Source organism: Ascaphus truei, chromosome 6 (genome assembly GCF_040206685.1).
Source record: "Ascaphus truei isolate aAscTru1 chromosome 6, aAscTru1.hap1, whole genome shotgun sequence".
Classification (NCBI taxonomy): domain Eukaryota; kingdom Metazoa; phylum Chordata; class Amphibia; order Anura; family Ascaphidae; genus Ascaphus; species Ascaphus truei.
The window spans coordinates 138,569,281-138,713,459 of NC_134488.1; the positions used below are offsets into that span (position 1 = coordinate 138,569,281).

Consider the following 144,179-nt stretch of genomic DNA (forward strand, 5'->3'; position numbering starts at 1 on the left):
TCCCACACCCCCCCCCCCCTTCCTAAGGGCTCGAGCACACTCCCACATCCCCCCATCCTAAGGGCTCGAGCACAATCCCACACCCCCCCTTCCTAAGGGTTCGAGCACACTCCCACATCCCCCCTTCCTAAGGGCTCGAGCACACTCCACATCCCCCCATTCTATGGCTCGAGCACACTCCCACACCCCTCCCATCCTAAGGGCTCAAGCACACTCCCACACCCCCCCTTCCTAAGGGCTCGAGCACACTCCCACAAACCCCCATGCTAAGGGCTCGAGCACACTCCCCCCCCCCCATCCTAAGGGCTCGAGCACATTCCCACACCCCCCATCCTAAGGGCTCGAGCAAACTCCCACACCACCCCATCCTAAGGGCTCGAGCACACTCCCACACCCCCCCATCCTAAGGGCTCGAGCACACTCCCACACCCCCCCCATCCTAAGGGCTCGAGCACACTCCCCCATCCCCCTTCCTAAGGGCTCGAGCAAACTCCCACACACCTCCATCCTAAGGGCTCGAGCACACTCCCACACACCCCCATCCTAAGGGCTCGAGCACACTCCCACCTCCCCCCATCCTAAGGGCTCGAGCAAACTCCCACACACCCCCATCCTAAGGGCTCTGAGCACACTCCCACACCCCCCCATCCTAAGGGCTCGAGCAAACTCCAACACACCTCCATCCTAAGGGCTCGAGCAAACTCCCACACACCCCCATCCTAAGGGCTCGAGCACACTCCCACCTCCCCCCCCCCCATCCTAAGGGCTCGAGCACATTCCCACACACCCCCATCCTAAGGGCTCGAGCAAACTCCCACACCACCCCATCCTAAGGGCTCGAGCACACTCCCACACCCCCCCATCCTAAGGGCTCGAGCACACTCCCACACACCCCCATCCTAAGGGCTCGAGCACACTCCCCCATCCCCCATCCTAAGGGCTCGAGCACACTCCCACATCAACCCTTCCTAAGGGCTCGAGCACACTCTCACATCCCCCCCATCCTAAGGGCTCGAGCACAGTCCCCCATACCCCTTCCTAAGGGCTCGAGCACACTCCCATACCCCCCCATCCAAAGGGCTCAAGCACACTCCACACACCCCCATCCTAAGGGCTCGAGCACACTCCACACCCCCCCAATCCTAAGGGCTCAAGCACACTCCCACACTCCCCCTTCCTAAGGGCTCGAGCACACTCCCACATCCCCCATCCTAAGGGCTCGAGCATACTCCCACATACCCCATCCTAAGGGATCGAGCACACTTCCACAAGCCCCCATCCTGAGGGTTCGAGCACACTCCCACACCCCCCCATCCTAAGGGCTCGAGCAAACTCCCACACACCCCCATCCTAATGGCACGAGCACACTCCCACACCCCCCATCCTAAGGGCTCGAGCACACTCCCACACCCCCCCATCCTAAGGGCTCGAGCACACTCCCCCATACCTCTTCCTAAGGGCTCGAGCACACTCCCACACCCCCCCATCCTAAGGCTCAAGCACACTCCCACACCCCCCTTCCTAAGGGCTCGAGCACACTCCCACACACCCCCCCATCCTAAGGGCTCGAGCACACTCCACATCCCCCCATCCTAAGGGCTCGAGCACACTCCCACACCCCCCCATCCTAAGGGCTCCAGCAAACTCCCACACACCTCCATCCTAAGGGCTCGAGCACACTCCCACACCCCCCCATCCTAAGGGCTCAAGCATACTCCCACACCCCCCCTTCCTAAGGGCTCGAGCACACTCCCACACACCCCCATCCTAAGGGCTCGAGCACACTCCCACATCCCCCCAACCTAAGGGCTCGAGCACACTCCCACCCCCCCCCCCCATCCTAAGGGCTCGAGCACATTCCCACACACCCCCATCCTAAGGGCTCGAGCAAACTCCCACACCACCCCATCCTAAGGGCTCGAGCACACTCCCACACCCCCCCATCCTAAGGGCTCGAGCACACTCCAACACCCCCCCATCCTAAGGGCTCGAGCACACTCCCCCATCCCCCATCCTAAGGGCTCGAGCACACTCCCACATCCCCCCTTCCTAAGGGCTCGAGCACACTCTCACATCCCCCCCATCCTAAGGGCTCGAGCACAGTCCCCCATACCCCTTCCTAAGGGCTCGAGCACACTCCCATACCCCCCCATCCTAAGGGCTCGAGCACACTCCCACACCCCCCCCAATCCTAAGGGCTCAAGCCCACTCCCACACCCCCCCTTCCTAAGGGCTCGAGCACACTCCACACCCCCCCATCCTAAGGGCTCGAGCACACTCCCACATACCCCATCCTAAGGGCTCGAGCACACTCCCACACACCCCATCCTAAGGGTTCAAGCACACTCCCACACCCCCCCACCCTAAGGGCTCGAGCAAACTCCCACACCCCACCATCCTAAGGGCACGAGCACACTCCCACACCCCACATCCTAAGGGCTCGAGCACACTCCCACCCCCCATCCTAAGGCTCGAGCACACTCCACCATACCCCTTCCTAAGGGCTCGAGCACACTCCCACACACCCTCATCCTAAGGGCTCAAGCACACTCCCACACCCCCCCTTCCTAAGGGCTCGAGCAGACTCCCACACACCCCCATCCTAAGGGCTCGAGCACACTCCCACATCCCCAATCCTAAGGGCTCGAGCACACTCCCACCCCCCCCCCCATCCTACGGGCTCGAGCACATTCCCACACCCCCCATCCTAAGGGCTCGAGCAAACTCCACACCACCCCATCCTAAGGGCTCGAGCACACTCCCACACCCCCCCCACCCTAAGGGCTCGAGCACACTCCCACACCCCCCATCCCCCTTCCTAAGGGCTCGAGCAAACTCCCACATCCCCCCATCCTAAGGGCTCGAGCACACTCCCACACCCGCCCCCATCCTAAGGGCTCGAGCAAACTCCCACACACCTCCATCCTAAGGGCTCGAGCACACTCCCACACCCCCCCCCCCCCATCCTAAGGGCTCGAGCACACTCCCACACCCCCCCATCCTAAGGGCTCGAGCACACTCCCACATCCCACATCCACCCATCCTAAGGGCTCGAGCACACTCCCACATCCCACATCCCCCCATCCTAAGGCTTGAGCACACTCCCACATCCCACATCCCCCCATCCTATGGGCTCGAGCACACTCCCACACCCCCACCTTCCTAAGGGCTCGAGCACACTCCCACACCCCCCCCCTTCCTAAGGGCTCGAGCACACTCCCACATCCCCCCATCCTAAGGGCTCGAGCACAATCCCACACCCCCCCTTCCTAAGGGCTCGAAACACTCCCACATCCCCCCTTCCTAAGGGCTCGAGCACACTCCCACATCCCCCCATCCTATGGGCTCGAGCACACTCCCACACCCCCCCCATCCTAAGGGCTCAAGCACACTCCCACACCCCCCCTTCCTAAGGGCTCGAGCACACTCCCACAAACCCCCATGCTAAGGGCTCGAGCACACTCCCACATACCCCCATCCTAAGGGCTCGAGCACACTCCCCCCCCCCCCCATCCTAAGGGCTCGAGCACATTCCCACACCCCCCATCCTAAGGGCTCGAGCAAACTCCCACACCACCCCATCCTAAGGGCTCGAGCACACTCCCACACCCCCCCATCCTAAGGGCTCGAGCACACTCCTACACCCCCCCATCCTAAGGGCTCGAGCACACTCCCCCACCCCCCTTCCTAAGGGCTCGAGCAAACTCCCACACACCCCCATCCTAAGGGCTCGAGCACACTCCCCCTCCCCCTTCCTAAGGGCTCGAGCACTTCCACACCCCCCCCATCCTAAGGGCTCGAGCAAACTCCCACACACCTCCATCCTAAGGGCTCGAGCACACTCCCACACACCCCCATCCTAAGGGCTCGAGCACACTCCACCTCCCCCCATCCTAAGGGCTCGAGCAAACTCCCACACACCCCCATCCTAAGGGCTCGAGCACACTCCCACACCCCCCCATCCTAAGGGCTCGAGCAAACTCCAACACACCTCCATCCTAAGGGCTCGAGCAAACTCCCACACACCCCCATCCTAAGGGCTCGAGCACACTCCCACCCCCCCCCCCCCCATCCTAAGGGCTCGAGCACATTCCCACACACCCCCATCCTAAGGGCTCGAGCAAACTCCCACACCACCCCATCCTAAGGGCTCGAGCACACTCCCATACCCCCCCCATCCTAAGGGCTCGAGCACACTCCCACACACCCCCATCCTAAGGGCTCGAGCACACTCCCCCATCCCCCATCCTAAGGGCTCGAGCACACTCCCACATCAACCCTTCCTAAGGGCTCGAGCACACTCTCACATCCCCCCCATCCTAAGGGCTCGAGCACAGTCCCCCATACCCCTTCCTAAGGGCTCGAGCACACTCCCATACCCCCCCATCCTAAGGGCTCAAGCACACTCCCACACACCCCCATCCTAAGGCTCGAGCACACTCCCACACCCCCCCAATCCTAAGGGCTCAAGCACACTCCCACACTCCCCCTTCCTAAGGGCTCGAGCACACTCCCACATCCCCCCATCCTAAGGGCTCGAGCATACTCCCACATACCCCATCCTAAGGGATCGAGCACACTTCCACAAGCCCCCATCCTGAGGGTTCGAGCACACTCCCACACCCCCCCATCCTAAGGGCTCGAGCAAACTCCCACACACCCCCATCCTAATGGCACGAGCACACTCCCACACCCCCATCCTAAGGGCTCGAGCACACTCCCACACCCCCCCATCCTAAGGGCTCGAGCACACTCCCCCAAACCCCTTCCTAAGGCTCGAGCACACTCCCACACCCCCCCATCCTAAGGGCTCAAGCACACTCCCACACCCCCCTTCCTAAGGGCTCGAGCACACTCCCACACACCCCCATCCTAAGGGCTCGAGCACACTCCCACATCCCCCCATCCTAAGGGCTCGAGCACACTCCCACACCCCCCCATCCTAAGGGCTCCAGCAAACTCCCACACACCTCCATCCTAAGGGCTCGAGCACACTCCCACACACCCCCATCCTAAGGGCTCAAGCATACTCCCACACCCCCCCTTCCTAAGGGCTCGAGCACACTCCCACACACCCCCATCCTAAGGGCTCGAGCACACTCCCACATCCCCCCAACCTAAGGGCTCGAGCACACTCCCACCCCCCCCCCCCCCCCCATCCTAAGGGCTCGAGCACATTCCCACACACCCCCATCCTAAGGGCTCGAGCAAACTCCCACACCACCCCATCCTAAGGGCTCGAGCACACTCCCACACCCCCCCATCCTAAGGGCTCGAGCACACTCCAACACCCCCCCATCCTAAGGGCTCGAGCACACTCCCCCATCCCCCATCCTAAGGGCTCGAGCACACTCCCACATCCCCCCTTCCTAAGGGCTCGAGCACACTCTCACATCCCCCCCATCCTAAGGGCTCGAGCACAGTCCCCCATACCCCTTCCTAAGGGCTCGAGCACACTCCCATACCCCCCCATCCTAAGGGCTCGAGCACACTCCCACACCCCCCCCCAATCCTAAGGGCTCAAGCCCACTCCCACACCCCCCCTTCCTAAGGGCTCGAGCACACTCCCACACCCCCCCATCCTAAGGGCTCGAGCACACTCCCACATACCCCATCCTAAGGGCTCGAGCACACTCCCACACACCCCATCCTAAGGGTTCAAGCACACTCCCACACCCCCCCACCCTAAGGGCTCGAGCAAACTCCCACACCCCACCATCCTAAGGGCACGAGCACACTCCCACACCCCACATCCTAAGGGCTCGAGCACACTCCCACCCCCCCATCCTAAGGGCTCGAGCACACTCCACCATACCCCTTCCTAAGGGCTCGAGCACACTCCCACACACCCTCATCCTAAGGGCTCAAGCACACTCCCACACCCCCCCTTCCTAAGGGCTCGAGCAGACTCCCACACACCCCCATCCTAAGGGCTCGAGCACACTCCCACATCCCCCAATCCTAAGGGCTCGAGCACACTCCCACCCCCCCCCCATCCTACGGGCTCGAGCACATTCCCACACCCCCCATCCTAAGGGCTCGAGCAAACTCCCACACCACCCCATCCTAAGGGCTCGAGCACACTCCCACACCCCCCCATCCTAAGGGCTCGAGCACACTCCCACACCCCCCCATCCCCCTTCCTAAGGGCTCGAGCAAACTCCCACATCCCCCCATCCTAAGGGCTCGAGCACACTCCCACACCCGCCCCCATCCTAAGGGCTCGAGCAAACTCCCACACACCTCCATCCTAAGGGCTCGAGCACACTCCCACACCCCCCCCCCCCATCCTAAGGGCTCGAGCACACTCCCACACCCCCCCATCCTAAGGGTTCGAGGACACTCCCACATCCCCCCTTCCTAAGGGCTCGAGCACACTCCCACATCCCCCCTTCCTAAGGGCTCGAGCACACTCCCACATCCCCCCATCCTATGGGCTCGAGCACACTCCCACACCCTCCCTTCCTAAGGGCTCGAGCACACTCCCACACCCCCCCATCCTATGGGCTCGAGCACACTCCCACATCCCCCCATCCTACGGGCTCGAGCACACTCCCACACCCCCCCATCCTAAGGGCTCAAGCACACTCCCACACACCCCCATCCTAAGGGCTCGAGCACACTCCCACATCCCCCCATCCTAAGGGCTCGAGCACAATCCCACATCCCCCCATCCTAAGGGCTCGAGCACAATCCCACACCCCCCCATCCTAAGGGCTCGAGCACACTCCCACATCCCCCCTTCCTAAGGGCTCGAGCAAACTCCCACACACCCCCATCCAAAGGGCTCGAGCACACTCCCACATCCCCCCATCCTATGGGCTCGAGCACACTCCCACACACCCCCTTCCTAAGGGCTCGAGCACACTCCCACACCCCACCATCCTAAGGGCTCGAGCACACTCCCACACCCCCCCATCCTAAGGGCTCGAGCACACTCCCACATCCCCCCATCCTAAGGGCTCGAACACACTCCCACATCCCCCCCATCTTAAGGGCTCGAGCACACTCCCACATCCCCCCATCCTAAGCGCTCGAGCACACTCCCACACCCCCACTTCCTAAGGGCTCGAGCACACTCCCACACACCCCCATCCTAAGGGCTCGAGCACACTCCCACATCCCCCCATCCTAAGGGCTCGAGCACAATCCCACATTCCCCCATCCTAAGGGCTCGAGTACACTCCCACACCCCCCATCCTACGGGCTCGAGCACACTCCCACACCCCCTCATCCTAAGGGCCCGAGCACAATCCCACACCCCCCTTCCTAAGGGCTCGAGCACACTCCCACATCCCCCCTTCCTAAGGTCTCGAGCACACTCCCACATCCCCCCTTCCTAAGGGCTCGAGCACACTCCCACATCCCCCCATCCTATGGGCTCGAGCACACTCCCACACCCCCCCTTCCTAAGGGCTCGAGCACACTCCCACACCCCCCCATCCTATGGGCTCGAGCACACTCCCACATCCCCCCATCCTACGGGCTCGAGCACACTCCCACACACCCCCATCCTAAGGGCTCAAGCACACTCCCACACCCCCCCATCCTAAGGGCTCGAGCACACGCCCACATCCACCCCATCCTAAGGGCTCGAGCACACTCCCACATCCCACATCCACCCCATCCTAAGGGCTCGAGCACACTCCCACATCCCACATCCCCCCATCCTAAGGGCTCGAGCACACTCCCACATCCCACATCCCCCCATCCTATGGGCTCGAGCACACTCCCACACCCCCCCCTTCCTAAGGGCTCGAGCACACTCCCACACCCCCCCCCCTTCCTAAGGGCTCGAGCACACTCCCACATCCCCCCATCATAAGGGCTCGAGCAGAATCCCACACCCCCCCTTCCTAAGGGCTCGAGCACACTCCCACATCCCCCCTTCCTAAGGGCTCGAGCACACTCCCACATCCCCCCATCCTATGGGCTCGAGCACACTCCACACCCCCCCCATCCTAAGGGCTCAAGCACACTCCCACACCCCCCCCTTCCTAAGGGCTCGAGCACACTCCCACAAACCCCCATGCTAAGGGCTCGAGCACACTCCCACATACCCCCATCCTAAGGGCTCGAGGCACACTCCCCCCCCCCCATCCTAAGGGCTCGAGCACATTCCCACACCCCCCATCCTAAGGGCTCGAGCAAACTCCCACACCACCCCATCCTAAGGCTCGAGCACACTCCCACACCCCCCCATCCTAAGGGCTCGAGCACACTCCCACACCCCCCCATCCTAAGGGCTCGAGCACACTCCCCCATCCCCCTTCCTAAGGGCTCGAGCAAACTCCCACACACCCCCATCCTAAGGGCTCGAGCACACTCCCCCTCCCCCTTCCTAAGGGCTCGAGCACTTCCACACCCCCCCCATCCTAAGGGCTCGAGCAAACTCCCACACACCTCCATCCTAAGGGCTCGAGCACACTCCCACACACCCCCATCCTAAGGGCTCGAGCACACTCCCACCTCCCCCCATCCTAAGGGCTCGAGCAAACTCCCACACCCCCCCATCCTAAGGGCTCGAGCACACTCCCACACACCCCCATCCTAAGGGCTCGAGCAAACTCCCACACACCTCCATCCTAAGGGCTCGAGCAAACTCCCACACACCCCCATCCTAAGGGCTCGAGCACACTCCCATACCCCCCCATCCTAAGGGATCGAGCACACTCCCACATCCCCCCTTCCTAAGGGCTCGAGCACACTCCCACATCCCCCCTTCCTAAGGGCTCGAGCACACTCCCACATCCCCCCATCCTATGGGCTCGAGCACACCCCCACACCCTCCCTTCCTAAGGGCTCGAGCACACTCCCACACACCCCCATCCTATGGGCTCGAGCACACTCCCACATCCCCCCATCCTACGGGCTCGAGCAAACTCCCACACACCCCCATCCTAAGGGCTCGAGCACACTCCCACATCCCCCCATCCTATGGGCTCGAGCACACTCCCACACACCCCCTTCCTAAGGGCTCGAGCACACTCCCACACCCCACCATCCTAAGGGCTCGAGCACACTCCCACACCCCCCCCATCCTAAGGGCTCGAGCACACTCCCACATCCCCCCATCCTATGGGCTCGAGCACACTCCCACACACCCCCTTCCTAAGGGCTCGAGCACACTCCCACACCCCACCATCCTAAGGGCTCGAGCACACTCCCACACCCCCCCATCCTAAGGGCTCGAGCACACTCCCACATCCCCCCATCCTCAGGGCTCGAGCACACTCCCACATCCACATCCCCCCCATCCTAAGGGCTCGAGCACTCCCACATCCCCCCATCCTAAGCGCTCGAGCACACTCCCACACCCCCACTTCCTAAGGGCTCGAGCACACTCCCACACCCCCCCATCCTAAGGGCTCGAGCACACTCCCACATCCCCCCATCCTAAGGGCTCGAGCACAATCCCACATTCCCCCATCCTAAGGGCTCGAGCACACTCACACATCCCCCCTTCCTAAGGGCTCGAGCACAGTCCCACATCCCCCCCATCCTAAGGGCTCGAGCACTCCCACATCCCCCCATCCTAAGCGCTCGAGCACACTCCCACACCCCCACTTCCTAAGGGCTCGAGCACACTCCCACATCCCCCCATCCTAAGGGCTCGAGCACAATCCCACATTCCCCCATCCTAAGGGCTCGAGCACACTCACACATCCCCCCTTCCTAAGGGCTCGAGCACAGTCCCACATCCCCCCCATCCTAAGGGCTCGAGCACACTCCCACAGGGAGGGGAGAGAGACAGGGAGGGGAGAGAGACAGGGAGAGGAGATAGGGGGGGACTGACTGATGGGGGGGGGGAACTGGGTGAGGAGATGGTGACTGACTGGGTGACTTTGACTGACTAGGTGGGGGGGGTGACTGATTGGGGGGTACCTCTGGTGTCACACAAACACACACACACACACTCCCATATATATACACACACACACACACACACACACCCATAAATACACACACACACACACACCCATATATATACACACACACACACCCATATACATACACACACACATATATACACACACACACATATATACACACACACACACATATATACACACACACACATATACACACACACACACACATATCCACACACACACCCCCATATACACACACACACCCCCATATACACACACACCCCCCCATATACACACACACCCATATACACACACACACACCCATATACACACACACCCATATACACACACACACACCCATATACACACACACACCCATATACACACACACACCCCCATATACACACACACACCCCCATATACACACACACACACCCATACACACACACACACACCCATACACACACACACACACTCTCTCTCTCACTCTACACAGACGGGGGACGGGGGGGTCGGAACCGAGGAAAGGCCGCGACCAGCACCACCACCCGCTCCCCCCCCTCCTCCCGCGCAGGCAGCGGGAGCGCCGGGGACAGCGCTGGGGAGAAGAAACCCCCTGCTACCACCTCCATGAAGGCAGCGGGAGCACCGGGCACGTGGGGGGGGATCAGAGGGAAGCGGGGACCTGAGGGACATCCCAGCTCCCATCTCCTGCCCCGCGGGCTGACACGGGGGGTAAGCGGGGACAGGAGAACACCCCCGCTCCCATCTCCTGCCCCGCAGGCTGTCACGCGCTGACAGGGGGAAAAGGGAACCCGAGGGACATCCCCGCTCCCATCTCCTGCCCCACCGGGCTGTCACGCGCTGACAGGGGGAAGCGGGATCCCGAGGAACATCCCCGCTCCCATCTCCTGCCCCGCGGGCTGACACGGGGGGTAAGCGGGGACAGGAGAACACCCCCGCTCCCATCTCCTGCCCCGCGGGCTGTCACGCGCTGACAGGGGGAAGAGGGAACCCGAGGGACATCCCCGCTCCCATCTCCTGCCCCGCGGGCTGTCAGGCGGTGACAGGGGGAAGCGGGAACCCAAGGGACATCCCCGCTCCCATCTCCTGCCCCGCGGGCTGTCAGGCGGTGACAGGGGGAAGCGGGAACCCGAGGGACATGCCCGCTCCCATCTCCTGCCCCGCGGGCTGTCACGCGCTGACAGGGGGAAGCGGGATCCCGAGGAACATCCCCGCTCCCATCTCCTGCCCCGCGGGCTGTCACGCGCTGACAGGGGGAAGCGGGATCCCGAGGGACATCCCCGCTCCAATCTCCTGCCCCGCGGGCTGTCACGCGCTGACAGGGGGAAGCGGGGAACTGAGGGACTGTCAAGAGGGGAGCGCCGGGGACAGGAGAACACCCCCGCTACCACCTCCATAACTGCGGGCAGCGGGAGCGCCGGAGACAGGGGGTAAGGCAGATAATACTTACTGTGTCCTCCATGGGAAAAAAAAATGGGCGCTCGTTGGGGGCGGACTCATATAGAGCCTGGCCGCGCGCCCACAAAGCCTGAGAACGCGCGCCAATCAGCTGCCAGGTAGGGGGAGATTTTTTTTTCCAGCACGAGCAGGGAAATTTAAAAAAACAAACACTGCTGCTTGTCCAATATTTACTCGCCCAGAGGTTAAATCTTCTCGCCCCGGGCGTGTAAATGTATATGATTGTCGCACAATGCACATTGATGCCCTGACATCCAAAACCTATGCCAAACTAGGTGTACTTTACAGGAACAAATCCTCCCTAAGGCCGCGATTATAGTGCTGGCGACGGCAACACGACCGATGTCACCCGTCGCCACCCGCGAAAGTTGTAATTTGTTGTTCTGCGACTGTCGGCAGTGACGTCACTAAAGGGGGCGGGCCGTGCAATTTGATTGGTTTACAGAGTCGCGTGTGGCGACTCTCTAAAAAATCAAATAGATCTGGCTAGCAAGTTTTCAGACGCTCCCTCGCACTTACTATAAGCGCTGGCGACGGAGTCAATTGTCACCGTTGCGGGCACTATAAGCGCAGCCTAAGTCTGCTGGTCAGAAAGCGTATCGCACAGCAGATGCTAATGCCAATTATCGACTATGGAGACATAGTATACGGCTCGGCACCCCAAACCCACCTTAGCAAACTTGACACCCTTTACAATACAATATGCCGTTTTGTTCTCCAATGCAACTACAACACACATCCCTGCGAAATGCTCAAAGAACTAGATTGGTCATCACTAGAGTCCAGGCACAAAGTTCACCTTTCTTGTCTTGCCCAAATACTTTCTGGGCAAGCTACCCGCCTTCCTGAACAAGCTCCTCCCCCCTACCACATGCAGCACATATCATCTGAGATCAGACTCCAAAAGACTGTTCATGGTCCCAAGGTTCAGCAAAGTATCCGGCCGTTCCTCCTTCTCTTACCATGCACCCACAACTGGAACAAGCTACCGGAGACTCTCACAGCCGCCACCAGTCTAAGGCCGCGCGTATAGTGACGGCGAAGCGACGTCGCTGAAAACAAACGCATTGCCGCCGCCGCGTGTGCTTATAGTAAGCGCGATGGCGACAATGCAATGTCTTGTATATAATGTATACCCTGCTCACTTATGTAACTGTATTTCTAACCATGTATTATTTGTCATCATAACTCTGTGCCCAGGACATGCGTGAGAACGTGAGGTAACTCTCACTGTATTACTGCCTGTAACACGTTATAACTCTGTGCCCAGGACATGCGTGAGAACGAGAGGTAACTCTCACTGTATTACTGCCTGTAACACGTTATAACTCTGTGCCCAGGACATGCGTGAGAACGAGAGGTAACTCTCACTGTATTACTGCCTGTAACACGTTATAACTCTGTGCCCAGGACATGCGTGAGAACGAGAGGTAACTCTCACTGTATTACTGCCTGTAACACGTTATAACTCTGTGCCCAGGACATGTGTGAGAACGAGAGGTAACTCTCACTGAATTACTGCCTGTAACACGTTATAACTCTGTGCCCAGGACATGCGTGAGAACGAGAGGTAACTCTCACTGTATTACTGCCTGTAACACAGTTATAACTCTGTGCCCAGGACATGCGTGAGAACGAGAGGTAACTCTCACTGTATTACTGCCTGGTAACACATGTTATAACTCTGTGCCCAGGACATGCGTGAGAGCGAGAGGTAACTCTCACTGTATTACTGCCTGTAACACGTTATAACTCTGTGCCCAGGACATGCGTGAGAACGAGAGGTAACTCTCACTGTATTACTGCCTGTAACACGTTATAACTCTGTGCCCAGGACATGCGTGAGAACGAGAGGTAACTCTCACTGTATTACTGCCTGTAACACGTTATAACTCTGTGCCCAGGACATGCGTGAGAACGAGAGGTAACTCTCACTGTATCACTGCCTGTCACACATTATAACTCTGTGCCCAGGACATGCGTGAGAACGAGAGGTAACTCTCACTGTATTACTGCCTGTAACACATGTTATAACTCTGTGCCCAGGACATGCGTGAGAACGAGAGGTAACTCTCACTGTATTACTGCCTGTAACACATGTTATAACTCTGTGCCCAGGACATGCGTGAGAACGAGAGGTAACTCTCACTGTATTACTGCCTGTAACACGTTATAACTCTGTGCCCAGGACATGCGTGAGAACGAGAGGTAACTCTCACTGTATTACTGCCTGTAACACGTTATAACTCTGTGCCCAGGACATGCGTGAGAACGAGAGGTAACTCTCACTGTATTACTGCCTGTAACACGTTATAACTCTGTGCCCAGGACATGTGTGAGAACGAGAGGTAACTCTCACTGTATTACTGCCTGTAACACGTTATAACTCTGTGCCCAGGACATGCGTGAGAACGAGAGGTAACTCTCACTGTATTACTGCCTGTAACACAGTTATAACTCTGTGCCCAGGACATGCGTGAGAACGAGAGGTAACTCTCACTGTATTACTGCCTGGTAACACATGTTATAACTCTGTGCCCAGGACATGCGTGAGAGCGAGAGGTAACTCTCACTGTATTACTGCCTGTAACACGTTATAACTCTGTGCCCAGGACATGCGTGAGAACGAGAGGTAACTCTCACTGTATTACTGCCTGTAACACGTTATAACTCTGTGCCCAGGACATGCGTGAGAACGAGAGGTAACTCTCACTGTATTACTGCCTGTAACACGTTATAACTCTGTGCCCAGGACATGCGTGAGAACGAGAGGTAACTCTCACTGTATCACTGCCTGTCACACATTATAACTCTGTGCCCAGGACATGCGTGAGAACGAGAGGTAACTCTCACTGTATTACTGCCTGTAACACGTTATAACTCTGTGCCCAGGAATGCGTGAGAACGAGAGGTAACTCTCACTGTATTACTGCCTGTAACACGTTATAACTCTGTGCCCAGGACATGCGTGAGAACGAGAGGTAACTCTCACTGTATTACTTCCTGTAACACGTTATAACCCTGTGCCCAGGAATGCGTGAGAACGAGAGGTAACTCTCACTGTATTACTGCCTGTAACACGTTATAACTCTGTGCCCAGGACATGCGTGAGAGCGAGAGGTAACTCTCACTGTATTACTGCCTGTAACACGTTATAACTCTGTGCCCAGGAATGCGTGAGAACGAGAGGTAACTCTCACTGTATTACTGCCTGTAACACGTTATAACTCTGTGCCCAGGACATGCGTGAGAACGAGAGGTAACTCTCACTGTATTACTTCCTGTAACACGTTATAACCCTGTGCCCAGGACATGCGTGAGAACGAGAGGTAACTCTCACTGTATTACTGCCTGTAACACATGTTATAACTCTGTGCCCAGGACATGCGTGAGAGCGAGAGGAAACTCTCACTGTATTACTTCCTGTAACATGTTATAACCCTGTGCCCAGGACATGCGTGAGAGCGAGCGGTAACTCTCACTGTATTACTGCCTGTAACACATGTTATAACTCTGTGCCCAGGACATGCGTGAGAACGAGAGGTAACTCTCACTGTATTACTGCCTGTAACACGTTATAACTCTGTGCCCAGGACATGCGTGAGAACGAGAGGTAACTCTCACTGTATTACTGCCTGTAACACACGTTATAACTCTGTGCCCAGGACATGCGTGAGAACGAGAGGTAACTCTCACTGTATTACTGCCTGTAACACATGTTATAACTCTGTGCCCAGGACATGCGTGAGAACGAGAAGTAACTCTCACTGTATTACTGCCTGTAACACGTTATAACTCTGTGCCCAGGACATGCGTGAGAACGAGAGGTAACTCTCACTGTATTACTGCCTGTAACACGTTATAACTCTGTGCCCAGGATATCCGTGAGAACGAGAGGTAACTCTCACTGTATTACTGCCTGTAACACGTTATAACTGTGTGCCCAGGACATGCGTGAGAACGAGAGGTAACTCTCACTGTATTACTGCCTGTAACACGTTATAACTCTGTGCCCAGGACATGCGTGAGAACGAGAGGTAACTCTCACTGTATTACTGCCTGTAACACACGTTATAACTCTGTGCCCAGGAAATGCGTGAGAACGAGAGGTAACTCTCACTGTATTACTGCCTGTAACACGTTATAACTCTGTGCCCAGGACATGCGTGAGAACGAGAGGTAACTCTCACTGTATTACTGCCTGTAACACATGTTATTAAAAAAATAAAAGTGTGTGTGTGTGTGTCTGTGTGAGAAAGCGTGTGTGTGTCTGTGTGTGTCTGCATGAGGGACAGAGTGTGTGTGTCGGTGTGAGAATGTGTGTGTGTCTGTGTGTGTCTGTATGAGTGTGTGTGTGTCTGTATGAGTGTGTGTGTCTGTATGAGAAAGCGTGTGTGTGTCTGTATGAGGGACAGAGTGTGTGTCTATATGAGAGAGCGTGTCTGTATGAGAGTTTGTGTCAAAGACACTGACAGGGTGAGGGGCAGGGGGTGAGGGGCAGGGGGTGAGGGGCAGGGGGTGAGGGGCAGGGGGTGAGGGGCAGGGGGTGAGGGGCAGGGGGTGAGGGGCAGAGGGTGAGGGGCAGGGGGTGAGGGGCAGAGGGTGAGGGGCAGGGGGTGAGGGGCAGGGGGTGAGGGGCAGGGGGTGAGAGGTAGGGGGTGAGGGGCAGGGGGTGAGAGGTAGGGGGTGAGGGGCAGGGGGTGAGGGGCAGAGGTTGCGAGGTAGGGGGTGAGGGGCGGGGGGTGAGGGGCAGAGGGTGAGAGGCAGGGGGGTGAGGGGCAGAGGGTGAGAGGCGGGGGGTGAGGGGCAGGGGGTCAGGAGGCAGCCGTCCCCCCTAACAAAGGCTGGCTCCTAAAACTTGTGCCTGGCTCCCAAGTACTGTATATGTGTGTCCCCTTATTATTATTACCCGGGTAACAGAGCCCCCTCCCCCTCCCTTATTGTTATTCCCCCACCGGGTAACAGAACCCCTCCCCCCTTATTATTATTACCCGTGTAACATAGCCCCCACCCCCCTTATTATTATTACCTCCCGGGTAACAGAGCCCCTCCCCCCTTATTATTATTACCCCCCCCCCCGGGTAACAGAGCCCTCCCCCTTATTATTATTACCAGGGTAACAGAGCCCCCACCCCCTTATTATTACCTCCCCGGGTAACAGAGCCCCTCCCCCCTTATTGTTATTACCCCCCCGGGTAACAGAGCCCCTACCTGCCTCCGCTGCAGGGAGCTGCTTCGCTCTGTGTGCAGAGCTGATCGGGGAGAGTGGGGCATTCGGGACTACAATTCCCAGAAGCCTCGGTTGGGTCACATGTCCCGTCTCAGCCAATCAGGCGAGAGCAGCCATAACGTGGGGGAGGCAGCTGCACAGTCGGCAGCAAGCATGCAAGCAAGCGGCCACTATAATCTGGGCATTAGGCTGCTAATATGAAGATATAGGAATATCATAATAATAGATGGTTGGAGAGAAAATTCCTCATCAGAATCCGTCAGATGTCTTTCACGTTCCTCCAGGGTAGCTGTTGCCATCAGTTTTGAATTGCTGTATAATACTTGCCAGCTGTACATGACCTCTCTTTAGACTTTTCTCCTCCCCCTGGTTATCAAAACTGTTTTTTTTTTTGTTTTTTTTAACTTATATATTTTTTTATTTTTCAGGAAACATGGAACATATAAAGGGGGGAAGGGAATGGGGGGGAGAAGTCCCGTTTAGGGTGAAGGGAATCATGCTCATGCGCAGTGACGTCACGCACATGTAAGCAGGAGACAAATCTTGTCCTGCTAGAAGAAATTTGCGAGTGGGGGGGGGGCGTGTCAATGGGACGCGGGGGGCGTGTCAATGTGACGCGGGGGCGTGTCAATGGGACGCGAGGGTGTGTCAATGGGACGCGAGGGCATCTATTGCAGTAACATATATATATATATATATATATATAGGGTATCGAGTGGGATATTATACAACCATGGATTGGCAATGCTCAGAGCACAATAGAATACTGATGGAAAAAGCTGCGTGATGTAGCACCAAATCCAATGGCTAATGCAGCTGTAATTAAAGAAACAGACGGATATACAGAGACACAGTCTCTAATGCTGGCCTCAGTCATTGATATTCATAGTGCAGAGGGCGTACAGTACACTACAGTACTCCATATACAGATGTTCAAATGAAGGGTGTATAAGTGAAGCCCTCATTGAGGCCATGTGGATTTAGGGTCTTTAATCTAAAAATCCACTCTGCCTCCCGTTTCAACAACCTATTATCTATATCACCTTCTCGCATGTTGTTCTTCAGGTGGTCAATACCCATGAAGGAGAGGCATTTGGTGTCCCCTTGATGAAAGTTGTTAACATGACGAGCTACTGGCGTGTCAAGTTTGTTTTTTATAGAGTTAACATGTTCAAGTACGCGTCGTCGAAATTCCCTTATGGTCTTGCCCACGTATCTATGACCACAACTACAAGATATGAGATAAATGACATTTGTTGTCTTACAATTAATGTATTGTCGGATGTCATATTTTTTTGAATGATCAATATTATAGAAACATTTAGCTGGTGTGATGTATTCACAGGCTTTACAGCTTTTGCATTGTTAGGTGCCCATTAATGATGGTGTCAACCAGTTGGACTTGTTATGGCGTTGAAAATGACTATGTACAAGACCATCATATACGTTGGTAGATCTCCTGCTAGTTATACTTCATCCAACTGCAAAATCTGCCAGTGTTTAGAAAAAATGGACCTAATTTGTTTCCATCTGTGGTCCTGACAAAGTCACATGATAGTGACGAAACGCCCATTGGGACCCGGATCTAACTGACGACTGATGTCATCACGTACGCTGACGTCCACGAGCTCTCTACCAGCAGCTCCAGCGCATGGAGCACTCTGTGTACCGGAAGACTGCATTCACATGTATACGATCTGGCAGCTGGCATCTTCTCTGTTCATCCTGTGCTGTGCTGGTTACAACGGGGAATCCTTCGATTATACAACTTGGAGGACTGACATCTACCCGAGATGAATAGCCACCAGATTCATATCTCTATATTGCTGAATTTCAAGCTCTGTTTGTGAGTGTGCATTCATTGATCTTTTAAGTTTGGCATTATATATTTTGTATATATATTTTCAGGGAAGAATGTTATATGGCACATTCGGTCGCACATGCAAAGCATTTTTGAGGTTTCTCTAAGTACTGTATGAGAAACATTATAAGATGTTTATTAGCACAACTGTTATTAAATATGATATGATTTCTGTGTACTGCAGGGGCAGATAAGAACCGTTCCATTTCAGGTTATTAAAAACATAGGGAGATGGGTTTGAAGAATGTGTGTTTTTTATTCTTTGCTCCCAATACATCTGTGTTATAATGAGGAGCGAAAAAAAGGGAAAAAAGGAGAAGATGACTGCAAGAGATGTGTGCAGAGGTTCATATAATGGAGACCGATTAGGGGGAAATTATATCTTGGCTTTATTGAGCCTGTTCCTTTATCCAGGCAAAATATACAAAAACTTACTTCCCCAGACCCTATCTGCAGGACTGGAGGGATATTCCCATTACCAGCCTATCACCCCAAAGTCTCAGGAGGTACCTTAAGCAGGTGGCCCTCCATGTCAGTCTCTGGCAGGTTCCTGGGTCCTCTGTGCCCAGGAAATATACAGTAGGTGTCTGTGTGCAGGGCCACCAACAGAAATCATGGGGCCCAGGACAAATGCAAGGAGCAAGCCCCCCCCCCCCCCCTCTGCCCCACAGCACACCTAGCATGATCTTTTTTTGTTGGGGCGCAACTTTTACTTAAATGGCAGTGTTGCGAGCCCCCCCATTTTTAGGGTGACCAGATTTTGAAAATGAAAAACCGGGACACATAAAAAAATTATTAATACTACAATTGACATTACTAAAAAATGAATATTATAATTATTGTAGCCTTTTTTCTCAACCTACCTAAGGAACTACCAACCGTTAACTAGCACCTGTGGCTCCAGGAGATCTGAGCCTCTGCTGACCTCGAGCCTGGGGTAATACACACTCATAACTTAGCGCAGCGCCTTATTTATTTATTTATTTATTACTTCTGTCTGTGACACCTCACTGGTAACATAACATTGCATGAAACATAATTAAATCATAGCATTGGCACAACTTCACAACCCATGATAACCATTCCTATACTAAAGTGGCTCGGCCACACCTCAAGGGGAATATCGTCCTGTACACAGTTGTGGCTCTGCCACGCTCTCATAGAGTATGTCCTTAGAACTTGGAAAGAATGTTATCTATCCGCTAGCCACTTGCTAGTGATCAGCGCCTGATGACCGGTGTCGGTGCACTGGCTGTATACCAAAATACCTCCCGGTCACGACGGTGACCACACCTCTTCTCAAAGGGTCCGTCGCATCTCTTTCGGGCCTCCCACTGCCGCACAGCGATACCCGTCCTTCAACTCCGTGCAATTTAATATGTCTAATGTGACAATACCTATCCACTACGGGCGTCCCTACAAAGGCAGCAACCTACGGTGACGTGGGTAATACTCCTAGGGACCTGGGGATAGTCTCTGGCCTATGCAGGCGGGTCACGGACCCCCTGCTCTCACACTCCCTACTCCTCCGAGACTCCAACTCCTTCTCCTAGCGTGGTCTCTCTCCCCCACGCTCTTCGGCTCTCCTCCCCTAACAACCCAGCCAGTTCATTGGCTCTCCGCCCCCAGCTGATTCCTCCAAGGTTCGCGGGGGTTAAAGTTCAGTACATAGTCCCTTTTCATTGGTACGCTGTTCGCACGCTTCCTGGGCGCATGCGCGACCTCTATACCAGTGACCCTGCAACATTGAGCAACAACATGGCGGCGCCCTGTACCACTTGCCGCGCGGAACCCGCTGTACAGTGAACACATGCATGGAATATCAACACATCCTTACATTATATTGATCTAATAGTGTCACCATTGATGCATTATTATTCATTCTACCTCATCCCATTCTCTCTGCCTCCCCCCCATTATCTCTATCCATCCCCTCCCATTCTCTTTCTCCTTTTCCTCCTCCTTCCCTCCCATTCTCTCCTTTCCCTCCCCCTATTCTCTCCCTTTCCTCCCTACCCCCCATTCCCTCTCTTTCTTCCTCCGCTCCTCCATTCTCTCTCACTCCCCTCTATTTTCTCCCTCTCCCCCTCCTTCCTTTCCCCCCTCCATTCTCCAATCTCTCTCCCCCATTCTCTCTCTCGCCTCCTCCTCCATTCTCTCTCCCCATTCTCTCTCTCCCCCATTCTCTCTCTCGCCCCTCCTCCATTCTCTCTACACCCCCTCCCCCCCAGGTGTCCAGTATTGAACCGGACTGTCCTGTATTTGGACACTCTGTCCAGTAAAATATAAGAGGTAATACTGGACATGTATGTGCCTGATATGACCTCTCTGGACATAGTAACCTGACCAGCTTGGGGGGCAGCAGGATTTCCCCAAGTAGGGAGAGAACAAGGTTATTGCGAGGGGGCTGGGCAGCTTCCTCCATCCTGATTGGCTGCTTTGGGGAATGCAGCTCAGCAGGAGGAGGTGTCAGGAGCCTGGGGGTGGGGCCAAGGAGAGGAGAAAACATTTTGGAGCGGAGAGAGGGGTGTGTGTGTCTGTCTCGAGGACTTCGCACCTTTCACAATTGTGTCCAGTATTTTTGGAGAAGCCATCTGGCACCCCTAACACTCACACAGACACAAAGCCACTGACCATGCCCAGACACCCACACAGCCACTGACCATGCACAGACACCCACACAGCCACTGACCATGCCCAGACACCAACACAGCCACTGACCATGCCCAGACACCCACACAGCCACTGACCATGCCCAGACACCCACACAGCCACTGACCATGCCCAGACACCCACACAGCCACTGACCATGCCCAGACACCCACACAGCCACTGACCATGCACCGACTCCCACACAGCCACTGACCATGCACCGAATCCCACACAGATAAACCTGCACAGACACAGACCTGCAGACACACACACAGCCACTGACCTACACACACACACACACACACACACACACACACACACACACACACACACACACACACACACACACACACACACACACACACACACACACACACTGACCTACCCACACACACAGCCACTGACCTACCCCTTCCCCCCACACACACATTCATTCAATGCCCTACCCAGGACACACAAACACAGCCACTGACCTACATACACACACACACACACACAGCCACTGACCTAGCCCCCCCACCACACACACACAGCCACTGACCTACCCACTCACACACACAGCCAATGCCCTACCCACACACAAGCACAGCCACTGACCTACCCCCCCAGCACACACACACACAGCCACTGACCTACCCACACACACACACACAGCCACTGACCTACATTCACACACAGCCACTGACCTACAAACACACACACAAATACACACACACACTCCTGCTCTGAGGAGCAGCTCAGTGTGCTCTGCTCACTACATGTGTAACATACACAGCAACATTACCGTGTGCTCTGCTCACTGCATCCACCCCCAGCATCCTCCGACCTCCAACCAATCCCCTGGGGCCCAGCATCCTACAAAACCCCGCCCCGGGTATCCTTCAACCAATCCCCTGCGGCCCGGCATCCTACAAAACCCCTCCCCGGGCATCCTTCAACCAATCACTTGCGGCCCGGCATTATCTAAAGTCTAACCCCCCTGCAATCTCCAAATCCTCACTGGCTGCAGCATCTTCTCAACGCCGCCGCCTCGCGCACCATCGCTGCTTCCTGCTCTAAAACCTGGGACCAGGGCCAAAAAGCGGGTCATTTTAAAAACAGACGGACAACTAGGACAGAACCGAAAAAAACGGGACTGTCCTGGCTAAACCGGGACGTCTGGTCACCCTACCCATTTTACACCTCGCGAGCCCCCTCTATTTCCCTCCGTTTTCCCATGTATTTCTCTCCCTTCCATCTCACCTCTCACTCTAATCCCCCTCCATCAATTATTCAATGCTCACTCAATCCCTGCCCCCCCTAACCCACATGTATTTCTCTCCCCTGCGTCTCACTCTTACTCCCTCTTTTCCTCACTCACCCCCTCTCCTCTCCCTCTGTCAATTACCCCAATGCTAACTCATTCCCTCCCCCCTCACAAAATATATACCAAAAAACTTCCCATCCCCCAATGCAAAAAACTTCCCATCCCCCAATGCAAAAAACTTCCCACCCCCAATGCAAAAAACTTCCCACATCCAAATACATACAAAAAAATCCCCCCCCCCCCCAAACATATATCTAACCACCCCCACCCACCCCCTCCCCCCCCCAAATACATACAAAAACCCACCTACCCAATACATATTTAAAAAAAAACAATACATATAACCCCCACGTAATTCGTTTCTAAATTTTGGCGTGCTTTTTCTCAAAGGCTGGGCATTTCTCTCCTTTTTTCGTCGGTGTATCACCCCCAAACCAATGGTCAAACCGAGAGTATGGATCCAATCCCTGGAGCAATATTTGCGATGTTATTGGGCAGAATTACTTCCATGGGCTGAGTTCGCTATCAATTCCCTCAGGAATGAATCCACCCAGGAGTCACCATTTTTTGTAAACTATGGGTTTCACCCCAATCGACTTCCCATCCCCACGGCCACCTCCGGAGTCCCGCCAGCAGATTCTAGAGTTCTAGATTCTAGAGTTACCACCCTTCAGAACTCTTGGAGACGGATCCAAGGAATATTACGGGAGTCAGTCCAGAGACAGAAGAGACAGGTGGACCGTTTACGCCAAGAAGAGCACAAGCATAGTCCATGAGATAAGGTCTGGCTCTCTTCCAAAAATATCAGATTAAAGACACCTTCTCCAAAGCTATCTCCGAAGTTTCTTGGCCCCTTCTCAATCCTTCAACAAGTAAACCCGATGGCCTATCGCCTTTTTCTTCTAGCGTCTATGAAGATTCCACCAGTCTTCCATGTTTCCCTCTTAAAACTGTTCATTTCTAGTGCTCAGTTTCTCTCACAATTCTCACAGACCTCCTCGAGTTACGGTACAAGGACAACAGGAATTTGAGATCCAGACCATCATCGACTCTCGCATCTCCCGAGGCAAGGTCCAGTTTCTGGTCCACTGGAAGGGGTATGGACCGGAGGTACGATCCTAGGTCTCACGGCTTGAATTCCACGCCCTGTCCTTGCTCAGGCGTTTTCATAAAAAGTTTCCCCATAAACCTTGGGAGTATCATCCGGAGTTCGATCCTTGAGGGGGTACTGTAAGTGCCCAGGGCTCACGACCGGCACACCGTGTCTCTCCCTTACCCTCCTCGGCGGTCGCCGCCGCACTTCCGGGTTACCGCCAACCCCCCCGCTCTCACGGGCGTCTCTCCCGCGACTCTCTCTTCTCTTCCGGGATGTGCACGGAAAACTGCTAGGCAGCTCTCTCTACCCCCAGACCTTTGGCTTACGGACACAACTACTCTTGATTCTACTACCCAGGACCCGGCAAGTACCCTACTAACCTTCTTTGGCCCATACCCCGGCTTTGCTCAAATACCACACTCCGGGCACGCCTCCGCTGCTGTGAGTGTGTGAAGTTCTCCTTTCCAACCTCAGTACCGGGGTCTTGTCAGGTTTGCGGGAAGCACGAGCGTGACAGCTACTCCCAGACCACCATCCACTATGAGTATTATAACAGATGAGTCTACTATCAATGTGCCTAGCTCTGGTGAGGAGAGAATTGTACACTGGTGGGACCCAATGTTCCAGGGATATGTGCCCGACATGAATAGAACTCGATTTCAGCTGATACAACCTGATGCAGTAGATCAATGGTGGGAGGACGGAAAGTTTACGCCTGAGAAAACAGCAGAGATTATCCGTGAGTGTAGCAGAGTGTCACGCTGCGCTCACCACAAACAGGACGAAAGACCGCGGGGCTGAGGTGGGGTTGTATAGGCACCGACCCACAACCACGCAGTCCTGTCCGGAATGCGTAGTCCTAGTCGTACCGCGTCGTAGGGTTGGACAGGTCAGGGTAGTCAGGGTACTTGCCGTGTTCCAGGGTTGGAGAGTCCGGGTAGGTAGAGTTTCGTAGCCAAGGTCCTGGGTAATAGAAGGTAGAGTAGTCGAGTAACGAAGCCGGGGTCAAAGTGCTGGAGAGTGTAGAAATCCAAGTAACAGGCAGGGTCAAACAGGTCAGACAAAGTTCAAGACAAAACTAGACAGCAGCGGTGAGCACAATGCATAAACAGGAGTTTATGCTCAGCAATGAAGGACAGGCAGAAGCAGGTATATATGTGGGAAGGGTCCAATTACCTTGCAGGGGTGTGTTCTGGTCCACCAATGGTGTCAGAGAGACACTGATCAAAAACAGCTTGCAATTAGGCTTTCCTGATGCTAGGTCTGGTTGCCGGGCAACCCGCGCGCGTGCGCGATGCGCGTCGCGACGTGATGACGTCATGCGGTTTACTCAGCAAGTCTCCGCCTGTGGGAGGCTCCAGCAGCTCCCTCACGTTCTCCTGCTTCCTGGTTGCCGAGCAACCCGTGCGCGTGTGCGCGATGCGTCTCGCGGAGCTCCGCCATCACGCCGCTGCGCCTGCACTGCCCTGGCAATGCCCTATGCAAATGATGGCTTTTTCAACCTCCCTTTTTCTTTTTGTATCCCTCACCCTCCCTTCTCATATAATTGTCGAAAGCTTTAATAAAAATAAAAGTAAAAAAAAAAACGGCCGGTGGTGGGGGGTTGGTCTGCAGCCAAACACCGGCAGCAAATTGGTCACGGCGAAACTATTCCGATTCGAAGCCAAGTGAAACTACAGACCGCTTCAGCATAATGGGGAATGCAAATTTTATTATAACCAACAGCATGGAAATATAAAACAATAACATTTTTCTACAATGAGAATTATATAAATAACCTGCATTTAAAACGTTATAACTTTTCTATCCTATTAAAAACGCTTGTTTTGGGCACCATAAAGTAAAGTCACGTTGCATTGTGTCAGCGTAACACAGACACATGTGTGCACTTATATGTGAGCGTCTTAATTGCTGGTTATCCCTAAACATGCCTGGCTTTAGAGATAGGTCTCTCCCCTGTGTGTGTCCCCTTGTGTGTGTTCAGGCTGGATAACTGACTAAATCCCTTCCCACATTCCCCACATAAATGCGGTCTCTCCCCTGTGTGTGTCATCTTGTGTGTGTCCAGGCTGGATAACACACTAAATCCCTTCCCACATTCCCCACATACATATGGTCTCTCCCCTGTGTGTGTCCTCTTGTGTATGTTCATGTTGGATAACACACTAAATCCCTTCCCACATTCCCCACATACATGGGGTCTCTCCCCTGTGTGTGTCCTCTTATGTATATTCAGGTGGGATAAGACACTAAATCCCTTTCCACATTCCCCACATACATGCGGTCTCTCCCCTGTGTGTGTCCTCTTGTGTGTGTTCAGGTGGGATAACCAACTAAATCCCTTACCACATTCCCCACATACATGCGGTCTCTGCCCTGTGTGTGTCCTCTTGTGTGTGTTCAGGTGGGATAACCGACTAAATCCCTTCCCACATTCCCCACATACATGCGGTCTCTCCCCTGTGTGTGTCATCATGTGTATGTTCAGGTGGAATAACCGACTAAATCCCTTCCCACATTCCCCACATACATGCGGTCTCTCCCCTGTGTGTGTCATCATGTGTGTGTTCAGGTGGGATAACCGACTAAATCCCTTCCCACATTCCCCACATACATGCGGTCTCTCCCCTGTGTGTGTCATCATGTGTGTGTTCAGGTGGGATAACCGACTAAATCCCTTACCACATTCCCCACATACATTCGGTCTCTCCCCTGTGTGTGTCATCTTGTGTAAGTCCAGGCTGAATAACCGACTAAATCCCTTCCCACATTCCCCACATACATATGGTCTCTCCCCTGTGTGTGTCCTCATGTGTATGTTCAGGTGGGATAACCAACTAAATCCCTTCCCACATTCCCCACATACATGCGCTATCTCCCCTGTGTGTGCCCTCATGTGTGTGTTCAGATTGGATAACCGACTAAATCCCTTCCCACATTCCCCACATACATGCGGTCTCTCCCCTGTGTGTGTCATCATGTGTGTGTTCAGGTTGGATAATCGACTAAATCCCTTCCCACATTCCCCACATACATTCGGTCTCTCCCCTGTGTGTGTCCTCTTGTGTAAGTCCAGGCTGAATAACCGACTAAATCCCTTCCCACATTCCCCACATATATATGGTCTCTCCCCTGTGTGTGTCCTCATGTGTGTGTTCAGGTTGGATAACACACTAAATCCCTTCCCACATTCCCCACAAACATGCGGTCTCTCCCCTGTGTGTCGCCTTGTGTGTGTGTTCAGGTGGGATAAACAACTAAATCCCTTCCCACATTCCCCACATACATGCGGTCTCTCCCCGGTCTGTGTCTTCTTCTGTAGGTTCTGGTCTGATAACCAAGTCAGACTCTTCCCACTTTCTCCAAAATCTTTTCCTGAGGCACCTTCTAATATACATTCTTTTGAATAAGAAGCAGTTACATTGTTTATTAATTGCCTTGACTGGTTGAAAGTTGCATTTTCTGTCATATTCATTGGAATGTTGCAAGATTGTTCTGTCCTCGTCTTTTCCATATTCTCATTTGGGTGTTTGAACTTCAGATGTTTGAGGAGGTAATCCTGACTGCTAAAAGCAACCTTGCAATCTTGGCATGGGTGGAATATTGGTGCTATCGGAACTAGACAAGAGACAAAAAAGTCACAGTTACACAAACTGTCTTACAGAATGTCATGCAGGAGAGGTAAGTTGGAATATCACAAACAGTTCAGGATGAAAGTAAACTGTAGATGTACATTGTACAAAGAAAGGGTTTAATACAACATGTGCAGCATTAGGGCCGGGAGAGCATATGTACAGGATCATACATTTAAAGTGACTCAAAATATTTAAAAATAAATCTCACTTGCTGGAAAACACCAATTAAAATGGCAGAAATCTTGTAAAATCCTTTGATACATTAAAAAAAAAAGAGGGAAAGAATCCCTTTTGAACGCACTCACAGTGTTGTGTAATGAGTTAGATACAATTAAACCTTTTATTGGTAAATAGCTGATATACCCGGCGTTGCCCGGGATGTAAATACGTAATAGGTAGAATTATTCATAAATCGTGGAACAATAGGTGACTATTTGTTGTAAAGGTTGGATAATAATGTTGAAAAGATAGATGGAAGAAAATGTAATACAATGTTTAAAAATGGTTTATTGTAAACACACCACAGTACAATGTATATTTTGGTGACATAAGTGGTGTAAAAATGTGAGGCGTGTGTCCTGCTAGGGTGTGAGGCGGCGGGTGGTTGTTCAGTACGGGTGGCGCGTGAGTAGTGAGTGCTAGCTGTGGGTGGGGGTCCTGTAGGGTGCGAGGCAGCGGGTGTGTGGTGAGTACAGGCGGTAGCTGGTCAGTGATGTCGGTGCGTAGGGGCGGGAGGCAGCGGGTGTGTGTCGAGTGTGTGGGGTGGGTGAAAGGTGGCGGGTGTGTGTCGAGTGGGGCGGGTGTGTGTTGAGTGTGTGGGGCGTGGGGGGGGGGAGTGGGGAAGGGGAGGTGAAGGGGGGGAAGGGTGGGTGAGGTGAAGGGAGGGGGGGGTGAGGAGAAGGGGGGAGGGGAGGTGAAGGGGGGAAAGGAGGTGGAGGTGAAGGTAGGGGTGGGAAGGGAGGTAGGGGGGAGGTGGTGAGGTGTAAAGGGGGAGGAGGGGTGAAATGGGGGGAGGGGAGTGAAAGGGGGAGGGGAGGTGAAAGGGGGAGGGGAGGTGAAGGGGGAAGGTGAAGGGGGGAGGGAGGTGAAGGGAGGGAGGGTGAAAAGGGCTGGAGGGGAGGTGAAGGGGGAGAAGAGGTGAAAGGAGGGGAGGTGAAAGGGGGGAGGTGAAGGGGGGTGGGGGGAGGGGAGGTGAAAGGGGTGGGGGAGGGGAGGTGAAGGGGGTGGGGGGAGGGGAGGTGAAGGGGGTGGGGGGAGGTGAAGGGGGTAGAGGAAGGGGAGGTGAAAGGGGCGGAGGGTAGGTGATAGGGGGGAGGGAGGTGAAGGGGGGGAGGTGAAGGAAGGGGTGGTGAAGGGGGGGAGGTGAAGGAAGGGAGAGGGAGGTAAAGGGCGGAAGGTGAGGGGGAGAGGAGGTGAGGGGGAGGTGAGGGGGGGAGGAGAGGTGAGGGGGGGAGGAGAGGTGAGGGGGGGGAGGAGGAGAGGTGAGGGGGGAGGAGAGGTGAAGGGGGGGAGGAGAGGTGAAGGGGGGGAGGAGAGGTGAAGGGGGAGGAGAGGTGAAGGGGGGGAGGTTAGGTGGGGGGGGAGGGTAGGTGAAGGGTGGGAGAGAAGGGAGGTGAAGGGGGGGAGGTAAGTGACAATTAATGTATCCGGCGGCTGCTTGCTCCCCCTTCCGGTCGTTTCCCCGCTGTCTCGGCTGATCGTCCGTCCGCTCCCCCCCCTCCCCCGAACCCTCCGTCTGCTGGGATGTTCAGCAGACGGAGGCGCGTGCACGCGGCGGCCCACTCCCCGCGGATCTGAGGCTGCGGCCCCGCTAGTGCTGAGCGCGCTGATGCTTAGAGCATGAGCGCCAGGTGTCCTCTGCAACTTGCGGACGTGTAGAGTGGGTCAGACTATTAGAGCACACCGGCCATGAGCCGTGGGGGGGGCGGGGGACTGACCGAGCAATCTGATTGGCCAGAGGCTGAGTGACAGACCGACGGACCAATCAGATTGCCCATAAGTACAGCCAACATACGTTTTCAAAAAAATATATAGATTAATAAAAAAATAATGAAAACAGGAGTGGTGTTAATAGATCCATGGCCAATCCCAATGAACAACACATTACTTATAAACATATACTCTAACATAATATAGCAGTGAATCAATTGCTGACCCTGATGGAAAACATATACTGATGTTCAACAGAGTCTCTTGGAGGTAATTTCCTATTCAGTAGAATATAGAGACCTGGTAGTATATACCTATAAGGGCTACGGACTCCCATTATTATAGTTAATACTGAAACTGCAGGATGTTCAAAGCAAACCCGGAGCACTAAACCTCTTAAAGGAGATAAACCAAAAGGGGTACAGACAAAAAGTTGATCTAAAAAAGGGGGTCTCTGTCTGCTAGAGGGGGGAGGGAATCAGTAGATCATACAGCTGTAACCCAGCAATATACCTTTCCCTGATATTCTGCATTACAATGAAGGGACCTGGCATGGCAAGGAGACAGCAGACTGGCCTTAGCCTTCTTTTACTAAGGGAGCCCGGTTTAATCCGTCACACCAAGTTTCCCCAAAGAAAAGAAAGACGACAATTTGTTGGAGAAAGGATCTAAGGGTTTCTATAGATGTCTTAACTGTAGAGCCTGCCGCTGTAAGGCTCATTCTATACTGTGTGCGGACGTGCACGCACATGCCCACGGTTGCCACCTCTCCGGGTTTCACCCAGAGACTTCGGGTTTGGCACCCCCTTCTCCGGGCTCCGGGTGGGCGGGTTGTTGCAGACAGGGCAGCACAGTAAGTGACTTCTCATTGCTACATCACTCACAGATCCTCTGCATTTCTCACGGGACTGTCTGTGTGCAGAACTCATTTCCTCCCTTCGCTGCCTACTACATCCGGGTCACAGCCAATGCTCTAACTGCGCATGCTCACACGCAGGGGATCATGGGAGTTGTAGTTTTTATTAGACAAGATCGATTGACACATAAGCAACACAGTAACAGTCCTAGAAAACCCTGCTAGAGAACACACACCACCCCCATATATCTTACCTTCTCTCCTCCCCCCCCCCCTCTCTTCGCCCTCCTCTCTTCTCCCCCCCTCTCTCTGCCCTCCTCTCTTCTCCCCCCTCTCTCTCACTCTCTTCTCAACCTCTCTCTCTTCTTCCCCCCCTCTCTCTCTTCTTCCCCCCTCTTCCCCCCTCTTTCTCTCTTCCCCCTTTCTCTTCTCCCCCCCCTCTCTCTCTTCTCCCCCCCTCTCTCTCCTTCCCCTCTCTCCTTCCCCCCTCTCCTCCTTGCCCCTCTCTCTCTCCTTCCCCCCCCCTCTCTCTCCTTCCCCCCTCTCTCTCCTTTCCCCCCCTCTTTTCTCCTCCCCCCCCCCCCCCTCTCTCTTCTCCCCCCCCCTCTCTCTATTCTCCCCCCCCTCTCTCTCTATTCTCCCCCCCCTCTCTCTATTCTCCTCCCCCTCTCTCTCTCTATTCTCCCCCCTCTCTCTCTCTATTCTCCCCCCTCTCTCTCTCTATTCTCCCCCCCTCTCTCTTCACAGTAAAGCTGCTTCAGTTCATCCCTTTTGATAGCAATGAGGTAACCTTGTCTTTGTTAAATTAACTCAAGTAAAGTAAACTGAGATAAACCATTGTAATAAATTAATATTGATCAGCGACGACTCCGTTTGCAACAATTGTCATCAGCGTTAGTTATAAATAATAGAAATGATGTACTATATAATTCCATATACCATTAACGCAGCAACAGCAGTCTCCCGCCATCTCCTCCTGCAACTACTGTCAATATGGCTCGTTGCCATGACAATGAGACGCCACATGATGTCACGACGTCATGCGGTGCCACGTTGTCATGGCAACTTGATGCGCGTGACATTACATAGCATCCCGTTGTCATGGCAACAGTGTCATTTAAATTTTTTTTTTAAATCTCCAGGTTGACCGTCAGTCGAAGGTGGCAACCCTGCACAGGCCGCACGCTTTTTGTGTATATGCTGTTCGCGAGTGAGGTACAGTGTGTGTGTGTGTGCACATGTATGTGTGTGTGTGTGTATGTACTGTATGTATATGTGTGTGTGTATGTTTCTAAATAAATACTTTAATAATGTTTTAATAACATTGTATACACACACACACACACATTATTTTTCTCATCCTCTCCTGTTGGCCGGTTCCACTCTCCCTGCGTGGCGCGCATGTGGCGCCATTATAGAATGGCTGACTAACCTCAGCCAACTAAACCTGCTGCGCGCGGTATAGAACCGGCCTTAGGCTAAGGCCCCGCTCCAGAGTCAGCGCGTCCGCACTGCATACAGGCGGTGCGCTGACATACACAGACCGCGATATGCGGTCTGTAGGGGAGCGGGAGCCGGAGTGGGAGGTGGGCGGGAGTGGGAGGTTTGAGCGGGAGGGGGGGCGTGGCTTGAGCGGAGTGACCCGCTACTCTCCCCCCCCCTCCCTCCACGGACTCGGGCTGGAACTGCTGATGGTAAGCAACACACACACACACACAGAGGCACTCATACACACACACACACACACACACACACACACAGAGGCAGGCACTCACGCACTCAGACACACACACACACAGGCAGGCACGCACGCACTCAGAAACACAGACACAGACAGGCACTCACACTGCTTTCACTCCACACTCCTCCCCGCTCCCCGAAGCCTCTCCTCCTCTTGAAGCCTCCCCTCCCCATTGGCTCACAGCCACACCACGTGACGCGTCAACGCTAGGGATCACCATTCTCTTATATCCCATAGCGGCTGACGTGTCACAGCGTGTAGTGCGCTGTGCCACCAGGGGGGACCGGGGACCGGCTCAGGAGGATTCCCCTGCTGGTGGGGAACTCGCGTGTGGGCCCGCCCGCGCCAACGAGCGCAGTGGGACCGAGGCCTTACACTGCTCCCTGCATCTCCCCCACACCCAGTGCTCTCACTAATCTAATAATATAATAATAATATATGAGGACTCTATTTAAAAACATATGTGGTTAAACTATATTTTTTAGGAATTACAAGTGGGATTTTAGGCCTGTACTGGCTTTTGGTCTGCATCTCATAGGGTTACAGCTATCAGTGGTTATTTATTTATTCTATTTATTTCATTCATGCTTTTTAGCTTTTATGCATATTTGAGTATATACTGTATACAAGTTTTTCTTTTGCTTTTTAATTTTCACAAATTGTGTTTCAATTTATTTTAAGGCACATAAGTCCGATGGTCGGATTGGGGTCATCTAATATACCCCATAGAGATATACATATCGTTCAGGTGGAAAGGTGTGTACAAAGCCAAGCGCACCTCACAAGCACTGTGGTGCATGTACTCTGGTGCATATTTTTTTCTAGCTCCTTCATTCTGCCTTGTGCTCTCTCCTCATGCGGCCGCTGGAAATTGCACTCGGTTCCCCTTCAGCTCTGACGTCACGATTCTCCGGTTGTCTGGGGTTGTCCACCCTCTTTGGGAAAGAATTGATGAAGATCTCCCTTATGGTGGGAGATCTTTCTTGGTCTAAAAACCACCGTATCTGGAGTTTCGATGGTTTCTGAGACTGTTCTTCTCTCATTTTTTGGTGTTACATCTCCTTTTTCTCTTCTCTCTTCTTTTTGGTTAACCTGCCCTTCTCTTTTATTTCCCTTTCATGGTGCCTGGTTTCTTTTCTAGAACCTTTTTGATTAAATCATGGGAAGGGGGGTGGGGGGTCTCCTGTCAGCTCTCTCTTTATTCTTATAGGGTGTCTCATATCTATCATTTCTATATGATAGATGGTTACTCCATTTAAGTTATTTAATTCTTGTCTAGTGTCCATATTCGCTTTTTGTTCCCTTTTACCATCTTTTTGTGTATTTTGCTACTTTCTTTTTGTAAATACCTTCTTTATAGCCTTTTCATCTTTTTTGAATTTTTTTATTTTCTGTGTTACGATGGTTTTTTGTAATGTGTCGATTTTCTTCTGTAGTTCTTTGTCCTTATCTTTAAAGGCAGGTGTCTGACCTAGACGGCCAAGTTTATCTTTCATTTCATCGATTTTCTGGTCTAGATCTTGTAAGTGTTTTTTTTTTTTTGCTTATGTAACGGGTATTCCCCCACCCAATCGCATATAGAGTGTATGTGAGGGGGGACCTATATGTTACCAGGTGTGGTTCTTTACCTGTTAGGCTCACAGGAGGCCGGAGCCTCCGCTAATGAGAGCCTGGGGTGTATCCTCTTGAACAATACTATATGGTGCAGCGCCTCCACCTGCGATGGCTCCCAGCAGAGCGGGAGTTGTTTCTCGCAGGACACATACAAATGAACACATACACTGGATGTAAAATAGCAACGGTCTTTACTATATGCAGAATGTAACTTAACACATACAATCAGCAATACACAACAAGATGCAATACACAACAAGATATATGTACCACCCTCTGCCACTAGCTGGCAGCTATAACCTTGCCCCTAACTGGGCTATAACCTCTTTAGCCCCTAACTGGGCTATACCCTTACACCCCTTCCCAACCCCGTGTCCAAAGAGTCCAAGCCCACCCAAGTGTGTGAACAGGCCTGTCACATGTGAGGAGCATGTGGAAGGTTGTAAATACCTGCCCAGGTGTCTCTACACCTGGGTGTCTTCGCAAAGGATCTACCAGCGCCGCTTGGTCCAGCGCTGATCTGTACCTCCGCGTTGGATGGGATCCCGCCGGACGTCCCACCGTAAGGACAGTCTCTGGATCAGCAACGCAGCATACAGGAACATGCAGCATACACTATACTGGGTCCCTGTGCTAAAGAACTGCACAGTGTCTCTCCCTCTCTAACGAACTGCACAGCTGAAGGGGCACAGGGTCCTTACCTAAGGGCCTGTCCCTATGAACACCCACCCTCACTAGTGGGTGTCAGGGCCTCCACTCTAGCCTGGGGATTTCTGGCCTAGGGCAGAAGCTCGCAGCTCTCTGCCCCCCTTCCTTCCCCCTCTGTATCCTTAGCCTGACTGACTCATGTGCTTCACAGTCTGCTTCCTGACTCTGCACACAACATTGTATCCAATTCCCTGCTGCAGAGAATCTGCAAGTCTCAGTGGCTGGCTGGCTGCAGGTGACATGGATCATAGGGCATTCCCCAGAGGCTGCTGGAAGATGTAGTCCACTCAGGACCTCTTTCCTATGGGGACCGCGTGCGCGATCTCTACTGCGCCTGTGCGAAGCTGTAATGGCCGCTGCAAGCTTAACTGCGCCTGCGCAACCTCCCAGAGCTCCTGCACACTTGTAATGGCCACCGCTACCCTTGCCAACCTCAGCGCATTGCGCGAACCTCACGCCAACCACAACATGGCCGCCGCGGCTATCTGCGCATGCGCAACCCTTTGTGCATGCGCGAGCATCAGGACCCCGACGGCGCCAGCCCAGAAGGCGGCGCCAACCGGGAGAAGTCGCCGTCCCCTTCCTCCACTGCCACAGGGGTAAGGCAGGGGGCAAAGAAAGATCAGGGGAACCGGGGGTGACCCCCTTACACTTAATAATAAGCTTTATTAGATCTTATGCCCCTTTTTCAAGTATATTGTGCCATTCTTTCATAAAACACTCATCCTCTCGATCAAACGAGGGTTACTTTTCCAATCTAAGACCTCATGGTATTCTTCCAAATGCTAGATACTCTTCTAGGAAGGTCTGGTCCCACCATTTTTTTGTATCTTTTATTAGTAATTTCTCTCATTTTGAAAATTCTGTTTTAATCAGATCTGTGTTGTCAACTATTTCTGATACATCACTTTCAATCACATTTTTGAGGTCTAAGTGCCTAGTTAGCCTCTTAGAAAAAACATTACTGTTCTCCATAATTTAACCAGATGGAAGGGGGCTGTTGCAGTGGTGTACCTAATGGGAATTGTCACGCTGTGCTCACCACAATCAAGGCCGGACCACGGTGCTGAGGTGGGAAAGGATATTACGCACCCACAGCCACTGGGGCGCGCCTGGTGTGTAGAGTTGGTCGGAGTAGCCAAGTTGGGGTTGGAGTGGTCGATATACTTCCTGGGGTCAGAAAAGGAGAGGTACGGAACGTTGCAGGTACTGTTAGCCGTGTCTGGGTTTAGAGAGAGCAGAGTCGTCGTAGTCTGTCTGCAGAGGTCAGGTTTAGAGAGAGCAGAGTCGTCGTAGTCCATTTGCAGAGGTTTGGTTTGGAGAAGAGTGGATCCTCGTGGAAAGCCGGGTCGTACACAGGAAGATAAGCAGAAAGACAAGGCAAGACTGTGGAGGCAGAGAAGAGGTGAGTGCAACGCAACTGGAACTATGCTCAGCCAAAGTGCCAGTAGCACAGCTGAGCATATGTAGGAGAGAGCGTCCAATGAGAAACTGCAGTGTGGAGGTAAGTGTGGAGCGAGGGCTGTGATAGGAGGAATACTTAGCACGGCTCAGGTAAGTTGGATGAGAGGGAGCCTGTGTGCTGTGCGCGTGTGTGTTGCACATGCCCCACATCGGCGCGGGGAGAAGGCCTCAAAAGGCTGAAGGTGGTGCGCGCGCACGTGTCTGTAGCAGGATGGCCGCCTGAGAGACCGGCTGAGTCAGCAGAGGCAGGAGCGGGCCTCGAGGAAACACCGGCCACCGGAGGAGGATAGCGGGCAGCGGGCCGTAGCTCCCTAAGGCCTGCGCCCGGCAGCGCGGGCGGCCACACAAGCGTTCCCCACCAGCAGGGGAATCCTCCCGAGCCGGTCCCGGTCCCCCCTCACGGCACAGCTCACTACACGCTGTGACGCGTCAGCCACTAGGGGATTCACGAGAATTGTAATCCCTAGCGTCGACGCGTCACGTGGTGTGGCCATGAGCCAATGAGGAGGGGAGGCTTCGGGAGGAGGGGTGGCTTCGGGGGGAGGGGAGGCTTCGGGGAGCGGGGAGGAGAGTGTGGAGGGAAAGCAGCGTGAGTGCCTGTCTGTCTGTGTGTGTGTATATGTGTACCTGAGTGCGTGAGTGTCTGTGTGTGTGTGTGCGCATGAGTACCTGCCTGTGTGTGTGTGCATGAGTGCCTGCCTGTGTGTGTGTGCATGAGTGTGTGTATGTGTGCCTGAGTGTCAGCATGTGAGTAGGGCAGCCCGCAGCATCTCCCGAGCCCGTGGAGGGGAGGGGGGGGGGGTAGCGGGTCCCTCCGTTTAAACCACGCCCCCCTCCGCTTAAAACACGCCCCTCCCTCCCACTCCGGCTCCCTACAGACCGCATATCGCGGTCTGTGTCTGTCAGCACCCCGCCTGTCTGCAGTGCGGGCGCGCTGACTGAGGGAGCGGGGCCTTAGCCTAAGCCTCACAGGAATGCACCGGCCACTGGAGGAGGATAGCGGGGAGTGCGCCATGGCTCCCTAAGCCTCACAGGAATGCTGCCACAGTAAAATAGACTGAGACCAAGAGCTGTAGAAGAAATAAACTGTTCGGCGCTTCCCCCAAATGTAAAAACAGTGCAACAGCACCACCTCGTGGTGAAAAGTGCTAATAGCACAAACAGAGCAGGCAATATGCACTCGTACAATGACCACTATACCAGTGAATACAGCTGTAGGTGCAGGTGAACTTGGATCTTGAGTGAGGATAAGAGAAACAGGGACTTTATATGCAATATGTAATAGAACCTTTAATACAATATACACAGAATAAAGCAGTCCCTTTGGATGCACACTCACATTTGGTAATGTCTTTCAGGGCATCAAAAGGTTTCTTTGCAAAAGTCTCGTGCTCCTCCAGACTCCGGTGGACGTCTCAGCTCCTTGGTTCTGCCTTGTGCTCTCTTCTCATGCGGCTGCTAAAAATTGCACTCGGTTCCTCTTCAGCTCTGACGTCACGATTCTCTGGTTGTCTGGGGTTGTTTCTCCTCTCTCTCGCACTACGCGTTTCGTTGGCTCATGGCCAACTTCGTCAGGAGTGATTGCTGTCAGCAATTCTCAGATTTTAACTCACATCATCAAGGGAACCCTACGGGCCTGAAATATCAAGGCATAGAACGGGTGGCTAAACATTGAAGAGGAGGCAACAGAGACATCCAATTAACACAAAAGGAAACGTATTGGATCCACAAGTTAAAAACATTAATGCTACAGGTCTGAATATTGATATTGAACTAGGGTTTTTTTCTGACTTGAGATACAAAAGGCACATGTCTCCACCTCCTGTGGACAAGGACAATTTTTACTGGTGGCACAAATTTTCAATACGATTATGACTACATTCTCTCAATGGACACCTTCCAAAAAAAAGTTTATTTTTATATATATATTCTTTTCTATATTTTTCCCCACAATTTTTAATCATTATCTATGTAATTACATTTTATGGCATTGATAGACATATTGTTTTGTGAATTTGATGGATTGAGCCTATATGGTCTATGTATTTTTATTAACATGCTGAGGAGGAGGAGATCCACATATACTGACGTTGGAACCACACGGCGTCTTTTGGAGTGATTCCTGCGGCTAACAGTTCCTGTATTACAGTTCCTGACAAGGATTTTTATCCTGACACACACATTTTACTCTGTGATTTCGTAAGTAGGATCTGTGCTTACGCGGTGTGTCATTAATACATACTTACTTCTCCATATTTGGCTATCTTTTTCATTTATAGATTTATAGTAACTTAAGCATTGTGGTCAGTGGTTTGCGCCTTTTGTTTTTTCTTTACCTTTCTATATATTGGAATTGTGTGTTTTCCTTACATTGTGGCAGCATCTACTTATACACAGGTTACTGTTTGTTAGTTATATTTGTGCACCTTTCTTTTTTCATATATATATATATATATATATATATATATATATATATATATATATATATTTTTTTTTTTTTTACATTTATATATTTTTTATTAATATTTATCTATCGTTTTAGCTTCATCCTCCGGTTGGATGTACAAATTGCTATTTAATTTTGTGAGCAAGTGCCAGACTCTATACTTTAAAAATGGGCACTTCCGGGAACTTCCGGTGACGTCACCCGGCATGGACGGCTGCTAGAGGAGCTCCTGAAACCCGCGGGTTAAACAGCGAAAAAACCCTTACTTAAACTTAAAATTTTCGGACGAAATTAGTCCCTCCGGATAGACAAACAGAAGGGGAATGTCAAAAACAAAAAAAGCGAACAACCAGCCTGTTTCTAAATTTTTCTCACCGTCTCAACGAGGGAAGGACAGCGCTATGAATCCCCAAGATGGCGGCGGACCGCATGGCGCTACCTCCCAATCTGGGAAAAAGACCCAGCCAAGCGAAAACCCCTCTACAAGCCCAGAACACACAATAACCAGGGCATATTTGGAGGAATTGATGGATGGAATGGCTGCTACGCTCAAAACCCCTGCACCTCCAATCACCCCCTGCACCTCCAATCACCCCTGCACCTCCAATCACCCCTGCACCTCACCCCCTGCACCTCACATCACCCCTCCTGCACATCACCCCCCCCCCCCTCCTGCACATCACATCCCCCCCTCCTGCACATCACATCCCCTGCACCTCACCCCCTGCACCTCACCTCACCCCCCTGCACCTCACCTCACCCCCCTGCACATATCCACGTTCGGATCAGGGGGGGGGAGCGGCCACAGAAGAGCTCAGGTGGCTGTAACTTCACCCTCCGTCCCACGTTGCGAGCGGGGGGTTGGGGGGAGGGAGAGGGAGCAAGGAGCGGGAGCGGGCCCTGCGCATGCGCGCCGGGACCGCGGGGAATCGCCGCCATTTTTTTTTTTCAAAGTTTTTTTTTTTTTCAAAGTTTTTTTTTTTTCAAAGTTTTTTTTTTTTCAAAGTTTATTTTTTTTTTTTTAAATCTCATCGAGGGCCGCACAGAGAGGCCAGGCGGGCCGCATGCGGCCCGCGGGCCGCGTGTTGTGCAGCCCTGATCTATACTATAATTCTATGTTGGATTCTGTTTTCCGTTCGTTTGTATGTCAGAAGCATCGAAATCTCACAAACGGCACCACGTAGCACCACAAAACTTTTACTGTACATTCTGCTGGGAATTTGTAGGTCAACGCAACTATTTTGAGCTTCCAATGTCACTCACCCCCCAAGTTATGGACATTCTAAGTTTCGCTATACCGATGGGGTATCCAACAGGACGCATTTTAAGTATGTACACAGTTACAGGACAGTTTGCAGCAGGCATATAAATTGGCCAAGAAAGCTTCAGCTTAATTAACAAATGGTGCTACGACCATAAGGTTCGCCATAAGGAAATTCGTTCTGGAGATGCTATTCTCCTTCGCAATCTAGGGATTCCCGGGAGGCATAAACTGGCCGACCGTTGGAGAGATAGGGTGTATGAGGTTGAATCACAGATGCATCTCCTCCTGGTTTATCGTATCAAAGACTCCGACGGCCGGGTAAAGGTATGGCATCGGAATCATCTACTTCCTATACCCCAAGTAGGAGAGGAAGAACCTGAAATAGTTGCTACTCCTCTAGATGGGGAGCCCAACTCAACAGAGGTTGGCCAGAGACTGTAATTAACACCACCTCTGAGGACTGTATGGAGGGAACCTCTCAAAGGGGCCTTCCGACCTCCGGGGCATCTCCCGAAGGAGCTATGGGTAAAGGGCCCTATGGTCAAACACAAAATAGGATGACTCCAGTGAGTCAGCATCTAGATCCACAGAGCCCATGCTTTGTGCCTCAAAGAGACTGTGTTGAGACATTGATCCCCTCAAGGGAAGAAGCTGAGCCGCAGGATTATGCTAGTTACTCTCCAGAGGGAGTGGCCAAAGAGCAGCTCCGCAGGAGCCAAAGAGATGGTCAACCTCCCATGAGGATGACTTATGATCAATTTGGGGCACCCCATTATGAGGCTCAGCAGTGGGCTCACAGTAAAGTGAGATCTGTTATCGTGATGTCCAGTAAAATGTATAATCTTATGTAGAGCTGATACATGTGATAAGTTGTATTCATATATATGCATTTTTATTGTGTAACATATGTGTGGCCCTATGGTATACGCTCCCAAGCGGGGCCGTTGGATTTTTCACCAGGGGGAGGATGTAGCCAGGTCCCCGTTTCTACCTACGGTAAGCGCTGCGGGAGGGTGTAATGATGATGCCTGCTACCCGGCACAGCGCCGGTGCTCCGGCAGCTCCCTATCAGCAGACTCTCCTCGCCGCAGCCGCAGTCTCCCTGCACACCGCAATAGCCTCCTCCCTTCCCCGCACCCGAGGTAGGGGGGGGTGGGAGGCAGGGGGATCCAGCTACATCATTATAACAGCTTGTACAGTTTAATAATGATATACATACTGTATATAGTGTCTTATGCTGTCACAGCATGGAGTCTGGGTTAAAAGTGCTAATGCTGTTTAGCATCATTCTGTAGTTATTGATCGTTTTATACTGACTGGAGCCAGCGTGGGGTTGGACAAAAAACTTCCACAACAACGATATTAATATACATATCACAATAACAATACGTATTGTGATAGAGAAACCACGTCAGAGAATGTTCTTGTAAATCTATAGAAAATATAATTTATTTAAAAATAAATATAACATTTCATCCTTCAAGCAGCAGAATTGGGGACACTTTTTTGTTTTGTTTGTTTAATTGGTTTGAAGCAGGGGGTCTCCTAAGCTGAACTGCTTTAATTTCCGCTCCGGGACCCCCTGCTTCCCGGGATACTTACCTCGGAAGGGGAGGCCGGTATCTCTTTGCAGTTTAAATGTCCCGCGTCACGGGGGCCAATAGGAAGCCACAAGGGATGATGTCACAGCTTCCTATTGGCCCATGGGAAATTTAAGCCGCTATTTTGATAACTCAACTAGCCCAGCCTGAGCTGCTACCAGCACCCACTTCCGAGGCAAGTATCTCGGGAAGCAGGGGTCCCCGGAGATTACATTATTTTGATACTAGAATTGTTAGTGTCATTGTAACAGGGACTTATCACTGTTTAAGAGAAACTGCCTTTAAATCCAGCAGTGTGCTGGTTAATTGCACACAGGCAATCAACCAGACTCCACCTGGCTGATTAGGATTCTTAGAAAGAGCCTGATGTGAGAAACAGGAGAGAGATTCCTTAGCTCACATTTGGGCTGACACATGAGAGCAGAGAAGCCTGCACAAAGGCTATGCTGAGATCAAGACACCCAGAGACCTATATTTCCTGGACACAGAGGACACAGGAACCTGCCAGAGACTTACATGGAGGGCCACCTGCTTAAGGTAGCTCCTGAGACTTTGGGATGATAGGCTGGTAATGGGAATATCCCTCCAGTTGTGCAGATAGGGTCTGGGGAAGTAAGTTAGCCCTCACACAGGGATAGTTTTTTTTTATTTTCTTGTTTTTATATATTTTGCCTGGATAAAGGAACAGGCTCAAAAAAGCCAAGATATAATTTCCCCCTAATCGGTCTCCATTATATTAACCTCTGCACACATCTCTTGCAGTCATCTTCTCATTTTTTCCCTTTTTTCCGCTCCTCATTATAACACAGATGTATTGGGAGCAAAGAATAAAAAACACATTCTTCAAACCATCTCCCTATGATTTTAATAACCTGAAATGGAACGGTTCTTATCTGCATCCTATAGATGGCGGCGCCCTTTACCGGAGACCACCGGGTGCCTTGTGCGATGTGCTCGCCCCTCCAACATATAGCCGCGCATGCGCAGGACTCAACTTGCGCATGCGCAGTGCATCTTGAGGTGCGGCTGCCATTTCAGAGGGTGTGCATGCAGTGAATATAGAGTAGCGGCGGCCATCTTCTATCTCCTCCGCAGGGGGACTACATTGCCCAGAATGCTCTAGGAGCATGGACACAGGGAGCAGCACAGCCAATAGGGATCCCCGGATCCTCTGAGGAGAGGATTGATAATTTTGCCACAGCGCGAGGAGTCATTTGGAGCCAGGACAGAGAAGGGGAAGGTAGGGTCTAGGTGTCAGTGGCACCCAGATTAGGCTAGATTACCCCCTTAGGTCCAAGATAGGCCCCACTCACCTAATAAATTGATGCTGCTTAAGAGAAAGGCCCCAGCTAAGGACATTTCCCCAGTAGCCTGATAGTAATAGGCAAGATGCCGCGCGGTGACTTGCGGCCTGTGGTCTGGGACCAGACCACCTACGTGTAAAAGACTGGAGTATCCGCAATGTACCTCAACAAAGTGCATCAATGGTTCAAGGGTAGCGCTACCATATACACTTTTGGGTGGGCCTTGTCATTGGGGAAAAGGAAATCAGGGTATTGGTGCTGAGCACTCTTTGTACTGTGGGGCAACTCATCCCACTGTGCTAGGATCCCTCACAGGTGGAGGTGCTGCACCAAGGCTGACATGTGACACCCCAGGCTCCCAGTGGTGGAGGCTCAGGCCTTCTGGTAGCCAGACAGGTAACGGCAGCACTGGTGGTTCCTTTAGTGTGGGGAAAAGGTGCTACAATTGGAGGCGCTGCTGAAATTCAGACATGTGGTGCCCGACTCAGTAGTGCAAATTAAGAAAGATATATAATGTTCTCCCCTTCCAAGCATCAGTTCCGCGACTGGGCCCTGGAACTCAATGAGTCTCCCCGCCACGTGGTCGTGGTGGGGGATGTGCCCTACTGTATGACTAAGGTCCCTCCCGGGTTTTGCTAACGTACGGCAAATAGGTCGAAAGTGGGACCCCACTTTCTGCTGGAACATTCTGCCACAAGGTACGTGAGGCGACCAGCCACGAGGTACGTGAGAACGATACTCCCAGTGCTCTACACTTTCCGGGAGCCCTGCCCCCGGGCTGCCCGGTAAGTTTCCCAGAACTGTCACTGCCCATAGCGAATTCCAGTCCGAGAATTCTACCTGAAGTACCATGTCAAGCAGAAACTCTGCATCCATCATACAGTAAACCCCCGGGAAGTACGACGCCCTACTCACAGAGTGCTAGCTACTCTATTCAGATCCCTTCCTACCCAGAGGGTATGAAAAGCGTGAAGAAAACAAGTCTGAGGGTTAAATTGCAAAATGACAAATGACTTTATTGCGTATGGGTGCACACACACACAGGAGAAAAGCTTCAACAGAAAAGCTCTCCTGCAGAAATATGGCCTAAAAGACATATTTATACCAAAATACTAAGCCCACGCCCCCTTAATGAGGTGGCCTGTGCGTCATTACATAAGCGTATAAGATAAACAAATATGAATATGAGAACATTGAGTTAATAACATAACTATAAGATTCATACTAAAAATGTATTGAATCAGCTACAAACTTATTATGCAAGCTAGTAACATTTTCTCTATATACGTGATTTCTGGGAAAGGGTGTTTTGACCATGAGACCCTTCCCCTGACTGTGAGAAGTGGCTGTTATCTCTGTCTAAGTTTCATAACAGTGGCAGCACTTCTCCAATCTCTTCAAGGTCTTGTGGTTAGTTGAAAACTTATCTTCCAGGAGCAAAGAAAAAGAAAAAAAATGTATCTTTTAAACCTCATCTCTCATTCCACATTCACGCAGACAATAGACAAAATGGATGACAAGATCAGGCACCTAAGATGGATGCTGAACAAAAATGGCTGCTTAGATGCTAGTGCTGTATACGTCAGAGCCCCCCCCCCCCCTTAATGTACTTTTTTCTCAACTTTGTCAAGTGATATTCAGTCCAGGAACCTCGCTGGAGACACCCTTTCCGGACCGAGCCCCGCGACCATCTTATACTCCCAGAGGGCACAGGGTCAGTCTAGAACCCACCTCTAGCCAAGGCCAGAACCTCACAGTTGCCTGTCCACAGGGAACTTAGCATTGGGAGTAACTCTACCACAACTGGTGGAAGCCCTAACAGAGTCCCCGCAGTCCTATCAATATTGAAAGCTAAAGGCTTTCTCGGGAATCTGGCCTACGCCCTTAGGAGAGGAAGACTTTGAAGAATGGAGGGATCATGCGGTTCAAGTGCTCCCCGAGAGGTCCTGCTCCAACGCAGTAAAGCAGCAGCGAATCATAGAGTGCCTGCGGCCTCCAGCTGCCCATTTGGTACGATTCTACAGTGAGTGTCATCCCAGTGCTGACGCACCAGCGCTAATACAGGCACCAGCGCTAATAAAGGCACTAACCAAGACCTAGGGTGTTCCGGACAATGCCATATCTCTACTGGCCCGGTTCCCCGCCCTCACACAAGCCGAGTAAAAAAGACGTGTCGGAGTTCCTTCAACGGATCCAGTTAGTCCTATAGACGCAAGTGAAAAAGAAGTTTATCCCAATGTCCAAGGCCAACGGTCTTCGAATCGAGCAACTTCTGCAGGGCGCTTTGCCTATGCACCCGGTCGCCATACGAATCAGTTGCACCCTCTCTCCGGAACAGTCTCTCAATTTTGAAGACCTGATGGATAGAGTGCAAGCTCAAGGGGTATCTTACGTGGTCATATGTCCAAACCACCTTGTGACTCTGCCAAAGGATAAAGGCCTGCTACTTCCGCCAAGGAGTACCACAAGGAAGAGGACCAAGGGGCATCAGTTACAAAGCCTAAAGAGACAAAGTGTTCAATACACCTCTCCTCTAGTGGCGCCTGTCCCCGCCACCAGGATGTCTAGGAGCTCGGCTCCTCATTCCGGTTTTGACACCAACCGCGATACCTGCTGCCTTAATTGTGGCCATTTCTCTAAAAACTGTCCGAAGCCCAAAAGATCCAACCTGAGGGTCATGACCCTCACGGCGCAATTGACAGAGACAACTTCTACGTCCACGGAAAGCTCTCCTGCGCCTAGCCCCAAAGAAGCACCCCCATCAGAGGCTTACAGTCGCGTGGGGCCTGTCGCAACCATACGGGTCCTCGTGGAGGGTATATATTCCTCGGCCTTGCTGGATACCAGATCACAGGTGACAATCATCTACCGGCCTTTCTATGACCAGCACTTAAAACATCTGCCCTTGCAGTCAGCCAAGAGGATGAAGCTGTGGGGTTTCAGCCAGGAAGATTACCCCATCCATGGTGTGGTGCAAGTACGGGTAAATATACCGCAGCTGAACACCAACAAGACTCATCCCATGGAAGTGGAGGCCCTGATATATCCCGAGCCTTCAGAACACCGAGTTATCCAATCATACTATTGACCAACGCCAATATGGTGTGGGCCGTGATCCGGGCGTATCTTCACAAGGCGGGCGAATTACCCCCATCCTCGCTACCGATCCATCCGGTACTGAAAGATGAGTGCTATCGGATTTCTGCGCATGAAGAGTATGGTGTGATCTTCAATCACGAAGAGGGGTTGATCGAGATTCCACCAGGGGGAGTGAGACACATGACTGCAGCAGTCCATTATCTAGGATGTGATAAAGATGACCGGTACGTCTCTCTGGAGACCACCCACGTAGAAGAGGCCAAAGGAGGCTACTAGATGGTCCCAGAGATACAGGAATGGAAATCTTCCATCCCAAAGAAAATTACAGTAACGATCCAAAACATCTCCCTTCACACGGTACCATTTGACGTTGGGCAGAGACTGGTTCGGATATACCCGGTCAAAACCGTAGAGACTATGGCGCATGGGAACGCCACTATAGAACGAGACGAGCCTGATGAGTTGCAGTTTGATGTCGGGGAATCGACCCTGTCAGAATACTGGAAGAGATGCCTGTCAAGGGAGAGGGGGTTTGGCCCGGGATTAAAGGGCTTACACCCCATTTGGCCACCCCCTGCTCTCACTTGGGGAGCAAGGGGTTAACTGGACTGGGGTCCAGTAATATGTTTTTATCTTGCTTCAGACTCCTAATGTATATTCCCCTGTAAAAATGTATTGTTTCTGTTCCAGTGTTTGCACTGGAACATGCACTGGGATTGATGCGGGAGGCTTAAGGGGTTAATGAGCTACAGTTTAGGAAAATACAAATATGTGTGGTGTCTTTTCAGAAATATCTGGGCTTCAAAGGGCTTGATTGAAGTTGGGTGTGACAAGTACAGAGGGGGTTTAGTGTACAGTATGTTAATACCTAATTGGCAGACCAAGGGTATATTGCTGGTAGAGACAGCTAGGACCCAGGTCTGGAGCATTGGGTGTGAAATATAGCACCTGTTACAAATGTTCTCTACACACGAGGCCCAGCTTCAAAGGATTTCTTGACAAGGGGTTATGGGGGCCAGGGGTGCGGTTACACAAGGAGATATCAGAATAAGTGACCTTATTAAATATAAGAATATTATGAGATGAACATTTTAGCTGAACATGCTAAAAATTACATATGTGTATCCGTGGGACCGAGCCACGAATAATGATTACAGACACATGATGTCTAGCAGGTACTAAGAGACAGATATTAATATCTCTCTTAATTTTAGTATTACCCGGTAATATTTAGTCTTATTGGGAGCGTCATGCGTGCCGGAATGTATTAATATGTCTCACGTGCCAGTAAGCACTACTGAACTGAAGTTATGAAGTTATTTAGAAAGGAAAAGCAGTTTTTAAACGTCCTTGGGTGGGAGGAGATTTACTCTGGGGAAGACTGTCAACCTCACCACTGATTTATGAGAGGGGCTGGGTTTAGGTTGTGTTCAATGGGAAATAATTGTATATAAACAAGGCTCAGTGTATGGCTATTGTCTTTGTGATTTTCAAGATTGCTGTATGAACTGCCAGTCCAGATTTGACTGTTTCATCATTCCATCTTAAGTAAGTGTCTATATTTTGTCTGTTATTTGTATATCTTGTGTGTTCACCTTTTTCAAGGAATATACTATATTTTATCATATCTCAGCCGTGTACAGTTCAACCCAGGTATTTTTGGTGTAAATGATATCTTGTCATAAGTTACCGTGACACGCATAGAATTAACTGGTGGCAGCGGGGGGACTGAACTGAACCTGTAATACAGTGTACTGCGGGACTCTGTAATACAGTTGGAACTCGGGTGAATTGCGAGTTCCTAAGGCTAAAGATATTGGACACACAGTGTACAACATATAACACAAGATATGGCACCTCCTCACTGTTACCCTACTTGTGAGAAGCATTGCCTCCAGAACCAAAGTACCGGCCATCCGGGTGACTGGAGCCGGGCACCGAGACCGGAGGAGTGCATCAAGTCGGCGCGGGGACCGGCAGCCGGCAAGGCTGAGAGAGAGACGGCGATCGGTGAGCATGAAACCCGGCCGGCTGAGCAAAGAACCACCGCTGCAGCCGCCGTAACCATCAAACCGCCCGGAGTGCAGGGAATGGACCCAGCTCCGGGACGGCAGAGACATGGGGAGGGAGCGAGTGGTTGTCACGGTAGCTTATGACAAGATATAATGAACACCAAATATCTGGGTTGAACTGAACGAGGCTTAGATATAATAAAATATAATTTATTCCTTAAATAAGGTGAACACAGCAATATAGTACAATTAACAGACAAGAAGGTAACACTTACTTAGGGTTGGGGGGATGGAGAAGTATCCAATAGCAATTCTCCAACAGTCCAGTGACATTCAAGATGGAATCAGAAGCATAACTCCAGCACAACTAAAAACTGTAGGGTTGACACAGTTTATATACCTGTGCAACCCTATTCTTAACATTGAACACAGCCTATTGGTGAACAATTATCTAACGTGGAGACACAGACTAACAGACTAACCCATGCCCTCAGGTAACAGAGTATGTTGATTGACTAATACTTAATCCCTAGACATTGGGTAACAATCAAGGCAGTTAACTTTTGATCACCGTGCTTAGGCCATCAGCCGTCTGCCCTTCAGGACCTATGTAACTGTACTTGTAACCATGTATTATTTGTTTTACTCTGTGCCCAGGACATACTTGAAAATGAGAGGTAACTATCAATGTATTACTTCCTGGTAAAATATTTTATAAATAAATAAATATTAGCCTAGCAAATGGCGTCTGCATTTTCAGAACAGATCCAAAATAAAATACATATACACTTTAATATCTACACATATTAATAAATTCCATTCTGGTGGGCTCAGTGGGTCGACCTTTGCCAGTTTTTAATGCCTACAGTGACTCCACATATTGGCCAAATATGAACTCTCTGCGATCTCCAGAACTGGAGATACAGAAATGCACTTTAAAACATTAAAATACATGCTTATACCCCCACTAACCAAGTTTGAAAAGCTCTGTCTAGTTGAGACGGATACCAGGGGACTCATATCGCTGTTGTACAGAGAGGTGATCGGTTTAGGAGTACAAGCTGACCACAAACTGAGGTACATGGATCAGTGGGAGAGAGATCTAGGTGAAGTTCTAGAGACTGAGGAGTAGGCTAGAATAATTACGGCATCTGCCAAGAGCTCTATATGCACAACTTTAAGGGAAAACGCATATAAAGTTTTAATGCGATGGTATCACACTCCCTTGAAATTATCTAAATTCGTACCAGGGTACTCCCCCCTGTGCCCTAGACAGTGCGGAGCAACGGCTGATCTGCTACATATGCTGTGGTCTTGCCCGAGGATTAGACCGCTTTGGCGAAAAATCAGAGATTGGCTTGAGAAGATTCTAAATCTTAAAATTTCCATGGACCCATGGCGGTTTCTGCTGAACAGACCGTCCATGGGGTGGACTAAATCAAGTAATAAACTAGTTGCTTATTTCGCAACAGCTACTCGGTGCGAGATCGCAGCACTATGGAAGCAACCCGAAATTCCTCTAATTCCCAAGATTCGGAACAGAATTTGGTTTGTATGCCAGATGGAGAAATTAACAAGTCTAGTTAATGACACTGGCGAAATTTATCTGAAAACCTGGACACCTTGGTTGGACCAGAGGGACATCCCGGGAGTAGGAAGAGATACTATCCTGCTTTGATAGTAATAGATGCGTTTTCCCTTGAATAACGCTGAGTGTAGGAATCACGCAGGACACAAAGTGCCAAGAACACCCGCGGCAAGCTCGTGAGGTGGGTATCTAAGACATTGAGTGGATAAGTTCCCCTGGAGGGGCTAAGGATAGAACAACCTTTAGGAGTGGAAACTCCACGATTCTATTAGTCCTAGTGGGATTGACTCCCGCACCACACCACCCTCCCCCCCTTCCCTGTCCCCTCTCTCCCCTACATCCCCCCCCCCCTTTTATTTTATTTTTATTTTTCTGTTGGCTGTATCCCAATATCTGTTTGTGAGAAATGTTAGTTTGTAACACAATTTCTTTGTACAATGTATGGTGAAGATTTTGTTGTACATGTTCTTTGCTGAAAAACTCAATAAAACCAAAGTTATAAAAAAAAATACATGCTTATAATGAAACAGTGGAACATACATTTTCAAGGTACAACAAGGTGCAAACCTCATCCCTGGACCGCAGTCCAGTTAACCTCTTGTCTCTCTGGTGAAGTCAGGGGATGGCCATATGGGGTGCAACCCCTTTAATACCGGGCCACCCCCTTTCTCCCTCTACACCTCCCCTTCTTAATGGGTGACCTGTGGCCCACTGGCCCTAACGGGGAGTGGGGCACTGCTGGCACCCTTAATGAACTCAGTCTCAGAGGGATTGTCCTGACGTGAAAGTCCATCAGCATTGCGGTTTTCACTACCCTTTTTGTGCTGAATAGTAAACTCAAATTCTTGCAAGGCCAAGCTCCACCTTAGCAACTTGGCATTCTCCCCTGATGCCCTCTGCAGCCAACTCAGGGGGTTGTGTCTGTGAGGACCGTGAAAGCCCCTCCATATACATAGGGCTGGAGTTTTTTGAGTGCCCACACAATGGCCAAGCACTCTTTCTCAATGGTGGCATAGGCCACCTCTCTGGGAAGTAGTTTTCGGCTGAGGTACACCACAGGGTGCTCTCTACCGCCGTCTACCACTTGGCTCAACACAGCCCCAATGCCATAGTCCGAGGCATCAGTCTGTATGAGGAAATGTTTGGTATAGTCCGGGGCAGCCAGTATGGGGGCCCCAGCCAGCGCAGTTTTCAGTGCCTGGAAAGCAGTTTCACAAGCAGGAGTCGAGGTGATAAGCGCAGGCAGTTGCTTCTTAGTCAAATCAGTCAGGGGTTTGGCCACGGCGCTGTACTGTGGAACAAACTTCCTATAGTACCCTGCGGTGCCCAAAAATGCCATGACCTGTTTCTTGGTCTTTGGAACAGGCCACTGAACTATGGCTTCTACCTTGGCTGGCTCTGGTTTGAGGTGCCCTCCACCCACCCTGTGCCCTAAGTACAGGACCTCTGCCATCCCTACCATACACTTAGTGGGTTTCAAGATAAGCCCAGCCTCCCTGATCCTATCTAGCACCGCAGCTACATGTCCTAAATGGGAGTCCCAGGAATTACTAAAGACAGCAATGTCATCTAAGTAAGCCCTGGCATAGCTCTGCATCCCTTCCAGTAACCTATTGACCAGGCGTTGGAAGGAAGCCGGGGCATTCTTCATCCCAAATGGCATCACTAAAAACTCATAGAGGCCACTTGGAGTGATGAATGCTGACTTCTCCCTAGCCTCCATGGTCAGGGGGATTTGCCAATAGCTTTTGCTCAAATCCATAGTGGTCAGATACTTTGCCCCCGCGAGTTCATCCAGTAACTCATCCATGCGGGGCATGGGGTAGGCATTTGACACCGTCCTAGCGTTGAGCAAGCGGTAGTCCACACAAAACCGGGTGGTCTTGTCCTTCTTAGGGACTAGAACTACCGGGCTTGCCCAAGGGCTCTGGGACGGAGTAATTACCCCTAGGGTCAGCATCTCCTCTATCTCCCTCTCTATACTCGTCTTGACCTCTGCTGACACTCTATAAGCGTGCTTATGCAGAGGCCGCAGGTCCCCTGTGTGCACTGGGTGTTTTGTAAGATGTGTGGTCCCTGGCATGTCAGTGAAGAGGGCCCTATACTTAGCTAGCATGTCCCTGGCTTCTCCCTTCTGCCTAGCACTCAACGGTGCCCCTATCTCCACCTGCTCCACAGTGTTTCCCTGCCTAGCCTCCCCTAGGAGATCAGGCAGAGCATTGCTCGCCGGATCCTCCAGCAGTGGGCTACAAATGGCCATCACTGCTCCCATACTCAGTGCTCTGCACCCTTTCAACATGTTAATGTGATATGTCTTGTGCCTCTCAGGCTCTAACTGTACAACATAGTTGCACTCATTCACCTTTCGGATGACCGGGTACGGTCCCGACCAGGCAGCCATCAGCTTGTTCTCCCGAGTGGGTTTGAGAACAAGCACCTGCTGTCCTGGGACGAATTCTCTGCTACGGGCATTCCGGTCATACCATTGCTTTTGCTTAGTCTGAGCGGCCCTGAGGTGGTCCTGGGCCACCCCCATGAGCATCTCTAACCGGTCTCGGAGATCTACTGCATACTGGATCACTGAAGCATCAGTAGCAGTAGTCTCCCCTTCCCATCCCTCACGGAATAGGTCCAGAGGTTCACGTACCCTGCGGCCATATAGTAGCTCGAAGGGGGAGAAGCCTGTAGATTCTTGCGGTACCTCTCGGTATGCAAACAGCAAGTGCTGCAGGTGAATCTCCCAGTCTTTCCCCTCCGCCTCTATAAAGGTCCGAAGCATCTGCTTCAGGGTACCGTTAAACCTCTCACATAATCCGTTTGTCTGGGGGTGGTAAGGGGTAGTGCGCCGGTGCTGTACACTGCATGCCTCCCAGAGACAATGTAACAGTTCACTCATGAACTGCGACCCCTGATCGGTTAGGACCTCACAAGGGAAACCTACCCTGGAAAAAATGTTCAGCAAAGCTGCTGCCACTGTCTTGGCATCTATGTTGCCAAGCGCTACCGCCTCAGGGTACCGGGTGGCAAAATCCACCACTGTGAGGATGTAGAGCTTCCCTGACCTGCTAGGAATCATAAGGGGTCCTACAAGATCCATCGCTACTTTCTGGAAGGGTTCCCCTATTATCGGTAGGGGTTTCAGGGGTGCCTTCACACGGTCGCCCGCCTTACCCACTCGCTGGCAGGCATCACAAGAGCGGCAGAAATTGCCCATATCTCGAGATGCCCCCGGCCAGTAGTAACGCTGTAATAACCGGGCTCGCGTTCTGTTGACCCCCTGATGTCCCGCTAACGGAATAGAGTGAGCTACCCGTAACAATTGCTGTCGGTACCTCTGGGGCACTACTAGCTGTCGCTTACCGGTCAATCCCTCCTCTATACCTGGGTTCCCTTCTTCTCTATACAGGAGTCCCTTATACCAGAGGCAGTGCTCAGTGCCTTCCCATGCCTGAGATTCGGACGCCCGAAGTCTCACGCCGGCCAGGGTAGGGTCTGTCTTCACTGCCTCCCTAAACTGGGCTCCTAATTCAAGCCACCCCCCAGTCATGTCATTGTCCGGGGAATGGGGAAGGGTGAGGGGGAACAGTAAGTCAGTCTGTGGTTGCAACTGATCCTGGCTTACCTCCCTGGGCTCCTCTGTGCCCTCCGCTAACGTTGGTCCCAAAGGCTGGGGGACTGGCGCTGCCGCCATTGCCGTTGTCTGGCTTCGGGTAACCGCCGCCACTGCAGCGGGTTTGGGCACTCGGTCATAGGTGCAGGTCATCTGTCCCAGATCGTTGCCAAGAAGAATATCGGCATCCAAACCAGGTAAAACCCCCACCTCCCGCACACCCTGGCCCTCCCCCCAATCCAAAAAGATTCTGGCCACTTGTAAGAAACGTGGCTCTCCGTCGGCCACAGTGATCTGTATCCCAGGGCCTGGGATCAATTCCTCTGGCCGGACCATATCAGGTCGGACCAGGGTCACCGCAGCTCCTGAATCCAGCAAGCCGACTGCTTGCCGGTCACCGACTGTGACCGGGGTGAGATGTCTGCTCCGTCCGTCCGTCTGCTGCAGGCCCGCGCTGAGATGTCCTCCGCTCCTGGCTGTAGGCACCGATGAAACCGGGACAGGTGTGGCATGGGACGCCTCGCTGGGAGTTGGTTCCATGATGGGTCCAGAGTCTGTGGTGGAAGCCACCCGCACGCGGGCTACCGGCTTCGCAGCTGGGGTGCGTTGCCCCCGATGGGGTCCGCCGGAACGCAGGGGTTCCGGGCAATCTGGTCTGATGTGACATGGGCGGTTGCAGTTGTAGCACCGGCGCTCGTGCCGGAGCTCCCCCGCCTTCGGTGGACTGCTGCCCGCAGGCGGCCTCTGAGTCCATTGGGGGGTATTGGCAGACTTTCTGGCCGGTGCCGCCGCCACCGCCACCTTGGCTACTGCTTTGGTGGTCATCAGGGCTTGGCTGGCCACATAGTCGTCTGCAAGCCTCGCCGCCTTCTGGTAAGTCTTGGGCTTCTTGCCGTACACCCAAGACCTCACCGCAGCGGGGGCACTGCTCCATGAGCTGCTCCTGATAGATGAGGTCCAGCAGGCGTTGGTAAGTCCGTGCCTCATAGCCCTCCACCCAGCGTATCCCGTACAAAGCCATGCGGGTCACGTAGGTAACATAGGACTCCTGGGGCTGCCTCTCCTCCTGCCGGAATTTACCCCGGTAGGCTTCAGAGGTAAAACCATACTGAAACAATAACAGTTCTTTCAGGTGTTCGTAGTCATCAGCATACTCATCTGGAAGTGCCATCATCGTCTGCTTAGCCAAGCCGGACAGTAAGGGGTCCAAACGTGCAACCCTATGCTGGGGAAGCACTTTGTACTGCCGGCACTGCGTTTCAAAGTTCTTTAAGAAACTGTCAATCTGGTCAGTGCCTTCCACGAACTTGGTGAGACTGTGCTGGTCCAGCTTGAGTTCATCTGTGTTGGGTTGGACAGGGGGGCAATAAGCGGGTCTGTTCACTGCCATAGTGATAAACTGCAGCCGCTCTTCCGGTGTCCCTCTGTCTCCCCATGCAGTAATTAGTGCCAACATTTCAGGGGTGAACGGACTGGTAGCTGCAGCAACCAGTACCCCTCCTGTTGCACTGCTCCCGGGAGGTGCACTCGTTCCCTCCCCGAGATTCCGCTGCCCCGGCACTGGGTTCCTTCCCTGATCTCCGGGTGGCTGTAAAAGGGCAAGCTGAGCCGTATCCTGAGGCTCTGCAAGCCGGGCTTCATAGTCACCGATTGCGTCAACCATGTCTGCGACCTCCTGGTTCTCATAGGGCAGTCCATATTCACGGCACTTGTCCTTCAGCTGAGCTCGGGTCCTCATGTTGGATGAGCCTTCAGCCTAGCTCATGGTTCAGTCGCAGCAGTGAGGTGGTGTTACAACTTGTGTTAACTGTTGCACTACTGTGTGTTCAATATCTTTAGTCCCAGGTACTTGCAATTACCATCAAGTTCCTACTATGTTACAGTATCCCGCAGTATACTGTAACACAGGTCCAGTTCAATCCCGCTGCTTGCCACCAGTTAATTATAGAGCTTGTCACGGTAGCTTATGACAAGATATAATGAACACCAAATATCTCGGATGAACTGAACGAGGCCTAGATATAATAAAATATAATTTATTCCTTAAATAAGGTTAACACAGCAATATAGTACAATTAACAGACAAGAAGGTAACACTTACTTAGGGTTGGGGTGATGGAGAAGTATCCAATAGCAATTCTCCAACAGTCCAGTGACATTCAAGATGGAATCAGAAGCATAACTCCAGCACAACTAAAAACTGTAGGGTTGACACAGTTTATATACCTGTGCAACCCTATTCTTAACATTGAACACAGCTTATTGGTGAACAATTATCTAACGTGGAGACACAGACTAACAGACTAACCATGCCCTCAGGTAACAGAGTTTGTTGATTGACTAATACTTAATCCCTAGACATTGGGAAACAATCAAGGCAGTTAACTTTTGATCACTGTGCTTAGGCCACTCAGCCGTCTGCCCTTCAGGACCTATTAGCCTAGCAAATGGCGTCTGCATTTTCAGAACAGATCCAAAATAAATACATATACACTTTAATATCTACACATATTAATAAATTCCATTCTGGTGGGCTCAGTGGGTCGACCTTTGCCAGTTTTTAATGCCTACAGTGACTCCACATATTGGCCAAATATGAACTCTCTGCGATCTCCTGAACTGGAGATACAGAAATGCACTTTAAAACATTAAAATACATGCTTATAATGAAACATGGGAACAGGGGAACATATATTTTCAAGGTACAACAAGGTGCAAACCTCATCCCTGGACCGCAGTCCAGTTAACCTCTTGTCTCTCTGGTGAGGTCAGGGGATGGCCATATGGGGTGCAACCCCTTTAATATCGGGCCACCCCCTTTCTCCCTCTACAGTGTTCTCGGAGACCACAGAAGTCTTGCACCAGGAGAGGTAACGGCCGTTGTGGCAGCCCGTCCATTTTCCCTGAAAGAGCTAGCACTGGTGTGTGCGTTGGGCGAGACGTGGTTCCCGGCAAAGTGGACCCAGTTCATGGCGTTGGTGCCGCACCGACACGCTTACCCCGTCCCAGAACCCGGCGCTCGAGCGACTCCGCTCTGGACTCAGCAGCTCCATGCGGGGGGTAGTCCACCGGCGGCGGAGAAGCTCTGGCAGGTGCCGTGGCACTGCCAACAAATGGGCCACAATAATGCCCGGTGCCCGGAACGTGCACGGTCGGGCGAAGAAGCCCCTCAGGGCCAGCGCTCACGAGCTGCGGAACAGATGACCCAGTTTGCGGCATCCTCTGATGGCTCCTTCGCGGGTTGTCCCCTGGGGAACCTGGCCGGGCTGCATCGGCAACAGCGGCGGAGAGCGGCGGCCATCCATCAGATCCCGGCGGAGAACCGGCGGCGGCGGCAGAGAAGAAGCCGCCACTCCGCATCCTGCCGGCGGCAATTTTATTTGGGGGGAGGGTTGGGGTGTGCGGGAGGTGGGTGTTTCACATTGTTTGGCAGAGTCGGCGATTCCCAGCGATGACCGGAGCCCCACGATCTATGCCGGCGACCCTGTACCAAGGCCGGGTGCTGTTGCGGCAGCTACCCGGGGCTCGCCCGTGGCGGCGGAAGAGCCGCGATTCTGGCAAAGTGCCGGAGCTCTTTCTGAGTGGGGGGAGGTACAGGGATTGCGGGAGGGGGTTATTTTACCGGGTTTGAATGGAGCCGTGTTTCTCCACAAGGACCTGGGACCCTTGTCCTGCACTGTTTTACCTGTGCCAAACCCGGGAGCTGTTGCGCCAGTTGCCCGTTGCTTCCCGGCTAAGCTGATGCCGGCTGTGGCCACTCCAATCCCCCTGCAATCAGGACCAACGAAGGCGGCGGTCTCTGCGGGGACCAGCTAGGTAAGCCAGACCAAGTCGCAGACTGACCCTGACTTATTTTTTCCCACGACTGTACCGTTATTCACCTCTAGGAGTGACCGGTGGGTGGCAGGATGGGGGCACCAGGGTAGGGGAAGGAAGGGCATCTTGTAGGGCAGCTAGGCTTCCCCATTACCCTGGCAGAGCATCAAGGGGACTCTCAGTTAAGAGCCCCACTGTTGCAGCCTTGCTATGGGCTGGAGGTATCAGGGGCAGTGGCACAGTTAGACCACCCCAGGGTTACCTACCAGCCAGGAGCTAAGGTGGGTGCATCTGCACCAGCAACCCTGAGCTCACCTCCGGTAATGGGGGGCACAGCTTCAGGGAGAGGGGCTAGCTCCGTTAGCACCCCGCTCTAGGGTAGGATTGCCTGGGAGAGGGTTGGGTGGGCCAGTGGGAACCGGGGAGGGAAGGCAGCAAGTGAGCCATCCAGATTTCCCCATTACCCTGGCAGAGCCTCAGGGGGTCTCTCGGTTTAGAGCCCCACTGTTGTTGCCTGGCTATGTGCTGAAGTTATCAGGGGCAGTGGCACAGTTAGCCCACCCCCAGATTACCTGCCAGCCAGGAGCCAAGGCAGGTGCTTCTGCACCAGTGCCCCTGGGCTCCTCTCCGGTAATGGGGAGGCAGTGTCAGGGAGATGGCCTCACTCAGGTGTGCCTAGGATTAAGGTTAGGAATAGCTAGGGAGAAGCGGAGTGAGGGAAGGCTGCAGGTAGGTAGCCAGCACCAGGTCTCAGTAGGAGACGATAGGCTTGTGGTAGCTGGGGAGGGAACGCAGCAGGTATGGCAGCTAGAGTTCCCCATTACCCTGGCGGAGCCTCAGGGGGTCTCTCAGATCAGCAACCCCCTGTTGCCGCCTAGCTATGGGCTGGAGGTATCAGGGGCTGTGGCAAGCTTGTGCCACCCCAGGGATACCTGCCAGCCAAGAGCTAAGGCGGTTGCATCTGAAGAGATGCCCCTGAGCTCATCCCTGGTAAGGGGGAGACAAGGTCAGGGAGGAAGGGGCACTCAGGTAGTTCCAGTGTCTGGGTTAGGATTGCCTAGGGGGAGCGAAGTGCAGGTGGGCTACAGGGAGGTACGCAGCAGGAGTCATCAGCAGGGGCAGAGGTGCTGGGCCTAGGGGAGGCTAGGCAGGGAGACACTGTGGAGCAGGGGGAGATAGGAGGTCAGTGGGGTGTCAGGCAGCTGGCAGAAACTAGGGATGGGCTAGGTAGGCAGGAGGTCCCTTGTTCTGACTTGCCAGGAGTGACCCCCCTGACAGATTCCCCAGGGTTCCCAGAGGTGGGGCTGTGGGTAGGTAGGCAGCCAGGAGCAGTAGCCAGGGCTAGGGGGGTACAGCAGAGGGTTCTGTCCCCAGGGCAGCCAAGGGTAGCTACAGGGAGGAAGGGCAGCACAGTGGAGGGGAGAGGAGTGATGCTGGCCCTAGCAGCAGTGGTGGTAGCAGGTGCTTGTTTCCTGGCCTTCAGTTTTGAGAGGGCAGGGGCAAAGCACCTGGGTACCAGGGACCCCAGTACAGGATACTGAGAGATTGCCTTGTCCCAGGGGGCACAGGAGAGGGTAGGAGTCAGCACCCCAGGTGGTTTCTGGATTCCAGAAGTGATGCCACTCGGGGTGGGGATTGCCCTAGAGCCAGGGAGGAGAGACAAGGGTATAGCGGAGCAGCTACAGGTGGGCACAGGGCCAGGGCAGGTAGGGTCCCTACAGGATAGTGACATAGCTCTTTCCCAGACTTGGTTGACAGGAAAGCGACGGTCTGTGCTTGATAGCTGGTCTCTCGCTGGTGCAGAGACATGCCAGTCTCTGGGCAGTATGCAGCCTGGCCTGCAGAGGTGCCCCTTCACAATGGGCTTGGTTCACCAGGCACTGGGTGGGGGGCAGAGGGTGGCAAAGGAGGATGCCCGGCGGCCACGTTGGAGCCCTGCTTAGCAGAATCTGGACTTCACTATCCAATGTGGCCAGGACAATGTACTGGACAATGCCGGAGGACAATTTTGCCAGACCAACCCCTCAGGACTTATTGAGTGCTTCAAGGATGCCCGTGGTGTCCCAGTGCCAGGGTGGGCAGCTGGGGCACAAGGCACCCATTGAGCAGGGGAGGTGTCAAGGGAGAGGGGGTTTGGCACGGGATTCAAGGGGTTACACCCCATTTGGCCACCCCCTGCTCTCACTTGGGGAGCAAGGGGTTAACTGGACTGGGGTCCAGTAATATGTTTTTATCTTGCTTCAGACTCCTAATGTATATTCCCCTGTAAAAATGTATTGTTTCTGTTCCAGTGTTTGCACCAACACATACACTGGGATTGATGCGGGAGGCTTAAGGGGTTAATGAGCTACAGTTTAGGAAAATACAAATATGTGTGGTGTCTTTTCAGAAATATCTGGGCTTCAAAAGGCTTGATTGAAGTTGGGTGTGACAAGTACAGAGTGGGTTTAGTGTACAGTATGTTAATACCTAATTGGCAGACCAAGGGTATATTGCTGGTAGAGACAGCTAGGACCCAGGTCTGGAGCATTGGGTGTGAAATATAGCACCTGTGACAAATGTTCTCTACACACGAGGCCCAGCTTCAAAGGATTTCTTGACAAGGGGTTATGGGGGCCAGAGGTGCGGTTACACAAGGAGATATCTGAATGAGTGACCTTATTAAATTTAAGAATATTATGAGATGTCCTCGGCTGAACATGCTAAAAATTACATATGTGTATCCGTGGGACCGAGCCACGAATAATGATTACAGACACATGATGTCTAGCAGGTACTAAGAGACAGATATTAATATCTCTCTTAATTTTAGTATTACCCGGTAATATTTAGTCTTACTGGGAGCGTCATGCGTGCCGGAATGTATTAATATGTCTCACGTGCCAGTAAGCACTAGTGAACTGAAGTTATGAAGTTATTTAGAAAGGAAAAGCAGTTTTTAAACGTCCTTGGGTGGGAGGAGATTTACTCTGGGGAAGACTGTCAACCTCACCACTGATTTATGAGAGGGGCTGGGTTTAGGTTGTGTTCAATGGGAAATAATTGTATATAAACAAGGCTCAGCCTATGGCTATTGTCTTTGTGATTTTCAAGATTGCTGTATGAACTGCCAGTCCAGATTTGACTATTTCATCATTCCATCTTAAGTAAGTGTCTATATTTTGTCTGTTATTTGTATATCTTGTGTGTTCACCTTTTTCAATGAATAAACTATATTTTATCATATCTCAGCCGTGTTCAGTTCAACCCGGTATTTTTGGTGTAAATTATATCTTGTCATAAGTTACCGTGACAATGCCTAAGTGCCAAGTTGGAGGAACGCCGGGAGGTGTTCTCCACTAGCGAGATGGTGCCCAACACACGATCTGGCAGAATGACATCACGCCATTCTTGTAGCGTTTGAGACGCATCGCTCCCAGAGATGTGTAGGACGTAAAAAACGTCCTGACAGAGATGGAGACAGCAGGTATCTCGTAGCCCCTATGCCTCTCCGATTGTGTTGGTATGCAAGAAAAATATATCCGTTTGCCTGTGCGTAGACTACCGGACCCTGAACAGGCGTACCGTACCGGACCAGTACACTCTGCCGTGGATAGAGATCCTCAACGCACTAATGGGAAGCCAGTGGTTCAGCATGCTCCAAGAGCTCAAGTACCCATGAGCTCCAAGACCAGAAGACAGCGTTTGTCTGTCCCCTTGGCTTCTATCAGTTCACCCGAATGCCCCAAGGCATTTGCAGTGCTACAGTGCTACAGCGACCTTCCAGCGACTAATGGAAAAGAACATTGGGGATATGAATCCTCGTGAATGCCAAGTCTATCTCGATGACATCACCGTGTTCGGAAGAACACGAGGAACGCCTCCTTAAGGTGTTGGATAGACTGGGCAAGGAAGGCCTGATGTTGTCCCTGGAAAAGTGCTGGTTATGCCGTCAGTTACCTACGTGGGACACATAGTGTCTGCCGACGGAGTGGCTACCGACACCGCCAAGGTCGAAGCTGTGGTGAACTAGCCGAGATCAGACAACGTGATGGAGCCAAGATCCTTCCTGGGGTTCTGCGGATACAACCGGCGCTTCGTAGAGGGATACTCTAGAAAAGCCAAAGCACTCAACAACTTACTAAAGATCTACCCCGAGGAACCTCGGCAGAAGGCCGCTTCTCCGCGAACATCCTTCGGTGACAAGTGGACGTCTGCTTGCGAAAAGGCCTTCACAGGACTCAAGAAAAGTCTGACGGAAGCCCAGGTACTGGCTTACACCGATCCAGAGAAACCATACGTACTGCATGTGGATGTCAGTTTCAACGGGCTGGGAGCTATAAGAGACAATCCGGATGGGTAGATTGAATAACCAAGAGAGTTCCAGATAGGTAGGGGTGTCCTTATGGAAGACCTCCAAATTGATTCTGGGAATAAACATTGATTCCCAGAAAATTCATCTTGGAGCGCTTACTTAAGGGTAAACCTTTTCATTTGAAAAGTCGGGCGTGCGTTGGATGCCGGGCAGAGAGGAGGAGCAGCGAGAGAAGGGGATAAACCACATGTGGTGTCGGCGTGAGCGCCCCAGCGCGTCTGTTTCCCCCCCCCCCCAGGCGTTTACCCGTGAGTGACTACAGGGAGACTTTGGCGATGGCTTCAGCGTCACAGAGGGGTAGCTCTGCCGGACCATCACCGTGACATGTCTGGACATCAACCTCAGTTTTTACCGCCTGTTGTCACCCTGCTTCTTGTAAGTAGGGTTTTGATTTTACCATCTCCGGATCAACAGCCATCCTTCACTGTACTGCGGTCCCTTGTTAATGACACAGTTCATTATGTTTTAATAAATTATTTTAGTCTGTTACTTTTAGTCTGTATGTAGTGTCTTTAGCATAGCCTGACATCACCCAGCAGTTATATGCTATGATCTGTTTTTTGTTTGTCTTTTCTCATTTCATGACCTGAAAGCACTTGTGCGGATTCTTGAGGATCACAGGACTCATCCTATTGGACATTATCTGGCGCCAGGTTTATTTTGTTTTATGTGTGATTCTGTCTGTACTGGACAGTAGGTATCAGGCAGCCTATCTTTATTTAAAGAGTTATTATTGATTGTATCACTAGTTAGTTATTTAGGCACTTTAGCGCTTTATTCACAGCATTTTTTTTTCACTGCCATAGACAGTAATAAAACTCACACTAGAAGCGGTTGGTGGCGGAGGGTCCATCTGCGGCCGAAAGTCGGTGGCCAATAGGTAGCGGCGAAACTATTCCGATTAACAGCTAAGTGAGACTACAGACGCTTCAGCATAATGTGTAACGTACATTTTATTGGAACCAACAGCATGGAAATATAAAAACAATAAAATTTTCCTTTAAATAAAACTACAATAAGAATGATACAAATAACCTGCATTTAAAAAGTTATAACTTTGTTATCCTTTTAAAACGCTCAATTTATGCACCATAAACTAAAGTCACTTTGCATTGTGATTCAGCGTAACACAGATACACGTGTGCACTTATATGTGAGCGTCTTAGTCGCTGGTTATCCCTAAACAGGCCTGGCTTTAGAGATAGGTCTCTCCCCTGTGTGTGTCCCCTTGTGTGTGTCCAGGCTGGATAACTAACTAAATCCCTTCCCACATTCATGCGGTCTCTCCTCTGTATGTGTCCAGGCTGGATAACACACTAAGGGCCTCATGCAGTAAGCAGCGATAAGTCACTTATTGCCAGCTTCTCGCCAAAAATGTCTACTGCTATTCAGTAAGCCCAGATAATTTGGTGATAACAGCACAAATCGCCATTTTTTTTTTGCCTTTAAAAAAAAAAAAAAAAAAAATCGCCAGACGCACGGCGATAAGCCACTTTTCGGCACTGATTGCCAGTTTTTCAAACACACTCAATTCTATAAGCCCCAATCAGCTTATCGAGGCTGATCGCCACTCTAGAATTGAGAATTCCTCTCCAAATCGTCCTGCCACTGAAAGTTGGCAAGAAGGTGGTGAGAAGCTGGCGATGAGCGGCGAGACGGCACTTTGAAAATAAAATGCATGTTTCCTGCATCAGATTGATGCCGCGGTCTCCGGAGCTGATACCCAATAATACCAGCACCGGAGACCACCGGCATGAATCCGATGCATGAAAAATGCATTTACAGGAAACTTCATTACCTTGGCAGCTAATCACTAAGGCAATGAAGGGGTTAACCACCAGTGCCATGCTTATTGTGGGTAGCGGGGGTTAATACCGCTAAGGTAATGAAGGGGTTAACCCTTCCCGCTACTCACCCGGTAGGCCTAAACACACATCCTTGGGGCTAATACCCCCTTCACCCACCACCAGTACCCCCAATAAACACAAATACACACAACAGCCCTACTACCCACCTCCTAGGCCCTCAATAAAAAATAACAATATGTAATAAACACCAATACCCAACCCATCCACCCCCTGTGCCCCCACATAAAACCATTATTTAATTTTTTATACACACAATTAATACCCTAGGCCGGCAGGGGTCCCAGGGTGGTCCCGACGGGTGTCTACAGGCCACACAGTGCACCCGGGAAGTGCCTACGGGTGTCTGGGTGCCCTCGGGTGGTCCTCACTAGGCTCCATGGGCCTCCAGGTGGTCCGCGTGGGTGTCTGTGGGCCCTAACGGGGCCACAACGGTACCCGTGGGTGTCCCCGGGTCATCCTCACGGGTGTCTGGGGGCCCTAAGGTGGTTCCCACAGGTGTCTGGGGACCCTCGGGTGTCCCCACGGGTCCCCCACAGCTGTGGGGCCCCCAGTTCTTCCCCACAGGTGTCCGTGGGTCCTCAGGTGGCCACAGTGGGCCTGCGGTATCATTCCTGTATTTAAAAAAAATAAACATGGGCAACATTTCAATAAATACACCTCACCCCCTCACCCCCCCCCCAAACACATACAGTACTGTAAATGGGAAAAATAAGTATTATCCAGATATGGATAATACAGTATTTGGCCGTTATTAAACACAACATTAGCCATGCAGCATAAATAAAGTAAATAAAAAACGTTCTACTTACCCCTGCCAATGAGAAGGCCATCCTCATCAGCATACTGCAGGTCCATGTCCTCCGATGTCAGCAAGAATACATAATAAATACAATCTAATATCCCCATGCCCCTTAATCACCTTAGCGGTTAATAACCGCTATAGTACTTAAAGGGTTAACCCACCCTGCCCCTCTACCCACCCGGAGGCCTAACCACATAACCTGGACCCACTATACCCACCCTTCACTCATTCATTGGTACAGTGGGTACATCATGCTCATATAATATGTGCATGATTTACTACTATAGCAAGAAATGGTGAAGGAATAAAAAAACAGTACAGGCATACCCCGCTTTAACATACGCAATGGGACCGGAGCATGTATGTAAAGTGAAAATGTACTTAAAGTGAAGCCCTACCTTTTTTCCATTTTACAATGCATGTACTGTGCTGCAAACATCATATACAGTTCGTGCATAACTAATGTAAATAATTCATTTGTAACCAATATAAATACAGTAGGCTTTATTCAAATAAAATGAATGGGAGCAAGCAAGGAGGTGAGAGGCACGCACACGGGTCAGTACTGTATAGCAGCTCTCTCTCCTTCTCGCAGTCTCTCGCTCCTCTCTCACTCAGTCACGCACTCTGTCTCTCACTCAGTCAGTCAGTCACGCACTCTCTCTCACTCAGTCACACACGCACTCAGTCACACATGCACTCAGTCACAAACGCACTCAGTCACACACACTCAGTCACACACACACACTCAGTCACACACGCACTCAGTCACACATGCACTCAGTCACACACACACACTTAGTCACACACACACTCAGTCACACACACACAAGCAAAGATTGCAGCAGAAGACCATCTCTCCCCCCTCACCGTTGCTCCGTAGCTCCGTAGTTCACATGCAAAGTTTCGCAGCAGGCAAGAGCGAGCTCTGAGGAGGGAGGAGGAGAGCGGAGGGAGCAGTGCCAGGGGCTGCAGTGAATGCGGGCGGAATCACTGGTTTAGCTGCTGATTTATGGAGCGGGAGTGCAGGGGGAACGGAGACAGATGGGAGGGGGAGAGTAGAGGGAACTGGGAGATCGGTTGCGGGATTGTTGAGGTGCGCACGACGCCACCGCATGCGCACGCCACCCCTGGTGTCCGTACTCGCGATGCATGCGTACGTACACAGGGGTATGATGCAACTAAAAATAAATCTACATACTTGCGAGTGTACGTAAAGCGGGTGTACGTAAAACGGAGTATGCCTGTACCAAATAAAACACATAACAGTGCAAAACAAAAACACATAACATAGCAAAATCAAACACATTACCAATGCCAATAAAAAATTGAATGACACAGTGGGTACATCATGGCCATATAATATGAGCATGATTTAACACTTTACCCGTCAATGGTCAACTTTAAAAAAAGCAATCAAACAAACAATCTCCTATGCATTCCAAACAATCACAACGTAAAAACAAATTAAGAAGTAAACACAACACAATTACCACCAATCATTTAATCAAATCCTAAATAAAGACGAAAATAAACAATTAAAACACCAAAACAAAACCATGAATAAATAAAATAAATAGCCAAATAAACAGCATCATTAATAAACAAAACTTAAACATTAATACAACATTATAAAGTAAACACAAATCAAAAGCCAGGAAAAAAACATTTAAAACACCACCAAAAATGCCAGAACACAAAATCCAAGCCAAAAATAAATAGCATATAAAATAAAAAAACAAAGTACCAATATACATTTAAAATACATACAAGCAGGCATTTGCAAAAACACCCATTGCTTCTTACTGTATGTATGTATAGTCGTAATGGGACATACATAAATACATAAGCAATGAATGTGTGCAAACAAAAATTCAATCACAATTAAAATTAAATTAAAAATACCTGTAAAATATAAATAACATACATTCAATATTTTTCCTTACCTTTTAGATGTCTTCACCCTCTGATTCCCCTGTGGTCACCACATACTCTTGAACCAATCCACGCACACAAACAGGAACGGCCAACAGCTAAAATAATCCAAAATCTTTTCTTTCTTCATCTGTAACTTGTAATCCTCTTTCGGAGTCTTCTTCTTCTTAATCTGTATATTGGTGGAGGAGGTCCTCCCTCCTCGGCTTCTTGACGCAAAATGAGGCTGCACGGCCTATTATAGACCCGTGACATCACATTTTCGTCATTTGGTTCTCACGGCATGTGATTGGCCAGTGAAAACTATGTGTTTTGAAATTTTTTAATTTTGGGGGAAGGGGGGGAGAACGTCATGTAAAGGAAATGAAGCCAGCCAATCAGAATGGCTGTGCTTCTTTTCCGTTTAACATGACGTTACCAAAAGCCAATCTGATTGGCTGTTGTAGACCATGTGACAGTTATTTTTTAGTAAAGGATGTGACGTCATCCAAAGGGAGGCACATGGTTTACAACAACCAATCAGATTGGGGATATAGTTAGGGCTTTAAAAATGGCGGCGACACTGGTATCCGATGACACATACCAGGGACTGTAACTCAGGAAGCAGGGGGTCCCTGAGGCTGAAATAAAGCGGTTCAGTTCAGGAGACCCCCTGCTCCCGCACACTATAAAGAAAAATTACATTAAAGCAGCTTCATTCCAATAGTAGATAGCCACTACGGTAATGCATTATTTTTATTTTTTAATTTGTGTTTTATTACTAGTGTAGATGAGCAGGGGGTCTCCGGAACAGAACTGCATTGATTTAATGTCCGGGGAACCCCTGCTTCCTGAGATAGACTCAGATATGGGGTGCCGGTACCTCCTATGCATTTAAATGTCCCGCGTCACATCACAATAGGGGGTTTCCTGAGCTGAACCGCTTTGATTTTAGCCTCAGGGAACCCGATTCCTGATATTTCTATAATGTCAATTGTTTTAGTGGTATTTTTAATATTAAAATTGATTGTGTTTTATTAGTGGCTTGTTTTTAAGATTGGCAGGATGTATGTTGCCTGGCATAGTGACAGCTCATGCCCACAGGGCATGGGAGTGCCACCATGCCATTCATTTAGTGGACTGGCATTTTTAAGATTATAATTGAATGTTTTTTTTGAATAGTGGGTTGTTTGGAAGATTGGCATGATGTATGTTGCCTGACATGGGAGTGCCATGGGAGCTCATGGGAGTGCCACAATGCCAGCCATTTTTGTATTGTGCTGTTGATGTCCACGGAGGACAAGGATGGTGATGAGGACAACCTTCATCCTGGCAGGGGTAAGTGGCAGTTTAATTTACTGTATGCTGCTGATTTATGTTTAATTTTAAATGGGCAAATGCACTATTATCCATATCTGTATAATAGTAATTTTGCCCATTACAGTACTGTATGTGTTAGGGGTACAGGGTGTGTGTTGTGTATTGGTACAGTAGGTAGTAGGTATTTTAATGTTTATTGTGGGTAGAGGGATTGAGTGAAGGGGGTAGTTGGCACAAGGTGGGTGGGGAGGCCTCGGTGTGTAGTGTGAGGGGTTAACCCTTTTATTACCGTAGCGATTACTAACGCTTTCATTTCATTTTTATTTATAGTGTGCGTGAGCAGGGGGTCTCCTGAGCTGAACAAAGTTGATTTCAGCCTCGGGGACCCCCTACTTCATGAGATACAGGCCCTTTTATGGGGTGCCGGTATCTCCTATGCATGTAAATGTCCTGCGTCACGTGGCCGTGGGAATAAAATGCATAGGAGATACCGGCACCCTAAAACGGGGCCTGTATCTCGGAAAGCAGGGGGTCCCCGGACCTGAAATCAACGCAGTTCAGCTACGAAGACCCCCTACTCATCTACACTAGTAATAAAATTGAAATTAAAAACGAAAATAAGGCCTTTTCGGAGGGTTGATCCTATCACCGGCGGGTACTCGCCATTTGTTCAAATGTTGCTATCCCAGGTATCCGGCCCTTTCTGCATTCCGTGATAGCAATGCTGCCAAAAACGGCGATTTAAAAATCATGGCGATTTTTTCTATCGGACTTTACTGCATGAGGCCCCAAATCCCTTCCCAGATTCCCTACATACATACGGTCTCTCCCCTGTGTGTGTTCAAGTTGAATAACACACGAAATCCCTTCCCACATTCCCCACATACATGCGGTCTCTCCCGTGTGTGTCCTTGTCAGGATCCGTGATCCGCAACGCACCCGGCGCACCCGCTATGTACCCCAACCCGTGATCGGGTGCCCTGCTCCTTCCACCGCCTGTGTCGCACCTGTCACTCCTGCCGGTAGTAGCCACCCTCTTAGGGGAGCGCGCGCATCCCGCGCTGCTTTAAATACAGCTCCTACTGGTCCCGCCTCCAGATTACGCCCGCGCGGTGACGTCACCGGTGCGCGGCCAGCGCGCACACGCGCGGCATCACCTTTCCTCATCAGGGATACTTCCCACACCTGTCTCTTCCATCCGGACAGCCAATCAGTCAGGCTTACTGACGTGTCCTGTTCAGCCTGCTCCTCATTGGACCTTGTCCTGTCTTATTACTCTGGTTGCTAGCTCTCCTCTTGTCTGACCTTGGCTTTTCATCTGAACTCCGCACATCTATATTCGTGACCCCGGCTTACCAACGACAATCCGCACCTCTCCAACCCCGGCCTCGGCAAAGCACCACAACGATCCGCACCTCTCCAAGCCTCACTACGGCAAAGTACCTACAACGATCCGCACCCCTCCAACCCCGACTTCGGCAACTACCTTTGACCATTCTGACCTCTCTAACCCCAACTCGGCTACCTCGACCAATCTACACACAAGATGCGTCCTCGTGGCTAGAGGTTGGTGTTATATCAATCTCCACCTCAGCCCCGCGGTCACGCCTTTTTTGTGGTGAGCAATCCATTACAGTCATCTTGAGTGTGTTCAGGCTGGATAAGTGACTACATCCCTTCCCACATTCCCCACATACATGTGGTCTCTCCCCTGTGTGTGTCCTCTGGTGTCTGACCAGGTGTGATATGTCACTAAATCCCTTCCCACATTCCCCACATATATGCGATCTCTCCCCTGTGTGTGTTCTCTTGTGTTTGTCTAGGTTGAATAACACACTAAATCTCTTTCCACATTCCCCACATACATGCAGTTTCTCCCCTTTGTGTGTCCTCTTGTGTCCGATTAGGCTGGATAAGTCACTAAATCCCTTCCCACATTCCCCACATACATGTGGTCTCTCCCCTGTGTGTGTCCTCTTGTGTGTGTTCAGGTGGAATAACCGACTAAATCCCTTCCCACATTCCCCACATACATGCGGTCTCTCCCCTGTGTGTGTCCTCTTGTGTGTGTTCAGGTTGGATAACCGACTAAATCCCTTCCCACATTCCCCACATACATGCGGTCTCTCCCCTGTGTGTGTCCACTTGTGTCTGATCATTTGTGATGAGTCTCTAAATCCCTTCCCACATTCCCCACATACATGCGGTCTCTCCCCTGTGTGTGTCTTCTTGTGTGTGTTCAAGTTGGATAACTGACTAAATCCCTTCCCACATTCCCCACATACATGCGGTCTCTCCCCTGTGTGTGTCCTCTTGTGTATGATCAGGTTAGACAACCGACTAAATCCCTTCCCACATTCCCCACATACATGCGGTCTCTCCCCTGTGTGTGTCCTCGTGTGTGTAATCAGGCTTGATAAGTGAATAAATCCCTTCCCACCTACATGTGGTCTCTCCCCTGTGTGTGTCCTCTTGTGTCTGATCAGGTGGGAAAAACGACTAAATCCCTTCCCACATTCCCCACATACATGCGGTCTCTCCCCTGTGTGTGTCCTCTTGTGTCTGATCAGGTGGGAAAACCGACTAAATCCCTTCCCACATTCCCCACATACATGCGGTCTCTCCCCTGTGTGTGTCCACTTGTGTGTGTTTAGGTGGGAAAACCGACTAAATCCCTTCCCACATTCCCCACATACATGCGGTCTCTCCCCTGTGTGTGTCCACTTGTGTCTGATCATTTGTGATGAGTCTCTAAATCCCTTCCCACATTCCCCACATACATGCGGTCTCTCCCCTGTGTGTGTCTTCTTGTGTGTGTTGAAGTTGGATAACTGACTAAATCCCTTCCCACATTCCCCACATACATGCGGTCTCTCCCCTGTGTGTGTCCTCTTGTGTATGATCAGGTTAGACAACCGACTAAATCCCTTCCCACATTCCCCACATACATGCGGTCTCTCCCCTGTGTGTGTCCTCTTGTGTATGATCAGGTTAGACAACCGACTAAATCCCTTCCCACATTCCCCACATACATGTGGTCTCTCCCCTGTGTGTGTCATCTTGTGTGTGTTCAGGTGTGATAAGTCACTAAATCCCTTCCCACATTCCCCACATACATGCGGTCTCTCCCTTGTGTGTGTCCTCTTGTGTTTGTTCAGGTGGGATAACCGACTAAATCCCTTTCCACATTCCTCACATACATGTGATCTCTCCCCCGTGTGTGTCCTCTTATGTGTGTCCAGGTGTGATAAGTAACTAAATCCCTTCCCACATTCCCCACATACATGCAGTCTCTCCCCTGTGTGTGTCCTCTTGTGTTTGTTCAAGTTGGATACCTGACTAAATCCCTTCCCACATTCCCCACATACATACGGTCTCTCCCCTGTGTGTGTCCTCTTGTGTGTGTCCAGGTTGAATACGTCATAAAATCCCTTCCCACATTCCCCACATACATGCGATCTCTCCCCTGTGTGAATTGTCATGTGTATGTTCAGGTGGGATAACCGACTAAATCCCTTCCCACATTCCCCACATACATATGGTCTTTCCCCTGTGTGTGTCCTCTTGTGTATGTTCAGGCTGGATAACATATAAAATCCCTTCCCACATTCCCCACATACATACGGTCTTTCCCCTGTGTGTGTCATCTTGTGTGTAATCAGGCTTGATAAGTGACTAAATCCCTTCCCACATTCCCCACATACATACGGTCTCTCCCCTGTGTGTGTCCTCTTGTGTCTGATTAGGCTGGATACGTGACTAAATCTCTTCCCACATTCCCCACATACATGTGGTTTCTCCCCTGTGTGTGTCCTCTTGTGTATGATTAGGTCTGATAAGTCACTAAATCCCTTCCCACATTCCCCACATACATGCGGTCTCTCCCCTGTGTGTCTCCTCTTGTGTCGGATCAGGTGGGATAACCGACTAAATCCCTTCCCACATTCTCCACATACATGGGGTCTCTCCCCTGTGTGTGTCTTCTTCTGTAGATTCTGGTCTGATAACCAAGTCAAACTCTTCCAACTTTCTCCAAGATCTTTTCCTGAGGCACCTTCTAATATACCTTCTTTTGAATAAGAAGCAGTTACATTGTTTATTAATTGCCTTGACTGGTTGAAAGTTGCATTTTCTGTCATATTTATTGGAATGTTGCAAGATTGTTCTGTCTCCATCTTTTCCATATTCTCATTTGGGTGTTTGAACTTCAGATGTTTGAGGAGGTAATCCTGACTGCTAAAAGCAACCTTGCAGTCTTGGCATGGGTGGAATATCGGTGCTATCGGTACTAGACAAGAGACAAAAAAGTCACTGTTACACAAACTGTCTTACAGAAGGTGATGCAGGAGAGGTAAGTTGGAATATCACAAACAGTTCAGGATGAAAGTAAACTGTAGATATACATTGTACAAAGGAGTACATGTAGTGGATCATACATTTAAAGTGGATCATAATATTTAAAGATTTAAAAGGAAATCTCCTGAGCTGCAAAACACCAATTAAAGTGGCAGAAAGCTTTTCTAATCCTTTATAGATAGCAAATTGATAGTTTCAATTGTGAAGGTATAATTAAAAAATGTTTTTACAATGAACAGAATACATGTCTCAGTAGAAGCTCAGATATCTATCACCGGATGAGCCCGTTACCACACCATGTACCAGGTCTGTAAGGTTAAAAATGGTATCTGTCAGCTATGTTCTTTTCAGGGACTGAATGGGTTAAAACAGTCAAGCTTTATTTTCTCAGAAGACTAGATGGTAAAAGTATTTCAGCTTTGGACCAGCTGTCCCAGAATATCTATTACATAAGAAATAAGAAACAAGACCACTAGTCTTGTTTCTGACCCCATTAGTAGTTATTGACCTTTTATCCCTGTTCCCACCAATTTAGGCCAGATGGTATATGTAATTTTAGATGTATGAGCTAATCATGGGAACTTAGTTTGTAACAGATGTATGAAATTGACACACGATGTATTGTCCTTGCCTTTGGTATAAAAGTTTCCTCTGTGAACATATTAAACAGAAGTAAGAACTCAACCACCTTGTGTGCATTGAATCTTTGCTTCTCCGAGCTCGTAACTATCATATCTGAGACCAGAAGCATATAGCAGCTGCGTGATGAATCTCCCCGGGTCGAGTAAAGAAGTTACCTGCTCCAAGGTTTGGTCAGGTAGACTGGACCTAACAAGGTCTCTAATAGTTATAGGATGACCCAACTTTCTGCTAAATCTGCATTGTTAAATCAGGAACCAAATATCCAATTATTGTATTTGACATCACAGATGTTATTCAGACTTCGTTAAACAATACCAATATCATCCAGTGAATTCTAGAACTGTGTTAATTATTTAATACAATTGTTTAAAAGTTTTTTTTTTTTTTTTTAGGGAACAAGGAGTGTGTACTTCTGCTACTGATTCTCCCCCATACAAGCATTACATTAAACATATATATATATATATATATATATATATATATATATATATATATATATATATATAAATATAATAACCATTTAAACTTGCTTTGCTTGTCCCATGCTGTGTTTAAAAGCTGTGTGAACCTTGATACATCAGCTTAAATGGGCTCCATGTGAAAGGATATTCCAGGCAAAAGGTGACACATTGTGTGTTCATTTGCATGTCATCTCCCAGAATCCCTTGCTGCAGTGGGAGCACTGTATGTGAAGTGATAATGGTTGAAAGGCAGGGTTGCAGACCTGTCTAAGACATGTGAATGTGCTCACACGTGATATTCTTTATTGGCTATATGCTAACGGTGGAGGTTTTCTGTCGCCTTTTTCACCCACCATAACTTAAAGTGTGTGGGTGTGTGTGTCTGCCAACAAGGGGGGACAGAGGGCACTGACTTCCGGGGCCCCATGAGTCAGGGGGGCCCGGCCATGTCCGTTAAAGTTATTAAAAAAAAATATATATTATTATTTTTATTTTTTTTAAATGGTGGCGATTCTTCTGCGTGCATGCGCAGGGTATCCGTCCTGCTGCCTGTGGGCCCGCCCGTTTCCCCCACACGCCCGGCCCATGCGTGCCCACCATAGGGTTGCAAGTGTCCGGCGAGCGTTAAGTGCTGAGAGGGCGGAGGCAGAGAAAGGGCGGGCCGGGACGGTGAATGGGCAGAGCAAGGAGGACTGGTGTGCTGTCCCTGATTGGAGGAGAGGACAGCCAACCAGAGGACAGCAGGGGCGGAGCCCACACCCAGGCGGGCCAGAGACATGTTCTGTGCTGTCTGTGTCCTGCAGGAGATGGGTAAGGTACAATGTGGGGGAGAGGTAAAGTGCAATGTGGGGGGAGGTAGGGGGTATTTAATATGTATTGGAGTGGTGGGGGTATATTTTATATGTATGGGGGTGGTGGGGTATATTTAATATGCATTGGGGTGGTAGGAGTATATTTAATATATATGGGGGTGGTAGGAGTATATTTAATATATATGGGGGTGGTGGGGATATATTTTATATGTATGGGGGTGGTGGGGGTATATTTAATATGTATGGGGGTGGTGGGGGTATATTTAATATGTATTGGGGTGGTAGGAGTATATTTAATATATATATATGGGGGTGGTGGGGGTATATTTTATATGTATGGGGGTGGTGGAGTATATTTTATATGTATGGGGGTGGTATGGGTATATTTAATATATATGGGGGTGGTAGGAGTATATTTAATATATATGGGGGTGGTTGGGGTATATTTTATATGTATTGGGGTTGTGGGGGTATACTTTATATGAATTGGGGAGGTGGGGGGATATTTTATATGAATTGGGGAGGTGGGGGGATATTTTATATATATATATATATATATTTATATATATATGGCGGTGGTAGGGGTGTATTTAATATATATGGGGGTGGTAGGGGAATATTTAATATACATGGGGGTGGTAGGGTTATGTTTAATATGTATGGGGGAGGTGGGGGTGTATTTAATATGTATTGGGGAGGTGGGGTTATATTTAATATGTATTTGGGAGGTGGGGGGATATTTAATATGTATTGGGGAGGTGGGGTTATATTTAATATGTATTTGGGAGGTGGGGTTATATTTAATATGTATTGGGGAGGTGGGGCTATATTCTATATGTATTGGGGAGGTGGGGTTATATTTAATATGTATTGGGGAGGTGGGGTTATATTTAATATGTATTGGGGAGGTGGGGCTATATTTTATATGTATTGGGGAGGTGGGGTTATATTTAATATGTATTGGGGAGGTGGGGTTATATTTAATATGTATTGGGGAGGTGGGGCTATATTTTATATGTATTGGGGAGGTGGGGCTATATTTAATATGTATTGGGGAGGTGGGGTTATATTTAATATGTATTGGGGAGGTGGGGCTATATTTTATATGTATTGGGGAGGTGGGGCTATATTTTATATGTATTGGGGAGGTGGGGCTATATTTTATATGTATTGGGGAGGTGGGGCTATATTTTATATGTATTCGGGAGCATTTTTTTTTTATATATGTATTGGTGGCTTCGCAACTTTTACCATTGTGTCCAGTATTTTTGGACAAGCCATCTGGCCACCCTACCCACCAATGCTAAAAATGTAAAATCTCCATTCTAAGTCTAGCTAGGAGGGCTCGCTCTCCCCCCGCCGCGACGCCCGGCACTCCGGCTTGCTCTCCCCCTGCCCAGCACCATGGCTCGGCTCGCTCTCCCCCGCCCGGAAGTGGAACCCCGGCTCCGCTCACTCTCCGCCCGCCTGGCACCCTGGCTCGCTTCACACCGCTCGCAGCCTAGCAGCACTTCCAGTGCCTGCTGCTGCCAGTGAGCGCGTGGGAGGCTGGGAGCGGCAGTCTGCATAGGTTAGAAGTATATACCAGTGACTGTGTCTTTATTGTGATATTTCTTCAGATAAGAAAGGGGGTACAGGTTGAGTTTTTTCACTGTACTGCAGTTATAGCAAAGTGATGTTTCTCTTGTGAGGTACTGTAAAAGTTATATAAAAGATTGTTTTATGAATAACACTGTAACAGTAAGATGTCAGAATGAATTGTAAACTAGATATTCAGGGGATATTAACTATTCGTTAACAAATCTTTAATTTACATTTTTATTCATGTGAGTGATTGTGTAGGCAGGGCCCCGCGCACTGCTTTGTTCGGGGGCCCCTAATATTGTTAAGATGGCCTTGGCGCCAACCCAACTTCCCCCGCGCACGCGCCCCAACCCAATTTACCCCACGCGCGCCTCCTGCCCCGGGCAACAGCCGTGGGATTAGCCAGCCAGTCTCGCCGACGCACCCACTGTCATTTGCCCACCCACCCACTTACTGTCATTCACCCACCCACCGTCATTCACCCACCCACCCATCCACCCACCGTCATTCACCCACCCACCCATCCACCCACCGTCATTCATCCATTCACAAGAAGTTTCAAGCACATCCCTCTACACCCTTGCCTCAGCGCCAGAAGAGGTTGCCTTTTTCCAGCAATAGAACGGTATTGACAATTTGTTTTTGATTATTAAGCTCCGCTAACACGGTTTCTAAGCCCTAATTTCTCGCTATGCACCATCCCGACTCTTGCGTTCTGCTCAAGGATGTCTTCTTTCTACCCCCTTTGTATCTAAAGCCCTCTCCCGCCTTAAACCTTTTTCACTGACTGCCCCAGACCTCTGGAATGCCCTTCCCCGCAGTACCCGACTAGCACCCTCTCTATCCACCTTTAAGACCCACCTTAAGACACACTTGCTTAAAGAAGCATATGAATAGCACTGTGGATATTCTGAACACATGATACATAAAGCTTGGCCCCCTGCAGATGCACTTACCAGAACTCCCTCCTACTGTCTCTGTACGTTCTCCCTACCTACCAATTAGACTGTAAGCTCCTCGGAGCAGGGACTAATCTTCCTTAATGTTATGTTTATGTCTGAAGCACTTATTCCCATGACCTGTTATTTATATTATCTGTTATTTATTTGTTTACCCCGTGTATTCCTACTGTGAAGCGCTATGTACATTAATGGCGCTATATAAATAAAGGTATGTGGGTATGTAGCACACCAAAACAATGCAAATAAACGCAATACTTGCGCACAATGCCGGAGCTCCTGGTTCAGGGATGGCCTATCTGCAGCAATCCAAGTATACAGCAACAGGAAAGATGATCCAGGGCTCCACGGGTTTTTAGCAAAATAATTTATTCATAATACACAACATTTCGGCCTCACTTAGGCCTTTGTTAAGTGACTGGTAATGAACTGACAAACACAATATCCCATCTATATATATACCCCTCCATATAATTAAAGCAGGTGAGCAAACACCCCCCCCCCCCAGCAAACGCTGATCACCCCATGGGTGTCCTATGCAGATAATGTCTCAGCGGCAGGGATCACAGCACAGCAGGAGCCACCAGGACAAGCGTCCAGCCAAGCCAAACAGCTAACGCGTATGGTGACCTCAGGTGACCTCTACGCATTTCGCAACCACGTGCTTCGTAAGGAGGTCACGTATGAGGTCACCCACGCGTTCTTATACAATCTCTGATTACCAGCCCATATGTGAACTCCCCACACTGCGGCACACACATGCCCTGCCATTAAGAGGGGAGATGATCAGGCAAACTAGAGCTATCAAAGGTATATAGCATGGACAGCTGAGTAAGGCATTGCTAATATCCTTTGAAGTCAAATACTGACGTCACTGAGCGGTATATGCCACGGACGTCATCGCCATAAGCAGTGATAGCGGTGCTAGATACACACAATCATTTAGCACAATCATGAGGATAAGGACACGGTGCAGGGAGAAGCACGGTGAAAGGGTACAGCCCTGCGAGGCTTCTATGTTTTGGAGTGTGATATTATCTTCTGTGCAGTAAAACAGTTATACTTAAGTGTGTTTTGTTGCATGGGGTTCCTGTAATGGCACACCAAACAAAAGATGCAAAAAGATTACTGCAAAAAGATCATTTTAATGACTGAACAGTCATAGTCCGGATGACTGTGTTCAGTCATTAAAATGATCTTTTTGCATCTTTTGTTTGGTGTGCTCGGCTACCCTCTTGCTATATATGTTGTTACCCTGACTAGGTCTTTGTTGCCTGTAGCACCCACTATGTATTTACTTTTGTGCTCAGTTGGGGCATCCCAAGTTGCATATATCCTGATTCTTGGTATTTAGTTCCTGTAATGAGATAATTCCACATGGTAGAATCCCGTACAGGTGGAGGCGCAACCGATCATCGATTCAGGTGCGCCCCAGGCTCCCAGCAGCGGAGGCTCAGGTATCGCACCGCACCACACCACACACACAGTAGTAACACATCTCCCACAGGGTGGGGGAAGTGCACATCATCAAATACTTGAAAACGAGAGGTAACTCTCAATGTATTACTTCCTGGTAAAATATTTATAAATAAATAAATAAATATTTCCTTATATATAAAGTGAAATGTACGCCGATTCATTGCACAATACAAAATAAGGCACTTTATTACGGGTGGTAATACGGCATGTTTAGGTTACCGCTGCTTGATGTATCGGCACTTTGACGCAAGTCAGGTTTTGTGATATTTCTAGTTGACCCGTAATGGTGTATGCAGATCTATCAATATTTGCAAATTAACATCAGTAATAAGACAATAGAGATGTCAAAACCACACAACACACATATTCCTGATTACCTTGTGCTGGTGCGTTACTTTTCCACAGCGTATCCCCCTTGATACCAAGCCCTTTCCCGTATTTATCTCCATACCAGACCAGGAGCTCTGTGTGTGGGGGGAGGTCTGTGCTGGTTCTGTAGTAGATTTTCCTGTGGTACTGGAACGCCACAAGGTTCCGTTCTTCCTCGTTTCTCGCACAGTTTACAAACCTAAAATTGGGACAGTTAGTGAGGTCTCAAAGTAATGTCTATTTTATACAGGAAGAGCTGAAAAGATATACAAGTTGTTAATAACGTGACTTCTCTACAGTTTTTGAGGTGAAACAGAAGTTAAAGGAGAGCAATGTACAGTATATACAATGGCTCCCTTGTACCCACAGTTTGAAAGGAATGGGAGCTACAGGCCACACCATTAACTACTTTCTTCTTTTATATATATATATATACATCTTCTCTATCTACTATATATTTGTGAAAGCACTGTATGTTTGTCTGCATGGCCTGTGTCCCTCAGGCCAATGAGATTGGTCCCCTGGCCCGCCCGCCCCCGCACACCTCTCATTGGCCTGAGGTGGAGTGACGGGCCAAAGGTCCAACACACACACACACACACACACACACACACACACACACACACACACACACACACACACACACACACACACACACACACACACACACACACACACCACCCCCCCCCAAGCTCACAAACCGGCGCCGCTACAGTCAAGAGCACCCCCCCCCCAAGCTCACACACCGGCGCCGCTACAGTGAAGAGCGCCCGGGACACAGCGTGGGAGCGGCGCCAGCGCCCGGGACACAGCAGGGGAGCGGCCACAACACGCTGTCTCCCGCCTCACATGCACGTGGGAGCGGCCGGACGGGTGAGTGATCGAGCAGGCGGACAGGTACTGCGGTTGCCACGCCCGCCTCACAGCCCCCACGCCGCCGTCCTACCCCCTCCCAACAGCTGCGGCTGCCACGGCCGCCTCACCGTGCCTCACAGGCCGGTCGCTGCTGTACTTCCCCCTCCCAACAGCTGCGGCTGCCACGGCCGCCTCACCGCGCCTCACAGACCCCGCGCTGCTGTCCTTCCCCCTCCCTACAGCTGCGGCTGCCACGGCTGCCTCGCCGTGCCTCACAGGCCCCGCGCTGCTGTCCTTCCCCCTCCCTACAGCTGCGGCTGCCACGGCTGCCTCACCGTGCCTCACAGGCCCCGCGCTGCTGTCCTTCCCCCTCTCCACAGCTGCGGCTGCCACGGCTGCCTCACCGTGCCTCACAGGCCCCGCGCTGCTGTCCTTCCCCCTCTCTACAGCTGCGGCTGCCTCACCGTGCCTCACAGGCCCCGCGCTGCTGTCCTTCCCCCTCTCTACAGCTGCGGCTGCCACGGCTGCCTCACCGCGCCTCACAGGCCCCGCGCTGCTGTCCTTCCCCCTCCCTACAGCTGCGGCTGCCACGGCTGCCTCACCGCGCCTCACAGGCCCCGCGCTGCTGTCCTTCCCCCTCCCTACAGCTGCCGCTGCCACGGCCGCCTCACCGCGCCTCACACCTGCTGCCTCCGGGGATAGCATGAAGGGGGGGGAGGCATGCAGGGGGGGGGGGGAGAGAAGAGATGCAGGGGGGGAAAGATAACACACCCACTCACCCACCCACCCACGCACCCACTCAAGTCACTCACCCACCCAGTCACTCACCCAGTCAAGTCACTCAGTCACCCACCCAGTCACTCAGTCACCCACCCACCCAGTCACTCAGTCACCCAACCACCCACCCAGTCAGTCAAGTCACTCAAACCCACCCACCCACTCAAAATCCCCAACCACTCAAAACTCAAACCCACCCACTCACTCAAACCCAAGACTCAAACCCACCCACCCAGTCACTCACTCACCCACCCAGTCACTCACTCACTTGAGTCACTCAAGGTCACTCACCCACCCACCCAGTCACTCACCCACCCACCCAGTCACTCACCCACCCACCCAGTCACTCAAAGTCAGTCAGTCGCTCAGTCACTCACCCACCCACCCAGTCACTCAAGTCACTCATCCCACCCACCCACCCAGTCACTCAAGTCACTCACCCACCCACCCACCCAGTCACTCAAGTCACTCACCCACCCAGTCACTCACCCACCCACCCAGTCACTCACCCACCCAGTCACTCACCCACCCACCCAGTCACTCACCCACCCACCCAGTCACTCACCCACCCACCCAGTCAGTCACTCACCCACCCACCCACCCAGTCAAACCCAGTCAGTCACTAAAGTCAGTCACTCACCCACCCACCCAGTCACTCACCCACCCAGTCAGTCACTCACCCACCCAGTCACTCACCAAACCCAGTCACTCACCCACCCACCCAGTCACTCAGTCACCAAAGTCACTCAGTCACCCAGTCACTCAGTCACCCACCCACCCAGTCACCCACCCACCCACCCAGTCACTCAGTCACCCACCCAGTCACTCAGTCACCCACCCAGTCACTCAGTCACCCACCCACCCAGTCACCCACCCACCCAGTCACTCAGTCACCCACACACTCACTCAGTCACCCACCCACTCACTCAGTCCCTCAGTCAACCCACCCAGTCACTCACCCACCCACTGAGCTCTGAAGGGGGGGGAATTGGACATGTGAAAGGGGGGGGGGAATGGAGGTGTGAAGGGGGGAAGGGCTGGAGCTGTGAACGGGGGGGAGGGGGGAACCCAGCTATTAACACGGGGGCCACATTCATGTGCAGGGGGGCCCCGATTGCTGTTAACGGGGGGAGAAAGGGGAAGGGGGGGGGAGAGAGGCCAATGGGGGGAGAGAGAGAGGGGGAGCGAAGAAAAAAAGAGAGGGAGGGTGAGCGGAGAGAGGGGGGGAGCGGGAAAATTCAATGCCGGGCAACGCCGGGTATATCAGCTAGTATATATATATATATATATATATATATATATATATATATATATATATATATATATAAAACAAGTACCGACAAGATGCCACGAGTGCCACAAAGGTGAGTTTTATTGCAGTGGAACTAAATAGACAGTGGGGTTGATGTAACAAGGTGATGTAGCAGGAATGTGTTCAATCAGCAACCAGAGCTTATAACATGCCCTGGACTGATTTTGAAACTGGACTATAGAAAAAGCCTTGAGCCAAAGTTTAATGATGTAACAGTGTCGGTTTGGGCTTGAATAAGAAATAATAAAACTAAAACTAAGGAAGAGGAACAAGCCAATGTAAGAGAAGTCTAACATTATGCTCAAGTACAGGGTCATGAACATGTAGCTCTTAGCTACCAGTCTGCCCTCCCTGACATGCAATGCCTGGTAACAGTGCAAGCAGTGTCAGGGCCAATACAGGGGTTTCCCCACAGTGAATAGCTTCCTTGAGTGACAGGGGAGAAGGTGGGTCAAGGCCTGTGTTTTACCCAATCCTGGGTTCAGACCTTGGACCTTCCCCTTCTGTCCTTAAGGGGCTGCACTACTAAATGTAGGCAGTTCTGCCTCCCCTTTGAGAGAGGCATATCCTGGAAGAGTGAGCACAGGGCTCTGGCCACCTTCCAACCCCTCCCCTGGGGTTGAGATATAACCCTTACTCCACCAGGAAGTGAGGGAAGAGCAAGGGTGTCTGGACGTTCCTCAAGCCCTAAGGTTATGCCTAGGGACCATCCTGATGCTGGAAGCCGGTTACAGTGAGTGCTGTGTTATATGCTGTGTATTGAAGGCTGAAGGAGCGGCTCAGTGAGTAAGGACACTGACTGGCACTGAGTGTGAAGCAGGGGAGCCTGGGAGAAGGAGCGGCTCAGTGAGTAAAGACACTGACTGGCACTGAGTGTGAAGCAGGGGAACCTGGGAGAAGCAGCGGCTCAGTGAGTAAAGACACTGACTGGCACTGAGTGTGAAGCAGGGGAACCTGGGAGAAGCAGTGGCTCAGTGAGTAAAGACACTGACTGGCACTGAGTGTGAAGCAGGGGAACCTAGGAGAGGGAGCGGCTCAGTGAGTAAAGACACTGACTGGCACTGAGTGTGAAGCAGGGGAAGGCGCGGCTCAGTGAGTAAAGACACTGACTGGCACCGAGTGTGAAGCAGGGAACCTGGGAGAAGGAGCGGCTCAGTGAGTAAAGACACTGACTGGCACTGAGTGTGAAGCAGGGGAACCTGGGAGAAGGAGCGGCTCAGTGAGTAAAGACACTGACTGGCACTGAGAGTTTGACGCAGGGGAACTGGTTCAAATCCCGGTGTCGGCTCCTTGTGACCTTGGGCAAGTCACTTTATCTCCCTATGTCCCAGGCACCAAAAACATAGATTGTAAGGCACCGGGCAGGGACCTGTGCCTGCAAAATGTCTCTGTAAAGCGCTATGTAAAACTAGCAGCGCTATACAAGAACATGCTATTATTACTATTATTACTATTATTACATGCTGTCAAGAGAATACAGAGTCCCGGTTGTTATAAAATATACTCCTGCCTGAGTCTGCAATCTGTCAGGTGGAGTGGGGTGAGTTCTACTGCAGGGATTGCCTTCACATTCCTGGAGCCTGCAGCAGATGAAGCAGGTGAGCTCATAATGGCAGAATCTCCCATAGGGTGGGGGGGGCCCCGTTACATTTGGAGGTGATGCTGAGATCATCAGGACAAGCTTTCAGCGAAGCAAAATGGAAAGACAAAAAGGTATGCTTCCAGAGGGAGTACTAAGAAGGATGGGGGGGGGGGGGGACAGGTGTAGTGTTCAGGGAACTCCTGCCTACCATAACAGCCCAACTTCCCCACCAGGAAACCGCAGCCTGGTCGCACCCCAATGAGGTAAACGATGTGGCAGCAGTATTGCTATTGCTAAGGCTACGGCCCCGGTAAGTCAGCTGCAACGCGCGCCCGCGAGATTGGTGGCGCGTGCAGCCGATTACCTGGTTTGCAGAGAGCTGCACGAAGAGAGACCGGGGGGGGCGTGGCGGGGGAGTGACGGGGCGCGGCCATGACGTCACCCGGCAGGTTCGCCCTCATTGGCTGAACCGCCGGGGGGCGTGCCGTATCGCTCGACGCGAGTCCTGCTCTCAATTCTATTGAGAGCAGGAGTAGCTCTCGCGTGAGCGCTGCGGCCCCCCCTCGCAGCGGGCCCAGCGCCATTGCGGGGAGGGCTCTCGTGCGCGCAGCGTCCGCCACAGCGGACGCTGTAGTAGGCAGCGGGAGCAAGGCCTAATACTGGACATTGCTATACAAAATGGTGGTTCCCGCCGAGAATGGGAACCACATGTGCAACTTGAAAACGAGTTGCATGCTTTGTCCTCGCAAAGATATGCAAGGGCTCGGCGCCCTCCTGCTGTGGGTGACTTGGCGCAGAGCCCGCGTTACGCCCTTCCACAGTGTGCCCCTGCTCTGAGATCCACCACAGTGAGGGGGCACTGCAACAACCAATCACTGAGGACTGCCTATGCCAAGGGAGGAGCCGGATGTATATTTAGGTGGCCAGAGCCCTGTGCTCACTCTTCAGGATATGCCTCTCTCAAGGGGGAGGCAGAACTGTCTATATTTAGTAGGGCAGCCCCTTAAGTACTGAGGGGGAAGATTGACTCTTGAAAGTTGCTGCAGGTGAGAAGCATCATATCTTTGTTAGGATACTGCCCAGATCCATGTAAAAGCTGCCTTCCCTGTCAGCTGTCTCTGTGATTGCACTGTGGGCTTAAGTACTTTTCCTGCACCCGATCCCTCTCCTATTTATCTCCTCTCCTTTGTGTTACTCACATTGGTACGAAGGTACCTGTCCCTGTTTGCACTTCACTTTTCAGTACTCTCCCTGCATCTGACCTGATACTCCACTTTTACTCTGTACTGCATGTTTGCTGCACTCCTTGCACTCCCCCCCACCAGTGCTGCAGCTGCCCCACATGTGTACTCTCCCAGCAGCAGCACACGGTGTCATGTATGTATGTATGTATGTATGCACACACTCTCCTAGCAGAAGCCGCAGTACACTGTGTCCTCATTATCTACATCAGCGGTGCACAAACTTGGGGGGGGCGCAAAATTATTTAGGGGGGCGCAGGCTGCGTGCGGCGAAACCTGTGCGCGGGCGGCCAAGCAGCTCACAAGCTCGGTGCTGCTTCTCTGTGCTGTCTGCCTGCTGCGGGGGCGGGGCCTTCCCTGCACACAGACAAGCCCTCCTCCTCATGTCTGCTTCCCGCCCCAGTTTTCAGCAGCACACGGGGGACCGGAGCAGGAGCCTGCTTAGTACTCCCCCCCCTCTATCCCCAGGTGAAAGTGTGTGTGTAGTGATATGTGTGTGTGTGTGTTGTGTTTGTTGTGATTGTATGTTTGATTGTGATCGTGTGTGCTGTGTGTGTGGGTGTTGTGATCATGTTGTGTCTGTGTCGGTTGTGATTGTTTGTTGTGTGTGTTGTGATTGTTTGTGTTTGTGTGTTTGTTGTGTCTGTCTTGGTTGTGATGAGTGTGTTGTGATTGAGTATGTGTGCTTTGTCTGTGTTGTGTGTGGGTGTTGTGATTGAATGCAGCGGTGCACAAACTGGGGGGGGGGGGGGGCGCGTCCGCAAGTTTATTTAGGGGGGCGCATGCGGCGAAACCTGGGTGTGCGGGCCGGCAGACGCTGTGAGCGGGAGGGCAAAAAAAGCTGTGCAGGTGGCAGCCACGCGATGGTGTGTGTGCATGCACGGGGGCTTCGGAGGTACGGGGGAGGAGCACGCCCGAGCGCTGTGATGTTAAACGCCCCTCCTTCTGGTGTCTGTCCTGCAATAGTGCTGTGGTCCTGCTCTCCTCCGCTGGCAACCTGTACTTGGAGAGTTGGTGATGTCACCGCTCGCAGCGGCAGCGTGGACGCAGCCTAATTTTGCAAGCGCGAGCTGTTGAAATATGTAAATATTTAGACATATTTGTATTTACGTTGTATACCGTTAAATAAAGGTTTTTTTTTTCCCCATGTGATTTTGATTACATCGGGCAGGGGGGGGCCGAGAAATTTCATGGATGAAAAGGGGGGCTCGGCATAAAGGGCGCACGGCCCGAAACGTGTAGGAGGGTACTTACCTCCGTTTTTTTAAATATGGATCAATAAAAGCATATATTTTTTATCAGTCTTTTTGGTGTGGGACCCACTCTATTTCTGGCTGTGCGTTGGAGTGTTTTTTTCTCTGGATTTCCCTGCATTCTCCTGGTTGCACGCCTATCAAGATTCACAGGACTGGGGCAATACTAACTGTGAGTACGATATTCCTTATCTAACTGAGGACTCTCCCAATGAGGCTTTAGGTCTGATTTTCTTTAATCTCAGCCTTTAACCTTCAGGGACAGAGATATCCTTTCACTTGGTATATGAAATGCTATGATTACGATTATAACAAGAGACAGGGGGTGCCCAATGCTGCATCCAATTGACAAAACATATAAAGTAAAATACTTCAATAATAATAATTGGTTATTTAGTTAACCCTTTGGCCAAAGGCGTCATAAGCCTGCATACCAACGTCAAGGTATAACCAAAATAATGCATTTTGGTTATACCATTTTGGTCCATAAAGACCCATTATGGTTTCCCCTCTCACAGAGGTAAAAGGAAGTGTTCACAGTATAGTGTAGGACACAGTGTAGTGTAGGACCTGCATTATTTTGGTTATACCTTGACGTTGGTATGCAGGCTTATGACGCCTTTGGCCAAAGGGTTAACTAAATAACCAATTATTATTATTGAAGTATTTTACTTTATATGTTTTGTCAATTGGATGCAGCATTGGGCACCCCCTGTCTCTTGTTATATACAATTGCCACGCTCAGTAGCTCTCTGGTTGACATAAATATATATTCACTTTGTGGTGGGTGTGGGAGTTTGAGCTTGCTGAGTATCTGTGTTAACCTATGTCTCTTTGGAGGCTGTGGCACCTCCCCCCAGAGCTCACTCCTCCTCCTTCACCCTTTTAACTTGGAAGGTCATTTCACTTGCTGCAGGAACAAGACCCATTATGGTTTCCCCTCTCTCAGAGGTAAAAGGAAGTGTTCACAGTGTAGTGTAGGACACAGTGTAGTGTAGGACCTGCATTATTTTGGTTATACCTTGACGTTGGTATGCAGGCTTATGACGCCTTTGGCCAAAGGGTTAACTAAATAACCAATTATTATTATTGAAGTATTTTACTTTATATGTTTTGTCAATTGGATGCAGCATTGGGCACCCCCTGTCTCTTGTTATATACAATTGCCAAACTCAGTAGCTCTCTGGTTGACATAAATATATATTCACTTTGTGGTGGGTGTGGGAGTTTGAGCTTGCTGGGTATCTGTGTTAACCTATGATTACGATTACATACCTCACTAGCTCCAGTACCTATCCGCTGCATCTTCTTAAAGGACTTATATCATTTATCAAAATTGGATTTAAATGTTGGAGCGCATATCACTATTCGACTTTAAGCAACCTTTGAGCATGTTAATCCAAAGGGTGGATATGGGTTGGAACACCCCCTGATGTGTGTGAGCCAATCGGTATCCAGCTTTGAGTTGTAATGATTCAAAGCTAGAGACACTCCCTGAGGATATTCAAATTGAGACATGTTTCCTAAAATAAGTGATCAGTTAGGATGAGGAGTCAGTAGGAGGAGAGATATTGAGTAGAGCTGATAGAGAAGCGGTGTCTCCCTCTTACCCCACCTGGGTGAGAGGGAGGGAAATTATGTTGCTATGAGCAGAGGGCAGAGAAGCAAGAGCAGGCCTATGCTGTGTATGCTGCTCTGCCAATAAAGAACCCCAGAAAGAAGCTGGAGTGTGTGTGTCACTGTTCCTGGTGTGAGAAGGAGAGAGTGTCAGTGGGGTCCCTCCTCTGGAGACCCCAGAGGATCCCTACTGGCTGGAGGCGCTGCACCACCCAGAGAGAACAAGAGCAAGGTAACCTGTCCCACACCCCTCAGCCCTCCTGTTTGCCAGCAGGTTACAACACCAAGACCGTGTACAGTAACCAGAATGAGTGTACCCCCCGATTTCATGTCGGGTAGGGTGAAAGAGGGTTACATACATATATATATATATATATATATATACAGTGGTCGACAAATCACCAAAAAATCTACTCGCCACACAAAAAAATCTACTCGCCACCTAGTACCAAACGTGTGCTGCTTGGGCCAATAGGAGCTCGCCACGATGTTAAATTCACTCGCCCGGGGCGAGCAAATGTATAGGTTTGTCGAACACTGTATATATATATATATATACATATATACATACATATATACACACACACATACATACATATATGTATAGTATATACCTAGTAAGAATATATACCTAGTAAGAATATATATTTTGCTTACTATTTAATTTACCCTATGTCCTGATTTTGTAAGTACAGTAATGTGTTTTTTCTTTGATCAGCATACAAGGATTGAGAAATCACTGTCTAACTGCCTGTTTTATTTTAGGTGAGCAAGAGGAAGTCACTTAGGGAACAGAAACTAGACAAACATGTGTCTATTTACTGGGATGAGGCAGAGGCCTAGGTGTTATGTATGTGTAGCATAGCCTCCTGGCTGCTACCTATTTTCCTGGGTCCTACCAGTGTAAGTCCTGTTAGGGGCAGGCAGTGGATGGGTTAATTCCTTCAGAAAGGCCTTGTGGGGGCAGGCCGGCAGGGGGCGGCGCGTGCACAGCGCTGCACCCGCACACGCGGTCCTGGGAGGGAAAGGTTGCGACGAGAGGGAGCGTGGCCATGACCTCACGCAGCTGGTTCGCCCTCATTGGCTGAACCGCCGGTGGGGGCGTGGCCACGGCTCCGTCGCAAGTTCCGCACACAATTTTTGTGTGTGTGTGGAATATTGCAGTGCAGCGCGGCTGCTGAATGTGCTCCGACGCATGTACTCAGCCCTGAGCGACTGGGGGGCCGGTGCTTGTGCGCACAGAGCACGCCTCGCAGTCACTGGTACCGCAGCCTAAGATACATTTGATGAGATAAATAGGAGAGGGATCGGGTGCAGGAAAAGTACTTAAGCCCACAGTGCAATCACAGAGACAGCTGACGGGGAAGGCAGCTTTTACATGGAGCTGGGGAGCATCCTAACAAAGATATGATGCTTCTCACCTGCAGCAACTTTCAAGAGTCATCAGCAGTAATATTTAGTGGTCACAGTGATAACAGCAGCGTTATTCCCAAGTAAAGCCCCCCAAGCACTGCGGAAAGAGTGCGGCGTATTAAACCATCGCAAAGATGCAGTGCAGCTGCTTTCCATGTAAGCGAGAGGATCATGGAAAGTGTCCTGGATTAAACTGAAAAGAGAGTTACCACCCACAACAAAGACAGGCGTCATTCAGCTTTTAAAATGTGTACAATATAATATATGAGAACAACAAGAATAGAAAGCGCCCGATCCTAGTGCAGCATGAAAAAATACAATTTAATAAAAATAAATTAACCAACAAATGCGAACTCACAAACAAAGGATAAATAAAAGCATATAATGAGTATACTCATTCGCCAAACGCCCAGGGAAGAGCGTTTTTTAGCTGCTGCCACACTGTGTTTACCATTCATTCTATCCCACTGCCCACTGTACCACGGACGGCCTCTGGTACTGCTTAGAGACTTCTCCGATCAGCCCCTGCATTGCGGGGTCACAGACCACAATCCTCACATGCGGATTGCACTCACAGTGAGGAGGACTTCCGGGTCACCACGTGGAGACCTTTCCTGTATCCCCTGCTGGATGTCGGTTCGGAGGAGCTGATACTACATAGACTGAGAGAAGGCACACAATACAGGCACATCGTGGGCGTTTGGCGAATGAGTATACTCATTATATGCTTTTATTTATCCTTTGTTACTGAGTTCGCATTTGTTGGTTCATTTCTTTTTATTAAATTGTATTTTTTCATGCTGCACTAGGATCGGGCGCTTTCTTTTCTTGTTGTTCACAGATTTCTTGGAGTTCGTTGGTTCCTGTGGAGAGCAGCCAGATCCTAGCATGGACCCTCAGTTTGGTTGATTTATAATTTTTATATATTTTTTCCATTTTTGTATTTTTCATATATTTTCACTTTTTTATATATCAGTATCATTTTTGTATTTTTTCATTCATCATCCATTCCATATTGTTCAGGAGGGATTCATTAGTGTAGCAGTTTAATCACCCACATTTATCATTTATTATAATTGTTTGTTCACTGGCATATATGTATACTTTTATTTAAGCAGCTTTTTAACATTGGCATTTAGCCTTCATTTTAACATATTGTATGTAATTTTATAGTGTGAGTCAATCAGTCAATATATTGTGTTGCTCTCTTCTTGTCAGTCACCCCTAATATATCCATTTTATATACCTCTATTGGTATTAGTGAGTTTACACCTGAGGAGCGCAGTCTATTTTTTGTTTGTAACAATATAATATATGTGCATATAGACACGTTAACTCTCATTCAAGTCAATGGGAGTTAATAGCAGAACATGTGTGATAACCCGTAGCAGCATTTGATGAATACAAGCTATGCAGCCGCCATTAATAATCCCATACACCGTTCTTTTCTCATGCATTGCTTAGTGCCGTGCTGGATACAGTGACACAGCTGCTTTATTAGAACAAGTAACCACATAAAAGAAACATCTAAGAAGAGGGTGTCAGGGACGATTTAAATGATATATATAAAAATACTTTACCTCATCCAATTAGAAATCTTTTCTTCCCTTGCATCAATATACTCATGTTCATTTTTACCTTTATTGATCTGTTTTCATTAAAAAAAAAGTTATATTAGTATATTCACAAGTGAATAACGTTTGATGCAAAGGCATGATGACACTTTAGTAACTGTCACCCGACCTTAAATTGTGTGTGAAGCCAGAACTGGAATTATTTATGATGAACATGGCAGACACTACTATGTAGATTAATTCAGCATTTCAAATATTACACATGATATAAGAATGAACTACCAACCTGCCAAGCGTAGCCACTTTTAGCCGCTTCCTCCTCATCCGTTGTGATCCCCTCATAAGGTCCGAAATGTACTCCCTTCTGAAGGATTGCAGCCTCATTCCAGACGCCAAGCCCAGCACATGGAATGCTAGAAGGTCCGATGCTCATCCCAGGGGGCAGAGTAAGAGATGCTCTGCTCACATGTCCCATTTCAACGGCAGAGTCCTGGATGAAGACTGGAGCACCATGCACTGCACATTCATCGATGAAAAACGCCTGACATTCCTCACAAACTAGACGGGAGTATGAGAAGCAGAAAGAAAGATAAGACTCATGCCGCAACGTCAATACATAAAGGTTCCCCGGATACACAGTGCTCAGTGTCGGTGCTCCCTCATATAAAAACCAACATGGCTGCCGGTGTCCACCAATAGGAAGCCGCAATCAATGATATTGCACCTTCCTATTTGTCACATTGAATTCCCGTTGGGAGCTTTAACCACCGGCACAGAAAATTGTATGTATGTTTGCCAGGCAAAATAGTGTTCTGTACCCGTAAAACAATACAACATTGTATTGTAAAATAGGTCTTTCTTTTATTCCCGTATCCCCCCATTGCACCTGTTCTTAAACGCACATTAAGAACCAGATGCCTGTTTATCTGTCTCTGAGACCACCAATGTCCTCGCCTATCCCCTTAACTCACCGCTCCCAACATAACTGCCCTGTGGCCCTCTGAGCCCCAGAGGTTAGAAAAGACGTTTTACAATGTGTTACTGACCTCTCTGGCACTCAAGGGGTAAACTCCCCGGCACATTATTCTCCTCCCAACTACACGTTCATTTCCTCCTCTCTAGACTCCCCACATTATACCCCTGAGACGCAATGGGAGTCCTGCCTCCAGCAAGATGGCTGAAAGTGAGCTACCAGCAGGCGGGAAATCGCACTTTCCAGTGAGCCGTATATGCATGTGTGTGTATATATACATACAGTATGCATCTCTATAGTCTCCCCTGCTCCCATGCCAGCCAACCCTCGTTTTGGCTCATCACATGACGGGGATAACCTATCCGTATTCAGTGCACTCTCGTGTGTACAGTTTGAAATAATAACCAATGACTGGCACAAAGTGTTATCTAAAGACAAATGTCTTATTTGCAAAGCCTTTATATGTTACATTTAGACACTGGTACACTGAGTGCATTCAAAATGTGATATCATGTATTACTGGGATTATTCATCTCTGCATGCTCAAAACACTACAATATATATATATATATATATATATATGCATCTTGATATAACATTTCAGCATAAGGCTGCTGCCAGGGTAAACGTGCGCTGCTGAAAAGCGCGCTGCTGCCAGGGTTTTCGGATTTATGCCTTTTCTGCCTGCCCGGCCCCCACCCTCCGGCTCTTCTTTTTTGTGCGCATGCGTGTGCTAACTTCATACCGTATGTGCAGGCGGCTCCGGTCGCTTGTGCACATGTGCAGGCTGCGACGGCCGCTTCTGCACACGTGCAGGTGGTGCCGCCCACTGGTGCGCATGGGCAGGCGATTCTGCGCATGCGCAGAAGGCACGGGGCGTATCTGCGCATGTGCGAGGTGGTGCTTTCATTTCTGCTTCTGCGCACACGTACAGGCTGCTTTAGCGCATGTGTGACAGGCGATGGCCGCTACTGCGCATGCGTGGCCTACAACCTCCTCTCTGCCTGGAACTTTGAGGTATGTGGTTTAAGGTATGCGCAGGCGCGCGTCTATCAGTAGCGTGATGTCACTTCCGTCGTGCATTTTCGTTACAAAACAGGTGATTTTCCCTATCAAAACACTGTAGGTGCCAGCAAAGAAGTTTCACTTAAAAAAATGTGTCTGCTCAAGCTGCCCGCCGGGTAACGCTCACGGACACACGCGCACTCACCATGGCCGCTCACATTGACTTAATGGATCTAATCGCGTCCCGCACGAGCGTGCATTCACCCTGGCCGCAGCCTTAGCCCAGTTTGAATGTGATGAACTCTGAATGTTAGTAACATTTGAAACAGATTGATTGCTACAATGAGAAGTGAAACATACACAAATAGTCATCGTCTTGCAGATCATTCACTTCTGTATATGTTTTTCTCTCAGTCCTTCGCAAACCGTAGATCCGCTTAGATTGTTCCATGTCACCATTCCCTGAACATAGTTGCTTAGAAACTAGAAAAAATAAGAGATCAATTATTATTTTAAGTTTTCCTGTAATATCGTTAGTAGAAATGTGCCCAATTACCTCCAAAATTTGGATCCGCCTCGAATTTGAAAATTCGTTACAGCCGGGAAAATCTGTGGATCCGTCTCAAAAGTACAAATCTAATTAAAAATCTGCATCAAAAAAGAAATCTATAAGCGGATTTGGATATCCGCGAATCCACACGCAAATTTGTTTGAAAAAAAAAAACATATAGTGCCCTAAAATATGGGGGTAGGGAGAAAGAGGTTCATTTTAGGTAGTGTCCCAAGTGCCTTCCACATCTACTGAAATCACCCCCCAAACATGCCAAGAGACATGTGTTCAAGCAGGAGCACACCTGTGAGATATGGAAAGTATATTTAAATGACTCCCACCCCTAGAAAATTTCTACAAGGCCTACAGTATACTGACAAGCCAGGTCCTAAGGGAATCTGTGAGGAAGGGAATACTGCCAGGTCCAACAGGATCAGAACCCCCAATCTCTGTTATTACAGGGTGGCAGTTTTAGCAGTGAGATAAACCAGCAGCTGAGAAACTACACTCTCGCAGCATCTGTTTGAGCTCCACTGCCACTAAGGCTAAGGCCCCGCTCCCTCAGTCAGCGCGCCCGCACTGCAGACAGGCGGCGCACTGACAGGCACAGACCGCGATATGCGGTCTGTAGGGAGCCGGGAGCGGGAGGGGGTCGGGAGTGGGAGGGGTGGGCGTGTTAAAACTTTGCCAGATCGTGGTGCCGTCCACCCCCCCACCACCACCCACACACACAACCCATACACACAATACATAAAAAATGATGAGCACACAAGACAGTGCACTCAGTAGAGAATTCACTTAAATGCACACCACTTACATATAAAATATAACCTTTATTGACATTACATAAAACATATATTACTGATAATGTAGGTGTAACCAAAATTTAAAAATAAGTTTGACGAACTGCCTGTCACCTAATCTAAATAGTTGACCACTAAATAGCAAGTTAAACTAATTATCTAGGATACACAAGGCAGATACAGCAGTGGTATTGATTAACCACCTAGGACCAGATCTAAATTGCACCAAAAAATGCCATATGATGATAGTATCAGGTTAGGTGCATATAGTTACTGCCATAAGTATAATGTAACCTCAAGCTCAATCTAGTAGAGGTATATATCAGGGACAGGGAACTCCCTTAATAGTCTGAGTGAAGTGTGGAAAATCCTGACATAGCAAATCAACACTGCACCTATATAGCACAGATACAGATGCAGGTATGATCAAACCTAAACGACCACACATACATGGACAGGCACAGCAAGATAGTGCCAGTGTGTGAGTCCCAAGATATAAATCTACCTATGGTAATGTAACTGCTGGTCAGCTGTAGTATCGTCAAGCTAGAGTAAAAAGACTTCCAAGTAGGAGTCTTACAGCATCATTACGTGCCCACTGTCTTGTGTGCTCATCATTTTTTCTGATTCACTTCAGTTCACAGTTTGCACCCACCTGGTAATTATAGATTATTTTTCAATCAATTAGTATGGTTTTCAGTTGATCACTCCCTATCACCTCTTTTTTTGTTCACACAACACATACACACAACACATACATATACACTCACACATTTTCCCTGCAGTTCCTTCCCTGCTCCCCTCCCATCCGTAGCTCCTTCCCTCCCCTCCTCCCCATTGGCTGACTCGCGTACCATGTGACGCATCAGCGCTGAAAAGCAAAAGGAGGTTGTAGCTCCAGCAGGCTGACGCGTCACAGTACGTGGTCAGTCCTGCCGGAAGGAGGCAGCGGGGGCAAGGACCATTCGGGTAAGGGTCTGGTGGCCCTCGGCCGCGCGCGCTGCCGGCCGCAGCGGGTTCGCAGCCTTAGTAGGACGTCACCAGTAGTGACCTCAGTGATACTAACTTACGTCACTAAAACCCGACACGTGTTCCGCAAACATTATGCTATATTTGGGGCTACAGTGTATAGAGTGCTTGTTGTCTTGGAAACCGATTGGTAGTTAACCCTATATTTCAAATCTCACTATTGAGTGCAATCCCTGTAATGTACCCCCAGAAAGAGACGAAGTGTCAGTGAGAACACTGACAGATGTGTGTCACATTGTCTATAACAGCCACTACCAACATATTCTCAGTCCTCAAACAGATATTATGTTACAGATTGGGTACTAGTTGCAGCATAGGATTATTATTGCAGTGGGGGATTGTAGTTGTGACAAATTAGCAGGGAGCTGGTTAATTGCAGTCACTCAATTAACCAGGCTCCGCCTGCCTAATCAGAGCTCTAGAAACTGCTGGAGATTCCTTCGCCCACAACTGTGCAGTCACAGGACAGAGATACTCCTTAGCACACAAGGGTGCTGAAACAAGAGAAGCCTGCACGAAGACCAGACTGATATTCCTGGGAGCGGCTGGACTGCAAAGCCTGCATCTGGAGCAGCTCGAAATGCCGGACCGGCACGGTCAGATAAGACTTTCGGATATATTGCTCCCTGATAAACTATTATATGTTTTTGGAACTGGCCTACCCAGCCAGTCTCACATAGTTAGGGCATATACGGTTTAGTTATTCTTCAAACTGGAGTAGGTGTTTGTTTATTTGGTTTTGTATGCTGTACTCGGTATAAAGGAACAGGCTCAATAAAGCCAAGTTTTCATTTCACCCTAATCAGTCTCCATTAGTGGATCTCTGCACACATCTCTTACAGTGGCACTAGCACTCCTGACGAAGCCGACAACAGTTCTTGCTAGCTGGGCGAAACGCGTTGAGTGGATCTATTTTGGACTTGGAGGCGATCCGTAGCACACCAGACCTGCAGCCGTGACGTCATCTTTCCTGACGGGCGCAAAGAGGGGAGTTCTGATTTCAGACACCGAGCAGTGGGAGCCAGCCGAATACCCAAGGGAGGCGGTGAGCAGTTCGGAAAACCTCCACTTTCACCATTTGTGTGATACATGCATGATTTTTATTGACAAATTGTAAGTGCGCTTTTTTTACCTTCGTTTTATAAAGATTTATCTATCGTATTGATCGCACTATGTAATCTTCTCTCTCATCTTGCATATAATATATACATTGCTGACGGAGCGTTTGAAAGAGGGGTCCTGACTGCAACGATCTTTATGGGTGGCAACCCTATTTGCCAAACGTCTTTGACTTGCTGACGTCCTGTGAGTAGATTAACCATATGAGCCAAGACACAATCTGAAATTCCACTGAATTCATTACGTCTGCACTTATTTGTGTACCATTTGTTTTCTTTTCCCCATATGCTCCCCCTGGATTGTTTGAGATACTAGCAGTTTTATCACATTAGTGTAAGGAATCCACTCCTGAGTTTACTGGTTACCTTGCCATGCAGGCCTGGGCAGTCCTGGAACACTCCTCCTGGTATCTACAGCAGCTGTGCAAGCTATTTACTGCAGCTCCAGCCTGTGCTCTCTCATTGGAAGAATGCTCTTACACTCCCCCTTCTGAGATTGGCCCGCTGGCCTTTAAATACTGCATTCCCACAATGCTTCTCTGCTGAGCATAATCCTTCTTGGATGTTCACTGTGTTTGCCACAGCTACCTGTTTGGCCGCCTTGTTCCTGTTTCCATGGTTCTATGTTCATGTTCCTAGTTCCTGTCCTGGTTCATGTGCTGAAGCGTTGGTTTCCCAGCGTATCCTTCAGCCCCACGTTTTTAGAGGCCTGCTGCCTTTCCCATAGAAGAGGTCTGCCTTCCGAGTCCTGAGGTCTGCTGCTCTCTCTTCTCGCAGAGGCCCGTTCTGGACTCCTGCGCTGAAGCATTGGTTTACCAGTGCTGCCTGGCGGTGTGCCCACTCCGGTCAGCCTTCTCCTTCCTGAGACCGTCATGGGCCGTGGACGCCACTCGCGCAAACCCCGTTCCCGACCTGCAGCAATTACGCTGATTTCCTGTTGCCGACTCCCTGCTTGGACTACGTTTACCCTGATGTCTCCAATCCTGACCCTGGCTCGTCCACTGACTATGCTGCTCTCACCAGTCCAGACCCTGGCTCGTTTGACTATGGATTTCGCATTCCAGATCAGTCTGCGCGGTCTAAGGTCGGTGCTTATATAACCCCACCTCAGCCACGCGGTCCGACCCCGGTTTGTGGCGAGCACAACCATGACAATTCGACAGCGTTTTATTGACGTGTCATGTTTTCTAGTTTCTTGTTCAGCAGTTCTAGCAGTGTGAGCTAACCCAGCAGCTGGATAGTGCCAATCTCACTGCATACTTTAAAATTCTATTGCTACCACCTGTAGCTACGCATACTTGTGGATACTACCCCCTGACTTCCTTCCTTTACTTTGCATATCTTCCAGGTATCGCAATTAACTCCTTTTTGTTCACAAGGTACGTTCAACTGGCAATCAGGAAGTGGAAGTAGTCTACTTGTAAAGAAAGCCAGTGGGAGAGGGCTATAAGTGTGAGCAGAGAGCAGCAGAGCACAAATGTATGCTGCGAGAGTGGCACTATCCTTCAGCTGGGTTAGCTCACACTGCTGCCCAACAAGCACTCTATATAGGAGACTCAGTGATGTTCTCCCTGTAGCCCCAGCATGTTTGCGAAACGCAGGTTTTAGTGACATCAGTGTGAGGTCACCAGTAACGACTACAGTGATACTAAGTGGCAGTAGAGCTCAGAAGTATCAAAGCTCATTGCTAGAACTGCTGCTCCCCATGGTAGAGGTTGTGGGCTGTGATCCTGTTGGGCATGATAGTACCCCCCTTCCTCACAAGGTACCTTCACACCTGACTTGTCAGTGTACGCCTTGTGGGAAAATCTTTATGGAGGTATTGGGTGTGAGTAATTTAAACATACTTTGCATATCTCCCAGGTATATCAGGGTTGCTCCTTTTTGAGGACACTTGTGCTGTTTGGGGGTGGCTACAGGGGAGATATATATATATATATATATAAAGAAAAAAAGTGCCCAATCCTAGTGCATTACTGTATAAAAAATGGATTTAATGTTCCAAAAACTTAATGGTTAATGGTTAAACTCACAAACAATGAAGATAAAAAAGCATGTATGAGATCAATACTCATGCTCCAATTTGTCAGCAAGAAGCTTCTCCTCTGCTCAGCTGCTTCGCAGACCAGTGTGGTCCTCGTGAGTCTCCGTCCAGCAGGAACTCTCGGCACCAGTGGTCTCTCAAATTCTTCCCCCGGGGAACACAAACCAGATGTCCCTGGTTCCAAGCAAGGTGGAAGGAAGGAGGCGGAAGTGACAGGACCGCAGATGGTAGCAGTCTTTGAGTGAGGTGGCAGCAACTTGCTCAACAAACACTAAGTCATCCACAGCACATTCACCCTACGCGTTTCCTCAGACTTGATGATTTCATCAGGGGATGGACTGAGACATATCAACCGGATATATATACCCAGGGTCCTAATTGGTTGCATTAAATTGGTTAAATGGAGGCTCCTGTGTGTAATTGGGTATACCACTATACATAAATCAAAATAATAATGTTTAAAGGTCCTAAAAAAGTGTTTATACAGATTATACAAATCTTAAAACATATAAATAAATCTCTATTAGCAGTTTTAAATGATATATATAAACAAACACTATGATATAAACATACATTGTATAGTCCCATAAATTATCCAAAATTGAACACAGACAGATATTTCAAACATAAATTTCATATATACACACACACACACACACACACACACACACAGACCTCGGTTATCCGACGGAATGCATCCTGCGGACCGTCGAAAAGCAGGTCCAATATTAACCAGTGGTGGTTCCCGTCGGATACGTGAATCCGGCGTCGGATAATGTGTCTGGGGACTGCATTATGCGGCACCGAATAACACGTCCGTCGGAAAGCAGAACGTCGGATAACGAGGCCTGCCTGTATATATAGTACTTGGAATCCTACTAAACTAGGCATCTCTCCACCTCCCAAACCCATATTTCAGGCCACTGGAAGTTCTTGGCGGATCAAATTGTGTCAAATCTGCGAGCAGATGTAATACAATATATTCCGATGGAATCAGATGGCGGATTCCAGAGACATTTTTTTTGTGCCCAATCTGCCTGCGGATTTCATCTCTCTCAATATTGTGCAAATGACACCCTATAAAAATGAAAGACAATCAGTGAAGCCATAAGGCTGTATGTAGTGAAGACATATTGTGAGCCCCAATGACATCCTGCGGATTTCCTATAGGCCCCTCACATCAGTAGGACTTGCAGTGGAGGCCAGACATTTCCAAGTCTCTAAACTTGAGGCCAGTGAGAGTGAAGAGAAGCAAATGAACTGCAACGTGGATCTCTTTATCTCCTATTCTCAGCGGCCCTGTGCAGACTGCATAGTGAGGGGATAAGGAGATGGCTGCACCACCACAAGCCTGATGGGATAACCAGGAGTTTGGTGAGAAATGGCTCTGTGCCTTCTCAGTTATATTCCCATATTCATTCTGTATGGTGGCATGATCCTTATAATAATCTCTGATTACATACTAAAGGCCAGATAAACTAATCTTTGCTAATGACGGGGGAAACGTTGGGTAACCTAACGCATATACACACAAGTAGTTATATGCAAACACAACGGCTGTTCTTAAACTCATTAGCATAGGCTTAATGTCTGGTTAAATTAGCACCAGCTTGTAATATATTCAAATAACAGATCATTATACCTGTCTTACCTAAAGGTGGCGCTAGTGAGAGAGAGACCAAGTTCAGGGTGCCAGAGACAGGAGGTGGAGGGTGCGTGTCCGCGCGGCAGACTGCTGGGCGATGTGTGCACATTATCCCCAGCAGACCTTTTCAAGCTTTCAGGAGTCGGGGTTAGGGATCTGTGTTGCACTGTTAAAATCATTTTCAAGAATGATTTCATTGGCTGCCGAAGTACCAGTGACGATGCTGCAGCTTCAAAAAACAACCAGAGTTGTTTATGCAAAGTGTAGCAGCGTCAACTCCGTACTTCGGAGACAAGGAAAGCTGCTGCCCTGACAACAGATAATGATTTGAAATACTTTGTTTCTGACGTCCGCTCGCACGTAAGTACGCCACCCCTCCGAAGCCGGCACCCTGAACGAGGCCCAAAAGAGAGACAGTCTTTTCTATACTAAAGTTCCACGTTAATTATATACCTCCCCAAACACACCTATAAACCATAAGTAAGAGATACCTGAGCACAAATAGGAGCACACATAGGATAGCCAGGAATTGTGCTAATTTATATCATGTAAATATAATTTGTATATCCTAATTACCATATTTCCCAAGTATTTGTATTGTATTGTATGTCTTTATTTATATAGCGCCATTAGTGTACATAGCGCTTCACAGTAGTAATACATGTGGTAATCAAATACATTTCAGGAGGGGAGATGCGGAGACAGATTTAGGAAAAAGTAGAGTGATTCTGGCAGCAGCGTTTAGGATAGATTGTAGGGGAGACAGGTGAGAGGCAGGAAGGCCGGACAGCAGGAGGTTACAGTAATCAAGACGGGAGAGAATGAGGGCCTGAGTCAGAGTTTTAGCAGTCGAACAACAGAGGAAAGGGCGTTTCTTAGTTATATTGCGGAGGAAAAAGCGACAAGTTTTAGAAATGTTTTGAATGTGAGGGGCGAATGTGAGAGAGGTGTCGAGTGTGACCCCTAGGCAGCGTGCTTGGGCTACTGGGTGAATGATTGTAGTTCCAACAGTAATGTGGAAGGAGGTAGTAGGGCCAGGTTTGGGAGGAAGTATGAGGAGCTCTGTTTTAGCCATGTTGAGTTTAAGGCGTCGGAGGGCCATCCAGGATGATATAGCAGAGAGACATTCAGAAACTTTGGTTTGTACAGCAGGTGTGAGGTCAGGTGTTGAAAAGTATATTTGTGTGTCGTCGGCATAGAGGTGATAATTAAACCCAAAAGATGTTATTAGGTCACCTAGAGAGAGTGTGTACAGAGAAAAGAGAAGAGGTCCCAGGACAGAGGGGGGTATATATAACTTGGCCCTCTAATAAAATAAAAAAAATTCTCTCTCTCTCTTACGCTATCTCTCTCAGGACTTGGATGGGAGCTACGCCTGTAGGTTAGACCGTAATTAGCCAATGGCCTTTAGTGGATATGCAATGTTATATGAATGCTGTGAAGCCATGTATACAGGTTATTATTATACTACCTGAAAGTATTTCCTGTTATTCCCAATAACAATGTATCCAACTCAGCCCCTAGTGACTATGCGGTGAGAATGTCTTTACTTTGCTGAAGAAGAAAATGTCCCATTCATTGGACTAGAGCTGAACTTTTCAGATGGTAAATGCACGGATTTTGGATGTGTTTAGACGTCACACCGTGCTTTGGGGGCGCAGGGTGCTGTGACCCACAAGATCCCTTTATAAAAAGAGACAGAAACCGAATCTTTAAAACAAAGTGCACCCAGTTGTGGCAGTTGTGACACTTACTTCTTTCTTGAACTTACCGTTTGCATGCAGAACAGCTTGTGCTGTACCGATACTGACAGAACTTGGGGTGTCAGCTGGGAAACCCTTAAATTCCTCCTGGTTTTCCTCCCCATCAGAATAAAACATTGCTGCCAGAATCTGCTCATTCTTGTGATCTTCATCACTTGAGAACTCAGGGCGGGTCTTCCTCTTCTGTAAAAGGGTATAAGTACTTACTTTAGGGTGATACGAAGATGTTTGTTCATTGAATTTCACTGTCACAAACCTGACATGTGATCTCATTCAATATGGCGTGACGCCGCTTCTCTGTGCCAGTGACATGTGTGCGCTCCCTTCTGTAATGATCTTTGTGGGTTTATAGAGCAGGAAATCATTTGAATGAGAAACCCTTAAATAAACAATCAGGGTCAGTGACAGGAGGAGAGCTGCAGTGTCCCAGCTTTCCTCAGCTGCGGGTCCCTCTCTTGCCAAACCCTCCCGCAAGTCTACAATTCTGCATCAGATGTAAGAAACTAATCTAACACACGCCGCAGCTCTGCTAAGAAAAAAAACAGAGCCGTGCGTCCAAACACGCGTTTCTGTACGTTGATGCATATACCCCTTAGAGCAGAGGTGGGCAACTCCAGACCTCAAGGGCCACCGCTAGGTCATTAGTATGGTTTGCTCAGTGTTAATATTCCTCCTCGAGGATTTTACTAAATAAGTCTGAGTCCCCTGTGCCGCTGAGCGCACTCATGCTTGGAGAGCGGTGATGTCACCAACTCTCCAAGCACGAGTGCCGTTGTGTCCTTGCTATTTCGCAAGCATACGCGGGGGCGTTGCAAGCAAGCTGGGCGCGGTTCAAATTCAGATTTTTTGTTTTGTTTACGCAAGCGGCAAGCGTGGGTGAGCGTCCGTGCCCGCGCGCTCCGCGTGAGCGGGGATATAAAAATTGAAATAGCCAGAAGCAACCTCGCCAAGCACCTCGCGCTCAGCGGCACAGGGAACTCAGCCTAATGTTCTTAGTTACTTTATGGGCTATTTAAGGGATTAAACCTAAATGTAGCAAGAAGGATGCAGCAGTGCCAGAGTCCTAGTGATTTGCACTTAATTCACCAATTATATTTAAGGGACTCCACAAAATGTATGTCACAGAAATATCTGGAGTTGAAACCTTTGATTCAGATCATGAAGGGGTTTAATACATCATCCTAAATCACTATATGTACACTAAATGACCACAATGTCATTAACATAACATGAAAACTCTAATTAGGTGACCTCAACATGATGAACCATCTACAAAATGATGACCACACACCATGACGTCACTATGACGTTCTGCAGTCACGTGACCATCCCCGGGCAGCAAACAGATGAGTTGATAACCTGAGTGACGTCACGCTGATCGTGACATAAATATATTACATGTAAAGCTATTGTCAGTGCGCCGGGGGCTAGCCGGCCTCCGTGTGACGTCATACATTCAAACAAAGCCGTGGTGAGGTCATACTCAATGTAATGAGACAAAACATGTCTCCAAACTGTGAGGTGACATAATAATGAAGCTCCCGGAGAGCCCCTACCCCGTGTCCGGCCATCCCCTCCGCCTGTAATTACACGGGCTCCTGCTGCCGGTCCCGGCGGTACCCGTCCGGACTGCTGTCCTCGGGCACACACCGGAAGCGGAAGTGCAGAGAGGGCTGCAAACAATGTCATCCCCCTTCACTGAACAAGATGTTAGCAACTCATTGCACAGACACCGCAGGTTCTAGGTCGGCGGGGTTCAACCATTTTTAGGTTGGGGAACCCCAGAATCCGATTGTGACATTCTGGGGGACCCCAAACCCCGCCTCTCCCTTCTCTTCCCCCTCCCCGTCTCTCGGCCCCTCACCTCTATCTTTCTCCTCACACTCCCCCATACAGACACATAGACACACTCACTCCTCTCCCTCCCTCCCCCATACAGACACATAGACACACTCACTCCTCTCCCTCCCTCCCTCCCTCCCTCATACAGACACACTCACTCCTCTCCCTCCCTCCCACATACAGACACATAGACACACACTCTTCCTCCCTCCCCCATACAGACACATAGACACTCACTCCTCTCCCTCCCTCCCCCATGCAGACACACTCACTCCTCTCCCTCCCTCCCCCATACAGACACACTCACTCCTCTCCCTCCCTCCCCCATACAGACACACTCACTCCTCTCCCTCCCTCCCCCATACAGACACATTGACACTCACTCCTCTCCCTCCCTCCCCCATACAGACACAGACACACACTCTCCCTCCCTCCCCCATACAGACACATAGACACACTCACTCCTCTCCCTCCCTCCCCCATACAGACACATAGACACACTCACTCCTCTCCCTCCCTCCCTCATACAGACACACTCACTCCTCTCCCCCCCTCCCCCATACAGACACACTCACTCCTCTCCCCCCCTCCCCCATACAGACACACTCACTCCTCTCCCTCCCTCCCCCATACAGACACACTCACTCCTCTCCCTCCCTCCCCCATACAGACACATTGACACTCACTCCTCTCCCTCCCTCCCCCATACAGACACAGACACACACTCTCCCTCCCTCCCCCATACAGACACATAGACACACTCACTCCTCTCCCTCCCCCATACAGACACACTCACTCCTCTCCCTCCCTCCCTCCCCCATACAGACACATAGACACACTCACTCCTCTCCCTCCCTCCCCCATACAGACACATAGACACACTCCCTCCTCTCCCTCCCTCCCCCATATAGACACACTCACTCCTCTCCCTCCCTCATACAGACACATAGACACACTCACTCCTCTCCCTCCCTCCCCCATACAGACACACTCACTCCTCTCCCTCCCACAGACACATAGACACACTCACTCCTCTCCCTCCCTCCCCCATACAGACACAGACACACACTCTGCCTCCCTCCCCCATACAGACACATAAACACACTCACTCCTCTCCCTCCCTCCCCCATACAGACACATAGACACACTCACTCCTCTCCCTCCCTCCCCCATGCAGACACATAGACACACTCACTCCTCTCCCTCCCTCCCCCATGCAGACACATAGACACACTCACTCCTCTCCCTCCCTCCCCCATGCAGACACATAGACACACTCACTCCTCTCCCTCCCTCCCCCATACAGACACAGACACACACTCTGCCTCCCTCCCCCATACAGACACATAGACTCACTCCTCTCCCTCCCTCCCCCATACAGACACACTCACTCTTCTCCCTCCCTCCCCATACAGACACAGACACACACTCTCCCTCCCTCCCTCATACAGAGACATAGACACACTCACTCTCCCTCCCTCCCCCATACAGACACAGACACACTCACTCCTCTCCCTCCCTCCCCCATACAGACACAGACACACACTCTCCCTCCCTCCCCCATACAGACACATAGACACACTCACTCCTCTCCCTCCCTCCCCCATACAGACACACTCACTCCTCTCCCTCCCCCATACAGACACAGACACACTCACTCTTCTCCCTCACTCCCCCATACAGACACAGACACACTCCTCTCCCTCCCTCATACAGACACATAGACACACTCACTCCTCTCCCTCCCTCCCCCATACAGACAGACACACTCACTCCTCTCTCTCCCTCCCCCATACAGACAGACACACTCACTCCTCTCCCTCCCTCCCCCATACAGACACACTCACTCCTCTCCCTCCTTCCCCCATACAGACACACTCACTCCTCTCCCCCATACAGACACATAGACACACTCACTCCTCTCCCTCCCCCATACAGACAGACACACTCACTCCTCTCTCTCCCTCCCCCATACAGACAGACACACTCACTCCTCTCCCTCCCTCCCCCATACAGACACACTCACTCCTCTCCCTCCCTCCCTCATACAGACACATAGACACACTCACTCTCCCTCCCTCCCCCATACAGACACAGACACACTCACTTCTCTCCCTCCCTCCCCAATACAGACACAGACACACACTCTCCCTCCCTCCCCCATACAGACACATAGACACACTCACTCCTCTCCCTCCCTCCCCCATACAGACACACTCACTCCTCTCCCTCCCCCATACAGACACAGACACACTCACTCTTCTCCCTCACTCCCCCATACAGACACAGACACACTCCTCTCCCTCCCTCATACAGACACATAGACACACTCACTCCTCTCCCTCCCTCCCTCCCCCATACAGACAGACACACTCACTCCTCTCCCTCCCTCCCCCATACAGACACAGACACACTCACTCCTCTCCCTCCCTCCCTCATACAGACACACTCACTCCTCTCCCTCCCTCCCCCATACAGACACATAGACACACTCACTCCTCTCCCTCCCTCCCCCATGCAGACACACTCACTCCTCTCCCTCCCCCATGCAGACACACTTACTCCTCTCCCTCCCCCATGCAGACACGCTCACTCCTCTCCCTCCCCCATGCAGACACGCTCACTCCTCTCCCTCCCCATGCAGACACGCTCACTCCTCTCCCTCCCCCATGCAGACACGCTCACTCCTCTCCCTCCCCCATGCAGACACGCTCACTCCTCTCCCTCCCCCATGCAGACACGCTCACTCCTCTCCCTCCCCCATGCAGACACGCTCACTCCTCTCCCTCCCTCCCCCATGCAGACACGCTCACTCCTCTCCCTCCCTCCCCATGCAGACTCACTCCTCTCCCTCCCCCATGCAGACACGCTCACTCCTCTCCCTCCCTCCCCCATGCAGACACACACACTCTCCCTCCCTCCCCCATACAGACACATAGACACACTCACTCCTCTCCCTCCCTCCCCCATACAGACACACTCACTCCTCTCCCTCCCCCATACAGACACAGACACACTCACTCTTCTCCCTCACTCCCCCATACAGACACAGACACACTCCTCTCCCTCCCTCATACAGACACATAGACACACTCACTCCTCTCCCTCCCTCCCCCATACAGACAGACAGACACACTCACTCCTCTCCCTCCCTCCCCCATACAGACACAGACACACTCACTCCTCTCCCTCCCTCCCTCCCTCATACAGACACACTCACTCCTCTCCCCCATACAGACACATAGACACACTCACTCCTCTCCCTCCCCCATACAGACAGACACACTCACTCCTCTCTCTCCCTCCCCCATACAGACAGACACACTCACTCCTCTCCCTCCCTCCCCCATACAGACACACTCACTCCTCTCCCTCCTTCCCCCATACAGACACACTCACTCCTCTCCCCCATACAGACACATAGACACACTCACTCCTCTCCCTCCCCCATACAGACAGACACACTCACTCCTCTCTCTCCCTCCCCCATACAGACAGACACACTCACTCCTCTCCCTCCCTCCCCCATACAGACACACTCACTCCTCTCCCTCCCTCCCTCATACAGACACATAGACACACTCACTCTCCCTCCCTCCCCCATACAGACACAGACACACTCACTTCTCTCCCTCCCTCCCCAATACAGACACAGACACACACTCTCCCTCCCTCCCCCATACAGACACATAGACACACTCACTCCTCTCCCTCCCTCCCCCATACAGACACACTCACTCCTCTCCCTCCCCCATACAGACACAGACACACTCACTCTTCTCCCTCACTCCCCCATACAGACACAGACACACTCCTCTCCCTCCCTCATACAGACACATAGACACACTCACTCCTCTCCCTCCCTCCCCCATACAGACAGACACACTCACTCCTCTCCCTCCCTCCCCCATACAGACACAGACACACTCACTCCTCTCCCTCCCTCCCTCATACAGACACACTCACTCCTCTCCCTCCCTCCCCCATACAGACACATAGACACACTCACTCCTCTCCCTCCCTCCCCCATGCAGACACACTCACTCCTCTCCCTCCCCCATGCAGACACACTTACTCCTCTCCCTCCCCCATGCAGACACGCTCACTCCTCTCCCTCCCCCATGCAGACACGCTCACTCCTCTCCCTCCCCATGCAGACACGCTCACTCCTCTCCCTCCCCCATGCAGACACGCTCACTCCTCTCCCTCCCCCATGCAGACACGCTCACTCCTCTCCCTCCCCCATGCAGACACGCTCACTCCTCTCCCTCCCTCCCCCATGCAGACACGCTCACTCCTCTCCCTCCCTCCCCATGCAGACTCACTCCTCTCCCTCCCCCATGCAGACACGCTCACTCCTCTCCCTCCCTCCCCCATGCAGACACACACACACTCTCCCTCCCTCCCCCATACAGACACATAGACACACTCACTCCTCTCCCTCCCTCCCCCATACAGACACACTCACTCCTCTCCCTCCCCCATACAGACACAGACACACTCACTCTTCTCCCTCACTCCCCCATACAGACACAGACACACTCCTCTCCCTCCCTCATACAGACACATAGACACACTCACTCCTCTCCCTCCCTCCCCCATACAGACAGACAGACACACTCACTCCTCTCCCTCCCTCCCCCATACAGACACAGACACACTCACTCCTCTCCCTCCCTCCCTCATACAGACACACTCACTCCTCTCCCTCCCTCCCCCATACAGACACATAGACACACTCACTCCTCTCCCTCCCTCCCCCATGCAGACACACTCACTCCTCTCCCTCCCCCATGCAGACACACTTACTCCTCTCCCTCCCCCATGCAGACACGCTCACTCCTCTCCCTCCCCCATGCAGACACGCTCACTCCTCTCCCTCCCCATGCAGACACGCTCACTCCTCTCCCTCCCCCATGCAGACACGCTCACTCCTCTCTCTCCCTCCCTCATGCAGACACGCTCACTCCTCTCCCTCCCTCCCCCATGCAGACACGCTCACTCCTCTCCCTCCCTCCCCCATGCAGACTCACTCCTCTCCCTCCCCCATGCAGACACGCTCACTCCTCTCCCTCCCTCCCCATGCAGACACACTCCTCTCCCTCCCCCATGCAGACACACTTACTCCTCTCCCTCCCCCATGCAGACACGCTCACTCCTCTCCCTCCCCCATGCAGACACGCTCACTCCTCTCCCTCTCCCATGCAGACACGCTCACTCCTCTCCCTCCCCCATGCAGACACGCTCACTCCTCTCCCTCCCCCATGCAGACACGCTCACTCCTCTCCCTCCCCCATGCAGACTCACTCCTCTCCCTCCTCCATGCAGACACGCTCACTCTCCCTCCCTCCCTCCCCCATGCAGACACACTCACTCCTCTCCCTCCCCCATGCAGACACACACACTCCTCTCCCTCCCTCCCCATGCAGACACACACACTCCTCTCCCTCCCCCATGCAGACACACACTCCTCTCCCTCCCCCATGCAGACATGCTCACTCCTCTCCCTCCCCATGCAGACACGCTCACTCCTCTCCCTCCCCCATGCAGACACGCTCACTCCTCTCCCTCCCCCATGCAGACACGCTCACTCCTCTCCCTCCCCCATGCAGACACGCTCACTCCTCTCCCTCCCCCATGCAGACACGCTCACTCCTCTCCCTCCCCCATGCAGACACGCTCACTCCTCTCCCTCCCTCCCCCATGCAGACTCACTCCTCTCCCCCATGCAGACACGCTCACTCATCTCCCTCCCTCCCCCATGCAGACACACTCACTCCTCTCCCTCCCCCATGCAGACACACACACTCCTCTCCCTCCCTCCCCATGCAGACACACACACTCCTCTCCCTCCCCCATGCAGACACACACTCCTCTCCCTCCCCCATGCAGACACACTCCTCTCCCTCCCTCCCCCATGCAGACACACTCCTCTCCCTCCCTCCCCCATGCAGACACACTCCTCTCCCTCCCCCATGCAGACACACTCACTCCTCTCCCTCCCTCCCCCATGCAGACACACTCACTCCTCTCCCTCCCCCATGCAGACACACTCACTCCTCTCCCTCCCCCATGTAGACACACTCCCTCCTCTCCCTCCCCCATGCAGACACACTCACTCCTCTCCCTCCCCCATGCAGACACACTCACTCCTCTCCCTCCCCCATGCAGACACACTCACTCCTCTCCCTCCCCCATGCAGACACACTCACTCCTCTCCCTCCCTCCCCCATGCAGACACGCTCACTCCTCTCCCTCCTTCCCCCATGCAGACACACTCACTCCTCTCCCTCCCTCCCCCATGCAGACACGCTCACTCCTCTCCCTCCCTCCCTCCCCCATGCAGATACACTCACTCCTCTCCCTCCCCCATGCAGACACACTCACTCCTCTCCCTCCTTCCCCCATGCAGACACACTCCTCTCCCTCCTTCCCCCATGCAGACACACTCACTCCTCTCCCTCCCTCCCCCATGCAGATACACTCACTCCTCTCCCTCCCTCCCCCATGCAGACACACTCACTCCTCTCCCTCCCTCCCCCATGCAGACACACTCGCTCCTCTCCCTCCCCCATGCAGACACACTCGCTCCTCTCCCTCCCTCCCCCATGCAGACACACTCGCTCCTCTCCCTCCCCCATGCAGACACACTCGCTCCTCTCCCTCCCTCCCCCATGCAGACACACTCGCTCCTCTCCCTCCCTCCCCCATGCAGACACACTCGCTCCTCTCCCTCCCTCCCCCATGCAGACACACTCACACACTGTCTCTTGGAGCCTACTCTCACGTTGATGTTCCCTTTCTCTCCTGTCAGATAATGACCAGAAGCTGGGAAAGGAAAAGGCAGTGAACTGCTGGCTACTGCTGCCGGGTCATTCCCCCGCCTCTCGACGCCCCTCACCCCCGTCTTTGTCCCCCTCACCCCCCTCTTTCTCCCCCTCACCCCCCTCTTTCTCCCCCTCACCCCTGTCTTTCTCCCCCGTAGGCCACGCTTATATTGCCGGTGATGCAACGTCGCCCGAAAACAAATGCATTGGTGCTGTCGCGTGCGCCTATAGTAAGCGCGACGGCGACGTGATTTTCTGCAGGCGGCAATATTTGATTTTTTAAGGGCTGTCGCGTCACATGACAGCCCCTGAACCAATGGCCAGGTCGCCCGCGTCGCCGCAAAGTGAAATACAACTTTCGCTAGCGGCAACGGGTGACATCACGTGTTGCCCGTCGCGGGCTCTATACACGCGGCCTTACACTCTCTCCCTCACACTTTCTCCCTTACACTCACTCTCCCCCTCCCCAATTCAGACACACGCACACACTTTCTCCCTCCCCCACACGCGGACACACACACACTCTCCCCCCCATGCAGACATACTCTCCCTCCCCCACACGCGGACACACACACTCTCCCCCCCATGCAGACATACACACTCTCCCTTCCCCACACGTGGACGGACACACACACAAACACACACCCTCTCTCTCTCCCCCATGCAGACACACACACTCCCCCACATGCAGACACACACTCTCTTCCTCCCCCACATGCGGACATACACACACACTCCCCTCTCACACACACCCTCTCTCTTCCTCCCCCATGCAGACACACGCACTCTCCCACACGCGGACACACACACTGTCTCTTTAAGGGAGCCGGCTCTCATGCTGATGTTTACTTTCTCTCCTGTCAGCCACTGCCGGGTCACTCCTGCGTGGGGGCACCGCCACCGCCCCGCTGGGCCTGGAACAGCTGGGAGAGGAAAAAGCAGTGAGCTGCTGGCTACAAATAGTGAAAAAACTAGAAACAAAGTTCCGTTAATCAGAACTTCCAGATCAAGATTACAAAGTAACAGTCTTTTAACTGATTGACATATGTCAGCTTGGTGGAAGAGAAGGACTATCAATGCATCATAGAGTAAAGTATATCATAAGGAGATATGTGCTCAGATATAGAACACTCCCTAGCAGTACCTTACGCCACCCCGTCTGCCCTGACCCCCTAGTCTCTTTCAGGTGATCGTGGCCCGTGGCAACTAGATCCCATCCGGACATCCTAGGCGGCATCAGTCGCAGGGTGACTTCGAACAGCAATAGTCTCTTTGCCTCCAAACAGCTCACCCGATTAGATCAGCCCAGGCTGTAGTTCTGTGGCAGGGAAAGTGGGCCCCGATTATGGTATGCCGGGGTCCCCTGGACACTACACCTAGCCTCCATCCTTCTCTAGCACTTGCTCTGGAAGCGTATCTGGTAACTTCAAGCCTTGCGTCGCTGAAAACCTGTCCTGTTGAGCAGTATTTTGTTGAATGTGTGCAGCTGGTCTCAGTTGCTTATGGGAGGTAAGTGGCCCCTCCCCCCAAGGTTTAAGCTTGTCACGCGACACTTTCCAAGTTGGCAGGTCAGTTTTATTTTGCCAGGTTACGACAGATCCAATGTGATCATTCTTCCTGTAATTATACAGGTTAATAAGAATTGTAACCCAGGTGAGTGTTGGGCCCAGCTACGGTCATGCCTTGTAAGTGGCAGCAGGCTTAAGACGCTTTGGCCAAAGGGTTAAACTAAATTACCCTTTTGTACAAGAGATATATAGGTATTGCACTGTGTATTTTTGTCACATTGGAAGTAGCTTTGGGCATTTCTGTTTTTTGTTGTATTACCGAAAGTTCCAAGTGAGATAAGCCTGAGTTTGTAGTAGCGGGCAAGTAGTCTGTAGCGGATAACTCGAATATTGTGGGAAAATTAGCGAGATACAGTATTATCTGAGGAGTCGGAATCCCAGACTCTAAGGCTTAGCGTGGAGTTATAGGGGAGTTAGGAAGGAAAAAGCGGTTCTCAGCAGTGAGGAGCTTAAAGTCATTCTTGGATATCACAGAAGCTGCGGGATAATCATTGAAAAAACAGTTTGTTCCTGATCCGAGGGATTGAACAGCAACAGTAGTTACACTAAGTACAGCACCAGTGTCCGAGGAAGCTATACTGGACACTGCCGAGAGTATTTGGGGAGTTGCATGGGGCCAGACTGGGCGTTTCCATGGGGTCCAAGGACATCGTGCTTGTCTCTGAAATGGGTGGTTGGGAAATAGCAGAAACCGGACCAAACACTTCAATTAAATCGGAGGACATGGTGCTTCTCTCAGATGAGGATGATTGGGAAGTGACCAGAACTGGATCAGACTCTTCAATGGAATCAGGGGATATAGTACTTGTCTCAGAAGTGGGTGATTGTGAAGTGGCAGAAACTGAACTAGGTTCTTCAATTAAATCAGTGGATATTGCGCTTGTCTCTGAAGTGGGAGTCGGGGAATCAGTAATCAGTAAGTCAGAACCTGGGGGAGTCTGCATGGCAAAAACGTGGGGGACAGAAGGAGGTTTATCCAAAACTGTATGGCTCTTAGCCGCAGGGGTACTTGTCATGGCAAAATCAGAACTGGGTATATTTAACAGTGTGGAAACATTGATAAAAGGTTTGCTAGTCACTGAAGTGGGTGTTTGAGAGTCTGAAGTAGGAGAATCTGATCCACTGGGGGCCTTTGTGCCAGGAGTCTCTGAATCAATCACGGGAGTTCTGGGTATTACAGGCACATGAGGGAAGTCACCTTTAAAAGCAGGAATCTTAGCATTGGGAATAGTCATAACACATACCACAAAAGAATTTGAGACAGGGAAACCTGTTTCTACATCAAGAATTTTAGCAGTGACGCAGGTTAACTCGGGGTGCTGGAGTACTTTTAGATACAGTGACAGGGAACTGAGGGCTTACAAGGGAAGGTGCGGAAGGGAACTCAGATTTGGAAACCTGATCCTCCAATACAGGACTGGAAGGCTCAGACTGTGCTAAGGGAACAATAACAGACATGCTGATCTCTGAAGTGGTCACTTGGGAAGAAGTATCAGGGAAGCCAATAGCAAGGGCAGACTCTGCAGAACGGGGTTTAGACCCTGAGGCAGGGGTTTCAACTCTCTGAGTAACGGGAGATGTAAGAAAAGTCTCAGAGAGGGAGAAATCTGTGTGCTGGTATATAGCTAAAGCAGATACATGAACATCACTTTTAAGTGGGATCAGTGTTTCAGGAAAAGTTTCAGGGAGCTCAGCAACGGGATGTTTAACTGGGACGGGAGTGAAAACAATGAGCCTCCATAGGCTCAGCAACTTGAACCTCGGGGAGGCATAATGTGCAACGTCTGCTTTTAACCCCAGGGGTTGAGAACTAACAAGGGTTAACGCAGGCAGTGCCTGAGAGTCAGAGAAAAGGGAATCTGACTTTGAAACTGGGGGCATAGAAGGTTCATCTTCTGGTGCTGGGAACATAACATTGGCGTGGGGATTACAAGAATACGCAGAGGGAGGCTCAAAGGTTTCACTTGCAGGGGTTAGAGCAGGCATGACATCAGAATCAGAAATGGGAAGGAGATTTAGAGTCTAAGGCAGGAATTTCAACTCTGGGAAACTGGAGGGGTATTACTAGGTACCGTAAAAGTTTTAGAGAGGGGGGAATCTGTGTGCTGGTTCATGGCTAAGGCGGATTCATGGGTATTCCTTTTAGATTAGCCTAAAGTTTCAGAAGAAATCTCAGGGAACTCAGTAGCAGGAACTTTAGCTGGGACAATGGGATGAAAGCTATGAACTTCAGGGGCGGCATAATGTGCAATGTCTGCCTTTAAAACCAGGGGTTGAGAACTATCAAGGGTTAAAGCAAACAGTGAACAAAAGTCAGAGGGAAGGGGATTAGACTTGGAAACTGGGGCTATTGAAGGTTCATCCTCATGCTCTAGGATTGTGACAGTGGCCTTGGGGTTACAGGAATGCACAAAGGGTGTCTCAAAGGGTTTACATGCAGGGTTAAAGCAGAAAAAACATCAGAGTCAGAGAAATGAGATGTAGAATCAAAACCAGGGATCGTGGCAAACTTCTTTTGGCTTAAGAGGAAAAAAGTCAGTTTGGTAATTTTCAGGAGAAGGGGGTACCTCCAAAGGTTTAGTAACAGGCCCAGTAGCGCCGGGCAACGGTCCAGTAACAGCATAGCTGGTGAGGAGAGGGTCACCCTTTTTTATGTACTGATCCAAAGCTAGGGACAGTTCATGGACCATACTTTGAACCTGCGCCAGTTGCACAGCATTCACTTTCTCCCGGGTAAAAGGGGAACCAGGAGACGGGACACAGGAGAGCAGGGTCTAAGGTGCTGGGCCTAAATAAGGAGATCTTTATGGAGCAGTCCTTCAGAAGGAGTAAGACCTTCATACAGGGACGGGATTTCAGGCAGGGGCATTATTTCAAACAGGAACCGGTCTGCAGATAGTATTTCAGACACGAGCATTCCCACCCTCGCCACAGGGCGGTCCGAGTTTGTGGGGCCGAGCATACTGTCAAGCTTGTGCTCGCCACAAACTTGGACCGGACCGCGGGGCTGAGGTGGGGATGTGAATACACCAACCTTAGGCCACGAAGCCGGTCCTGGATTGCGCAGTTCGTAGTCGTTCATAGCAGGGTCAGGGTTGGAGAGGCCAAGGTAATCCTTTGCCACGCCAGGGTCTTGGTTGGAGACAGTAGAAACATCGATATCCAAGTTTGGCAATGGAAAGTAAGGTGCGCTCCGCTTCAGCGTAGGAGCAGTAGCAGCGCGGGAGTGGTCTCTGTGCGAGGAGCGGGAACGGCCCATGGTAACAGTCACAGCAAAGGGAAAAGGTGGACCGGACTAGGCACACCGCAGAGCAGCGCTGGCAAACCAGCGCGTCAGCACAGGAGTCCAAAACAGGCCTCTGCGAGGAGAGAGCACCAGACCTTAGGACTCAGAAGTCAGACCTCTGCTATGGGAATGAGCAGCAGGTCACAGGAACCAGATCTAGGAACCAGGAACAAGAATAGAAGAACAAGATGGCCAAACAGGTAGCTTGTGGCAAACACAGTAACATCCTATGAGAAAGGGCTATGCTCGGCACTGAGGCAATGTGAGAGAACAGTATAAGGCCAGCGGGCCAATCACAGGAGAGAGGTGTGAGGGCATTCCTCCAATGAGAGAGCACAGAGGCAGGACTGCAGTAATTGCCAGCACAGGTGGATGTGAGGGGAGGTTGTCTGGAAACAGCACAGTTCTGTAAGGAAAGGGTTTCCACCAAACCCAGGAACGGATTCCTTACACACCCCCATTCTCTCCTTTTCCTCCCCTTCCCACCCATTCTCTCCCTTCCCTCCCCCTATTCTATCTCCACCCCCATTCTCTCCCTTCCCTCCCCACCCTCCATTCTCTCCCTTCCCTCCCCCTGTTCTCTCTCTTCCTCCGCTCCTCCATTCTCTCTCATGCCCCTCCTCTATTCTCTCTCTCCCCATTCTCTTTTCCCCCTCCTCTCCATTCTCCAATCTCTCTCCCCCATTCTCTCCCCCCTCCATTCTCTCTACCTCTCATACTCTCTGACCTGCACAGACACGCACACAGCCACGGACCACTCACACAGACACAGCCACTGACCATGCAGACACTCGCACAGACACTGACCTACCCACACACACACAGCCACTGACTTACCTACCTACACATATACACAGCCACTGACTTACCTACCCACAAACATAGCAACTGTCCTTCACACACACACACACACACACAGCCACTGATCTACCCCCCGCACACACACAGCCACTGACCTACCCCCCACCACACACACAGCTACTGACCTAACCACACACACACAGCCACTGACCTACAAACACAGCCACTCTTCACAGCCATGCTTCAGGTGCAACCAGACGGGGCACATGAAACGCGACTCCCAAGCTTCTCCAGCCCCAGGGTGCAGGGGCTGGGCAATGAACCCCAGCATCCCAGGCTGTCGGCTGGATAGGCAGCCCAGATGATCCAGCACCCTCCCCTACGTTCCTGGTTCCAGTCACAGCAACCCAAGCGACCAACCCCTTTTTCCAGTCAAACCAGCTTCCCAGGTTGCCACGGTCGGTCTTGGTCCCATGGATGTCCGGATCAAGCACTTTTGAACAATGACCATTGGGGACCGGATGACCGCTGGTATGCTGGATTCCGGTGCTGCTGTTACTCTGGTTCGGCCGGATATGGTCTGGCCAGAGCATCTTCTGCCTGGGAGGGGATGAGGGTGACTGGTGGCAGCAAATCCCTCCAAGTGGCCCGTGTGTTCTTGGACTTTGGTTCAGGCCAAGGCATCTGCGATGTCGGCATTCTGCCTGGCTTAGATACTCCTGTACTGTTGGGCAGTGACTTGGGTTGACTCAGATGCAGCAACGAAGAGGACGATGCCATAGCTGTAGCTGCAGCGACTCGGAGCCAGAGTCGCCGTGGTCCCATCCTGGACTCAGCTGCGGTTCAGGGTCCCAATCCTGAAACCATCACTTCCCAGGCCTTGGAACCCCCCAGTCGTGGACATTCCCGAAGAAGGTTGACCGGGTAAGTCGAGCGGAGCCTGCCTTGACTGAAACTGATATCCCTGACTGTGTGACTAGGGCCAGTAGGCTGGAGCAGAGCCAGACGTTCCGGGATGCCGTTCAGACGGACCCGAGCTTGAAGGGCATGAGGCAGTGTGCTGCTGAACTGCCCTCCGAGTCCGGAGCCGAGTGGATCCTGTGGAGTCATGGACTCTTACACAGGGAAAAAGCCCCAGCAGCTCCGAACAGACCATGGACAGCCAAATGTCAGTTGGTGGTACCTACTAAGTACCGAGCACAGTTGTTGCACTTAGAGCATGCGATCCCACTGGCCGTGCATCGGTGTTACCCGTACGAGAGCCAGGCTGACCCAGAGTTTCTACTGACTGGGGGTATTACGGGAGGCATCGGCGTTCTGCCACACCTGTGATGCTTGCCAGCGAGTGGGGAGGCAAGGCGATCGGGCGAAGGCCACCCTGAGGCCGCTACCGGTGATAGGGGAACCATTTCAGTGGGTAGCGGTAGACATCATCGGGCCTCTGATGATTCCCATTAGGTCAGGGAAAATATATATTTTAACAGTCGTAGACTTTGCGTCCAGGTACCCGGAGGCGGTAGCCAAACCCTTGACTGACATGACTAAAAAGAGGCTCCCTCGCATGGTAACCTGGTCACCGAAGTGTGAGGTTGCCTTCCCATCTCTCAAGGATTCCCTGGCAAGCGCTCCGATCCTATACAAAAATGACACTAGATGGCGCTCATACACTCTAAGAACACATAAACCATGCAGTGAAATATAGTGACTGATAATATCAAAATATATCAAAATAAAGTGCACGAAGTGATAAAACAAACACTCAAACCCTTATGGACTGTTTCACGGTCCGCAAAGTACAAAGAAGAAGAATCAGGGGAGCGTCAGTGCCTAAAGGAAAAACGTGATACTCGCATAGTGCAGTAAATTAACAACACATATACACAGGCAGAGCTCTCATAAGAGCACTATATAGCTAGATACCAATGGTCACTAAGTATCCGAGATATAAGCTATCTATGGACATCTATATTAGTAAATAATGTCCCATACAAAGGAGTAACAATTAGGAGGTGGAAATCCAAAAGAGAGACACCAATCCAAAACTTAAAAGTGTAGACATTTATCCAGCATTGATAAAAATTGGAGGCTTACAGGATTCCGGAAGATAAACAGCAAGTTTGTATACATGTAGATTCCAGCCGAGTCGCGTTCTCGGGATCTCTGCACGATGCTGCGTTCTCCCACGGTCTCCAACCTGCGCTGCTTCAAGGGGCCGATACGTCACTTCCGGGTTCTTCACCTCGTATAGCGGACACCACCGGAACTCCACAGCAAGCTCTCTCCCTCTGGATCTCACAAGAGGGGTTACGCTCTACGCGTTTCGCCGTACGTAGTGACGGCTTCGTCAGGAGTGACGTTACCCCGTAAAGAGATGCTATTTGTACCCTTTAATCTATGCTGACCTTTCCTCCTATTGGACAGCAGAATAAATTGGTAATTGACTTCATATGTCCTCCCAATTCTTACATAACACCGTTATACAATTAACTTTAAAATACACAACAATGTATCGGCCCCTTGAAGCAGCGCAGGTTGGAGACCGTGGGAGAACGCAGCATCGTGCAGAGATCCCGAGAACGCGACTCGGCTGGAATCTACATGTATACAAACTTGCTGTTTATCTTCCGGAATCCTGTAAGCCTCCAATTTTTATCAATGCTGGATAAATGTCTACACTTTTAAGTTTTGGATTGGTGTCTCTCTTTTGGATTTCCACCTCCTAATTGTTACTCCTTTGTATGGGACATTATTTACTAATATAGATGTCCATAGATAGCTTATATCTCGGATACTTGGTGACCATTGGTATCTAGCTATATAGTGCTCTTATGAGAGCTCTGCCTGTGTATATGTGTTGTTAATTTACTGCACTATGCGAGTATCACGTTTTTCCTTTAGGCACTGACGCTCCCCTGATTCTTCTTCTAAGCGCTCCGATCCTAGCAGCTCCCGACTGTGATAAGCGGTTCCTGATTCAAACTGATGCCACTAACTTTGGCATTGGTGCAGTGTTGAGTCAGGTGGGTGCCGAAGGAGTTGAACACCCAAACGTGTACCTGAGCCGCAAGTTATTAAATCGAGAGGCTGCTTATGCTACGGTTGAGAAAGAGAGTGCTTGGCTATAGTATGGGCCCTCAGGAAGCTTCAACCATATGTGTATGGCCGCCCGTTTACGGTCATTACTGACCACAATCCCCTGAGCTGGTTACAGCGGGTGTCAGGGGATAACGCCAAGCTGCTGCAGTGGAGTCTGACCCCCCAAGAATATGACTTTACCGTTCAAAAAAAAAAGGGTGAGCACGTCAATGCCGATGGACTTTCCCAGCAGGACGATACCAGGCCGGCTTAGCTCTGACCTTCAGGCGTCACGCTTGGGGATGAAACCGTTGGGGTCACTACGCAAGAGCTCTCCGCTTAAGGGAGGAGGTGTGACGGTAACGGGAATTATGGCTGCTGTTAATAAAGGTTAAGTCTGCCATTGCTCCTACCTGTCAGTAATACATTGGTATTGTATTATATGTTATGTATATATATAATATATGTCTTTGCTTGGTTCCAGCATCCCAGGAATCAGGGGTTAATGTGTTTGAAGTAGAATTGTTGCAACTTGGTGTGTGACTTTTCCATGTATCCTTGTTATGTTGCAAATGTTATGTTGCAGTTCTACCCACCAATCAGGGCCTGGGCATGTAGGCAGCACCTTCCTACCCACCAATTAGGGCCTGGGCATGTAGGCAGCACCTGGCCCTGAGTGTTGCAATATTATGTTTTAAGTGTATAAAAAAGGTGGGGAAGAAGACCCCTAGGAGACAGAGCCAGCAGAGAGTTAGGCCTCGTTCAGGGTGCCAGAGGCAGGAGTTGGAGGGCGGGCGTTCGCGTGTGCGAGCGGCAGTCTGCTGGGCGATGTGTGTTCATCCTCCCCAGCAGACTTTTTCAAGAGTCGGGGAGAGGGTGGGGCTACAGACCTCAGCTTAGGGATCCAAGTTGCAGTCTTGAAATCATTCTTAAGAATGATTTCATTGGCTGCCGAGGTCCCAGTGACGCTGCTGCAGCTTCAAAAAACGACTTGGGTTGTTTATTGAAACTGTAGCCAGCGTCAAGTCCGTACTTCGGAGACAGGGCAGCTGCTACCCTGACAACAACAATTCAATTTGAATACATTGTGTCCGACGGCAGCTCGCACGTAAACACGCGCTCCCTCCAAAGCCAGCACCCTGAACGAGGCCTTACAGAGGTGTTGCTGTGACAGGGAGAAACTGCAGTGTCCAATCCAGTGCTGGTCTCAGGCCTGAAAAACAGTCCTGTAGGCACTGGGCAAGGAGAGAGAACAAGGGAAATCTCTTCAAGGAGGTCCCTGCGACTAGTTAGGCAGGGTATCCCCCAGTTTCCCCAGTTGGGTATGTGTGATGTTACTGTTGTGGATATCCTTTTACAATAAATTCATTTTATAAACTCTCTTTTTCTGGCTGGCGATATTGATCCCTGGTATTAGTCCTGGTCTCCCGTGACACTACTCACACACACAAACACAGCCACTGACCTACAACACACACACAGCCACTGACCTACCCACAGAGTCACTGACCTACACACACACACAGCCACTGACCTACACACACAAACACACATACACAACCTCCTGCTCTAAGGAGCAGCTCAGTGTGCTCTTCTCACTACATGTGTAACATACACAGCAACATTACTGTGTGCTCTGCTCACTGCATCCGCCCCCAGCATCCTCCGACCTCCAACCAATCCCCTGCGGCACGGCAACCTACAAAACCCCGCCCCGTGCATCCTTCAACCAATCCCTTGTGGCCTGGCATTCTCTAAAGCCTAACCCCCCCCGGCATTCTCCAAATCCTCACCGGCTGCAGCATCTTCTCACCGCCGCCGCTTCGCGCACCGCTGCCGCCACCTCATGCACACCGCTGCTTCCTGACCTAAAAACTGGGACCAGGACCAAAAAACGGGTCATTTTAAAAACAGACGGACAACTAGGAAAGTGGAACAATTGTTTACCTGCTTGCCTGCCCATGTGGTCTCCAATATGTAGGACGCACCTCCAGGCCCCTGAGGGTGCGCATCTTGGAGCACATGGGCAACATTCGTAAGCAGGTGTTAACACACAGCGTCTCCAGACACTTCAGTTTACATCATGAGGGAAACCCAGAAGGCCTAACATTCAAGGGAATAGACAGGGTGGACCTCCATTGGAGAGGCGGAGACAGACTAAGGAAACTATGTCAAAGGGAAACATACTGGATATATAAACTTAAAACCTTGACCCCAAAAGGTCTGAATATAGATATAGACCTGGGGTCGTTTATTTAAGTTCCAGTACCCTCCGTCTTTCCTCATCTATCATCATCTTTTTTTCCTAGATCTTTCCCACCCCAAAGTCCCCCCCCCTCTCCCCTCCTCCTCCCATCACCCCCCTCCCCCTATTTGTGTACATCACAATACCACACATGTGAATTCACTATTATCATTTCTGATCTTCTTTACAGATATCACTCACCTATGATACCAAACAAAAATATTTAATTTTTATTATATAAGTTGAAACTGTACGGTAAAACTGTATGTTTTAAGTATATGCACTATCACACTGTGAAATGACATGACATAATATATGCTTAAGGCTTCATGTAGCAGTCTAAAAGACTACAATAGTTATTTTAACATTATATTGGGTGCTTTAGTTTACAGCACGATTGCACTATATAAAAGTATATCAGACTACATTTTTAAATGATAAATTGTGTATTGGATACGCTTTTAATATATTTGTTTAAGATTGTACACTATATTAAATTTTTTATAGAATAAGGTTACCATATTTGTATAAACAGGCTATACGATATCACTCTCTATCATACGAGAAATAAATCAGTTTATGATTACATTTTTTAAAATCTCATGATACAATACATTTGTAAGACTACATATAGTATTAAAAACTGCACTATTTAGTGCAGTATAATATTTGGTGTTTCAGGTTACTGTATAGCACGAATCCATTACAATACGGAAGTGTATATAGAAATATATTTATACTTATATAAGATATCATTTTAAGACATTTGTTTAAAGTGTGTACACTCTATGGTACTAAAAGGCTACAATATTAATAAGTATTATCTCCATCTATTATATGTGAAAACACATTTTGATTTTTATCATTTTTATTATCTTTATCATGAATGTTTATTAAAAATTAGTGTGCAAATAAGCACATATTTATTCACTAAACCCCACCCAACAATTTAGAACAAGTATAATAAGGAACACAGACACCCAAGTGCACTGACTTATATCTATGTTTATTAATCACAATGTATAAAAATATTCGTTTATTCAATCATTCACAAAAACACCATAGAAATATTACATGCACATTAATCATTCACGGAATTTAATCCAAGTTTCACACATGGCATAATCAGCATTTAATAATCCTGCAGGCATCTTCACAAACTACACACATTTATTTGTTATATCACACATCATCCCTCACTTTATGTAGATCACGCTACTAATTGTCTCAAGTTATGTATCAACTATATTTTTACCCTAGATTTCATTTATATGTATGAATGTTCGGGTTTTTAAACAGTATATGCGTCTATTTAATTATTTATTTACTGCGTCACATCAAAGCAGAAAACGGAGTGCAACACACAGCACTCATTAGTTCTAATTGAACAACAGAGGACATTGCTTAAAGTGGAATGGGGATTGGCTGACATCTACATAAATACCTGCCACGAACCTTAACCCCAAACTACGGAGCCTGAGGAAGACCAGAAAGGGTCGAAACGCGTTGCTCTCACCACTAAGCAATTTTGATCCAGCACAGCCACCGTCAAGGAGTGGATCAGAGAGGAGGCAGCACTATATCCGGACGCGGAGCAAGTTAGCTGCGCTCCCCGAGATCCACGAGCAATTTCCTATTGACGGGCTGCTTCTTCTTTTTATGCATTTTTTCATTGTTTTTATATATGTTTTGTTTTTAGAGCTTTTGAGAATAAAATTTATTGTAGTCTACCAGAATCGTGACATTGTTCCAATTTATATTTACACCAAGGAGGGGTCATCTACCTACACTTGCCCACTTGGAATTTAACATTATCAGTACTACAAAGGAGTTAAAGACACCTTGATGTGCATTCACTCACACAAGGCCGTGTGAGTATTATTTTTAGTTTTACAGATCCCTATATATCAGACCACCATTACCCTTACAAGTCAGCAGGTTTTTCTAGTGGGTTACCACAGAATTATGTTGATATTTTCCCACTAACAATTGTTTTCAAATTTGTTCACACCGAGGGGGATTTCCTCACTGGGAGTTGAAGACCGCCGAAGAAAACCAGGAAGAAGATCAAGAACCTGAAAAGAAGAAAATATTCAGATTAAAGACACCTTGATGTGTATTTTCTCACACAAGGCCGTGTGAGTATCATTTGATTTACATTTATTATTATATACCAGACCCTAATTACATCTATAGATCACCACGTGTGAAGACCAGTTTGGATAAAAAGATACCTTCCCCTAGGATTGTACTCACACTTGCCCGTGTGAGTGCGGGCAGCATTTACTGCCTTTGTATATATATATATATATATATATATATTTAGAGTTGAAAGCATTGGACATTATAAAATACCGTCTGTATTCCCCTCTAAACAACTGTCTTTCAATCTGTTCACTCCGAGGGAGACATCCTCACTGTAAGCCGAGGACTGTTGAAGAAATCCAGGAAGAAAACCAAGCCCTGAAAAGAAGAAGGAAACCAACCAAGGGAACACAAAGACAAGTAAACCTTGCTGTGAGAGCATTTACACAAGGCCGTGTAAGTGATTTAATATATCTTTCAAGCACACCCACAAATATCTAATAAGATACTATACATACCCCAAATTCTTCAACCTGTGCTCCCCCTTTTTTTCTCTCTATATCCCTGGACAACTAGGAAAGAACTGAAAAAAACGGGACTGTTCTGGCTAAACCGGGACGTCTGGTCACCCTACCCATTTTACACCTCGCGAGCCCCCTCTATTTCCCTCCCTTTTCCCATGTATTTCTCTCCCTTCTGTCTCACCTCTCACTCTAATCCCCCTCCATCAATTACCCCATGCTCACTCAATCCCTGCCCCCCCCGCCTCACATGTATTTCTCTCCCCTTTGTCTCACTCTTACTCCCTCTTTTCCTTACTCACGCCCTCTTCTCTCCCTCTGTCAATTACCCCAATGCTAACTCATTCCCTCCCCCCTCACAAAATATATACCAAAAAACTTCCCACCCCCAATGCAAAAAACTTCCCACACCCAAAAACATACAAAAAAATCCCCACCCCTCCACATATATACAAAAACCCACCTACCCAATACATATAAAAAAGATACATAGAACCCCATATATATATATATATATATATATATATATATATATATATATATATATATATATATATATATATATACACACACACATACTGTATATATATATATATATATATATATATATATATATATATATAAAACAAAAAATAAAAAAACAATACATATAAAATCCACCCAAATGCATCTAAAAATAAAATCCTATCCATTAAAAAAATATAACTGTGACCCTCTCGGCCCCCTTTGTTAAATCTAGTTCCTTCAATTGGAAACTTAACGATTCACTATTGAACTACCCCGAGATTGAAAGAGAAATAAAGACAGCACTCAGAGAGTACTTTGCTCTCAATACTGATTCGGTCTCCTCCCCGACGGTGCTGTGGGAAGCCCATCAGGCAACAATCAGAGGAACCCTCATCTCCATTGCATCCCACAGAAAAAAGGCCAAAACAAAATCTCTTAAAGACTTAAAGGATACAATTCTAGAACTAGAACGCCATCACAAAACCAATCCCTCAAAAAAAATATACAAAACATTAACTTCCACTAGAGAGGAGCTTAAGCAGTTACAATTAGAGGATGTAGAAAAATCGTTACGATGGACTAACCAAAAATATTACGATAAGGGCAATAAGGCCGATAGACTTTTGGCTAGCAAACTAAGAGGTATACAGAAGAGATCACAGATCACAGCCATTAAAGGCAGGTCTGGTGAGATTATGTATAGCGATAAAAAAAATCGCAGAGGAATTTACCGCATTCTATACAGAGCTCTATAATCTTAAAATTCAAGGCGACAATCCTACCGATACAAATTCCGAAAATCACGGAAGAAGAAATCCAAGTACTCAATGCAAAAATAACAAAAAAAGAACTGACAGATGCAGTAAAAACATTAAAGATCTCCAAGACTCCTGGCCCCGATGGCTTCTCCAATGCCTACTACAAACGGTTCCTCCCGATTTTATCTACTCATCTCTTAGCGCTATTCAACTCTTTTATGGAAGGTACCCCAATCCCGCCTTCTATGACCAACGCCAGCCTAGCCATAATACATAAAGACGGAAGAGACTCGCTACAATGTGGGAGCTACCGTCCTATCTCCTTATTAAATAATGATCTTAAACTGTACAGTAAGATCCTCGCCAACCGGCTGAACCCAATTCTACCTAGGTTGATAAATATCGACCAAGTGAGCTTTGTCCAGAATCGTCAGGCCTCCGACAACACCCGCAAAATCATAAACATAGTCCACCATGTCCACCTCACTGGCTCCAAGGCAGTTTTTTTTAAGTCTTGATGCGGAGAAGGCGTTTGACAGAATTGATTTGCTATTTCTTGATCAAACAATGCAGAAATTTGGCTTCAATGACTCATTCCTAGAAGGAGTTCGAGCACTTTATCGCAGGCCCTCTGTGATGGTCAAACTACCGGGGGGACCGGCAAAGGCTTTCGAGATAAAAAAAACGACACAAGACAGGGCTGCCCCCTGTCCCCTCTCCTTTTTGCCCTGACAATTGAACCTCTGGCATCAAGAATACGGGACAGCGCTAATATCCAAGGCATATTAATTGGAAAAACTAACTACAAAATCTCTCTGTTCGCCGATGATATCATCCCCACACTATCACACCCCCATACCTCCCTCCCCAATCTGCATAAGGAATTAACTGATTTCGGTAATATATCGGGCTACAAAATAAACAGCGACAAGTCAGAAGCCCTGAATCTTAATCTATCGGAATCAGAGATACAGTTGTTAAAATTAAACTTTAACTACCGATGGAGCCCTTCATACATAAAATACCTGGGAGTAAATGTATCAAAGGACTACCACTCCCTATACCAATGCAACTACCCACTTCTTTTTGAAAAAATCAGAAAAGACTTGGATAAATGGGAAGAATACCAAATATCGTGGATCGGGAGAATGATCTCAGTTAAAATGAATTTATCCCTAGATTACTATATTTTTTTCAGACACACCCGATCCGGGTCCCTGGGTCGGAATTGAAAGATATCCAAAATAGAATATTTAAATTTATTTGGCAAGGACAAAGACCCAGGGATGTAAGATCAGTATTAATGTCGCCAAGGGCAAGAGGGGGTATGGGCGTACCAGATAACTCAAGGTATTATCATGCAGCCCAACTAAAACAAGCTGTTGAGTGGAATTCAGACCCAGACCAGCTTTGCTGGCTAAAGATTGAGTCTCAATACGCCAAAATGCCTTCTCTGCAAGCGTGCCTGTGGGCGATGGACAGAGGCGACAGGGGGGTCGGCAGATTCGAACTAGGAGCAATGGGACACACATGGAACATATGGCAAAAGGCTAAAATCAAACTTCAGCTTTCGACCCCGACTTACAACTCACTCCACTGTACAATAATCCAGAGTTCCCTCCCGGTTGCGAGACAAAGCAATTTGAACAATATACAAATAAGGGGATCAGAGCGGTGGGCGACCTGTTAAGCGACAAGAAGTTCCTGAGCTTCCAAGAATTATGCAACAAATTAGACGCTCCAGAATTGGATACATTCAAGTTCCTCCAAATTCGACACTTCCTACAAAAACTGTCCCCGACATTAGAATTTCCACCTCTCACAAAGTTTGAAAAACTGTCGGGTGGACACACACCAAAAAGGCCTTATATCACAAATCTACGCTGTATTGGAGAAACCAGCGATTCCCGCCACATGATTACATGCTCAAATGGGCAGCAGAATTAAATATAGACAAAGAGGACTGGGAAGATATATGGGACTCGGCATCAAGAACTTCTGAATGCACCACTATCAAGGAAAATCAAGGTCAACCGGTCGTCTGTTCATCCGTTCCCCCGTTGGCTCGGCGGCCGGCCGCCCCCCCTGCTTAGTTCCCCGATGGCTCGGGCCTCTCCTTTCCTCTCCCCTCCTCCCCCCATTCCCCGATGGCTTGGCCGCCTGGCCACTTCCCCCTCCGCCCGGTTCCCTGATGGCTCGGCCGCTTCCCCCCACGCCGGCTGCTTGGTCCCCCGATGGGTCGTCCGGCCGACGGAGGCGCATGCACGCGGTGGCAGGAAGCGCCATGTGTGGTCCTGCCCTGAGGCGGGAAGTTGCGCGCCTAAAATAGGTGAATTAGGGGTGCCATAATTTATTGATTATTGTGCGCTCCCCCGGCCGGCTGCTCCCCCGCTTGTTCCTGGGCGGTTGAGGCGGGACGCGCAGGGGTGTGAGGCGGCGGGGGTGTAAGGTGGCAGGCCTGCGGGAGGGGTGTGAGGCACAGGGGTGTAAGGTGTGAGGCGGCACGCCTGCGGGATTGGTGTGAGGCGGCATTTTGTACTGACCTGTGCGGGAGGTGGCGGCGGCTGGTGCACATTGTGTGGTAGGCCATCTTGGAGAGGAGCACGCGGTGTGAGGGTAGTGTGTGTGTGTGTAAGAGTGGGTTAGACTGTTAGACCCCACCGGCCAATGAGAGCCGTGGGGGGGCGGGTGGGCTGACTGAGCAATCTGATTGGCCAGAGGCTGAGTGACAGACCAATCAGATTGCCCATAGGGACAGTGCAACAGTGCACATACAACGTTTTAAAAAATATATAGTAGATATGTAGCGAGGTATCCCCTTCGATCCCCTCTCTGGTTCCCCGATCACCCGGTTTCACCCCCTGACCTCCGCTGCTGTGGGGGTGTTGCGGGGATATGGACGGGTTAGCCGACGACTCCCTTCGCCGGGCGCTGCCATTGCTGGTTGCGCGCGCACTCCTGGAAGTTCACACATGCTCAGAAAACATGTCGGCGGCCGTTAAGAGTCACGCATGCGCAGGACACTATGCGCACGCGGCTGCAATAGATAAGGACTCTGTACAGAACTACAACTCCCAAGTTGCACAGGGAGATGGTAACATGTGACTCACAACAGCCAATGGATGGCTGGGTTTCTCCTGGAAAGGGAAGATACATATGGCATGCTGGAAAAGGAAGAGGGCGTCACGATCTGGATGGAGAGGGAGCAGGTAGGGTCCACAGAACGGTGCTCCTTGGACTTGGCCAGAATTGCCCCCCCAGGTCTCATTCCCCTGAGCCACAGTAGAGAAACTATAGGTGTGTGCTGTAGGGAAAGGCCATCAGTTAGGGACCTTTTCATCATAGCACTAGTGTGAGAGATGCTGCAGGACATTGCCTGAAGGAAAGTGCAGCTTGTTATCTGAGAGCAGATCAGGACTTCATCTTATAGACTGCTTATAAAGGACCATCTAGCTGGAGGCCCTTTCAGAGAAGTCAGCCTGAGGATCCATCCGAGAAAGGAGCATCAGAACACGCCGCGGAACCACGTTGCGGATCTACAGATTGCTGCTGTTATCCTGGTCTGGACTAAGACCAGGGAGGTATTAATAAGTGCACCACCGGCCCCACCACAGGGAAGCGCGCTATCCCCTCACACACTTTTGAGAAAGGGACACTCAGTGGTTAGTGCCTTTAGACATTCAGTGTTGTGGGGACATTCACCTGGACGGGGTCATTATTGAGTTATATGCTGTGTATGTGTTATGGTACCTGCAATATACAGTCATGTGATAAAGAAAGTACACCCTCTTTGAATTCCATGGTTTTACACATCAGGACATAATAACAATCACCTCTTCCTTAGCAGCTCTAAAAATTAGGTAAATACAACCTCAGATGAATAACAACACATGACATATTACACCGTGTGTAAATTTATAATGCTTTTATGCCTGTCTGCCCCGCAGCAAGCGTTTCCTCTCCACAGTTACGAAAGCTCTCTCTCTCAAGAGAGAGATGTCTCATTCAATGTGTGGACAGAGAACATCAGGCCTGGAGTCGAGCAAAATGAATCAGACACAAAACAGTTCGTCCTCAAATCACTTGACTGTTTATTATAGGCTACAAGCAGTTTTTGTAGGCTTTTCACAAAGGTGTTTCTGGTTCAGAACAAAGTACATCGTCAGCATTATTTCTGGTGAAAACAAGATTAAGGGTTACGTGTCACTTCTAGTTTTCCATCTGTAAAAGAAGACCCCGTCTATGTTTACCTAGCTGGGGCCTTTACCTGTGGCTTGTTTACTTAACAAATATCTTGCAAGAAAAGATAAGGTTTCTTGCTGAGTACAAAACAGGTTCAAAGTTCAGTCTTCTAAAAAGGCTAGGTTGAAATGACAGCAACACAAAATGGATGCTCAAATTTACATTAACACCGTGTCATGATTTATTTAACAAAAATAAAGCCAAAATGGAGAAGCTATGTGTGAAAAATTAAGTACACCCTTACTGCTTCCATAAGAATTAAGATGCTAAGTAGCAGACAGGTGCTGCTAATCAAATGCCCTTGATTAATTGATCATCAGCAAGTGTGACCACCTCTATAAAAGCCGAAGTTTTAGCAGTTTGCTGGTCTGGAGCATTCAGGTGTGCGTTAACACAATGCCAAGGAGGAAAGACATCAGCAATGATCTTAGAGAAGCAATTGTTGCTGCCCATCAATCTGGGAAAGGTTATAAGGCCATTTCCAAACAATTTAAAGTCCATCATTCTACAATGAGAAACATTATTCAAAAGTGGAAAACATTCAAGACAGTTGCCAATCTTCCCAAGAGTGGACGTCCCAGCAAATTCACCCCAAGGTCAGACCGTGCAATGCTCAAGAGAAATTGCAAAAAACCCAAGACTTACATTTCAGACTCTACAGGCCTCAGTTACCATGTTAAATGTTAAAGTTCATGACAGTACAATTAGAAAAAGACTGAACAAGTATGGTTTGTTTGGAACGGGAAAGCCTCTTCTCTCTATAAAGAACATGGCAGCACGGCTTAGGTTTGCAAAGTTGCATCTGAACAAACCACAAGACTTCTGGAACAATGTCCTTTTGACAGACGAGACCAAAGTGGAGATATTTGGCCTAAATGCACAGCGCCACGTTTGGCGGAAACCAAACACAGCATATCAGCACAAAAACCTCATACCAACTATCATGCACGGTGGTGGAGGGGTAATGATTTGTTCTTGTTTTTGCAGCCATAGGACCTGGGAACCTTGCAGTCATTGAGTCGACCATGAACTCCTCTGTATAACAAAGTATTCTAGAGTCAAATGTGAGGCCATGTGTCCGACAGCTAAAGCTTGGACGAAATTGGGTCATGCAACAGGACAATAATCCCAAGCACACCAGCAAATCTACAACAGAATGGCTGAAAAAGAAAAGAATCAAGGTGTTGCAATGGCCCAGTCAAAGTTCAGACCTTAACCCGATTGAAATGCTGTGGCTGGACCTTAAGAGAGCTGTGCATTGTATTGTATGTCTTTAAAACCAGAGACATAACATAAAACACAGACAAAGCTCAGTGCACATCCAGAAAAACTTATATACGGTACAGTGCCTAAATATACATGTATAAATAACTAATAAATAAAATGGTCTTTTAGTTTAACATTTTGGCCAAATTGTTGTAAGCCCTTGAAGAATTTATATTAGTGTAGGGACCCTTGAAACGTGGTCTGCCGTGAAGTTTGGCTCAAGGGCTTACAACAATTTGGCCAAAATGTTAAACTAAAAGACCATTTTATTTATTAGTTATTTATACATGTATATTTAGGCACTGTACCGTATATAAGTTTTTCTGGATGTGCACTGAGCTTTGTCTGTGTTTTATGTTATGTCTCTGGTTTTAAATACATATTGCCATGCTCAGTAGCACTCCTCTGTGAAACTTATATGCTTATATATATGTTGTGGGTATTTTGGGGGTTCAATTTGAGCTTGTAGGTGTTCTGTATGTTTTATTGTATGTCTTTATTTATATAGCGCCATAAATATACATAGCGCTTCACAGTAGTAATACATGTTGTAATCATATAAATAACAAATAATATAAATATCAGGTCATGGGAATAAGTGCTTCAGACATAAGAGTAACATTAAGGAAGAGGAGTCCCTGCTCCGAGGAGCTTACAATCGAATTGGTAGGTAGGAGAACGTATAGAGACAGTAGGAGGAAATTCTAGTAAGTGCGTCTGCAGGGGGTGTGACAAACGGCTTACTCCGGGGCTCCGCCGTCTGTCCGGGACTGTTAGAACACGGTCTTTTAGGGTAGGTTAAATGATGAGACGTCACGTACTGTTCCTTTAAACAGGCTATGCCTGGTTTATTCAGTCCCAGGCACTGAGACTGCCACAGTTTAAACAGAAAACAAAGCCAAACAAAAAAGCTGCTCGTCTGAGCGATAACTTAAACTTAGAAGTCCCTGACTCAGAGTTGGAAGTGGCTTGTCCACTTCCACCAACAAAATAAGTACCTTTGCAGTCTTTAGACAAACTAACAGAATGAATGAAGCGATTTGGGAAAGAGGCTTTCTCACCCCTCTGCAGTTCAGCAGCCTTCCAGGCTCTTGGGCGGGGCTCAGAGGAAACAGGAAACAGGTCTTATATACCTGAACTCTAATCAGCATGACAGGTGACAGAAAACAGGCAGCAGACAAACTGTGGAATGGAGTGCCTGTACCACGAGGCTGCCCTGTTCAGCTTAGACAGGACAGAAACTGTTCAGTATCCTGGGAGCCCTGTATATGGAGTTTATTACCAACCCCTGGTTTCTGTCACATATCCTCCCCCCCAGCTCAGACCTCGAGGGGTGAGCGACCATGGATATTAGGGAGTGCATCCTTGACAACCCGTCGGCATTGCCATGTTTGTGCCCCGACCTGTGTTCCACAGAAAATTTAAAGGGCTGTAGGCTTAGGAACCACCTGGTCACCCTAGCGTTCTTCTCCCTATTTTGACACATCCAGGTAAGGGGTGCATGATCTGTGACCAATCGGAACTTTCTCCCCAACAGATAATACTTGAGTGTCTCTACAGCCCACTTTATTGCGAGACACTCTTTCTCGACTATGGAGTAATTTTTCTCCTGGGGATTTAGTTTCCTACTTAAATAAAGGATGGGGTGCTCCTCCCCTTGAGACTCCTGGGAGAGTACCGCCCCCAGCCCTACCTCAGATGCGTCGGTTTGGACTACGAACTCTTTGGAGAAGTCAGGTGTGACCAACACTGGTTGGGCACAGAGAGCTTCTTTCAGGCTTCTAAAGGCCTGTTCGGCTTCGGGGGACCACTTTACCATTAGCGGTCCTCTTGCTTTTGTGAGGTCGGTTAGTGGGGTTGCCTTAGTTGCAAAATTGGGAATAAACCTCCTATAGTAGCCAATTAACCCCAAAAAGGTCCTTACTTGTTTTTTTGTGACTGGCCTTGGCCAATTTTGTATCGCCTCTACTTTGAGTGTTTGTGGTTTGAGTAACCCTCTACCAATAGAATACCCCAGATACTTGGCCTCCTCCAGACCAATAGTGCATTTAGCGGGGTTAGCAGTTAGTCCAGCAGACCGAACTGCGTCGAGCACAGCTTGGACCTTTGGAAGGTGGGACTGCCAATCTTCACTATGGATTACCACATCATCCAGGTAGGCGGCAGCGTACCGAACATGTGGTTTTAAAATTTTATCCATCATTCTTTGGAATGTGGCGGGAGCTCCATGTAAGCCAAAAGGCAGCACCTTATATTGAAAGAGGCCGTCTGGGGTTGAGAAGGCTGTTTTTTCTTTTGCCCTTTCTGTGAGGGGAACCTGCCAGTACCCTTTTGTTAGGTCTAGGGTTGTGAGATATCGGGCTTTGCCCAGTCTCTCTACAAGTTCATCCACCCTGGGCATAGGATAAGTATCAAATTTTGACACCGCGTTTAGTTTCCGGTAGTCATTACAAAACCTTGTTGTACCGTCTGGCTTTGGGACTAAAACTATAGGGCTGTTCCACCCACTTTGGGATTCCTCAATTACGCCTAGTTTTAGCATTTTTTTAACCTCTAAACTTATAGCCTCTCTCTTGGCCTCTGGGATTCGGTACGGTTTAAGGTTAACTCGGACCCCCGGTTCAGAGACTATGTCATGTTTAATTACGTTAGTTTTACCTGGCTGTGTAGAGAAGATTTCTTTGTTCCTTCTCACTAAACTCTGGACCTCTCGTTTCTGATGCACGGACAGTGTTTCAGCTATGCTAACCTCTGGGTCAGTTTCTTGATTCTCTGACGGACCTGGGGGTACTAGGGTTAACAAGACCTCTCTATCTTTCCAGGGCTTGAGTAGGTTTATATGGTAAATTTGCTCAGGTTTCCTCCTACCTGGCTGCCTTACCCTATAATTTACTTCTCCCACTCTTTCCAAGACCTCATATGGCCCATGCCATTTAGCAAGGAATTTACTCTCCACGGTGGGAACCAGAACTAGTACCCTATCACCTGGAAAAAAAATTCTGACCCTAGCACCCTTATTATACGTATTCCTTTGTGCTTCTTGAGCTTTCTCCATGTGTTCCCTCACTATGGGTAGGACTGCAGCAATGCGGTCCTGCATTTGGGCAACATGCTCTATTACACTTCTGTAAGGGGTAACCTCGTGTTCCCAAGTTTCTTTGGCTATATCCAGTAAGCCCCTTGGATGTCGGCCATACAATAGTTCAAACGGGGAGAAGCCTGTGGATGACTGGGGAACTTCCCTAATGGCAAATAACAGGTATGGTAACAAACAGTCCCAGTTTTTCCCATCCTTATCGACCGCCCGGCGTAACATGCTCTTTAAGGTTTTATTGAACCTTTCCACTAAACCATCTGTTTGTGGATGATAGACTGAGGTTCTGAGATGCTTGATTTTTAGGAGTTTACATAGCTCTTTTGTTACTTGGGACATAAATGGTGTTCCCTGGTCAGATAAGATCTCTTTAGGAATTCCGACCCGGGAAAACAGAAGTACTAACTCTTTTGCTATGTTTTTAGCAGAGGTGCTACGTAGGGGAACTGCCTCCGGATATCGGGTAGCATAATCTAATATTACCAATATATGCTGATGTCCCCTAGCAGACTTTATTAGGGGTCCTACTAGATCCATAGCAATCCGGTCAAATGGTACCTCTATTATGGGAAGGGGTACCAATGGGCTGCGGTATGCTTTGAACGGGGCGGTGATCTGACATTCTGGGCATGAGGAACAATAGTTTGTAATTTCTGCCAGAACCCCAGGCCAATAAAAGCTTCGGAGAACCTTTTCTTTTGTCTTTTCCACCCCTAGGTGTCCCCCCAATGGATGACTATGTGCGAGGTGTAATACTACGTTACGGAATGTCCGTGGTACCAACAATTGTTTAGTTGTAACTGATTTTCTTTTATCAACCCGATATACTAGGTCGTTCTCTACCTCGAAGTAGGGGTAAGCAAGTGACCTATCTGGTTGGCCATGAGTACTATTCTGGTCCCGTATATTTCCCCTTGCTACCGCTAATGTGGGGTCCTCCCACTGGGCCTTCTTAAAACTCCCAGGACTGACCTCTAGGTCAGCGAGGGTCTTATCCTGTACTGGGGTGGTAAGTGCCTGATCAACATCTTGATTTGGGGTATTCCCTACCAAAGTAGTGATGGGGAAGGGAATTTCACAGCACTCCTCCTTTTCCCCCTTCTTATTTGGGCCCTCGTCAACCTCCATTTCTGAAAAAGGGAAAGGATTTGTTTCTTCTAACACTTCGTTATGGTCTGCTATTGAACTCTGGGCGCTATTCTGAGCTGGGGACCACATTTTTAGAAAATGGGGAAAGTCGGTCCCTATTAACACATCATGTGCCAGTTTGGGTACAACACCCACCTTGAAATCTAAAGAACCAAATTCTGTTTCAAAAAAAACATCAACAGTGGAATATTCATGATTATCCCCATGTATACAACAAATTGCCACTCTTTGTGAACTGTTTACCTGTTTCTTCTTAATGGGCAATAGGTATTCGGACACTAGTGTGACCATACTCCCAGAGTCAAGAAGTGCCCGAACCCTCTTACCATTAACCTTTACAAATGCCCACAGATGGTTATTCAAGGGGTCCTCTGGGCTAGGGCCCATACATTGGGACAACAGCGAATAAGGTTCCACGCTGTTGCATTGCATGGGCTCATCATTTAGTGGGCAGATTTTTGCTGTGTGGCCCCTCTCATGACAATTTACACATTTAGGTACATAGTCTGTGTCCCACTTAGAGCCTTTTCCCGGCTCCCCATGTTGGCTATTGCCCTTAGTGTGCGAACCACTGTTGCTGGAGCGGCGTGAAGGTGGTCGCCGCTCTTCAGCGCCCCTTAACCCCGGTACCCTTTTACCGTCTCTGGAAGAGTCCTGCTCTTCTGCTGCACTGTACCTTTCTACAAGGGCCACAAGCTCATCCGCATTGTGGGGGTCACTCCGACTGACCCAACGGCGTAAGGCAGAGGGAAGTTTCCTCAAGAACTGGTCCATGACCAACCGTTCCACGATGTGGCTTGCTGAGTTGATCTCGGGTTGTAGCCACTTCCGGGCGAGGTGGATGAGGTCATACATCTGGCTTCGGGTGGCTTTATCCATCGTGAAGGACCATGCGTGAAACCTTTGGGCACGAACAGCCGTGGTTACGCCGAGGCGGGCGAGGATCTCGAACTTCAATTTTGCATAGACGTTAGCTTCGGCTGGCTCTAGATCAAAGTAAGCCTTCTGGGGTTCGCCGCTTAGGAAGGGTGCGATTAGACCAGCCCACTCAGCTTCTGGCCATCCCTCTCTCTGTGCCGTGCGTTCAAACGTGAGAAGATAGGCTTCCACATCATCCGAGGGTCCCATCTTCTGAAGGTAGTGGCTTGCCCTGGTCATTTTCGGAACTGGGGCTGCCTCTGCCAGTGGAAGGTTACTGATAGTCCCCCTCAGGATCTCGAGTTCCTGCTGTAAGCCCTGAGCGAACCGCTTTTGCTCCTCTCTCAGCAGGCGGTTTGTCTCTTGCTGGTTTGCATTAGTCTCTTGCTGGGCTATTAACAGCTGTCGCTGGGTTTCACTCGCCTGTTGCTGGGCTTCATTCGCGTCTTTCTGGACAGCGACATTGCGTACCAGCGCACTCACCACGTCTTCCATCGTGTTTGGAGAGAGAGAAAAAAAAAAACCTTCTTTTTTTTTTTTTTTTTTTTTAAAGTTCTTTAACCCCCAGACCTTTCAGTGTTCTGCCCGCATTCTCCACCATATGTGACAAACGGCTTACTCCGGGGCTCCGCCGTCTGTCCGGGACTGTTAGAACTCGGTCTTTTAGGGTAGGTTAAATGATGAGACGTCACGTACTGTTCCTTTAAACAGGCTATGCCTGGTTTATTCAGTCCCAGGCACTGAGACTGCCACAGTTTAAACAGAAAACAAAGCCAAACAAAAAAGCTGCTCGTCTGAGCGATAACTTAAACTTAGATGTCCCTGACTCAGAGTTGGAAGTGGCTTGTCCACTTCCACCAACAAAATAAGTACCTTTGCAGTCTTTAGACAAACTAACAGAATGAATGAAGCGATTTGGGAAAGAGGCTTTCCCAACCCCTCTGCAGTTCAGCAGCCTTCCAGGCTCTTGGGCGGGGCTCAGAGGAAACAGGAAACAGGTCTTATATACCTGAACTCTAATCAGCATGACAGGTGACAGAAAACAGGCAGCAGACAAACTGTGGAATGGAGTGCCTGTACCACGAGGCTGCCCTGTTCAGCTTAGACAGGACAGAAACTGTTCAGTATCCTGGGAGCCCTGTATATGGAGTTTATTACCAACCCCTGGTTTCTGTCACAGGGGCCAAGCTTTATGTATCATGTGTCCAGGATTATCCACAATGCTATTCATATGATTCTTTAAGCAAGTGTGTCTTAAGGTGGGTCTTAAAGGTGGATAGAGAGGGTGCTAGTCGGGTATTGAGGGAAAGGGCATTCCAGAGGTGCGGGCAGTCAGTGAGAAAGGTTTAAGGCGGGAGAGGGCTTTAGATACAAAGGGGGTAGAAAGAAGACATCCTTGAGAAGACCGCAAGAGTCGGGATGGTGCATAGCGAGAAATTAGGGCTGAGATGTAAGGAGGGGCAGAAGAGTGTAAAGCTTTAAAAGTGAGGAGGAGAATTGAGTGTGAGATGCGGGATTTGATCGGAAGCCAGGAGAGGGATTTCAGGAGAGGAGACGCGGAGACAGATTTAGGAAAGAGTAGCGTGATTCTGGCAGCAGCGTTTAGTATAGATTGTAGGGGAGACAGGTGAGAGGCAAGGAGGCCGGACAGCAGGAGGTTGCAGTAATCGAGACGGGGGAGAATGAGGGCCTGAGTCAAAGTTTTAGCAGACAATGTAACAGAGGAAAAGGCGTATCTTTGTGATATTGCGGAGGAAAAAGCGACAAGTTTTAGAAACGTTTTGAATGTGAGAGGAGAATGTGAGAGAGGAATCGAGTGTGGCCCTTAGGCAGCGTGCTTGGACTACTGGGTGAATGATCGTATTTCCAACAGTAATGTGGAAGGAGGTAGTAGGGCCAGCTTTGGGAGGAAGTATAAGGAGCTCTGTTTTTGCCATGTTAAGTTTCAGTCGGCGAATGGCCATCCAGGATGATATTCCAGAGACACATTCAGAAACTTTGGTCTGTATAGCAGGTGTAAGGTCAGGGGTTGAAAGGTAAATTTGTGTGTCGTCAGCATAGAGGTGATATTTAAACCCAAAAGATGTGATTAGGTTACCTAGAGAGAGTGTGTAAAGAGAAGGGGTCCCAGGACAGAGCCCTAGGGTACCAGCATAGAGAGATCGATAGAGGAGGAGGAGGTGTTAGCAAAAGAGACACTGAAAGTACGATGGGAGAGGTAAGAGGAGATCCAGGACAGAGCTTTGTTCCGAATACCAAGAGTATGGAGAATGTGGAGGAGAAGAGGGTGGTCCACGGTGTCAAATGCTGCAAAGAGGTCGAGTAATATGAGAAGAGTGTAATGACCTCTGTCTTTGACAGCATGAAGGTCGCCGGTTATTTTAGTGAGGGCTGTTTCAGTAGAGTGAGCAGTGCGGAAGCCAGATTGTAGAGGGTCTAGAAGAGAATAGGTTGAGAAAGTGTAGCAATCGAGAAAATACAAGACGTTCAAGGAGTTTGGAGGCAAAAGGCAGGAGGGAGACAGGTCGATAGTTAGGGCAGATAGGGTCAAGCTTGCTGTTTTTGAGCAATGGTATCACAGTTGCATGTTTGAAGGAGGATGGAAAAGTACCAGAGTAGAGGGAAGAGTTAAAGATCTGTTTGAGCATAGGGATTATAGAAGGAGCAACAGGTTTTAGGAGATGGGAAGGAATGGGATCAAGAGGGCAGGTGGTAGAGGGAGAAGAGGAGCAGTGACACATCCTCCTCCGAGATAGCAGAAAGAGTCCAGAAAGGCATGAGGAGAGTTACAAAGTGGTGTGGGATGAGAGGAGGCAGCAGATGGGATGTTCTGATGTATGGATTCCACCTTTTCCTTAAAAAAGTCAGCAAAGTCCTGAGGTGAGATGGTGGAAGAAGAGGAGGCAGCCGAGGGTGGTCTGAGTAGAGAGTCAAAGACAGAAAAAAGTCGACGTGGGTTAGACTTGTGCGTGTTGACTAGTGATGAAAAGTAGGTTTGTTTAGCTGAGAGAGGGCAGAGTTGAAACAGGACAGCATAAATTTGTAGTGAAGGAAGTCTGCGAGCGTATGAGATTTCCTCCAGAAGCATTCAGAGGAGCGAGTGGAGGAACGCAGCATGCGTGTCTTGGAATTTAGCCAGGGTCTGGGGTTAGAAGGGCGAGGACGGCAGAGAGAAAGCGGGGCATGTAGGTCAAGAGAGGAGGATAAGGCAGAATTGTAGTTCCTGACCAGATTGTCAGGTTCTGAAGTAGAACTGAGAGAGAAGGAGGAGGAGCGTAAAGTGGAATCAAAAGCTGGTAGGTTAATAGAGCACAGGTTTCTGCAAAAACGAGGGCGAGATGGAGATGGAGATGGAGAGGGGCAGAAGCGTGATAGAGAAAATGAGATGAGGTGATGGTCAGAGAGAGGAAAATGAGAAATGGAGAAATCGGTAAAAGAAAAGTTTTCAGTGAAAACCATTTCTAGGTAGTGGCCATCTTTGTGGGTGCTAGCTTCAGTCCACTGTTGCAGGCCAAAAGAAGTGGTTAGAGAGAGAAAGCAGGAAGCCCACGGGAGAAAGGGGTCATCAATGTGGCAGTTGAAGTCCCCCAGGAGAAGAACAGGGGAGTCTGAGGAGATTAAGAAAGAGCCAGGATTCAAAGTGAGAGAGAAAAGCAGAGGGGGGATGAGTAAAGGTAGGTGGGCGATAGATGACCGCCACGTGGACTGGGAGAGACGAGAAAATCTGGACTGTGTGAACCTCAAAGGAGGGAAAAGCAAGAGGGGGGAATAGGAAGGGTAAGGTAACGGCAGAGAGAGGAGAGCAGGAGCCCCATGCCTCCACCCCTGCCATCAGGGCGCGAAGTGTGGGAGAATGAAAGGCCAGACCAGAGCAGAGTTAAACTGAGTGAGCGAGGTCTCAGTTATAACAAAGAGAAGCTGGGAGTGAGAGAGAAAGAAGTCATGCACAGAGAGGAACTTGTTAGAGAGAGAGCAAGCATTCCAAAGGGCACAGGAGAAAGGGAGAGAGGAGGGAGGGTGGCAGGGGATGGGTATGAGGTTGGAGGGGTTAACCCCAGAAGGATTAGAAGTAGCATGTGGGAGGCGAGGGCGAGAGCAAGTAGAAATAAGGAAGGGACCAGGATTGGGAGAGATATCCCCAGAAGCAAGGAGGAGAAGCATGGAAAGAAAGAGAATGTGTGAGGATGATTTGTAGGGGTGTGTTTTAGTGCAGGGTGTATAGCTGTGTGGTGTCAGAAGGCACAGTTAAGAAAGGAGTTCATGTGAACTGAGAAGTGGGGAAGAAAGGAGAGATGGAGATATATGAATAGAGTTAGAGACATAAGGAGACTGGTGGAAGGATGTGAATAATTTGGAAATAAGTGAGGTTACAGCAAATATAAAAAGTAAAGGTGGCATCACAGCAATAGTTAAATGTTGAGATGTGCAGTCTGGGATATATGATATCCTCCTTTCCAACGTAGATCAAATGCAGGAATCAAAAGCAGTAGATGTTGTCCACTTTTCCACGCGGTGACAGGGGGAAGCCGGGACCGCGGGGTAAATATGCACTGATGCGGCGGCCATTTTTTTTTTTAAATTAGCGCGACCCCGTTAGTAACGCGGTGGTCTCGGGGTGGACCCCGAGGACCGCGTTATAACGGAGTTTAGCTGTATATATATATATATACTCTAGTCTGAGAGTACTGGAACATTGTTATGTTACTGTGAAATAGATGGTCAGCCCTTGTTGCTCTCTGGAGATAATAAAGGAACATAACATCCAGTATGTAAAGGCGGCTGCATTAATGTCCCTCACTGGGGACACACAGGAGACATTACAGAGCAGGCTCGAGCTGCGGGGGAAGACTTTTGGATGTCATGGTAGTGACAGCGATGGACCAGGGCTCAATAGAAACATTTAGTCCCATGTCACATTGATGAATACTTACAAGCCAGAGCCGGCGTTAGTCTGGGTCCCTGTCCTCCCCCTCTGTATTCACAGTGGTCAAGTACATTCGGTCACGGTCATTTCAAAGCGACTTGCCGACCTCTGGCCACTTTGCCGCAAAGGTAAGTGCCTATACCACCAACCCTAAAACCCTATACCCTTAGCCCCCCTTACTCTAAAACCCCTATATCCTAAGCCCCCCAAACCTAAAAACCCTACTTTAAACCCTTAACCTAAAAAACCCCAACCCTAAAACCCTTAAATTAACCCACTGCTATAGACAGTAATAAACCTCACATTAGAAGCGGCCGGTGGCGGAGGATCCGTCTGTGACTGAACGCCGGTGGCCAATAGGTAGCAGCGAAACTATTCCAATTAACAGCTAAGTAAGACTACAGACCACTTCAGCATAATGGGGAACACACATTTTATTAGAACCAACAGCATGGAAATATAAAACAAAAACATTTTCCTTTAAATATAAGAATGATACAAATAACCTGTTATAACTTAAAAGTTATAAGTTATAATTTTTTCCTTTTAAAATGCTAGTTTTATACACCATAAAGTCACTTTGCATTGTGATTCAGTGTAACACAGATACACGTGTGCACTTATATGTGAGCGTCTTATTCGCTGGTTATCCCTAAACATGCCTGGCTTTAGAGATAGGTCTCTCCCCTGTGTGTATCTTCTTGTGTGTGTTCAGGCTGGATAACTGACTAAATCCCTTCCCACATTCCCCACATACATGCGGTCTCTCCCCTGTGTGTGTCCTCTTGTGTGTGTCCAGGCTGGATAACTGACTAAATCCCTTCCCACATTCCCCACATGCATGCGGTCTCACCCCTGTGTGTGTCATCTTGTGTGTGTTCAGGTTGGATAACTGACTAAATCCCTTCCCACATTCCCCACATACATGCGGCCTCTCCCCTGTGTGTGTCCTCTTGTGTGTGTTCAGGCTGGATAACACACTAAATCCCTTCCCACATTCCCCACATACATGCGGTCTCTCACCTGTGTGTATCCTCTTGTGTGAGTCCAGGCTGAATAAGGCAATAAATCCCTTCCCACATTCCCCACATACAAACGGTCTCTCCCCTGTGTGTGTCCTCTTGTGTGTGTTCAGGCTGGATAGCACACTAAATCCCTTCCCACATTCCCCACATACATACGGTCTCTCCCCTGTGTGTGTCCTCGTGTGTTTGATAAGGCTGTCTAAGGCACGAAATCCCTTCCCACATTCCCCACACAGATGCGGTCTCTCCCCTGTGTGTGTCCAGGCGGGATAACTGACTAAATCCCTTCCCACATTCCCCACATACATGCGGTCTCTCCCCTGTATGTATCCTCTTGTGTGTGTTCAGGTTGATTAACACACTAAATCCCTTCCCACATTCCCCACATACATGCGGTCTCTCCCCTGTGTGTGTCCTCATGTGTCTGATTAGGCTGGATAAGTGACTAAATCCCTTCCCACATTCCCCACATACATGCGGTCTCTCCCCTGTGTGTGTCCTCATGTGTTCGATTAGGCAGGATAAGTGATTAAATCCCTTCCCACATTCCCCACATACATGCGGTCTCTCCCCTGTGTGTGTTCTCTTGTGTGTTTTCAGGTGGGATAACTGACTGAATCCCTTCCCACATTCCCCACATACATGCGGTCTCTCCCCTGTGTGTGTTCTCTTGTGTGTTTTAAGGTGGGATAACTGACTGAATCCCTTCCCACATTCCCCACATACATGCGGTCTCTCCCCTGTGTGTGTCCTCATGTGTCCGATTAGGCTGGATAAGTGATTAAATCCCTTCCCACATTCCCCACATACATGCAGTCTCTCCCCTGTGTGTGTCCTCATGTGTCTGATTAGGCTGGATAAGTGACTAAATCCCTTCCCACATTCCCCACATACATGCGGTCTCTCCCCTGTGTGTGACCTCTTGTGTGTGTCCAGGCTGGATAACACACTAAATCCCTTCCCACATTCCCCACATACATGCACTCTCTCCCCTGTGTGTGTCCTCTTCTGTAGGTTCTGGTCTGATAACCAAGTCATATTCTTCCCACTTTCTACAAGATCTTTTCCAGTGGCAGCTGCTAATATACATTCTTTTGAAGAAGAAGCAGTTACATTGTTTATTAATTGCCTTGACTGGTTGAAAGTTGCATTCTCTGTCATATTTATTGGAATGTTGCAAGATAGTTCTGTCCTCATCTTTTCCATATACTCATTTGGGTGTTTGAACTACAGATGTTTGAGGAGGTAATCCTGACTGCTAAAAGCAACCTTGCAGTCTTGGTATGGGTGGAATATCGGTGCTATCGGAACTAGACAAGAGACAAAAAAGTCACAGTTACACAAACTGTCTTACAGAAGGTGATGCAGGAGAGGTAAGTTGGAATATCACAAACAGTTCAGGATGAAAGTAAACTGTAGATGTACATTGTACAAAGGAAGGGTTTAGCACAACATGTGCAGCATTAGGGCCGGGAGAGCAGATGTAGTGGATCAAAATTTTTAAAAAATCTCACTTGCTGGAAAAATACAATTAAAGTGGCAGAAATCTTGTCAAATCCTTTGATACATAAAAAAAGGGGCGGACGGATTGACCATGGATCTATTAACACCACTCCTGTTTTTTATTAATTTTTTTAATTAATTAAGTAATAATCCCTGAAGAACAGGGCATTACTAGCAAATAATGCCCTGGCTGGAAGAATTGAAGGCCCGAGGCGAAGCCGAGGGACTTTAACCCAGCCAGGGCATTATTTGCCAGTAATGCCCTGTTCTGAGGGGATTATTACTATTATAGGCTAAATGTAGGCTTTTTTCATAAATAATAGACACTTTTGTATAGTTAAATAGATTTTTTTATTAAAGTAAAATGGTAAATACATGAAACCGCCTCTATATACTCTTACACTGCAGATATCTATATCCACACACTGTGGCCCCTCTGTGTACACACAGCATACACACACACTGGAGCGCTATACACATACACACACACACTAGCTCTATACACACACAATGTGGGCTCCTTCCTCGCCGCTCCCATGGTTGGGGGGGCATCCCCTGCTCAGAAAATCTCAGTCAGCTCGGGAGGGGGAGGAGTCAAACCGTGGCTGATACTTTTTGACCAATCCCCTGCCATGTCTCAGAGCTTTTATTTAATTCAAACCAATCCCCTGCCCTGTCTCAGCTGTTCTGAAAGCTGATTGGTTGGAAATAAACAGATTGAAAACTGCATTTTGCAAGCTGCTGAAAATCAGGGCATTACTGCGGATAATGCCCGGAGTTTTAACCAATCAGAGAGCAGGGTTTTCAATAATGCCCTGAATTTTACTGCTTTAGCCTATAATTACCAATAAAAGGTTTTATTGTATCTAACTCATTACACAAAACTGAGTGCATTCGAAGGGATTCTTTCCCCCCCCCCCTTTTTTTTTTTTATGTTATACGGTTATTAATGAACACAGGAAAGAAAGAAAGCTCCCTAATGGCCGCACTTAAGAAAACACCTATGCCCATATTAAAAATTACTATTTATTAATAAATTGATTAAAATATATTTATTGCAGCAATTCTAACGTGAACCTAAGTGAATTAAAATAAATTAAAAACGGAGGAGGTATCTGTGTGCTCTAATTCAAACTGACAGTGTAGATTAGGAACTATTGGTGTGGTGCAAGGTACACAATTTGACCTTGTTTAAGGCCATCCTACCCCTTCTCCTATACGGTTATTATCCTTATTGCAACTCAGTTTATAGCTACACTTACTAGGCTGATGCGGGAGTACCTTTTCCCTACCCCCTCCCCCTTCTGTCCCATAGTACCAAATCCTTTGATACATACCAAATTGATAGTTTCAGTTGTGAAGGTATAATTAAAAAATGTTTGTACAATTAATAGAATACGTGTCTCAGTAGAAGCTCAGATATCTGTCACCAGATGTGCCCGTTACCACACCATGTACCAGGTCTCTAATAGTTATAGGATGACCCAACTTTCTGCTAAATCTCCATTGTTAAATCAGGAACCATATGCCCAATTATTGTATTTCACATCACAGATGTTATTCACCATTACACCGGTGCTGCCCGCAGACCAGACCCGGTCCTTATACTGAGGTGGGGACTTATATATGCACGCACCGCAGCAGTCTGGAGTGTGGTGTTTATATGTTGCCAGACCAGGTGGAAAATAGCCGTAGCAATACTTGCCGGTACCGGTAAAAGAAGAGACATGGTAGTTGCCGTTAGCCAAGGTCAAGAGGAGAGATCCGGAAGGTTGGGGTCCAAGCTGAGATCGAGGGACGTGAGAAGTCGCAAGGTCAAGTGGGAGCCGGGATCGAGAGCCAGAGAGAGTCGTCCGCCAAGCCGAGTCATAACCTGAATAAACGAAGACAAGAGAAAGCCAGAATAGACATCCGCAAGACGAGACTATGTCGAGCAATGTGAAAAAGGTAAGACAGGTACTATATACTGCGACTGACCAATGGGAAGCGGAGGCAGGCCTGCAGGAGCACGAGGAGCAGTCCTGGATTGGTTCCTATGATAGGCAGCCAGGGTTAAGTTGTAGCCAGCGCGTGGGCGGAAAGCGTGGCTTCACTGCAAGTGTAAGGAATCGGGGAACTCGCCCCCTGCGGCGTGTTCCCTCCTTACTTGCCGCATCTCAGTTCCCGCTCTCATTACAGAGCATGCACGTAACCGCGGTTCCCCTACTCGTACCACAGAGCCCGGACACCCCCGGTCACGTCACGCATTCTCCCACACATGGGGTGTACACGTGATGGCGTGCGCCGCCCTCTAGCTGCGAGTCAAGTTTCTCTCAAGACTCTATGTGGCGGGCGCCACCCTCTAGCTGCGAGTCTAATCTTCCTATGCATCTCTGCCCCCTTGTCTGTTAGATCACTCGGAGTCCGATCCTGAAGAGAGGGGTACTGTGACGATGCGCGGAACACGCCCCCTGCGGCGTGTTCCTTCCTTACCTGTTTAACTTCTGATCGCCGCCCTCTAGCTGCGAGTCAAGATCCTGTGTATTTAAGTATTCTGAAGCAAGCGTCGCCATCTTGCTTTCTGGCAAATCCTGTCCTCTTCCTCTTGACAGGAAGCAAGCCTCACTCTGACTCACATTACTATCAAGTCAGTTGCTACCTGCCCTGGTTCCTGCAAGTACTACGAAAGCATGCTGTTCCTGCCTGACCTCATTAGGACCTTTACTCATCTCCTTTGGATTCCGGAAGACTGGGACAGTCACTCATTTACTACTGAGGTTAGTTTACCGTGCGAGTAGTGTAGGACCTGCTGATTAAGGTTTACCTTGACGTGGTAGCAGGCTTACAATACTTTGGCCAAAGCATTCTACTAAAGAACTCGTACTTTGTACTTAGTTTCGCTGC

General features: G+C 49.7%; 2 protein-coding genes across 2 annotated transcripts in view; both read right to left on the minus strand.

Annotated features, from left to right (window-relative positions):
• The window catches only part of LOC142497979 (uncharacterized), a 107,733-nt gene extending 91,088 nt beyond the window's left edge, over positions 1-16,645 (minus strand). The window contains 1 exon segment of the mRNA XM_075606472.1: positions 16,566-16,645. The gene's annotated coding sequence lies outside the window, so the exon portion shown is untranslated.
• An 8,598-nt stretch (positions 16,646-25,243) lies between these two features.
• LOC142498181 (uncharacterized) lies at positions 25,244-101,324 on the minus strand. The gene is made up of 8 exons (XM_075606693.1): positions 101,217-101,324; positions 99,669-99,843; positions 91,069-91,191; positions 89,017-89,288; positions 88,737-88,804; positions 77,115-77,305; positions 67,988-70,732; positions 25,244-27,117 (listed from the first exon to the last, which is right to left on the minus strand). Exons 1-8 carry the CDS (start codon positions 101,229-101,231, stop codon positions 25,421-25,423), a joined length of 5,286 nt encoding a protein of 1,761 aa, XP_075462808.1. The 5' UTR covers positions 101,232-101,324; the 3' UTR covers positions 25,244-25,420.
• Between the last annotated feature and the right edge of the window lie 42,855 nt (positions 101,325-144,179).

What these genes read in the sequence shown, in the direction of transcription:
- LOC142498181 (XM_075606693.1), bottom strand. An exon ending in GCAAGACGATGACTATTTGT is followed by an intron (nt 89,289 to 91,068) that starts GTATGTTTCACT and finishes ACTCCCGTCTAG; the next exon opens with TTTGTGAGGAATGTCAGGCG. An exon ending in AAAGTGGCTACGCTTGGCAG is followed by an intron (nt 88,805 to 89,016) that starts GTTGGTAGTTCA and finishes TAATGAAAACAG; the next exon opens with ATCAATAAAGGTAAAAATGA.